At 43.6% G+C, this 144,179-nt stretch overlaps 1 protein-coding gene and 1 pseudogene across 2 annotated transcripts; one reads left to right on the forward strand and one right to left on the reverse strand.

Moving 5' to 3' along the window:
- Positions 1 to 8,092: 8,092 nt before the first annotated feature.
- Positions 8,093 to 112,879, reverse strand: LOC147457587 (Glycosyl transferase, family 35). Of its 2 annotated transcripts, XM_086512453.1 has the most exons (16): positions 112,156 to 112,879; positions 111,690 to 111,925; positions 65,351 to 65,452; positions 65,060 to 65,236; positions 64,675 to 64,950; positions 64,299 to 64,570; positions 52,998 to 53,115; positions 52,518 to 52,910; positions 51,494 to 51,646; positions 33,332 to 33,460; positions 33,022 to 33,258; positions 32,698 to 32,774; positions 32,418 to 32,604; positions 31,464 to 31,664; positions 9,804 to 9,834; positions 8,093 to 8,370 (listed from the first exon to the last, which is right to left on the reverse strand). In XM_086512453.1, exons 1-16 carry the CDS (start codon positions 112,400 to 112,402, stop codon positions 8,315 to 8,317), a joined length of 2,892 nt encoding a protein of 963 aa, XP_086368579.1. In that variant the 5' UTR covers positions 112,403 to 112,879; the 3' UTR covers positions 8,093 to 8,314. The 2 variants fall into 2 exon arrangements, with proteins under 2 accessions (XP_086368579.1, XP_086368578.1); XM_086512452.1 differs by lacking the exon at positions 9,804 to 9,834 and having other exon boundaries at positions 112,156 to 112,878.
- LOC147457588 (uncharacterized) lies at positions 15,979 to 18,664 on the forward strand (annotated as a pseudogene).
- Positions 112,880 to 144,179: the final 31,300 nt, after the last annotated feature.

Below are 144,179 nucleotides of genomic sequence, written 5' to 3' on the forward strand. Positions count from 1 at the left end.
CATATCTTAGGTCAGGTATGAGGTGAAGAACATAGCCAAATTTTACTTTTGCCAAAATTAATACCAAATTAATGATAAGTTTTAAGATGAAAAAATCATAGAAATTTAGTGCAGTTTTAACAAAATTTTCATAAATTGAATATAACATCTCAACAAAATAAGATTTTGTATAGATTTCAAGGTGTATGGATGGGAAAAAACTTATTTTAGCAAGAAATTGAGCTTCATAACCTAATTATGGGACTAAATTTTTGTTATAATCAAAAGATCAAAATCTTGAAAATGCTGACAAAGAGGAAAATTTTGGTCTTTCAAAGCCTCTTTCATTAACATGATGAGGTTATGGGATAAAACCTAAGGTGTATAATGTATCTGTAGGTCCATACCCATCAACTAAGCATTTTTCAAGGGTTCAAACTCATAGGCATCTTGTAATTTAAGCTCGTTTTAAAAAATTTGTGTTGCGTAATTTCTTGCAAAAAAACCCATTGCTATAAAAAATTGATAAAAGTGTGTATATAAATCTCCCAATTGTGTCCATATGAGGTACTTGTATTCAAATAAGTGAGATGAACGAAAAAATCCAAAAGTGAACTTTATTTTAAGGTTTATCTTTGATAAATAAAAAATCGTAATTACAACATGCGTAACTTTTTGGATATGCCATAAATCACCAAATGTGGCTTGCATAACCATTAAAAATTATCACCTTATGTAATGGAGTCATAAATCTAGTATATATGCATCATAAGACATCGTAAATTTAGATGAACTAAATGTTTTTGTGATTGTTAATTGAATTTGTAAATGTTGCATATTTGACCCACAGGACTTTCTGTATCTAATTTTAATCACAAAGATTTTTTTTCTCAAATGACAACTGCAAAAATATCAAACACATATATAAGTAGTTACCACGGATTATTGCATGCACCCTACTCATTTTTCTCTTAGGCTAGAGTACAAGTTTTAATGAAACATTCAATGCTGTTTTGCGTAGGTTCTTTTCATGAGTGTAGTTACTATTGAGGTTATCATCAAAAAGTGAGGGATTATAATTTTTATGAGTACTTTGAATAACATTTTATAAGTTTGCAAAAGCATTTCTTGAGACGTGTTCTAGATTTCATGTACCATTTTATTTAAATTCACAAAAAAGGACACTAAAGTGTCATTTTTGGTACCAAACTAGTGCTAATTAGGGAGATTAGGAACATGTCTCACATTCTTTAGAGTGAAAGAAGAACCATATGTAAATGTCAAGTGCACATCACCAATGCCAACTATGTGACATGCATAGTCATTGCCTAAATGCACAATACCTTGCTACGAAATAGTGTATACTACAATCTATTCTCGATGTGGAGTCATGTGAAAATATTCCTTTCAATCAAGTATTCAATTATGAAAGGTGAAATGAGCATTGGAAACCACAAAGGCATAATCAAAACTAGAGACAAGGATATCATCATCTGAAGACTCAATACTCACTGGATTTAGTTCCCCTACCTTTACATTACTCTTCCATTCTTAGTATTTGTTTTTATAAGGATTCTTATCCCTCCCTTTTTATTCACATTTTCATGTGTAATAATCTCTCTTAACATGTACTTTCTTGCCGCAATAGGACTTGCGTCTCAATTTACCTCTCTCTAAATTTCCCCCTTGCATGGAGGAATTCCAAAGACCAAGCAAGAGTTGTCGAGAAAACCAAAAATCAAGCAAGACCAACCAATCAAAGAGGATAGCATACATAGCATTGTAAACTCTTGGAACATTTTGATAGTACTTAATTTCATGTGAAATTTCCTTACAAACCCTATAAAATTTTCTCATTATATTTCTCTACATTTAGAGGCATCATATTTCTTCACATATGCAAAAAAACCAAGTTTTCTCAGGTGTGTGCACATTCTCTCTCTCTCTCTCTCTCTCTCTCTCTCTCTCTCTCTCTCTCTCTCTCTCTCTCTCTCTCACACACACACACACACACACACACACACACACACACACACACATGGGCCCCTTCTTCTTTGTCTCCCACGACGTCTATCCCTCTCTCCCCTCCACGCGCATTCGAAGGGATTTTTCTTCTCAAGTTATTCCCTCTCCCCTACTTGCTACCCCAAATCATTCTGCGTCACCCGCGGATTGATTTGAAGGGGTTTTGGCTATCTGATATAACTAACTTACTTCTACAAAAGCCCAGCTATGGTACCTTGGTAAAGCAATATAGAAAGGGACGTCAGCCTATATTGGGGCCAACACACGCCTTTGCCTCTCAGATTCCCTTCATCAACCTCCTCCAAATCCCCTTGCCCACTTGGTGTCTCTCTCTCTTGACCTTTGATGTTCGACATCCTTCTACGTGACAACAGCCCACGATCAGTAATCTCTCCATTGTACCAAGCCTTGACTAGTAAACCCTGAGCAGGAGCCCTCCGACGAGCAAACTCTATGCATTGGCAGAAACCTCCGTTCCATGGCCTTAACTCTTTCAACTGTTGTCAGCAACATCCCCTCATGACTCTCTCGCGTTAAGCTAGAAGCTGTGAAGATGACACGTGCTATAAACTAGAACGCTATTACTTTTAATGCTATGGACTCGGAGGCTGCACAGTTCGGCATCATCCAGAATCACCAAAGGGCCATCGCTTTAAAGATAATGAGATGAGAATATCCATTTTTATGAACTTGTTTTCTTCTTTTTTTTCTACAAAAATATCTTGCATATTACTATATAACTTTCAAAGGATAAACTTCGCTGAGAAAAGCAACAATTTTGTGCGGTATTACCTGAAGAAATGGTTGAGTATGTCAACTCACAACAGCCTAGCACTATCACCGAAGTCATCCACCACACTATGGTTGCTTCACAGATCAATTTCCAACAAGGGGCGAAAAGAAATTTCAAGCGCATAGAAAACAAGGATCGAAATGAAGCTAAAGGGAAGAGCAATGCTCGAAACTCTTCCCAAGGCAACACCAACAACAACAAGGCCAAGAAAAAAGGAGCTTACAAAAGTAAAAATAAGCTCTCTCCCAAAGAATTAGAGGCCTTTTGTAAAGACCATAAATGCTTTAAGTGTGGGGAGCAAGGGCGCGGTTATCGTTCTTGCCCCAAAAGAAATGTACGCAATGACACTCCTAGAGCTTCCAGGGTTGAAGCTCCAAAAGAAGATACTCATTGCAAAGCCTCATCACTCTCCTATGCTTGGGAAAAAGTAAGGGAGTGTGATGCCTTCATCTTGTTTGACCTTGGCTCTACTCACAACTTCATATCAACGGACTTGGCCACCAAGTTGGGCATTCAAGCTTTTGAGATGGGAGATACTGTAATTACTGACACAGCTTTCGAGGGACAACAAGCCTCCGTTACTCCCTTGATTGGGAAGTTGAGGCTTCATGTCCAAAGCTATGTCGACAAAAGACTTCTTTATCTCTCCTCTCCAACATGAGGATGCTATCCTACGAGCACCATGGTTCAACCGCATGGCTGCCAACATGAAGCTCCCTGAAAGGAGAATCTATTTCACCTACAGGAAAAAAGAACATGTACATAGATACCAATGAGCCGGGGAACACCATATCCCTGATAAATACGCTTGCTTTTGATAAGTCAATGAAAAGCTCTATTTTTGCGTATATGATTTTTGTTAGAGAATCTATAAATGATTCTAATGTTTTCATAAGTAGCAATAAAGGAAATCAAGAGGAATTAAAGTTGTTCAATTTTCTAAATGGATTTCAAGACGTTTTCATTGATAACATCCCTAGCGAGCTACCTCCAAAACGAGGGGATGATGACCATACAATAGAGCTTCTACTAGGAAGCTCACTGCCTAATAAACCTCCTTATTGAGTTTCACAAACTCAACAAGAGGAGATCATGAGGCAAGTGCATGAATTGGTGGAAAAAGAGATGGTGAGGCCTAGCTCCTCTCTATTCTGCTCCAGTACTTTTAGTGCAAAAGAAAGATGGCACATATCACATTTGTGTCGACTATAGAGCACTAAATAGAATCACTACATAAAAAAAAGATTTTTCGTGCCGCGGGTAGAAGATCTATTTGATAAGTTACAAGTTTTGGCTTGACAAATGCTCCAACCGCGTTCAAACTCACGATAGACAAAAATCTTAAGGCCACTCAAATTCTCTTGAGGAATACAAGTAACACCTCCAAGTAATCTTTCAAGTTGAGAGAGAGAGAGAGAGAGAGAGAGAGAGAGAGAGAGAGAGAGCTTTTCATCAATTTAAAAAAAAAGTGATTTTTTTTCTACAAGAGATTCAATATTCAAGTCACATTATCTCTCATGAAGGTATCCTTATGGATCCATCAAAGAGGTAATAAGAGCATGGCCTTATCCAAAGAATCTACATAAGCTAAGAAGTTTTATTGGTATGTGTGCATACTATAGATACTTCATAGCAAAATTCTTTTAAATAGCAAGACCATTGCATGACTTAACAAAGAAGAACGTTAAGTACTCATGAACTGCTAAAGGACAAAATGCTTTTGACAAGCTCAAAGAGAAGCTTACCTCTCAACCAATCCTCATGCTTCCGAATCTCTCAAAGCCATTTGAGATCCAATGTGGTACTTGTGGTCATTGCCTTGAGCAATTTTGCTTCAAGCAGGACATGCCATAGCATATGAAAGCCGAAGGCTCAATGTCAATGAACGAGTCTTGAGCATATATGAAAAAGAGCTTTTAGCTATTCTACATGCCCTAGACACATGGAAACACTATCTCTTGGGGACTTCATTCATTATACGAATGGATCACAAAGTCTCAAGTACTTCATGACGCAAACCAAGCTTTCTGATAAACAAATGCGGTGGGCAAACTTTCTTTCGGAATTAAATTTCATATTGCGCACATTGTTGGTAAGCACAATCAAGTGGTCGATGCACTTTCACAACGGCCAAGGGTAAATGTGGTGTCTATAGCAACTTACAACGATCTATCTTTTATGATAGATGAGTATGCTACTGACAAAGACTTTAAGTAAGTAATCACAAACCTTTGCATTAGGGAAGAAAACAGGAACCGTTCACCTTGAAGGATGGTTATCTTCCAAACGAGAATAGGCTATGTGTTACTCACCAATACAATAAAAAACTCATGTATAAATCCCATGCTTCTCATTATGTGGGGCAAAGAAGGACTCCATAATCTACTCTTCGAGGAGTAAAAATGCATTTCTGCTGGTCGACTATGAAAAGTAAACATGCAAGAGTATGTTTCAAAATGTGTGGTAAACCAAAAATTGAAATTTGATCGAGAGAAGCAACTTGAATTGTTTCACTTGACAAGCTTAGCAAGAAAACAAACTCTATGCCTATCAAAAAGACTAATAAGACACATCAAATGGCAACCCTCTTTAGATCTCCTTTTTCAAGTATCATGGCTTGCCAACATCCATAGTGTCGGACAAAGATCCTAAAATGACCAATAATTTCTAGAAGGGTCTCTTTGAGAATCTAAGAAGTAGATTGAATTTCTCTTTCGGCTTATCATCCACAAACAAATGACCAAAGTGAAATAATTAATTTAACAATTCTTGAATCTACTAAAAGCCTATGTCATGGAAGTAGATCAACATTCTCAATGAGGTTGATCCTCAATGAGAGAAGTACCTACCTCGTATAGAGTATGCATACAATGACATTGTAAATACTTCTATGAAAAAAGCACCTTTTGAGGTTAAAGAGGGAAGATCCAAAAGTCCCTTACTACTTAAAGTACATGGGAAGATACCCCATGTCTAAGATAGCCACAAATTTTTGACATTTACATTCCACAAGCAAGGTGGTGTCTCTGTCGATTGCTTCATCGTCCTTGTAGGGGATTCTATGTATATGCACTAATTTTAGTTTCTTACTTTGAATAGTTTTAAGAAACTTAGAATCAAGGTCATGCTTAGTGAAATAATGAGTAACCATGTTAGCCTACGAATGTCCTTCTATAGAGGAGGAATTCCGAAGACCGAGCAAGAGTTGCCGAGCAAACCAAAAATCGGGCAAGACCGGCCAATCAAACAGGATAGCATACGTAGCGTTGTAAACTCTTGGAACACTTTAACAATAATAAATTTCATGTGAAATTTCATAAAGTAAGCAAACCCTGTAAAATTGTCATTATATTTCTCTACATCTGAAGGCATCAGATTTTACATATGCAAGAAAAACCAAATTCTCTCTAGGTGTGCACACTCCATCTCTCTCTCTCTCTCTCTCTCTCTCTCTCTCTCTCTCAAATTATAGCAACTTCGATTGAAGACAATTCCAAATCCATGTTAGGTCTTCATCCATGGAAAATATTTTTGGTTGATTATCGAACTCAACAAGCTATCCAAAAAAAATAAAGCCTTGCAATAGTGTCTACAAAGTCAATCTCTTATCAAGGGTTTCTTGAGGTTTTTTCATCATTCTCAAGCAAAGCTTCAAAGATAAGTGGCAAGACAAATATTCAAAGCCTCTTTTCTCAAAGGAAAAAGCTTTCTTTCCCTTCCCCCCTAACCACCAGAATTGGATTATTCTCTGTGTGGAGACCATTGCAAAACACAGAGAATAAGAGAAGGGGAGGCAATGCCAAACCATGCTTTAATTGTAGGAAAATAAGGCACGTAGAATTGTTTTTCAGCCAAGGTCAAAGACAACAGTAATAACAGCAATTGCAGCCAAGTATAGGCACATGGAGCAATATTGAAAGGACAATTGTTTCTTTAGCCACTGGCACTTTCTGAAGACGTGCACACACTTTGAGATAGCTTGGGGTAGCTTGTTCTCAGTATTACCTACATTGACATATACACACTTCTATTTTGAGCTAGTTCATCAAAACAAGTTCAAGTTCTACTTAGTTCTGTATCTCGTGTCTGTTGGAGTACTAGTCATGAACACTAGTCTCATCTAACACAACTGATGTAAGCTGCAATACCAGAGGTGGTCATTAGAGCAACGATTGTCGTTGAGGCACTCACTAGATCAATGTCATACATAAATGGCTTATGGGAGCACCTATGTCATCCTGATGGTAGATTGGCCCACCTTGACACCTATCCAATAGTTGGAGCGCATATTTTGCTATGCACATTGACATCTAGGCTTACTCAAGATAGAATACCACCCTTCCAGTATTCCTTGGATGCAACCCATCTCCCGCTTTCACACATTCATAGATTAGCAATATCAGGCAAGTTTTCACCGCGAACTGATGCAGAGTCAACATTGGCAACTCCTTGAGAGCTAGGGAAGAAAATGGCCTTTAATTAAAAAAACATATCCCTCAAGGATTTTATTTTATGGCAGAGATACAAAATTTCACCCCTTACAAAATTTTTTATGTGTCATAGGACAACTTTGTACCTCCTCCAATCAATGCGATAAAGGCAAAGATACGCTTTGGTACCTCCAAAGCCTCTTCAACAAACCTGAGCCTAGGTGAGTATTAAGATGATCAGAGATGCCTCTGGCTATTCTTGTTGAACTTACGCGCACATGCACGCTTCATTGTGGAGCTCGCCACGCTCTAGGATAGGATCTGTTCAGAAGCAACAGACATATTTCGACCATAGCAATAGCTCTTAGGAACACCCCAAGATACATCACCTTTCAACTCATGGGACTCTCTTAGCCACAGAGATTAATCATTTCATCTCTCTCTTTCTCTCCTCGTCGGATAGATTTTAAGGTCTCTTGGTATAGTTTCCTACAAAGTTAAAATTCTCTCCTCCTCTCTCTCTCTCTCTCTCTCTCTCTCTCTCTCTCTACATAGCATTGACGGAGACTACAAGCAGAGGATTCGAGCCATACTCTCTCGACATCCAGAGTGCAGATGAGGATGGGTTCTAGTAGTAGTATCTTTGTTCTAGTTCTTTTGTACCCAAACGTGGTATTAGATTCACCATTTTGTAACAGATTGGTCTCATAGGTCATTTTGACCTTTTGAAGACGTTAATATAGCATTTATTTTCATTTCATTTCTCTCTCTCTCTCTCACACACACACACACACACACACACACACACACAGATTTTAACTTTCACTAGCATAGGAAGCAATGCAGGAATTGGTGTGTGAAGCAGTGAAGAAATTGGCGGATGTTCATATGCTTAATCTGTCACAGATAAGAGACAGAAATAGAAGTATTAACAAGACAAACTAAAATGACAAATGGTTTCTCTTTATTGCAAAAACTACATCAATGAGCTTGGCCGCCGACATGATTGTGCCAGTACTCTCATACTCATGGCACTGGGAGAGGTTTGATATCCCAGATCTCATTCGCATATTGATGAATGGTTCTATCACTGCTGAACATTGCAGATCCAGCAGTATTCAATATTGACATTTTCGTCCATCTCTGTATAAAAAAAAGCAAAAGATCTCTCTCTCTCTCTCTCTCTCTCTCTCTTTTTGGCTGTATAATGTGTACAAAGAGACGGTTGGGGATGCTCATGTTGAAGTTTATGCATCTCAAGTTTTATTTTACTTGACATGATTCTAGGTAGGGCAATTTCTATTGGATAGTATATAAGCACACCCAAGCCCCCATTGTATAATCATCAATTCATTACCGTGGTTGGTTGGTTTAGCAACTCTCTCTCTCTCTCTCTCGTTCGTGCATTCTCTCCCTAACGCTACATAAAATGGGCTAGTGTTTTGGAACCTAAAGGTCATCCATGATCAATTGTTGGCTATGGAAAGTGGTTGGGTTAGCACTCGGTTGCCTAAGCTCACACGAAGTCCTCCAAGGAGGTGTACATCCATTGTCTTGGATTCAAAAGCCAAAGGCAAATGGAAGAGCGCGGAAAGGGACAAAGGCAAAGGAAAACTTGACGAGGACGGTAGAGAGAGTGATTCCACCAAGGAGATCGGAATGGCACACGTGGCGGCAGTCACAATGGCCTCGGTGCCAGATTTCTAGCCCAATGGATGTTGCCGCAACATGCTTCATTTAGAGAGAGGCATGTGAGTGGCAAACAGGGGCAATTGGTGCTCCCATGTTTGAACCTATCCATTACAGTTCAAAGCACATTGCATCAGGCAAGGAACCAACATGACATATACAAAACACTATGGATGTCGTGCACACAATCCATATGTTGTTGGTTGGATTGGACAATGTGTGTTCCAAAGTTCATTATCTTGTAGAATCTTGGATGTGATGTGTTCACAGTTCACAAATGGGGATTAAAGGACGTAGTGTGGTCTACAGTTTAACTTTCTATGAGGCAACCCATGCTCAATATGGCATTCTTTTCACATGACAAGTTGGTGGTAACAAATTCGAGGTGTATCCAGTAGAGGACATTGTTGGGATGTCCATGGTAGCTTCTTCATCAACTTGGAAGTTGGGTCTTCCTACATATGTCCACTATGAGCTGCAAAGAGGGTGTAGTTAATGCATCTCAAATGAATGCTCAATGTGATCCTAGTTATAACTTTGTCTTTTAGGTAGGGCATTTTCTATTGGGTAGTATATAAGCACACCCAAGCCCCCATTGTATAATCATCACTTCATTGCTATGGTTGGTTGGTGGGTTCAAACTTCAACATCTCTCTCTCTCTCTCTCTCTCTCTCTCTCTCTCTCTCTCTCTCTCTCTCTCTCTCTCTCTCGTCCGCAGGCAAGTGGAGGGCTACGCACGCGGGTACTACAGGTTTATTTGCGCTAAAAAAGCCACGTTAGCCTAAGGTTAACTTTGACGGGCAGTGGGCAGCAAACGGCCAAGGTCTCGTGCAGCTTCTACAACAGTGTACAAACAGGAACCACAGAGCACAACTCTCTCTCTCACCATTCTTGCTGCTGCCCATTGCTCCCGTCACCTGCACATTTCACCCCCATCACACCCAACCATAGTCTTTTACACACAGCAGCAGCACAAAACACTTTCACTGCACAATATTCATACAGTATGTCATCACACACACACACCTGCATTGCATCATTACTACATAGTGTTGCACATTGCACTTTATTAACAGAAACAGCACCACCAAAAGAAAAAAAAAAGCAGGAACGTACAGACTGTCAGCCAAAACCAAACAGCAGGATCAGGTTACAAATCTTCAGACCTATCAGATTTTCAGCAGGCATAGAATTTCCAGAATTGCTTCTCTCTCAGCATACAGATTTTCAGCTATATTATGTATGCATAATTGAGGACAACAAATATATTCACATGGTACAAGTATCTTGAATAAACCAAAATGGAGCTGAGCCTCAGGATATTTGGCAGAGCAGATTGAGTGTCCCGCAGTGGGCTGTGGTAGTGCATATACCCGCATTCGGGTTGTGGTTATTACTTCTCCGCCTGGACTCAGTCGAGCCAGGGCGTCGAGCTATACCCGCATCGCTAATGGAGGCCATCAGCGCTTCGCCAGTGGAGGCCACGATCGTTTCGCCAGTATGTAAGCCCCATATAAAGGCAACCTTTGTGCTTACAAACAAGCGGATAACACAAATAGAAAGGGAGATGAAAGAATGGAAAGCAGACACGGAGGGATGGTGGAAAGAGAAGGCCAACCTTCTTCAAATGTTCCTCAACGAAGGCGCACAATGGAAGAAGGAGAAAGAGGACTTGCACGCAGAGCTACAAGCACTTAAGGCGGATTCACAAGCACTTAGAGAAGAGGTCACAGCCCTCAAGCGAGAGCTTGCGGATAGAGTGGACTGGAAGAAGGGGAATTCCAGCCCTCGGTGATAGAGGAGATCAAGGTCATTAAGGAGCAGGTACGGATGATCACAGAGGAGAAGCAGAAGGTGGTAAAGACGTCTTCGTGGATGGATGTGATCACGAAGACGCAGAAGAAGGCGGATGAGGCCGAGAAATGGATAGAAGTCGCTAAGAAAGGGAAAGGGAAAGAAACCACATCCGTTCCCACTCCTACAATCATCAACATGACTCTAGAAGAAGAGCAATGAAGGAAAACTAGAGCCTTGCATGTAAGAGTAACCGGTCTAAAAGACCAAGATGATGTGGCAGGGGAAGTCGAAGAACTTCTCCGCATGATGGGTAGTGAGGCTACTCATACAAAGGCATGGAGGGTAGGGAAGAAGACACAAGGCAATGGGGAGACTTCAAAAGGGAGAGCTTTAATCATATGTTTCCCATCCATGGAGGCAAAGAAGGACTTCTTGAAGAAGCGCCCTACACCAAAAAAAACGCGCATATTCCTTGGAGATGACCTCACTCTCACATAGCTTGCGCATATGAGAGAGGTAATGCCAGAGATTCAAGCGGCAAGGGAGAAGGGAAAGACGGCCTTCTACAGAGATGGCCGGGTGGTGATTGTAGAACGGCACTCCACATGACGGTGCGAGACCTATGGGACCACACTCAAAGTTGCCACTTGGAATTGTAATGGATCTATGCGTCTTGATGTGGGTGCTTTTGAGGATAGTTTTACGGGAAGAGACATCGTCTTCTACTCTGAGACACATCAGGCCCCAGGGCAATCTATGCCTCACATAAGTGGATATAGATGGGAGACAGCTTGTAGACAGGAGACACGATCAGAGCACAGAGGGCGGGGCTCAGGAGGAGTGGCAATGTTATTCAGGGAGGAGTTGCAGCCATTGATACATATAGCCCGCACGGATGAGCAAGCTAGGTACATGTGGGTGAGATTGAGAGCAGAGACAGGCAGATATCTCTACATTGCTATTTGCTACTTTCCCCCGAGTACGTCAGTTTATACACCACCTAGAGGACAGTCCCCCTTCTCTATTTTGGATGATGACATATGGGAGTTCTCTAGAGATGGTGACATCATCATTCTAGGGGATTTCAATGCTAGGACTGCCCATCATCAGAGAGTATTTTATGATACTTCAAAGGAGATGATGAGAGAGTTGGATGTTGCAGAGACGGGCATATCCAGATTATCACAGGATGGAGAACACACTGAGTATGGAGGATACTTGATAGACATGGGGACTGCACATGGATTGGCCATCTTGAATGGCCTACAGAGATTTCCCGCTGCGGGGGGTTTTACATGCTTTCCACACAAACATGGAGCCAGCACCGTGGATTATGTCATGGCACAGCCGAGCCTCATCTCTAGTATCCAAGATCTCACGGTTGGACCGAGACTTGTTGGTGTGGCAGTGGACCATGCTCTTGTGTGGTTGACCATCTCTTTTCAGTTTAGTGTAGCACACACGCTACGGGCAGCAGTCCCTACTCGCTACACCTTCACACGGGAGACGGACTCTGTATATATAGATGGGATCTATAGACGCCTGTGCATAGAGGAGCCAGGGCGACCTCTGGAGGAGCTTACTACTATACTGACATAGACACTACATGATGCAGCAGCAGAGGCATACCCACATACCCAGCCTGAGCAGAGACGCCGTTCAGTGAGCATGCCCCAAAACAGTTGGTATGATGAGGAATGCCGGGACACTAGAGCTAGACTTCATAGGGAGGTGCTTTTAGGGGACATCACTCACAGACTGACTTTCGACGCCTAGTGCGACGGAAGAAGAGGACATTTTTGGCTCGCCTAGAGCAGGATCTATACCAGCTATTCTTGAGTCAGGACTCATGTGAGGCATGGCGGCTCTTTCATGAGCACTCCCCCCCCCCCTGCCATCACTTCTACAGAGGCCTGGGGCCAGTATGTGTAACAAACTGCTGACGTGTCAAAGCCTAAAGAATGGAGTCAACTTACAGATGTGGCCGAGGGGCCTAAACCCTAATTTCTGCCAGAAACCCTAACTGCTGAAACCCTAATTCTGGAAACCCTAACCCTAAAACCTGCAAACCCTAATTTCTGCCAAAAACCCTAACTGCTGAAACCCTAATTCTGGAAACCCTAACCCTAAAACCTGCAAACCCTAATTCTGCTGCCAGAAACCCTAAAACTGCAGAAACCCTAACCCTAACCCTAAGGACAGATTTCTGCATTTTGCGCTGCCTGATGACGTGGCAAGCTGTACGGATTTCCGTGATTTACGCTGGCAGCTTTTGGCATTGCTTTTTGGACCAGAAGCTTTTGAGTTTGAAAGTTTTTCATGTAAACTGCTTTTTAGGCCAAGGGCCTTTAAATATGAGGCTAGGGCTCATTCTCTGGCATGCTTCCTGGAGAAGGTGCAGAGTCTGGAGTACCGGCTTGTACTTTGATGATGCAATATAAAGAAATACCGAAAGGGGCGCCAAGGTTTGGGGCCAATACTCTCTGGGGTGGAATTCCGCCACTCCGTGTCGCGTGTCGTCTCTCTCTCTCTCTCTCTCTCTCTCTCTCTCTCTCTCTCTCTCTCTCTCTCTCTCTCTCTCTCTCTCTCTCTCAGTTCAGTTCTTATTGAAGTGCTAAGAGTTTGTTCAGTCTGTTCTTTTCTATTGGCACGTGGTGCCCGTCTTGTGACAGTATGCATCATCTCTGTACACAGTTCCTGAGCAGCCCCCCCTTCCCGACCCCCCCGATCCATGCCCACACACATATGCTTTTTTCACCGCTGAGATGGTGAGGAAGGCCATTGACAGGATGAGGACTGGGAGAGCATATGATCATGATGGCTTAGTGGCTGAGCATTTCACGCATGCCAAAGATTTACTAGCAGAGCTTCTAGCAGTTATGTTTAACCGTGCCATGTGTGAGGGCTTGCCTGATACTTGGAGCCTATCTACTATTGTACCTATCTTCAAGTAGGGAGACCCTATGGAGCCTGGGAATTATCGCACTATCATGACACACATTGGCACGGTTGTACGCATCTATTCTTGAGCAACAGCTGAGTAGATGGGCAGAGAGGGAGGGGATACGCGCAGCAGGGCAGGCAGGTTTCAGGAGGGGTTTTTCTATGCTTCACCATATCTTGACACTCAGAGCCATCATTGAGGAGGGCAGATCGCGTGGGAGACGGATCTATTGTAGCTTTGTGGATTTCCGCAAAGCATTTGACAGAGTGCCCAGAGCTAGATTGATGCGCAGATTACAGCAGATGGGAGTACCCACAAAGCTCATTTGGGGGGTCATGGCATTATACAGGTCAGTAGTAGGGCATGTACGCACCCCAGAGGGTCTATCAACACCAGTTTACTCCACTATTGGGGTGAAGCAGGGCTGCCCGCTCTCTCCTACTCTATTTGGTATGTATGTGGATGACATTTCTGACTACATTGAGAGAGATGGTGATAGAGGTGCACAGCTGGCAGGGACATGGATTCCACTATTGTTATATGCTGATGATATTGTGTTGATCTCCGACTCTCCGGAGGGGATGCAACGTCACTTGGATGCTCTGCATCGCTTTGCCCAGGAAAGTGGTTTGTCCGTCAACCTTGGTAAAACCAAGGTCATGGTATTTAATACCACCCCACAGTGGATCAGGAGGTCAGCGCCAACATTCAGATACGGCCAGGAGAAGGTGGAGTATACAGATGCTTACACTTACCTTGGAGTGGTTTTTAGTGGGCCAGCATTTTCATTGAGGAGGGCAACAGAGACTAGATTGACCAGAGCCCATGCAGCATTGGGTAGATTGGAAAGGATGTGTTCACAGGTTCAGTTTCAGGAGCCTCGGACGAAGCTCTGGCTCTTTGACACTTTGGTGGCTTCTGCATTGCTTTATGGAGCTGAGATTTGGGGACCTTCACTGGATCATCACGGGAGGACAAGCCGCACTGATGGATGGGGCAACATGGAGAAGCCTCTGGTCTCTACGATCTCGCGGCTCATTAGATCCAAAGCCTCAGTACCACGTACTATTGTACGAGCAGAGCTAGCTGCCCTGCCACTAGTGGTTGAGGCGCTCACCAGATCTGTCTCCTTCATACACCGCATGTGGGAACTTCCTAGAGACAGATATGCACGCCTTGACCTTGAGTCCTCTCGACAGTTAGCCATGCAGGGAGATACAACATGCTGGTATGGGGAGATGGCATCATGGTTTCAGGTGCATGGGTTCAGCATAGACAGATTGCCTCCCTTCCAGTACTCACTAGATGCGCTGTCTCTGACTCTTACACAGTCCGAGATCACCAGGCTCATTCGCCAAGACTTGACTCAGCTAGACATGAAGAGGACATGGATACAGCCGACACAGGGGCCGGGCACGAAGATGGCTTTCTACAGAGAGCATCTCCTCCAGCTTACGGAGGATGGTTTTGTGACGAGGCCCAGATACATGGACACCCACTTGTCTCATGGGATACGATCTGCTATTGGCCAGATACGCACATCGTCACACCAACTGCGGATTGAGACAGGGAGATAAAGTGGAGTACCAGCAGAGGCCAGGACATGCCCCCTGTGTGACATCGAGCCTGAGACAGAGTTGCACTACACATGCCACTGCCCCGTCTACTACGAGATACAAGGCCGCTTCCATTGCTTGTTCAGAGAGGGCTTTGGACCATTCTCTAGAGTCATGCGATACGAGGATCAAAGATGCCTGGGTTTGTTTTTGCTCGAGCTGCGCAGACACAGAGAGAGCCTCATGAGAGAAGAGGCCAGCCAGACTCAGAGACAGATCACAGACTTCTTTAGAGCTGCCACTGGACACCCGGAGGAGTTACCACCGCAGCAGAGCTCGTTGCCTCACACAAGAGGCACACTGATCGACCGAGCGACTGAGCTGGGGAGATCCAGACGCCCACGACTGAGGAGGACTACACAGCATCGACGGAGGCTGCATCAGAGGATTCGGATCACTTTGGCTCGACATGCACGACGCTCGGTCAGACTACTGACCATGGAGGAGATTGATGGGATCCGCCAGCGACCGATGTTGGATCTCCTGTGATCTAGCTATCCCGGCTACCTGTTTAGCTGCTTAGTTCACACCTAGCAGTTCAGGATTCCATAGTATTTCATTTTGTCATTTTGTCATCTTGTTACTCTGACTTTGTATCAGATCCACCACATTGTAACTTTCTGGTCTCATAGGTCACTTTGGCCTTTTGAAGACGTTAATATAACATTTCATTTCATTTCATTTCTCTCTCAATGATCTGTAGGATGATCAAGGCTAAGGCCTCGGTTCCTCATGCAATTGTCAGAGCACAGCTAGCTGCCCCTTCTTTGGTGGTGGAGGCTCTGACGAGATCAGTGACATTCATACACAACTTATGGGAGCTCCCACGAGATCATTACGCTCAACGGTGTGGTGACGCAGGATACTGTGGCTATCAAAGGTATGACAACGAGTGGCCCTTCACCAACCCTCCACTGCACCATAAGATGGGGAGTGCTACAGCTCGGGGCCACAAGGAGGGTAGTCTCTCACCATGTGCCCAAACTCGTGGCACTTGCGGTACTGATCTGGGCGACCAGTAACCACCAGCCTCTGTAGAAAGGAACTCTCTCTAGTGGGATCTCAAAGTCGTACTAAATCCAGGAAATGGGCGTCTCCAAGTGCGTATACCTGTATTCGTGGAGTGCCAATCTTCGTAGCTAGTGAACGTGGTAAAATCGAGCCCCACCTAGCGTCTACGCCAATAAGATAATCTAAGAGATGAACTAGGAGAGACGAAAAGGAGAGTGACTGAAATAAAGGGATCCGCTGTTGACGATCAAACTCCTGAAAGAACTTTAGCGTCCAACGTTCTAAAGTCCACAACCGGGTCCCAACCACAGCAGGGGAGCGACTGTAAGAGACTCAGAACAGCGCTCGTTTGAAAGTTGTACCTGAAAGACGCCACAACCAGCATGATTTGCTCTAGGATGCTGCCCTTGGAGCCACCGAGTGCAAACTGAAGCAACTCTCGCACTATGAAGGGGAGAGGCTCACCATCCGCCCACCAACCAGAGTCCGACCCAGATAATATTAAGTGGCCGTCTCAATACTGGCTAGGTCCTCCATAGTCAGGTCACACGTGAAGGGTGTGTGGACATTCGTTGTGAAGCTCACAGCAGGTGCAGTAGCGGCCATGAAGTAAGAAATGACCAAAGGGTTTATCTCGAAACATCGAAGCATTCTCTCTCTCTCTCTCTCTCTCTCTCTCTCTCTCTCTCTCTCTCTCTCTCTCTCTCTCTCTCTCTTCAGGAGGTTTGTCTGAGGCTATTGCTAGCACCATTGGTGTTAAGCAGGGCTGCCCACTCTCCCCCACTCTCTTCGGACTCTACATCGACGAGATTTAGGACTACATTCTACGAGCTAGAGGAGAGGGGTCAGACCTCGCAGGTACACCTGTACACATTTTATTATATGCTGATGACATTACATTGATTTCAGAGTCACCCGAGGGATTACAGCACCACTTGGCTGCCTTGGATGAGTTCAGTTCTGTACACACAAGGGTTTGACAGTAAACCTTGGCAAGACCAAGGTCATGATCTTCCACACCTCTCCCATGGTGAGGGCTACAACAGTATTCACAGCCACCGGCGGACAGATAGAGGTCGTCACTTCATATATCTACCTTGGAGTCACATTCACGAGTTTTGCCTGGTCTCTTCTCCATGAGACAGGCAGCCACAGACAGACTAACACGGGGGTACGCAGCGCTGGCCATGTTAGAGCGGCAATGTCACCAGGCACACTTCCAGGAGCCCCATACGAAGGGGTGGCTATTTGACACACTAGTCACACCAGCTATGATGTATGCAGCGACAGTTTGAGCCCCAGGCCTCACAGACACCCAGCGGAGTGCGGTCGAGAGGCCCCAGGTACGTATGATCTCGCGATCATTTCGCGGGAAGCCGACACTTCCACATGACATCATCAGAGCAGAGCTAGCGGCACCTCCCATGGTAGAAGAAGCATTGTTCCAGGCTATCTCCTTCATTCAGAGGATGAGAGAGCTCCCAGCAGACAGACTCACACGTAGAGCATTTGAGGCAGCTATACAAACCTCAGAGACAGCGTACGACAGAGCTTGGTACACTCAGGTTAGAGCATGGTTTGGCTGACATGGCCTGGACAGGGACAGACTACCACCCTTTCAGTATGACCCAAATTCACCCCACATCCGCCTCTAACGTAGTGAGAGGAATACTATGCTCAGACCGGATCTTTGGCAGCTCTACACCAGTCGGACATGAGTCACACCCACCGACCTGGCATCTAGACGGTCACATTACCGAGATCAGTTCCTGGACATACTAGCAGACGAATTAATCAAGCGACCACAATACATGGATACTTACATGCCTCATAGCTCGAGAGTAGCTATTGGCCAGCTGCGGGTTTCCTCACATCGACTAGAGATTGAGACTGGCAGAGCATCAGACACACCAAGAGAGAAGTGGATATGCCGGGTATGCAGAGTAGAGCTAGAGGATGAGGAGCACTTTGTAAGCAGATGCAAAGCATATGATGACATCAGAGGCAGATCTGAGGGTTTATTCCAGGGCAGCCTACCCTTCGAGAGATCATGGACTCCAGAGATCAGCGCCAGCTGGGGCGATTCTTACTAGAGATATAGAGCCACAGAGAAGCCTTACTTGAGCCCACGACAACTCAGACAGGAGGGAGACAGGACGGAGACAAACCCAGCTCACTGACTTCTTCGTCTCACGACATCTACCAGCCCCCCCACCACCCGACACACAGAGAGGGGTGACTCTTCAGCAGGCTAAGACCTCCAGAGCTAGGAGACAGCCCCATGCTAAAGGCTGCCGGGCCCCAGACTTCATTGATGCCAGATTGCGGAGATTCAGACCCGTGATCGCCGAGCCACTGAGAAGAGACGAGCCCAGATGATGGCCGACCCAGCTGCAGCCATCCGAGCAGCCCTAGCTCCAGCTCCACCCATGTACCACATCTTACACCCACCCCTTAGCACAGGATGGAGCTAGTTAGCTAGTCACCCAGATGCATATCATGCTTGTACTACCCTCTTGCATATAGGCTACCATAGAGATAGCGCTCCACACACTCACACTCTCATCATGGAGATTTGTATCAGCTTTATCAGTCAGTTTTTTTCAGCACTTTTGTCTTTCCAATTGACGGAAGACACACCCATGTACATTGAGATTTGTCTCATAGGCCGATTTCGGAGACGTAAAAAATCTCTCTCTCTCTCTCTCTCTCTCTCTCTCTCTCTCTCTCTCAATCAATGAGGGAAAAGGACCAAAGATGTCTTGGAATGTATCTACCGAGTTACACACACACAGATAGTTTTTTTACTCCCAAGAAAAAGATCCTTCCATTAGTTGATAAAAACTACCCTATGTTGAGAGGGCTACATCAAAGGCATGGGGAGACTTTCCCAATGAGTAAACAAAATATGTACAATGAGGCTAAATCACAAAATGGGAGGAGGGAAGAGACACACAGGTGGCTGGTAGTGGCCATCTTGGGTGCACCCTCAACCATGGAGAAGAAAGGCCCTAGGCGCTAGAGTTGCGGGAAAGCCTCTCTGCGCTCTCACATGCGGTCAGAGCTGCCCTGATGTCTCTCAAACTGATCCCTAAGAGTATCAATCTGCTCCAACCAAAAGTCACTAACAGCCTCCGCCTGTGGGATAGGGAGAGCCTTGAAGATGCGAAAGGAACGGGCCCGCCAAATGAACCAGAGTGCCAGGCCAAAAATGAGCTCCCCGCTGCTGTAGCTCTGTGTGCAACTAGCCACTGGAACAAAGTGACTCGCCTCGGCTATTTGGAGTCCCACAACCGCTCCCAAAAACCTGACAAGAACTCAACTGTGCGACCCTCCTCCTACCAATGAAGTGCTGCAGCAGGACGAGCCTCTCTCTGTGCTGCCACTATGTGTCTCCCCAGTCGAACAATGTACTGAAAGAAGGGGATCCTAGGGTGATCTCTTGAAAAGAAGGAGTCTCTCCAAAACCAATCTCCAGGGTCCCACTGCACTCGTGCCGGGGGCAACTCTCCCAAGCCCAAAGCCGCCAGTGGCCTGTCTCAAGATCTATTGGGTCAAGATCTATGACACAAGTCCTCCCACAGATGCCCACTACACGTATCCTCTAAAACCATCACTCTGGTACCTGAGGAGCCTCTACTGAGACTCTGTGCAGACGACCCTCTCCCTGAATCTCAAAGAACATGGGGGGAACGGCATCTGAGCAAGCATGAACTGTGATGAGGACCTTTAGTCGCGTGAAGGCCCCCCATCCGTCTGGGAGCTGCTGTCTCTAGAAGGGTGAGCCAATCAACTGGTAAAGCCTTTGTAATGTCCTGGCACATGCTCTGCACCCCTCTCATGCCTCGTAGCTGGATGCTCTGAGACACACATATAGTTTATTGAGAAGATCTGGAGAGAGACAATCTGAGAGAGAGATTACTGGTTTCTTCAGATCGAATGCTTAGAAGCAGCCACCACTGCAAAGCTCAGCTCATACTCACACCGTACTCTCACACTTTCATTGGAGCTAGGGAGATCGAGACGCCCACGACTGAGCAGAGGAGCTAGACAGCATCAACAGAGACTACAACAGAGGATTCGAGCCATACTATCTCGACATCGAGAGTACACATGAGGATGGATTCATCATCCATTATATCACCCTCTTGTATTGGGCACCCATTGTATCAGTGGTCACACATACCCCACACACTTCCACCTAGTAGCACTTCTAGGTTTATTTTAGTATCTCTTTTTTAGTACCCAGACATGGTATCAGATTCACCAATTTGTAACGATAGGTCATTTTGGGCTTTTGAAGACATAAATATATCATTTTGTTTATCCGTCTGTCTGTCTGTGTGTGTGTGTGTGTGTGTGTCTCACTTGTTTTCCTCATAAACATAGGGCTAGCACAATGGATTATGTTTTGGCTCAGCCCAGTTTCATACCCTCTATTCAGGACTTTACATCGATCCCACGCCTATTGGGGTAGTAGTAGATCATGCCCTCCTCACATTTACCGTCTCATTCCAGTTCAACACAGCTCGACCGGTACAGACATCTAAGCATACCCGATATACTTTTAATTCGAAGACTGTCTACATAGATGGTATCTACATACGATTATGTACAGAGGATCCGAGGAGACCTCTAGGGGAGCTCACTTATATATTGATAAACACTACATGATGCAGCAACAGAGGCATACCCACACACTGAGCTTGTGAAGCGATGACGTTCTAGGAGCATACCCCAGAATAGCTGGTATGACGAGGAGTGCAGAGAGACTAGAGTCCAACTTCAAGGGAGGTACTTCTAGGAGTCATTACTCACAAGCAGTCACGGATTGTTTCTCGGCGTTTGGTACGACGGAAGAAGAGGCGTTTAGTACGCTAGAAACTATGCAAGCAAATCTCTGGCATGTATAAAATGCTCTACTACCAGGCCATTGTGATCATATACTCTCTATCTTCATCCTATCAATGGCTTTCTTCACCATCTCGGCGGTAAAGAAAGCACATGTGTGTGGGCATGGCTCTGGTGCATCTGGAAGAGGTGGCTGCCCCGAGACAATGTAGAGAGATGATGCATACTGACCCCATACCTCCGTAGAAGTCATGACTGCTGGGGGAGAGTGCTCATGGAAGAGTCGACATGTCTCGCGTGAATCTTGGCTCAAAAACAACTGATATAAATCTTGCTCTAGTTGAGCTAGAAACGCCCTCTTCTTCATTCGTACCAAACGCCCTCTTCTTCCGTCGTACCAAACGCCCTTCTTCTGTCGTCCCATCAGAATCCATTAGCATCAGTTAGGGGAATTTTCCAATGCATTTAACCTATTTTCCTATTTTTTTGTTATTTTCACTTATTATTTTTAAGTGACTTTCCAACAAAAATAGGTAGGGCAATTTTGCTAAGTTAATATACAAGCAAACCCAAGTTAGCACTTTCTGGCAGAAGAGGCAGCAGGAGCTTCCCGCTCAACAGGCAACTTCTCAGCAGTACCTCCATCACTTGGCGTTTTGGAGTTCCCACCTCGCCTACACCATTAGAGCCCTAGCGTTTTTGGATACAGATACCAGCCCGGCATTTCCGCTTGCAGTTACCGCCGGCAACATCAGATTCCCAACATTTCCCCCTTGCATGATCGCCCCACAGTACCATTCAGCCCAGCGTTTTTCATTACAAAAACGCCAGCAAACCATCAGCAACATCAGCGTTTTTGGATTGTAGAGCCAGATCAGCCTAGCGTTTTTGGCTAGCAGCAGGACCCATCAGCATTTTTGATTCTCAGCACTTACCGCAGCAGATACTCGCAGTTTCCAGCCTATGACACAGTAGCAGATCAGCCCCAAGTTGGTTGCAGATGTTCACCCATTTTCAGCCGTAAAAACGCAACCAAAACAGTCATTTTCAGCCACCGAAACAGTCCCGAAATTCAGCGATTAGAGATCTCAGATTTCAGCCATCAAGTCGTCGTCGTCGTCGTCGTCGGCATAGTCCCATTGCATCAGTCCATTGCATTTGCATTGTACACCTTTGTGCAATCAAAGTAGACCACTCTCGCCGACGAGAGTGGGGCCTTCGGAGGAGGGTTTTACAACCTCTCGGGTGTCGTATCTCTTCTCTCTCCTTCTCTCAGACTCATTCACTTGCACGCACAATATCCACTCACTTGTTCGTGATCATAGCATTCTCCGTAAGACGGAAAGCTCTCTCTTTCCCTAAGAACTAAAAGGAACCTTGAGCAATAAAGATCACTAATCTTGAGAAAATACAACATTCATTCCGCTGCACCTTACATTGGTATCAGAGCTTTGGAAGTGTTCTGCATTACTCAAGGAAAGAACCACAAGATTTTTTTTTGCTTGTTGAGGTCGCACGAACCCAAGTTTACTTGGGCGTGGCGATTCCTAATCGTGTTTTGTTGAAGAGTGACAGGAATCCCAAGAAAGAAGGGCTTGTCCAGCCTCCCCTTGTGTCTCTTTTCACTCATTGAGAGCGGACCGTGCACTTAGCGGCCAACCAATCGACGTGAGGTGGGAAAAAGCAACCTTGGTGTGAGCGCAAGGCTGCCAAGGGGTGCGCCCGCAGAAAAGGGTAGAACTCGGGTGAAGAGAAGATCCTTCTCCAACGCGATTTGCAAGCGAAAGAAACCCTCAAGAACCTCAAGAACCCAAGACCCTCAAGACTCAAGAACCTCAAGAACCCTAGATTCTCACGAATCAAGGACCTCAAGAACCTCGAGAACCCAAGTTCCTCGCGAACTTCAGAACCCAAGATTATAGTGCATGGTCGTCACCCGAAGCGGAATGGATACTTCGCATACAGGTGATGAGCATGAGAGAGGCGACGAGGACTCGTCCCCACCCGGAGATGATTTCTTCAACCCTCCCCCTTCGCCATCTACGCCACCAAGTGCGCCAAATCCTATGGAGGAAATGGTCAAGCAGATGATGGCCATGATGGATAGACAAGAAGCAAGTTGCCTTGCTCAGGACTGTGAGCGCCTTGCTCAGGAACGTGAGCACCTTGCTCATGAGCGTGAGCGCGATGAAAGAAACGCAAGACTTGCCGCACAACAAGAAGAAAATCGACTTGCTCTCGAACGCAAGCGCGATCAACGAAATGAACGAAAAACAGAAAAGGACGCCGAGCGTGAAGCTCAAAGGGAGCTTCGCAATCAAGAATTTATTGCCAAAGTCCTAGCCTGGAAGACCAAACCACCCAAAGATCGTGGAAGTTCGTCAAGTGGCGCAAGCCACGACGCGGATTCCAACCATCCAGTTACAGAAAAGTTGACTTTCAGTAAGTATGACGGTAAGATGGATGCTATAGTTATTCATTCTTGGTTGCATCAATTTAATGCTTATTTTGCGACAACTAAGAAGACAGGAAATAGCAAATTTTTGACGGCAGCTATGTACCTTGCCGGTGATGCCATTAATTGGTACCACGCATGGCAAGAGGCACAGCTAGTCGCGCACCTAGAGGCAGCTGACGATTTCACGCCCCTCTCTTTTAGTTGGGCTGATTTCCAAGACAAGCTCAAGGTGCGGTTTATGCCACCTCAATACCTTGCACGATTGAAGGACGATGGGCGCGCTCTCAAGCAAAATGGTATGCCAGTTATGTCTTTTTCTAATCGTGTTTTGCAGCTAGGTACCCAATTACACATGTCGGATGATGAGCGCAAAGAGGCTTTCTCTTTGGATTGGACGAGTATATCAAGTACGATGTCGAGGTATTCGATCCAATCGATCTCAACAAGGCGGTAGCGATTGCTCTCGCACAGGAGATGAAGCACAACAAGGGAAAGCCTAAGGAGAACAAGACTTCCACAAGTACCTCGCAGACTTCTCAGAACCCTCAGAACGGTAAGAACGGTAAGAATGGTAAGAATGATAACTCTTCTAACCAATCTTCCAACAGTCTCTCATCAAAGAATTCTTCCAATGAATCTAAGGGTAAGGCTAACACAACTGCTAAACCTAAGCTTACTCCATATAAAAAGGTAGCACAAGGAAATTGTAGGAGGTTACATCACTTCGGAAGAACAAAGCACTTATTCTAAGGAAGGTCGTTGTTTTCATTGTCACATTAAGGGTCACATAAAAAGAACATGTCCTAAGCTTGAATCGAATGAATCTAAAGAACCCATAGCACCCACTACATATGTCAATGCAATGAATGATAACACGATTGTGCCCAAAGTTTCTCAGGACCCTCCCATAGATGATTCTCTCATTAAATGTTATGGTCGTACGTCGGGGCACCGTTTTGTCATATTGTTTGACCCAGGTAGTATGCATGATGTGATCAGTCCCTCTCTTGTTGAGAGAGCCCGCCTCGAAGTTAGTCCAAGATCTCCTATCGAGGTCTGTGGCTTTCGTCCTGGTACGGACGCTCTCATCACGGAGGAGTGCTTTGATGTGTTGTTTGCAATTCAACAGACTACCTTCACTAGAAGATTTGTTGTTTCTCCTCTCTCAGGATGTGAGATGATTTTGGGCATTCGATGATTTCGTGATAATGACGCTCTCATGAAATTTGCGGCTAACACTATAACTCTTAATGCCGACAGTGATTCTCCTATTGTCATTCATGGCGAGGACATTGCTCCTTCTCCATCTCTCATTGCTAATATGCAGGACAAGGTTGAAAGGATTCGGGATAAGGAGATTCTCTCAATCTCTTTTTCTCCACAACATGACACACAGGATTTGCATGATTATGAGAAGCATGATGATTTGAATGATAATGATTTACATGATGATTTGGATGACAATCACAAGCATGATGAAATGCATGAAGATGATGTGATTGTTCACAAGGATGAAGTATTAGTGAATGCTTTTCCTAGCGAAGCTAACCTTGTTGTAGATTCGATCAATCACGAAGATCCGATCTTGGCTTTCAAGTCGAGGTCCAAAGAACCCCCACAGGACGATTCGATCATTCAGGAAGAACCGATCTTGACTCTCGAGCCTTGGTCCAAAGAACCCTCACAGGAAGTATTGTGTGTTCGCGTGATTGATACGCACGCATTGTTCGAGTCTTTCATTCGTGACAGTTTCTTGTATTTTAGTCAGCATCGTTATGTGATTCCTTTTACTAGGCATGACATATTGTATGTTGAGCACGTTTCTCTCATAGATGAGCATGAATGTATGCGGATTATTCATGAAAAGTTGAAAAGTATGCATGTCAAGAAGTCGCATTCCATGTCTCTTCCTTGGCATGACACAGTTTCCGAAAGAGCACATGATTGTATGAGCACCAAGCATGGGCATTTCCATTGTGATTTGCCACAGCTGATTAATTTCGATCAAACAGAAAAGATTCGATCTCATTGTTTGCATGTGTTTGATGAACGGGTTGTCACTCCGTCTCTATGTTCATCGACATTGCATACACAGTCTTTAGACAAGACAAGATTTTTTTTTCTTCACTTTACATGGAATGCGTATGTTCATGGTTTTGTGTTGGAGATGGTTTCAAGAATTTTCAGCTATGGAGATTCTTGAAGACAAAGGAAGCAGATCTCTAGACGAAGTTGACGCAAGAAAGGAGATTCAAACGACTTTGTGTTGCTTTCGGCGCAGCCCAAAGAAGCAAGCATTGCAGACCTTTATGAAGTTCAAGTACCGCACGACCTACACATCAGAGTGGGCCGGCGAAGAGTCCCTTCCAGGATTCCGGATGTTGTTGGCAATCTCCCTCGACGCCATACAGTTCGGTACCAGTACCTCACTTTGAAAAGGAGGGGATGTCACGTGACACATCCCAACCCTATGTGTCCGTGGACAAGCTACACCACAGCAGGGTTCAACCAATTCAATCAAGTCTAGATTACCAGTGATCTGGCACTTTTGTGAGTCTATTCGTAGACCGTGCATGCCCAGTCACCGCGTGTAGATGCATATCCTCCGGTTGCACACAGCATGATCATCGGAATTCCCATCAGAATCCATTAGCATCAGTTAGGGGAATTTTCCAGTGCATTTAGCCTATTTTCCTATTTTTTGGTTATTTTCACTTATTATTTTCAAGTGACTTTCCAACAAAAGTAGGTAGGGCAATTTTGCTAAGTTAATATATAAGCAAACCCAAGTTAGCACTTTCTGGCAGAAGAGGCAGCAGGAGCTTCCCGCTCAACAGGCAACTTCTCAGCAATACCTCCATCACTTGGCGTTTTGGAGTTCCCACCTCGCCTACACCATCAAAGCCCTAGCGTTTTTGGATATAGATACCAGCTCGGCATTTCCGCTTGCAGCTACCGCCGGCAACATCAGATTCCCAGCATTTCCCCCTTGCATGATCGCCCCACAGTACCATTCAGCCCAGCGTTTTTCAAAATGCCAGCAAACCATCAGCAACATCAGCGTTTTTGGCTAGCAGCAGGACCCATCAGCATTTTTGATTCTCAGCACCTACCGCAGCAGATACTTGCAGTTTTCAGCCTATGACACAATAGCAGATTAGCCCCAAGTTGGTCGCAGATGTTCACCCATTTTCAGCCGTAAAAACGCAGCCAAAACAGTCATTTTCAGCCACCGAAACAGTCCCGAAATTCAGCGATTACAACATCTCAGATTTTCAGCCATCAAGTCGTCGTCGTCATCAGCATAGTCTCATTGCATTTGCATTGTACACCTTTGTGCAATCAAAGTAGACCACTCTCGCCGACGAGAGTGGGGCCTTCGGAGGAGGGTTTTACAACCTCTCGGGTGTCGTATCTCTTCTCTCTCCTTCTCTCAGACTCATTCACTTGCACGCACAATATCCACTCACTTGTTCGTGATCATAGCATTCTCCGTAAGACGGAAAGCTCTCTCTTTCCCTAAGAACTAAAAGGAACCTTGAGCAATAAAGATCACTAATCTTGAGAAAATACAACATTCATTCCGCTGCACCTTACAGTAGTAAATGTTTCCAAGATGAGCTGCTAGGCAACGAGCGTTAGGGTTTCTGCCAAGTGGGAAGCAACCGTAGCGCACATTTTCTAGATTTTGTGTGGGGGCTGGGTGATGCAGCAAACGCAGTGCTTCGCAACAGCAGAGCAAGCAAGGCAAACAAGCACACGCCATAGCAAGAGAGTGAGCAAAGAACAATGCAAAGCGTACGTGAGGCACAAACACCAGTAATTGTCAGCTCACAGTAACCAATTTGCAGGCAACAACAATGTGTAGGTTTCTGAACGTCGTGCGACAGCAATTTCTTTCCACACAACTCTCTCTCTCTCTCTCTCTCTCTCTCTCTCTCTCTCTCTCTCTATATATATATATATATATATATATATATATATATATATATATATATATATATATATATATATACACACCTCTCGTTTGTTTTTGCTCGAGCTACGCAAACAAAGAGAGAGCCTGATGAGAGGAGAGGCTAGCCAGTCCCAGAGACAGATCACAGATTTCTTTAGAGCTGCCACTGGACACCAGGAGGAGTTACTACCACAGCAGAGCTCGTCGTCTCACACCAGAGTCACATTGATCGACCGAACAACTGAGCTAGGAAGATCCAAACGCCCACGACTACGAAGGACTACACAGCATCGGCGGAGGCTGCATCAGAGGATTCGGATCACTTTGGCTCGACATGCACGACGCCCAGTCAAACTACTGACCATGGAGGAGATTGATGAGATCCGCCAGCGATCGATGCTGAATCTCTTGTTGATCTAGCTATCCTAGCTAGCTGTTGTTCACACCTAGTAGTTTAGGATTCCATAGTATTTTATTGTGACATTTGTGATTTCATTTTTGTCATTGTTGTCATCTTGTTACTCTGACTTTGACTTTGTATCAGATCCACCACATTGTAACTTTTTCGTCTCATAGGTCACTTTGGCCTTTTGAAGACGTTAATTCTATCTAGGGTCATGAGTTATGAGGATCAGAGATGTCTTGGACGATATCTACTTGAGTTACACAGGTATAGAGACACTTTACTGGGGAGAGCTAGAGAGAGGCAGTCCCAGAGACACATTACAGATTTCTTTTCACTAGATATGGGACAGCCAGAGGAGCAGCCACCACTGCAGAGCTCGTCCCACACTCATTCGACCACTACTGGCACTCTCATCGACCGAGCATTGGAGCTACAGAGATACAAACGACCGCGACTGAGGAGAGGAGCTACACAGCATCGACGGAGACTACAACAGAAGATTCGAGCCATACTCTCTCGACATCCAGAGTGCAGATGAGGATGGATCCTCACCATTTCTTCCATCTTTGTTTCACACACTGTTACATCCAGTTTACCGGGTACCTATTGTATCAGCTGCTACACCCACGTAGTTTTAGATTGTAGTAGTAGTAGTAGTATTTTGTTCCACTTCTAGTTCTTTTCTAGTTCTTTTGTACCCAGACATGGTATTAGATTCACTATTTTGTAATTGATTGGTCTCATAGGTCATTTTGGCCTTTTGAAGACGTTAATATAACATTTCATTTCATTTCATTTCTCTCTCTCTCTCTCTCTCTCTCTCTCTCTCTCTCTCTCTCTCTCTCTCTCTCTCTCTCTCTCTCTCGGAGATCCGAGCCCGGGAGCGCCGTGCCACTCAGGAGCGAGTGGCTCAGATGAGGGCCGACCCGACAGCCTTCATCCGGGTAGCCTTGGCACCAGACCCGCCCATGTACCACATCTTACATCCCCCCATTAGTACAGGATGGAGCTAGATAGCTTGATGCACTCTCATGATTGTACTACCTTGAGCATATAGACATGCATACACCCCTAGAGATAGAACTCCATCCCTCCTCAGATACCCCACTACCTACATTCAGTTCAGTTTTGTATCAGTTTTGTTTCATTTGTCTTTCCGATAGACGGATGACATACACACCATGTACATTTGATTTGTCTCATAGGCCGATTTCGGCCTGACATAGACGTTAAAAATCTTTCTTTCTTTTCTTTCTCTCTCTCTCTCTCTCTCTCTCTCTCTCTCTCTCTCTCTCTCTCTCTCTCTCTCTCTCTCTCTCTCTCTCTCTCTCGTATTCAGACATGATACGAGATTCACAAGTTTGCAACGGATTGGTCTCATAGGTCAGTTTGGCGTTAATATATCATTTCATTTCTCCGCCCCCCCCCCCCCCCCCCCCCCCCCCCCCCCCCCCGGGGGGGCCCCCAAACAAACGCCCATGCTCCCTACACTTTCGACATGGCCTGTGTGTGTCAACACCTAGTGGTTTGGGAGTGCGGGAAGGGTGGATTGGCCTGCAGCCTGTTGGACTGCAGCCTGCTGATTTTCAGCCAGCAGGAGGGCGGCTTGTGGCTATGTTTTCATTGCAGAGACCTGGTCCAAGTTTACGTTTTTTCATTAGGAGGGGGGCTATGGGGGTGTGCTTCGCTTTTGTCGCAAAGATCCCTTGAGAACCTGTGCTTTTTCAGCCGGTCGACAACAGAGGAGTGCTGCTGTTCTTCAGGAAGCAGTTGGACGAAATTGTGCCTGCGTTTTGAAGGCAAGAGGGGACTCGTGTTCACAGCTCACACCTGCTACAGCCGACCAGCTGGAGAGTTTTGAGTGGCACAAGGGGCTCATTATGGATCAATTTCAGCCGATGCATCTGCATGGTCTCTCACGTCAAGTTGATGGAGATTGTTGGATCAAGCCAATATCCTTGTACCTATTCTCCAAGAAAGATGTGGCCTCATGGTGTCAGGAGGTGTTTCCTTTTGATTAGAGGTGCACCAAGAACATGCAAGCATCTAGCCTTCCACATTATCCGCAAGGTGACTGCAACCACAGTAGCAAAAATCATCTTGTAGGGCTATGACTCAAAAGCATGTATAGTGTCTGACAACATATCCAATGTGCCTTCCTAGTAGCCAAGATCCGACAACAAGAAAACGGGATCCTCTCCTTCCCCTCAAAAGTAAGATGAATCTGGGAGCAATAGCCAACAAATCACACTCCGAGAGACGAAGCTAGTGCGACACCCGCCTTGCACAGCACGGCACAAACTGCTCACCAGACCATTTAAGCATGGGGGCAAACCCAAAGAGAGTGGCTAATAGTCTCGTCTACATGTAAGTTGCAACGCAAACAAGTTCGATCATGGCCAACATTGCCAGCTCATGTCCCCATTGGCAAAGCAATGTGAGCCATCAACCACATGAAATAAAATATACGGTGGCTGCTCTGCAAATCCCAAAGGAGGGGTCAAAATCGGTACGCAAATGCATAAGATAGGCGAGCATCCAACCAACACCCCAATCGTCCAAAATCCAAACTCTACTCCCGCCCTCATTTACCACAGTCTAGACCTTGGAGTATGCCTGCTCACATTTGCCCTTTAGAGATTCTAAAAACTTACTTTGTATTTCCATGGACAAGAGAGAGTTAAATCTCCGGCATTCTATTGAGAGCATCTGCTACGTCATATCAACCTTTCCGATACTCTAGCCATGCATCATACTCCCATAGAATCTCAACCCACCTGGCCTTTTGGCCCTTCAAATCAGTTTGATTTGTAAACCATCTTATACTTTCATGGTCAAACACAATGCCAAACTAAGCTCCGTCCGAGTGTCTCCACTTCTTCAAAGCATACACAATAGCATAAAGTTCTTTTTCGTAAGCAGAGTAATTAGGCTGGGTGCCATCAAGTTTCTTACTCTCGAAAGCCTCTGATCTACCATCTTGTGTAGAACTGCACCAACAGCTCTAGAACTAGATCAGTTTCTAGAACATATTGTTTCAGTTAAAGAATCATGTGACGTGAAGCGTGCTGCTCCAAATGATAGATAAAGTATGGCAAGTGTGCTACACAAAATCCCTTAATGCAAGACACATTTTGCTGATCAACCATTCCAAAGGAAGTTCATAGGAGTGAATTTCCGCTCTATCAAACATCTAGGGGCAATAGTGTGCAGGTGAATTGATATCCCTGTTTGTGTTTCTCAATAACAGCCAAGGATGCTACTGGCCTTTCTCTAACTGCAAAAAAGGGGTTTCATTTCTCATAAGAATTCAACAAACCCCATACCGGCAAATACATGATGCTGCCACAAAGGCGTCTTTATTCTAATATCAGATACAGACAAAAACAGTACCTTCTAAGAGTTGCATACAAAACCAATAAAGCCAGTCACATGTTAGTGGAACTTACATTTGAACTAAAAAGGCTCAAGGTGTAACACAACCTTTTCTAAAAATGAAGCATACCTCAATATCTTTGTAAGCCTCATCAACTTGATCCTGGCACTCAATATAAGCAGGAAAATCTTTTCCCACAAGGAAGTAATCACCCCTTCCAAAACCTTCATTGCCTTCCAGTGACCCTAGGAGGTCTTTGTAATCATATGTTCCAAATACTCCACTCTTCACATAAGCCTTCGCTTCCTCAAACCTTTTGTCTGGTTTAAACTGCATTTCACAAAAGAATTCTCAGATGCTGCACATTCAAGCTCTCAGGACTTAAATGCTGTGTGTGAAGGCAACTCACTCTAACATAGCTTGATATAAGTAGGGAAGTTTAGGCAAATACGTATCCTTATTGTCAGGTCAGAGAAAACTCAACCTCACAAACTAGGGAGAGGAAAGGAAACAGAAAGATAAGACAACAATTACAAAACTGAAATTTGAAAAAAGCATACAAACAATGTACAAGGGAAATTTAGAACCTTCAGCAAGTAGCTCTGTGCAACAGGTTTTGAATCTCCACTCCCTTCCCACGCCACACATAAACACACCACGCTTGTATACTAAATGGAAAACGTATCCAATTTACTAACTCATCATCTAGCAAACGGCAAACCTTATCACATTGACAAACTGCCAAATGCAGTTTTGTACTAGAAAAACCCACCGAGTCTAGCAATAAAATTTTGTGCATGTCTCAAAGTTCAAGAAGAGAAGTCTTAATGTAAATAGAAACAAAACAGAGAACTAGAATTGTAACTACTTGAAACGGTGATTCTAAAATCAACAGACTGCAAGCCTATCTCTCATAAACTTCATCTCTTCTTACGTTTAAGTAGCTCTTGTGCAGATTTTGAAGAGTCTAGGTGGCATAAAAGAGGCAAAGGTTTTTGAGCAAATAAATTTAAATATTGACCATGTAAGATGTGCAATCCAACAATTAATGCACTTGGAGGATTTTATATTGAATAAGACTACCTTTCCTTCCTGCCGTTCCTTCCGAAGGCCAGCTATCTCATGAGCATAAGCACCAAACAAAAAGAAGTTCTCCTCTCCAACACATTCACGAATCTCAACGTTCGCACCGTCAAGAGTCCCGATAAGAACACATCCATTCATTGCAAACTTCATATTGCTCGTTCCACTTGCTTCCATCCCAGCAGTGCTACACATCCATTGGAAAAATGAGATCTTGAAAAGCTGTTTTTATGCACTTAATAGGACAAAATGAGCGACACAAAACAATGCAATTGAGTACCTGATGTGTTCAGACAACTCACTAGCTGGAATGAGAACTTCTGCGACACTGACATTATAATCTGGTACAAATATTACCTGCAACGATTTCAATTGCTATTAGCAACAGAAGGGGCTACCTTTTCTCATTGCATGGAGCAAAAAGAACCATTTCAAACGACTTTCAAATACACAAAACTAGTCTAACAACCCAATAAATATGTGTGTGTACTCTATACACGCATACATAGAATTACATACGTATATGTACATATACACAGATATACATACATACAAAAACAAACAGCAAAAAACCACAGTTCTGAGACATTTTCATAGGCCCTACCTTCAACAAGTCCCCTATTTCGGGATCATTGTTGACTGTAGCACCAACATCCGTAATCAGCTTCACTATCCTTTTAGCTTGCACGTATGTTGCAAAGGCTTTTCCTCCAAAGATGCATACTCGTGGTGTATATTTAGCTTTACGCTCCTCTGGAGTCATCTCCTTCATCTTCTTGTAGCGATAAACCAATCCTAGAATGTTCAGAAACTGTCTCTTGTATTCGTGAATTCGCTTGACCTGTCACAAATTACAGTATGTTGTCATTATAACAGCATTGACGGATCCGAAAAGAGTAGAATTCAGCACTCACCTGAATGTCAAAGAGAGCATCAGGGTTAATGGTGTATCCAGTCTTCTCCTTGATATAAGCAGCAAGCTTAAGTTTGCTTGTTCTCTTTGCCTGCCTCCATTCTTTATGCAACTCCTCATTATCAGCAACCTGTGAATTTTGACAATGTGGTACACCGTCTTGTTTCAAAAGTTGTCTGATCTTGATTTAAACTAATCTCTCTCTATGACCAATGAGATCAACATGCTTCACAAAAACCTTATGCGCGTGCATCATAAGTGAACACATGCTCTACAAAAAATTTACGAACGTGTGTCATCAACAAAAAAATTGTTGATATTCTTCCCGGCTGATATTCAAGGAGACCTTGGCTGACTACTTTCTCCTAAAGGGCATTCCAAATGTCATCCTCATCGCGGTGGGGGGATTATGTAGCCATGGCACGTATAAACGTCCAAACATCCAACAGCAGGCTACATACAAAATGATGAAGAGGAAAGGACGTAATCCACAATGGTCTGCCTTTCAACCAAGGCAAAGCTCACACGATCAAGAGATCCGCAATCAAGTTTTTTTTTAAATGTCACCCACCTAGTGCAAGATTCCCTAGTATACATGGTACTTTGGCCTTGGTTCTACTGGCCGCATATGAAAGCCTTTGTTGAGAGCTATGAGCAAGACTCCATTCAGTGCCAGTTCTATCAGGATCAGCACCATAAATGCATAGAATCTTATATCCATTGCAATTTCTCGATCGAAAGTAGAATAGTGTCACAAATGGGAGTGCATAACAATATAAAATATACTCAGATGAATAGAATTTATCACTTAATACTGAAGCCAGAGGATATAGAGATAAATAGAGAGAGAGAGAGAGAGAGAGAGAGAGAGAGAGAGAGAGAGAGAGAGAGAGAGAGAGAGAGAAAGAAAGAAAGAAAGATTTTTAACGTCTATGTCAGGCCGAAATCGGCCTATGAGACAAATCAAATGTACATGGTGTGTATGTCATCCGTCTATCGGAAAGACAAATGAAACAAAACTGATACAAAACTGAACTGAATGTAGGTAGTGGAGTATCTGAGGAGGGATGGAGCTCTATCTCTAGGGGTATATGCATGTCTATATGCTCAAGGTAGTACAATCATGAGAATGCATCAAGCTATCTAGCTCCATCCTGTACTAATGGGGGGATGTAAGATGTGGTACATGGGCAGGTCTGGTGCCAAGGCTACCCGGATGAAAGCTGTCGGGTCGGCCCTCATCTGAGCCACTCGCTCCTCAGTGGCACGGCGCTCCCGGGCTCGGATCTCCTCGATCTGTCGGTGGTGGGAGCTCGCGCCCCTGTAGCCTATGACTCGTGGTCGTCGTCTAGCTCGGCTCACCTCCGCCTGTGGGAGTCACTCCCCTCTGAGTGTCTGGTGAGGGAGGGGCGGCAATCCTCTGAAAGAAGTCTGTGAGCTGCGATTGTCTCCCCTCTGTCTGTGTAGCTGTGTGTGGCTGTAGTAGTGTGTCCCGATGGCTCTGTATCTCTAGTAAGAAACGTCCGAGCTGTCTCTGATCTCGAGAGTCCATGATCTCTCGGAGAGTGGGCTGTCCTCTGAATAAGGCCTCATACCTGCCTCTGATCTCAGTGTATGCTCTGCACCTACATACAAAGTGCTCCTCACTCTCCACCTCCTCTGAGCAGGCTCTGCAGACTCGCTCCTCCCTGGGAACACCAGTATGTCTCCCGATCTCAATCTCTAACCTGTGTGAAGCCACTCTCAGCTGACCAATCGCCACCCGTGAGCTATGTGGCATATATGTGTCCATGTAGCGTGGTCTCTGTATGAACCCCCCAAACAATATGGTGAGAAACTGGTCTATGTAATCTGACATCCTCGTCCCCAAGCCAGGTGACTCCCAGACTCTCCTAGTGTATAGCTGCCACAGATCCTGTCTCAATACCAAGTTCCTCTCACTGCGAGAGAGGTGAACATATGGTGAGTGGGGGTCGTACTGGAATGGTGGTAGGCTCTCCATGTCAAGACCGTGTCCCTCAAACCATGCTCTGACCTGTGAGTACCATGCTCTCTCATGCCCACTCTCTGATAGCTGTATAGCTGCCTCAAATGCTCTACGAGTAAGTCTGTCAGGAGGTAGCTCTCTCATCCTCTGGATGAAGCAAACTGTCTGGAATAGTGCCTCTACAACCATAGGTGGTGTGGCGAGCTCGGCTCTAATAATGTCACGTGGCACTGTCTTCTTGCTGCGGAGCAAGCGTGAGATCATACATACCTATGGCCTCTCAAGCTGTGTCCACTGGTCAGTTGTCAATCCTGGTGCCCATACTGCCGCCGAGTACATCAAGGCCAGGGTGACTAAGGTGTCGAAAAGCCACCCCTTCGTGCGGGGCTCCTGAAAGTGTGCCTGGTGGCATCTCCGCTCTAGCATGGCCAGAGCTGCATATCCTCGGGTGAGCCTGTCAGCAGCAGCCTGCCTCATAGTGAAGGGTCCTGGTAGGCTGGTGAATGTGATGCCAAGGTAGACATAGGAGGTGACTACATCAACCTGTCCTCCTGCTGCTGTGAAGGTGGCAGCGCTCCTCACTGCATTGGATGTGTGAAAGATCATAACCTTGGTTTTGCCAAGGTTCACAGTCAACCCCCTGTGTGTGCTGAATTCGTCCAAGGCCTCAAGATGGCGTTGCAAGCCCTCGGGTGACTCTGAAATCAACACAATATCATCAGCATATAACATGATGTGGACCGGAGTACCTGCCAAGTCGCTCCCCTCTCCTCCTGCTCGTAGTATGTAGTCGGAGATCTCGTCGATGTAGAGCCCAAAGAGTGTCGGGGAGAGTGGGCATCCTTGCTTAACACCAATGGTGCTAGCAATGGTCTCTGAAAAACCGCCTGGGCAACGAACTCGACCCGTCACCCTCTCGTAGAGAGCATATATGGCCCAAATCATCTCTGTTGGTACCCCAATGCTGTGAAGGCGCTGGAAGAGTCTCTCGCGTGGGACTGTGTCAAAGGCCTTGAGGAAATCCACAAAGCAGCAGTAAAGCCTCTTCTTCCGCGCCTTTGCCCCATCAATGAGGGGCGCAGAACGAAGATGTGATCAGTGGTGGAGAAAGCTCGTCTGAAACCTGCCTGGCCTGGAGCTCGTAAACCCTCGATCTCTGCGTAGCAGCTGAGCTGTGCCTCAAGTACTGCTCCATATAGCTTGGCCATCGTGTGGCCAATCATGATAGTCTTGTAGTTCCCTGGGTCCAGGGTGTCGCCAGATTTGTGGATAGGCACTATGGTGTGCTGTGTCCACTCCTCTGGGAAGCCCTCCCCTATAGCCCGGTTGAAGACATGTGCAATCAACGGGGCTATAGTGGAGGCCGCATAAATGATGTGCTCACTTTGTAATCCAGTATGGTCATCTGATCGTCTGTGCTGCATGCGGCGTATGGCCCTCTCTACCATCTCTGCTGTAAAGAAGGAGGAGCACGTGGGGCATGGCTCGTGTGGCTGTGGGATAGGAGGCTGCCCTGGCACCTCATAAAGTCGCTCTGCATAATCATGCCATATCTGTGGATCCTCAATAGCTGTAGTCGGACGTGGCTCGCACAGGGTGCGCCATGCCGTCGCGCTATCCATGCTCATGAATAGGCGGTATAGCTCAAGCTCCTGTGCCTCTTCGAATGCTCGCCGCTTTTGGCGTGTCAGCGTCTTCATATGCCGTCTGGCCTCTCTCTCTGTGATCTCTCCTAAGGCTCGCCGTGCACGGAGGCGTCGGTATAGCTCTCTGCACTCATCATCATACCAGCGGTTCTGAGGCATAGTCCCCGGGGAGGGAGTGCGTCCTGTGTGAGTGGTGTGTGGAAAAGAGCTAATAGCTGAAGTGTGGAGAACGGAAGAGATATGTGATGTGAGAACTGAGAGTGGTGTGGATGGGTGGAGGAGGCATAGGCCATGCTCGACCTATGCTATTGAGAGAGAGAGAGAGAGAGAGAGAGAGAGATGAAATGTTATATTAACGTCTTCAAAAGGCCAAAATGACCTATGAGACCAGAGCGTTACAATGTGGTGAATCTGATACAAAGTCAGAGTAACAAAATGAAATGACAAAATGATAAAATGATAAAATAAAAGTACTATGGGATCCTAAACTGGTAGGCGTAAACTAAGCAGCTAGCTGGGGTAGCTAAATCACGTCACAAAAGATCTAGCATCGGTCGTTGGCGGATCTCATCAATCTCCTCCATGGAGAGAAGTCTGACCCGGCGTCGTGCATGTCGGGCCAAAGTGATCCAAATCCTCTGATGTAGCCTCCATCGATGCTCTGTAGTCCTCCGCAGTCGTGGGCGTCTCGATCTCCCCAGCTCCGTCGCTCAATCGATCAGTGTGTCTCTCGTGTGAGGCGGCAAGATCTGTTGTGGTAGTAGCTCCTCTAGGTGTCCAGTGTCTGCTGTAAAGAAGTTTGTGATGCGTCTCTGAGACTGGGTAGCCTCTCCTCTCATCAGGATCTCTCTGTGTCTGTGCAGATCAAGCAGAAACAAACCCAGGCATCTCTGATCCTCGTACCTCATGACTCTGGAGAGTGGTCCAAAGCCCTCTCTAAACAAGCAGTGGAAGCAACCTCGTATCTCGTAGTAGACGGGGCAGTGGAATGTGTAGTGTAACTCTGTCTCAAGCTCCATGTCACACAGGGTGCATGTCCTAGCCTCTACTTGCGCTCCGTTATATCTCCCAGTCTCAATCCGCAGTTGGTGTGAAGATGTGAATATCTGGCCAATAGCACACCGTATCCCATGAGACAAGTGGGTGTCCATGTATCTGGGCCTCGTCACAAAATCGTCCGCCGTAAGCTGGAGAAGATGCTCTCTATAGAAAGCCATCTTCGAGCCCAGCTCCTGTGCTGGCTATACCCATGTCCTCCTGGTGTCTAGCTAAGTCAGGTCCTGGCAGATGAGCCTTGTGGTCTCAGACTGTGTAAGAGTCAGAGAGGGTGCATCCAGTGAATACTGGAAGGGGGGCAATCTGTCTATACTAAACCCATGTGCCGGGAACCATGACGTCATCTCCCCATACCAAAATGTTGTGTCTCCCTACCTGGCTAACTGTAGAGAGGACTCAAGTGCAAGGTGGACGTATCCGTCTCTAAGAAGTTCCCACAAGTGGTATATGAAGGAAACGGATCGCGTGAGCGCCTCAACTACTAGTGGGGGGACAGCTAGCTCTGCTCGGATAATGGCACGTGGTATTGAAGCCTTGGCTCTAATGAGCCGCAAGATCATGGAGACCATAGGCTTCTAATGAGCTGCAAGATCATGGAGACCAGAGGCTTCTCCATGTCCCCCCATCCATCAGTACGACTTGTTCTCCTGTGGTGATCCAATGAAGGCCCCCATATCTCAGCTCCATAGAGCATTACAGAAGCCATCAGAGTGTCAAAGAGCCAGAGCTTCATCCGAGGCTCCTGAAACTGAACCTTTAAACACATCCTCTCTAGTCTCCCCGATGCCGAATGCACTCTAGTCAGTCTAGTCTGTCCCGCTCTCCTCAAAGAAAATGCTGGTCCACTAAAAACCACTCCAAGGTAAGTGTAAGCATTTGTATATTCCACTGTCTCCTCGCCATATGTGAATGCGGGCGCTGACCTCCTGATCCATTGTGGGGTGGTATTAAATACCATGACCTTGGTTTTACCAAGGTTGACAGACAAGCCACTCTCATGGGCGAACCTATGCAAAGCATCCAAGTGACATTGCATCCCCTCCGGAGAGTCGGAGATCAGTACAATATCATCAGCATATAACAATAGCGGAATCCATGTCCCTGCTAGCGGTGCACCTCTATCACCATCTCTCTCAATGTAGTCAAAAACCTCATCCACATACATACCAAATAGGAGAGAGCGGGCATCCCTGCTTCACCCCAATAGTGGAGTGAACCAGTGTAGATAGACCCGCTGAGGTGCGTACATGCCCTACTACTGATCTATAGAGTGCCATGATCCCTCAGATGAGCTCTGTGGGTACTCCCATCTCCTGTAATCTGCGCATCAATCTAGCTCTGGGTACTGTGTCAAATGCTTTGGGGAAGTCCACAAAGCTACATTAGATCCGTCTCCCATGGGATCTGCCCTCCTCGATGATGGCCCTGAGTGTCAAGATATGTAGAAAAACCTCTCTTGAACCTTGCCTGCCCAGCAACACACATTCCCTCCCTCTCTGCCCATCTACTCAGCTGCTTCTCAAGAATGGATGCGTACAACCGTGCCAATGTGTCCAATCATGATAGTGCCATAATTTCCAGGCTCCATAGGGTCTCCTGACTTGAAGATAGGTACAATCGTAGATAGGCTCCAAGTATTAGGCAAACCCTCACACATGGCACGCTTAAACATAACTGTTAGAAGCTCTGCTAGTAGATCTCTGGCATGCATGAAATGCTCAGCCACTAAGCCATCATGATCATGTGCTCAAGGTGCAGCGGAAGTGAATGTTGAACTTTGCTCAAGATGAGTGCTCCATCCTGTGCTCAAGGATTCCTTTTACTTACGGAAGGGAGAGCCTTTCGTTCCTTTGGTAAGAGAGTGCAAATAATCACAAACAAAGTGGGTAAACACTGTGAATGAAAGTACTGAGACCGAGATATAGAGAGAGAAGAATACGACACCAGACAAGTTGTCAAACCCTCTTCCAAGGGCCCCTCTCTCGTTGGTGAGAGAAGTTTACGCTATTGATTGCACAAATCTGATACAAGATGCTGATGAAAGTTCTTGACGCTACGATGCAATGAGGTTCTAAGTCGGAGACGACGGCGACGACGAGGACGACGGCTGGCTGAAAAAGCTGGTTTCACGGGCTGAAAACGTTGGTGTGCATGGCTGAAAATGGCGGTTCCATCTGCTGAACAAACGCTGGTTTTGTCTGCTGAAAACGTTGGACAGCAGGGCTGACGCAATTACAGCAGGCTGAAAACGCTAGACAACAGCTGCAAAAACGCTGGCTGAAAATTGCTGCTTGCTGGCGCTTATAGAAGGATCCAAAAACGCTAGGCTCTTGGGCTGAATTTGCAGATAAAAACGCTGGTTTCTTGGAGGGGGAGGGGAGGTTTCTTGCTGGAGAAGTCGCGCTAAAGGACCTGCTGCAAGAGATTGCCTGTGCTCTCCTTTGCTTCTTCTGCTCTACTGAGTGACTTCCAAATTTCTTTTATATTAACTAAGCAAATTTGCCCTACCCAGTTTCCCAACAAAGTCACTTATCAATAATAAGTGAAAAATGGCTAAAATAAGGGAAATAGGTTCTGTGCATTGTAAAATGCTCTTGATGGATTCTGATGGAAATACTGATGATCATGTTGTGTGCAACCAGAGGATATGCAACTACTCTTAAGTGTCTAGACATGCACGGTCTGCGAACAGACTCACAAAGGTGCCATAACACTTCCTAAGATGACATGAACCCTGGACTTGAAGTAGCTTGTCCACATGCACATAGGGTTAGATGTGCACGTGACAACCCCTCCTTTTTAAAGTGAGGTACTAGTACCGAGCTGCATGGCTTCCTTGTAGTCTGCCAACAACTCTGGGTAATCTTTGAAAAACTTTTCGCCGACCCACACTGTTTCGCGAGTTCCTCAATCCTTGAACTTCAGAAAGTACTGTCTCACTTGTTTCTTCGAACCATGGCGAAACCGATGCAACAACACTTGCTCCGACTCCATGACTTCTACTTCATCGATGATTTTCGGCGCTTCTTCTTCGGAAATGTCCTTTGGAGGTGTTCCCTGAAACACTTTCAACCAAGAAACATGGAAACGTTGTGCATTGACCATGAGTTAGCCAATTGCAATTTCATCGAAACCTCATTTATCTTTTTAATGACAGGAAACGGACCATACATTCTGAACGACAACTTTGGACACTTCTTTCCAACTTGCTTAAGGCGTTGCTTCATGATTCTTAAATACACCCACTCCCCTTCCTTGATCGAAACATCCTGATGATGCTTGTTAGCCTGGCGTGAGTAAGACTCCTAAGTTTTGCTAAGCCGAAGCTTCACACTCTCACAAATCTCATCTAACAACTGACTTTCAGCATTGGTATGAAGCATTTGACTGACCAAGCCAATCAAAAGTGACTGAAATGGACGGCCAAAAGCTGCCTCATACGGAATTTGACCAATGGCAGAGGAATAGAAGTCATTCAAAATAGCCTGAACTAATAGGAGATAGAGCTCCCAATGAGACTGCTGATCATGCACATGTGACTTTAAAACATCAAAAGCAAACTGATTATAAATCTCTATTTGACCATTTGATTGTGGATGAAAAGCTCATGAAAAATTCAACTTAGTGCCAAAATTTTCAAAGAGTGCGCGCCAAAAATTGAACGTGAACTTAACATCCCTATCTGAAACAATCGATTTTGGCAAACCACAGAGGGGATACCAATGCTTTATGAACAACCGTGCCACATCTTGTGCAGTAACTGTGGCCTTACAAGGAATCAACATGCAAAACTTGCTGAAACGATCAACAATTGTCAAACATTGAGTGTTCCTTGTATGCAAACTAGGTGGAAGATCAGTCACAAAATCCATGGAAATATCTTAAAAAGGTCCATCGGGAATAGGCAACGGAAGCAAGAGGCCTTGCTGCTTACCCCGAGGAGCTTTTACCTTTTAACAAATAGTGCATTGTGTGACATAACGAAACACATTTTTTCGCATTTTAAATCAATAAAAGAATCTTTTTATTTTTTCCAAAGTGGTGTTCATTCCCCTGTGCCCACCCGTGAGAGAGTCATGTGCATCGTACAACACGGTTGTCCTGAGAGAGGGCAACACACATAGACAGTGAAAATATAACAAACCATCACGAATGAGATAGTTGCTCGGCCCTTGGGAAGCAAGGGCCTACAACCATTGCTTACCAAACTCGGAATTTGCGTACTGGTTCTTCATATTGTCGAAAGACACACCCTGAAGAGAAACTGTGGATCTATACTCAAGAGCCAAAATCTGTCCTTTGTGACTTAACGCATCTGCAACAGGGTTAGCTTTTCCAGGCACATACTCAATCAACCCTCCAAATTGCTCAAAAAATTGTGACCACCGTGCTTGGCGATCACTCCAATGTGCACTATGCATAGACTGGAGCCACTTGAGGGCTTGGTGATCTGTGCGAACTGGGAACTCTCTACCATACAAAAAATGCTTCCCATGCTTAAGAGAGTGAATGACAGACAAAAGTTCTTTATCATAAACTGAATAATTCTTTTCTACACTATTGAGCTTCCGACTAAGGAAAGCTACTGGACGACCATGTTGTTGAAGCACAGCGCCGATGGTGACATTGCTCGCATCCGTCCATACCTCAAAGGGATCATCCCAAGAGGCAAGGATAAGACACGGTGCTTCTGTCACCGAAAGCCTCAATGGCTGCCTTGGGCAAATCCACGCGCTGCCGGCGGATCTTTACCCCTTTCAAAACATCAGTCATGGGAGTGGCAATGCGTGCAAAATTCTCTATATGCGAACTATATGCTTGACATAAACCAAGAAAAGAACGCACATCATATGTAGTTTTGGGCAAATCTCAATTACGGAAAATGCTTCCAATACTTAAGAGAGTCAATGACAGACAAAAGTTCTTTATCATAAATTGAATAATTCTTTTCTGCACTATTGAGCTTCCGACTAAGGAAAGCTACTGGACGACCATGCTGTTGAAGCACAGCGCCGATGGCGACATTGCTCGCATCCGTCCATAGCTCAAAGGGATCATCCCAAGAGGCAAGGATAAGACACGGTGCTTCTGTCACCGAAAGCCTCAATGGCTGCCTTGGGCAAATCCACGCGCTGTCGGCGGATCTTTACCCCTTTCAAAACATCAGTCATGGGTGCGGCAATGCGTGCAAAATTCTCTATATGCGAACTATATGCTTGACATAAACCAAGAAAAGAACGCACATCATATGCAGTTTTGGACAAATCCCAATTACGGAAAATGCTTTCAATGCTTAAGCGAGTGAATGACAGACAAAAGTTCTTTATCATAAACTGAATAATTCTTTTCTGCACTATTGAGCTTCCGACTAAGGAAAGCTACTGGACGACCATGCTGTTGAAGCACAGCGCCGATAGCGACATTGCTCACATCCGTCCACACCTAAAAGGAATCATCCCAAGAGGCAAGGATAAGACACTGTGCTTCTGTCACGGAAAGCCTCAATGGCTGCCTTGGGCAAATCCACGCGCTGTCGGCGGATCTTTACCCCTTTCAAAACATCAGTTATGGGTGCAGCAATGCGTACAAAATTCTCTATATGCAAACTATATACTTGACATAAACCAAGAAAAGAATACACATCATATGCAGTTTTGGGCAAATCCCAATTACGTAGCTGTTCCACCTTCGCGGGGTCTAGCTGTACATCTTCTGCATAAATGATATAATCCAAATAAGTAACTTCAAAGAAAAAACTCACATTTCTTAGCTGCAATGTACACTTGGCACTCATCCAAACGGGTTAATACCCTTTCTACATCCTTTTCATATTGTTCCCACGATGCAGAAAAAATGAGAATATCATCAAGAAAGATGAACACACATACACCAACCATATCACCAAAACGGCCTACCATGAGACGGTTAAATATACCCACGACACTTGTCAATCCAAAAGGCATGACTACATACTCCCATTGCCCTCACTCAGTGCGAAAAGCGGTCTTGGAGATGTCGCCTTTGAATACCCTTACGTGATGGTATCCACTCTTGAGATCGACCTTACTGAAAACCTTTGCCCCATTGAGCCTATCGAGGATATACTCAATGCAAGGCATCAGAAACTTGTTCTTGACGGTCATCTTGTTCAGTGCCCTGTAATCAACACACAAACGAGACGAACCATTCTTCTTACGGACAAACAAAAAAGGAGCAGCAAAAGGACTTACACTTGGACCTATGAATCCTCTGGCCACCAACTCCGTGAGTTGCCACTCTAACTCTTCTTCTTGAGTCTTGTTCAAACGGTAGCGAGCCTTACTGACAGGCTGTGCCCCCTCCGTGAGCTCTCAATGCGATGGTTCTCCGGCCGCTCGGATGGGAGACAGGGTGGGAGACGGAGTGGAAGATCATCCTGTAAAAAGAGATGCTTAAGCTTGGTAAATAAAGCTGAATACCTGTCGGAAGTCTGAATGCTCTGAATAACTGGAGCAGCATAGATGAATGCCGCTTGTGCTCCTCGTCGTAATTCATGCTTTGCTTGCACATGAGAAATGAGAGGCAAAGAATGCAGACTCTCCTCAGTACGAATGATCATGGGAGAGTCACTTTTGGCATTTAATATGAGAGTATTGTCCTCCCAATCAATGAGAGGGTTATGCTCATGAAACCATCGAATGCCCAAAAGCATATCCTATCCTAAAAGAGGAGACACGACAAATTTCCTACGGAAGGCAGCTTGTTAAACTGAAAACAACACATCACAGCACTCTTGTGTAATGAGAGAGTCCATATCCGGAGCGAAGCCAGACACCTCGAGAGGAGATGTCGGACTAACCTCTAGACGGGCTCTCTCTACAAGAGAGGCGCTGATCACATCATGCATACTGCCTGGATCAAACAATATGACAAGACCCTAACCCTTTACATGACCATAACACTTCATGAGAGACTCATCAATGTGTGTGTCAGAAACATGTGAAGACTCAGATTGATTCCTTAAAGTGCTTGTGATAGCTGTGGGTTCTTTAGGTGGGGTTGTCTTAGGACAAACCTTCTTAATGTAACCCTTGACGTGACATTGATAACATCTACCTTCCTTAGCATAAATCACTTGTTCTTCAACTGTTATGTAGCCTTCTATAATTCCTTGTGCTTTAGCTTTACCCTTAGATTCATTTTGAGAGTTCTTTTCCAAAGGATTAGAGGAAGATTAGCTAAAAGAGTTACCATTCTGAGGGTTCTGAGAAGTCTGAGAGGTACTTTGAGACGACTTGTTCTCCTTAGGCTTTCCCTTCTTGTGCTTCATCTCTTGTGCGAGAGCAATCGCTACCGCCTTGTTGAGATCCACGGGATCGAAGACTTCCACATCACGTTCCTTCATAATGTCTTACCCGCAATAGCAGGTAATCTGTTAGGAAACTATCCGATACTAGATCAATCAGTAACCTTCCGTATGGTTGAGCAAACCAATTTATTGCATAAAGCAATGTTTCAACTCGATTCTACTCTCATAAACACTCGAGAGTGATCAGTCGTGGTTAGACATATTTATACCTCGTGCGTAAAAGCAATAAGAAATTTATGAGTCCCTCAAAGATTTAACTTTGATCAAAGACCTATCCTCGCTTAAAGTTTAAGGGTCTTTTGTTCAAAAACTCAGGAGTTAAATTGAATTCCCTTACTCCAAAATTTCTCCGAATAGCAACATATCCTTCGAGGAGAGGTAACAAAACTTCGTTGTTTCTGTGTTCAATGATTCCCATCCTACTACGGGGATTAGATTTCTATGTACACTTAGGTGTACCCTTGCAGCTTGTATTGTTGACTCCACCATCCGCTACAAAGTATCTTGCGGATGCGTCTACAAAATTCGGGCAAAAGTCCTTTGTTGAATTTCTTCATCTTTTCTTCCTCAGAGAGGGCTCAAGAGTGGAGCCACCTTTGAAAGAGTGAACCAATACCTATTCATGTAATCCAAGACTCGCTCGTGCTCCTATCAAGCAAACTGATCCCAATCTTCTTTGATGCCTTCCTCGAAAGCATAGAGGGAAAAAAATGTGTCGGAAAATTCATCCTTGAATTAAACCAAGTCTTCTTTTGAATTCCTTGCAAAGCTTTGGTATACCACCAAGCACTCACAATCCCCTTGAGATGCTTCACCTCATGCATCACCTTCGACACTTTTGACAAATTGACGTTCAAAACATCAACTTCAAATTGTCGAATGAAAGCAGTAACTTTCAGGGCATCTTCCCTTTCGTCAAAAGTATCAAACTTAACTGAAATGTTATGAGGTCTAGAGACTTTCATATCCTTCCCGAAATGACGGGATTTCTTGGCAATGGTTCTGGATTGATGTTCATGAATATGTTTTGAGTTTTGAAGGATCTTGAGCATTCCGCTCCTCGGATTCTCTAGGTTCTTGAGCATCGTGCTCTTGTCACCTTCTTAGAGAATCCAAAGTTTTGTCGACTTCTTGTAGAAAGAAAAAATTTCCAAACTCTGCGAGCTTTTTCTGCAAGTCTTAGGGTTCCACTTGCTCTCTCTCTTGGCTTGTCATGGCTTCTTCCGTATCTTCCGAGAGTCGTCCTCCTTTACAGAGAAAGAGAGGAGACCATGTGCTGATACCACTGTCACGAATGGGAGCGCATAACAATATAAAATATACTCGCATAAATAGAATTTATCACTTAATACTGAAGCCAGAAGATATATATATATATATATATATATATATTTATATATATATATATATATATATATATATATATATATATATCGAGAGAGAGAGAGAGAGAGAGAGAGAGAGAAAGAAAGAAAGAAAGCTTTATTAACGTCTACTAGAGGCCGAACTCGACCTATGAGACAAAATCGATGTACAACTGTCAATGCCCTCTGGGTGACCAGAAAAAGGACAAAATATAACATGAAATAAAATAAAATAGGACTGAACTAGTAGGATAGGAGTGATGAGTGGAGTGGGGTGGGAGATGGAGCACTAACACTAAAGGTATGTGAAATATATGCGTAGGGGTGTACAAGAATGCAATGCAAACTAGCTAGCTCCATCCAGTCCCATAATGAGGATGTAATATGTGATACATACGCGATGGCGAAGTACAAATCCCTTGTAGCATGATCTCCGGATGTAGATGTAAATGAGCGATCTGCTCCTGGATACGGCGCTGATGAAGAGCCCGAATCTTTGTAATCTCCCTCTCATGTAGTACAGGTGTCTGGTAACCAGATGCTCTCGGTCTCCGTCTGGCTCGGAGGTCCTCAGCTCGCTGAAGGGTAACCCCCTCCTGTGTCGGCATATGCACTCTAGTAGATCTCTGAAAGAAGTCAATGAGCTGGAGCTGCCGTCGCTCCCTCCCTGTAATAGGATCCTGTAGTAGCATCTGCCTATGACGTTGTATCTCCGTCAAGAACTGGCCAAATCGGCGCTGGTCTGTAGACTCCATGATCTGGCGTAGTGTGGGGTGTCCACTGAACAAGGAAGTGTATATGTCTCTGAAGTCACTGTATGCTCTGCACCTGCATACGTAATGCTCCTCGCTCTCAACCTCCTCCTGACATAGTCTGCAGATCCTCTCTGCTCTAATGACACAGCAGAGAGAGAGAAGATCGACACAGCACTGGGACCAGAAGATGGGATGCCCCCCCCCCCCCCCCCCCCCCCCCGCCCAAAATAATAGTATCTTTATTACTGAGGAGAAGTCTATACAAGCACTTGAACCGAACGTATTACCACGTTCGTTCTAGAATCAGACTTGATGGTTCCGGGAAGCCTCAACTTCATATTCCTAGGACAAAACCCTAAGGAACTTCCGTTCCTTATTCTGAATCCTCGAGAACCAAGGTTCTCGCCTCTGGATCTCACCTTCCAAACTCACGGCATGGCCTCCTTGCAACTCTTTTCCGATTCTGTTCCTGGAGCTCTCTTCCAGCAGAACAACTATGCTTTCGTGGACGCGAAGACCTTCCTTGGAGGTCAACTTCCAGATTCCGACTCGAGAGTCTAGCGTTCTCAGATTCGTGAATCTACTTCCCAAACTCGGATACGAAACCCTTGGGTTGATCCGGCTCTAGTGCTTTTCCTCCTGCAAAAACTTATGCCTTCCTCTGTTGCAGAGAAGAGGTGTGCTTTGGGGTTCTTTCTTGTAACAGCCCCGTCTACGACGTTCACAGGCTGAAAACAGAGAGAAAAAAACAGCAGCTTGTCGCAATAGAAACTCTCTCTGTAGACACTTCTTCGCGATGGAACTTGCGCACTGGGTCTTGGCACAATTCTAACACAGTTCGGAATTTCTTCTCGACCGTGGAATATTCCCTTTCCGATGCCGCCCTTGTCACCCACCATGTGACGCATCAAGAATACCCATCTACTAGTCCTTTCCTACCGAACATACAGTACAATCTCCTTCACGATGTTCTGTCACCCATCCTATGACACATCAAAGATGTCCATTCCCGGATGGTCAAACACTTCTTCCTAATGCTCCCTATCACCCATCCGATGTGACGCATTAGAAGTACCCGTTCTTGGTGGCCTTACAAATATTCTCTTTCACGTGCTCCCGTCATTACTATGAATGACACACTAGATATATCTGTACTCGGATGTCTCCAGTGGAAAAACCCTCTCACTTATATTTCCAATAATTTACTTAGAATTATTTTTCTAAAGTGTTCAAAGTGAGAAAACCCTCTCACTTAAAAATCCAATAATTCATTTAAAATTAGCTTTCAGTCAGATAAAGCCGATATAGCAACAAATAGCCTTTTGATCATAGTTTTTTCCGGATCCATCCAATTGGGGAACCGTACTACCGAACCCCTTCGAGTCTGATAGCAGTCTGATTGGGTTTTTTGTACCTTCCCAATGATTATAAAAACCACCATCTACTTTTAGACTTAGTCATGCTTGTCATTGGTATGTACTATGATAAATGATCTTGGATTGGGCTAGATTTGAAGTTTTTATGGCGTTTCACTGCATTCTATAGTTTTGTGCTCCTCTTGTAGCAAGCTTGGACGAACACCCAAGCGAGAAATCAATAGCAACACATGAACGAAAACTGCAACCACTGAAGTTGAATAGAGAGAGAGAGAGAGAGAGAGAGAGAGAGAGAGAGAGAGAGAGAGAGAATAGGAGAGTCGACACGAAAAGGCGGATTTCTGCATCCAAAAAAACTAGCCCAAAGACTCGTGCCCCTCTCGATATTTCTTTCTTGATTGATCATAAAGGTACAATGGCCGAAAGTCTCCTTCCCGCAAATGCTCCCAAGCTAATCTACCAAAGAAGGGGGCCCTGGGCACTTATTTAAAGGTACAAAGGGGGACCCTAAACAGGGCGCCCCAGTTGCTTGTCAGTTAGTCCAAAAGCTAAGTCCCCAAAAGCTTGTGCAAAAATCTATTAGAGCAACCGTACTGCAGTGCCATGTGGCACGATTTTTGAAAGCCACGTCATCAGCTTTGCTTCGCAATTTTTGAAGTCCTTGCTTGTTTGGAATTATGGCCGACCACTTTAGTGGGCCCTTTTAGGTCCACACTTGTGACACCTCTATCTTGTATTAAGAGTCATATGTAGACCGTTTTTAGTGTGTTATATGGAATACGACGTATGGCATTCTCGCAAGGTCTTACTCCATACTTTTGTACCCGTCCAAGTCCAACGTATGGACAAACTATGCTTTTGATGGACTTTGTAAAAGGACTTTCTAATGAATCGTACTAGAAGAGGTCAAGATGCCATAAGGGTTTATCCTAGCCACTTGAACCCCATAGCAAGATTCATACCACTAGGACCACAATGAACAGTCGTTCATAGCTCAAGTCTTGTCTCTTGTACTAGCTCTATGGTTTGCCTAGGGCGTTTGACAAATATCATGGAATGCAGCTCCCTTTCCATTTTCAGCAAAGAGGCTTTCCATCATTGGATCTTGTCGTGCATGTTGTCCTCAAAGCATCTCAAGACCGTTGGACAAACGGAATGCACACACACTATGTTACGCTCGTGTCTCTCGCTCCAAGAGTGATTGTAAAAGTCATTCACACAGATCGAATTGGCTTTTAATAATTTCTAAACATTCATTTGTTGGTTATGGTCTTTCAAGCTTATGCATGCTTAAGAGCCGAAACCACCTATTGCTCCCAAATTCAAGGGGGTCAATTTGTAATCCATAGCGGGGTTTTGCAAAATATGCAGGAGAAGGAAAGCATCAAGACTGCAAAAGATTGTGCCACCATTTATGATGACCAACATAGGCAACCCGTTGACCTCCAAGAAGATATCTTTAGAGAACTAAGAACTCCTAAACGCTCCTGACTGATTAGTCACTTAAACCAAAGCTGGTCCTTGACCAATAAAACAATTTCATCGAACCTTTCACTACAAGGATAAAATCTTAGGAAATATTAATCTAAGTCAACTAATATTTGGGAGAGGGTGAGGTTTATGTTATGGTTGTTATGAAGTCCAATAAATAGGACCCTGTGCTCATTTGTGAGCTATCTTGTGCGATCACCACGCTTTGACAAGGCATACTTGGACACCCAAACTAGCGTGTGGGTTGGCATTATGGCACGCCAGTCCTTGAGGCATGGCACCATGCCAGAATAACTGCAGACTTCCAGGCTCGCAAGGGAGCTAGCTAGGCACTATGGCTGGAAGGTGAATCAGATGTTTAGCTTAACTTTTGAGTCATGTCATGTGTACAGGATGGACCCCTGGGTATCACTAACACCTCTGATCTTGAATACTCACTGAGACAAGGTTACCCCCTAGGCCTATGTTTTTGTATTTTTTAGAGTCCATATTTTTTCTTAAAGGGTAAGAGCCTCATGCCAGATAGGTGACACAAAACAACACATGCCAGATAGGCCAGTCATGTCATGTGTACAGGATGGACCCCTAGGTATCACTAACACCTCTGATCTTGAATATTAGGTTACCCCCTTGGCCCTATGTTTTTGTATTTTAAAGAGTCCATATAAGAGCCTCATGCCAGAAGGTGACACAAAAAAACACATGCATACATGTATGTAAATAAAAAAGACACTACACGATTGGGGCAATCAAGGATCTCAACAGTACTGACGATTAAGAATTATCAAGTCCTGATCAAGAGACTCTGAGATTAAGTCCATTTAAAGATCAGTTCTTTAAGGAGCTGAAGCATCAGTATATCTGTCACTCATTGATGTTTCGTATGTTCTCTTTCTTAGGATTGTTGCACTTCTTTGTGTATGTTTGATTATAATGAAATTTGTTCCTTGGAAAGAGAGGATGGAAAGACAAAATGTTCTTTCCCCACCATTTGGCTAAATTAGGACCAAGGCAAATCCAACTTCTCTCAAGACTCCAGCCAATCCCTCTGAACAGATATAGTCTAAATAATTCAAAATCTTTTAAGACTTAAAATCGACGAGATCCCTAACTCCAGTGAGAGTAAATCTAAGGTAGTACCTGGCGCAATTTAGCCAATTCGTCTGTCTTCAGAACCCAATCTTCAGATCCAACCCACTTGGTTATGACCTTACTCAGTTCAGGATTGCAGAAGTATAACCACCGCCTTGGAGTAACTCCATTTGTCTTGTTCTGAAACTTGCTTGGCCAAATCTGAAAAACACACAGAACAGTCAAAAAGGAGCAAAAAGCACTATCACTACGTGGATTTTTCTGGTCTCTCATTTGCCAATCAAAGAAGCAGCTTGACTGAAGATAATGCTGAAACCTCGCCCTTAAACACATGAAATAGTATTAAAGAAACATCATCAACCTTCATACTCTGATTTACAGTTTCTGTAGGACTGGGGACAGAATGCATGGGGAGATAAGAATGTTTAGAAGGACCAAAAACATGATCCAGACAAAACTGCAGCCAGACATGAACCTTGAGCAAAAACTGCTATACCTTGTCTCTTTTATAAAAATAGGTTAGTTGATAATGTACAGTACTATCATTTAGATTAGACCACAAGAGAATGCTCAGTAACCACCATGAATAGAAAAATTTTAAACACACTGTGCATGAAAATTCCATAGCACATGAGATAGGTTGAAGTCACAACCTTTTTGGCGCAGAATGGAAGACAATAGTGACTAAAGTTCCTCAAATCAAAACTCCAATGAACTTTCTTGAATTGGCTACCACCCATAAACACTGTGATAGCAGAGGATGAGCCAAAGTTTTTAAACCACCTGCTAGACATGACTGCAGGTTTCAAAGATTCCATTGTTTGCAATAATTGGATTAAAACATATTGCACTTAAGTGGCCCTGGCAGATCTAAGATCTTTATAGCAACATACTTACAAAAATGGGTCCAAGTTTTTTACCAAAACTAAAATTAAAGGGGACACTATAGTCTGTTGCTTTTATAGCTTAGTTACAACTTTGCCTAAACCCCCACTTCATCTAATAGTCTTCCTTTCGTAAAAGCACATCAAAATTTTGGTGTAGAACAAAATTGAAGGACGAAGAAGATTACCTTGTAAAAATCATTGAAGACTTCGTTTTTCACAATTTCACTGTGAATGGCTGCAACCCCATTTACGGTGTGTCCAGAAATAACACATAAATTCGCCATTCGCACCATTCCAGGTGGCTTTGCAACAGGAGGTTTTGCAATTGTCTTAACCTCTTTTTCTAAGCTCTCTACATCAGTATCGTTTTCACCTTCATCATCCGTTGGTTCGTTTTCACCTTCAGCATCCTCTGGTTCACTGACAGAAACCTCATCAGATTCTTCCCTTGAGCTGTCAAACAAGGAAATAACGGAGGGAGACAGCTCATGATTTTCAAGTATTCTCATCTTGTTCACTGTTTCTTCAAATGTCTTCTTGTCTGCAAAGTGCTGAGATTCAAAAATTGATAAAATAAACTGCACACAGAAATTACGGAACCCTTAGATGCAAGCCATTTCAAAAATAGTGGCAATAAAAAGTTTGGACTGAGTTCAAGAAATTGCCTGCTCATCAATTTTCTCGATTATCTCAACATGTCTAGGAAGAAGCATTTTCATGATTTCCAGTGGCCACCTCTCCAATGCCTCAGGAAGTACAGTATGATTGGTGTAGGCCACTGTTCTGGACATAGTTACATACATACATACATACATCTCTCTCTCTCTCTCTCTCTCTCTCTCTCTCCTCTCTCTCTCTCTCTCTCTCTCTCTCTCTCTCTCTCTCTCTCTCTCTCTCTCTCTCTCTCTCTCTCTCTCTATAATATATATATATATATATATATAATATATATATATTGGGACAGCCAGAGGAGCAGCCATCACTGCAAAGCTCGGCCCACACTCATTCGACCACTACCAGCACTCTCATCGACCGAGCACTGGAGCTACGGAGTTCCAGACGGCCACGATTGAGGAGAGGGGCTACACAGCATCGACGGAGACTACAGCAGAGGATTCGAGCCATACTCTCTCGACATCCAGAGTGCAGATGAGGATGGATTCTAGTAGTAGAATCTTTGTTCTAGTTTTTGTTTTGTTTTCGGAGTCGGGCAGGGCAAGCCCAGCCGCTCCCCTCATACACCAAAAAAGTATACAAGAAGGATGACCAGGACTATGCACCCAGAAACCGAAGGAAGACGCTTTTGTCACTAGTTTCCTCTGGACTACGAGAGTCCAGAATTATCTACACTCTTAGGGCCATGACTAATCCCTTGAGAGACCCATTTCGCCAACTTGATTTGGGTGTGACAGCGACCAAGTATCTTTGTTCAAAGGCCTGGGTACTGCGGGACTTGCTTCGGTCTTCCCTTTGGAGTTGCCTCCTCCACGTAACTTATCGCTCACCTCACTAAACTGCCTTTGAAACCTAATGGTTTTCCCCTAGGAAATGCCATACCCGCTTGGAAGGGCGTTGGCTCACAGGTGGCGTCTGCTGAGGTTGGTGGTGTCTCCCTTTTGCACCTCCCAACCCCTTTTAGGTGAAGTTGACCCCCCTGGGGGGGAATGGCACTTGGGCGCTCTTGTAGCTCATTTGGCTTCGCTTGGGGAGAATTACGTCATTTCCCCCGAAAGGGATCGGATTCAAAATAACAGCATAGGAAGGGGAGCATTATCTCCCCATCCGCCTATGCAGAGCACCCAAATACCGGGGTACAACTTCACCGGGGAACTTCGCCACAGGCACGTGCCATGCGGTTCCGTCCCTCGAGTGTGGATCATGACGTACCCAGAAGGGCATCCGCTTCCCGCGAGCCTCCCCACCAAGGAGGATAACGGTCCTTTCTTCGGGGTCCGACGAAGCGTCGATAACGTTGAAGGTGGAGTTGAATCAGTCCAGCCACCTCCCCCTGGATTCATCAACCACCGAATAGTTCATCAGCAAATGCGAAAGCGAACGACCCTCTAATTGGGAGCAGCGTACAAATACTGTGTCCGCGCATGTAGCTATCCGCCAGTTTGAGCCCACCTACTCTCGCGAGAGCCAGCATTCTCTCCTCCTTCCTATTCACTATAGTGCTCCTATTGAGCTGCAACAGGTATCCACGTGTTGTTCAAAGCCGGCCTCCTTATAGGGCTCCAACGCCAGGCACGAATGCCTCTGGTCCCACTTGTCCCATGCGTGGTAGCGAACTCAGCTAGAGTTAGTTGTTGGGATATACTTATTCATCCAGTTTTGGGTTCTTGTCGACCAAGTCTACTTCTTGAACGGTTGGTTCTTAGGCTTCTTGTTTACCAAGGAGCCTGTCCAGGTAGATGAAACCGAGCGGTACTTGTCAAAAGCCCTTCCTCATTGTCCCCCACAAAAGGCAGGTACGGGTGGTATGTTAAACTCGTGATGGAGAGTGGCCGTCCCTATAGAGGTTGATCTTGCTCCCTTTCCGAGTAACATTCGCATCCCGGTGGCGACGAGGCGCTACAGAGAGTGAAGGACACGCTGATCGTGGGCCCCCATAATTTCTGCGCCATAACAAATCACTGGATTTAAAACAGTCAATCAAGACCATATAGAGATGGCTCGGTTCGCTAGTAGGTGCTGACATGTGAATAGACTTTTCCTCCCCTTGTCCGCTCGCTCCTTGACAATGCGTTCAATGGAAAAGGTCGAGTCTACATCGATGCCAAGGTACTTGTACGTTTCACCCACTGCAACCATCTGACCACCCAGAATAAAGATTCTCATAGAGAGATCCTGCAAGTCTCCGTGGAACACCGTGACCATGCATTTGTCAATTCCAAAGGTCATGCCCCAGGTCTTTGCCCATTCACTTACCTTGTCAAGGCTCGTTTGTAGGCTTTCAGGAGAGTCAGCAAGTAGAACCAGGTCGTCAGCAAAAAGGAGTCCTTTAATTCTCTTGAGGAGGTTAGGTACTTCTAGGCCCCATGTTTCCCCATCTACGTCTAAAATATCGTTGATGTATATATTGAATAGACAAGGCGATCCCGGGCATCCTTGGCGGACTCCAAGCTGCACCGGAATCGAAACAGTTGTTCCATGTGTCGGACTTTAACAGAGGTGGACCTGTAGAACGCTTGGAAAAATCTAAGTGCTCAACCTTGCAGGCCAGCCGCAGCGAGCTTTAGGAACAACGCCTTATGCGGTATTGTGTCGTACGCCTTCTTGAAATCAATGTAGGCCACATAAGTTGGTTTCCCATCCTTATGACGGAGTTTCACGATCTCCTTCAGACATGCGACCTGTCCTATGCATTCCTCATTAGTACGGAATCCTGCTTGGCCGGGATTGAAGAAGTTCCTCTTTTCAAGTATCTTAGTGATCCGCCTCATCACGACCGTAGTGAGGACTTTTATGGCAACGGAGATTAACGCGATCCCGTGATAGTTATCAATGTTGGTCAAATCGCCCTTCTTGGGGATTGACACAATCACTGCGTCGCTAGCGCCGGCCGGGATGTCTCCGGTATCGTAAATGCCCTCAATCATGTGCAAGTATGCCTTGCCCATCTCCGATCGTGGCCTACGCGGATCCGACCTAAGCCCCTTATCTTTCACAAGCAACTTAAAGAATTCGGGTGGTAAACCATCGCCACCCACTGCCTTGTGCCTCTTCAACCGCTCACCACTATGACTATTTACAGAGGCGGACATTGACGAAGCTCTTCAGCGAACGATGCAATACTTTCTCGGACAACGCCCAATGTCGGACATCCTTGGGCATCACGATGATGATGATGCTTTTAGTCTAAGGATGATTTTAGTTTTTTAGTTTTAGTCTTTAGTTTTTCACTTTACTTCATTTTATTTTTGTACCCAGACATTGGATTAGATCCACAAGGATTGTATCAGTTTGGTCTCATAGGTATAACATTTCATTTCTCTCTCTCTCTCATGCACGCGCTTCTCAGCCCCTCTCCCCTGCAGAAATTCAGAGAATTCAGAAATTTCAGCAGGAATTCAGAACCCTGCAGAAATTCAGAAACTCAGAAATTCAAAGGCGCAAAAATTTTCAGATTTTTCAGAAGTTTCAGAATTCTCAGAATTGCAGAAATTGTAGATAGGTGTGGAATAAACATGTATGCTCGACGTGGGAACACCTATATGCGTTGTATGGTTCAGAATTGCAGAGATTGTAGACAAATGTGGAATAAACATGTATGCATAATGTGGAAACATCTATTTACATAGTGTGGTTTTCTCTCTCTCTCAATAACTCTCTTTCTCCCTCTACCTCTACCTCTCCTATTGCAATTCTCAAACTGTAGCGTGGATAGTGTGTCGTGCTCTCTACAGTGGGTGCTCCTCAGTGCAATGTGCGTGACATCTCACTCAAAACAGAATGAAAACAAAGGAAACAATAGATAACAGCTGATCAACATAGAGACACAACAGTAGACCAGAACATATGGACTCGACTATCTCAAAGAACCGATACAGACTCTAGCGTGGGCAGCACACTCAGCTCCAACCCAAAACTCACGGGTACAATGGGGGTGGTGAGGCTCAGATGCGCAGGGATGGTGCAGACGTGTTGTGTATAGACTCCTACTCTAGACGACGACGCTATACCATATATGAAGAAGAAGATAATGATGACCCAACAGCTACTACTCATATGTCCCATCATAAAGAGTCACCAACGGCTCATAAATGTCCACCATCTAAGTCTATCTTCAAACTAAGTAGTGGTGATGACCTGGCCACGATGTCCACTAGACCACCGTCCGTATCCCTGCCACATGTCACTATCCAGCCCACAGAGTCCGTCCAGTGTAAACCAGAGCAGACCAACTGTACTAACTGTGTGTCCTGCACTGTAGCCTGCTACAGGTTGCCCGCCACAAGACCGCTCACCGTCTCGGTGAGAGGATCAATGAAACCATAGAGAACAGTGAAACACCGGAAAAAAAAAAGCAATACACTTTGACTGAAGATGGTGATGTTTGGAGAAGATTTTGAGTTCCCAGGAAGAGGTACCAATGAAGCAATGTCGATATTTGCAAGATATGCTGAAGAAGTACCAATGAAGGAATGTCGATATTTGCAACTTATGTTGAAGCAGTAATGACCCCGGTTGAATGAGGTAAGCTCACCAGAAGGTAGAACAGAAGACTGCCTAGATTAAGTAATCCCACAAGGCACCCGAATTGCAGTTACTTGCAGTTGGGTAGTTGGCTGGAGGGGAAGGAGTAGGTAGGGGAAGGGTGGGTAGGGTGGTGGTTAGGCTAGATAGAGGCGAGAGGGGAGGAGATGATGTGGTGAGGGGAAGGAGTAGGTAGGGGAAGGGTGGGTAGGGTGGTGGTAGGGTGGTGGCTAGATAGAGGGTGAGAGGGGAGGGGATGATGTGGTGAGGAGCGAGGGCTAGTGAGGGGTGTAGGTGGGCGGGGGGGGAAAGAGTGTAGGGGCAAGGGTGAGTGGGTAGAGGGACGAGGGGTGGGTAGGGGGCGAGTGAGTGTGAGGGGGAGGGTAGGGTCGAGGGGATAGGGCGTAGATGGGGGCGAGAGGGTGTGAGGGGGTGGGTAGGGGTGAGGGGATAGCACATTTCATCATTTTTTGGATAAAAATTAGTAATTTAGACCATAAATTAGTAAAAAACTGCTAAAAGTTTGCAAAATTGAGCCAAAAAAATAACCAAAAACATTCTAAAAATTAAACAGCCAATTCAACTCAATTTTTAGCACTTGAAAATGTAATTACATTATCCAATCAGTTAATCATCAATATGCCACTCAAATTTGAACCGTTTTGGACCGTTTTTTCTCCGTTTTTGATCGAAATTTAATCCAAGATTCGTCTAATTAGTGGTCTATTTTTTTTCTTTTTGCACATTGGCCCAACCTTCACAATCAAATCAGCATTGTCAACATCTCATTTGCACATTACTTCAATCATTCAAATCAATTTCAAAGTGCGTAACTATACACAATCAACACACTTACAAGCTTACACACACAAGCAAACATTCATCTTCAATGCAAGGTATAGCCGGAAGAGTTCGTGTTCCACTGTAGATTTATTCCATGGTCCACTGGCTGAAAGAGGAGATGCTACAGAGCGCAGCAGTTGATGGAGAGCATGAGGAGGTATCATGAGCAGGGAATTCATCAAGTAGGACAGGCTCTGTGAAGGGAGTTCGCTAGACACAAAGGAGAGCTTTGTTCTGGTCAGAGAAGCAGACACCAATGGGGCTGATGTTTGAGGGGGGGTGAACTCCTGTAGAGGAGATTTCTGCTCGCTTCTATGATTCTTCATAGGCGCACCAAATTCAAAGCCTTCCACCAAGGGCACATCAAGAGTAGCTTCTATGACCTTCAACCTTTGAGCTGGCTCAAGTGGCTCCTTAGGTTTAGTTATTGTGGAAACATTGGAAGAGGGTCTACCCCATAATAGGGCATAGATTTGGTAGTAGCATCCAACCACTCCAACATATCCTCGTCTGACTCTCAGGAGGAATTGTTGAGTGGTTGGTTGCTACTAACAAAATGTATGCGCTATTACGGGTAACACTCTTCCAAGTTTCCACAATAACCAAACTAAGAGCCACTTGACCATCCAAAGGTTGAAGGTCATAGAAGCTACTCTTGATGTGCCCTTGGTGGAAGGCTTTGAATTTGGTGTGCGCCTATGAAGAATCATAGAAGCGAGCAGAAATCTCCTCTACAGGAGTTCACCCCCCCTCAAACATCAGCCCCATTGGTGTCTGCTTCTCTGACCAAACAAAGCTCTCCTTTGTGTCTAGCGAACTCCCTTCACAGAGCCTGTCCTACTTGATGAATTCCCTGCTCATGATACCTCCTCATGCTCTCCATCAACTGCTGCGCTCTGTAGCATCTCCTCTTTCAGCCAGTGGACCATGGAATAAATCTACAGTGGAACACGAACTCTTCCGGCTATACCTTGCATTGAAGATGAATGTTTGCTTGTGTGTGTAAGCTTGTAAGTGTGTTGATTGTGTATAGTTACGCACTTTGAAATTGATTTGAATGATTGAAGTAATGTGCAAATGAGATTGTTGACAATGCTGATTTGATTGTGAAGGTTGGGCCAATGTGCAAAAAGAAAAAAAATAGACCACTAATTAGACGAATCTTGATTAAATTTCGATCAAAAACGGAGAAAAAACGGTCCAAAACGGTTCAAATTGAGTGGCATATTGATGATAACTGATTGGATAATGTAATAACATTTTCAAGTGCTAAAAAATTGAGTTGAATTGGCTGTTTAATTTTTAGAATTTTTTTGGTTATTTTTTTGGCTCAATTTTGCAAACTTTTAGCAGTTTTTACTAATATGGTCTAATTACTAATTTTTATCCAAAAAATGATGAAATGTGCTATCCCCTCACCCCACCCACCCCCACCCCCTCACACCCTCTCGCCCATCTACGCCCTACCCCTCGACCCTAACCCCCCCTCACACTCACTCGCCCCCCTACCCACCCCTCGTCCCTCTACCCCACTCACCCTTGCCCCTATAGGGAAATCTTTACTGTAGTGATCCTCGTTTCAGGGCAATGACAACAGGGAGGGGACCCTTCTGGCAGGGGGCATTTGCTTTGGTAATGACCATATTCCCCACATCTGTAGCACAAAATGGGCCGATTCAATGGGCGAGTCGAAGGGCGAGGTTGTCCTTGCTCTTGGTGCATGGAGTTGGAGGTGGAAGCATAGAAGCTTTGAGGTGATGAGGGAGCATGGGTATGATAAAAGTTCTGAGAGGGAAAAGTGCTCTGCATACCTTTCATAGGAGGGGCTGTCAATAAAGGTGGCATGTGGTGTGGATGGCCACAGGGAGAAACCATGTTGGATGCAGGTGTTGGCCCTTGTTGAAGAGTAGGACCAAGACTTTGCTGTATTTGTCGCAATCCCTTGAGGTAGTAGCAGTCCTTGTCCTCATGTCCAGACATTTCAAGGAAGTGGCAGTAAACCCAAAGGGGGCATTCATGTGGAGGGTGCCCTGGAGAGCGGCATGAGCTACACCAAACCATAGCCTTAGTCTCTTGTTGAGACTTGAGCTCTTCTAGCTCGGGCTTGATCTGTTACAATGCCTCGTGATGTGGAGGCTTCTCCTATCTAAGAGAGAAGGACCTCTCCTCTTGAAAGAGCTCGCTGTAACTTTAGGGCTTCCAGTTCCCTGCATAAAGAAGTTAACGGATCAGAAGGACTTTTCGAAAACACTAAGGGGGTCTCTATCTGAGGGGAGTTGGTGAGCAGCTTCCTAGCTCCCTCTATCCTAGTAGCAGCCGCGACAAACTCCTCCAGAGTGGCGTCAGGTCAAAGACTCTCTCGGAGTTTTGCTGGGAAGTTTTGGGAAGAGCCTTCTCCACCCACTTCTTAACCATAAATTCCCCTCGTTGCTGAGGAAGCTTGGCACCAGAGACTTGGTTTTAGTCATGAATTCTGCAAAAGTCTTCTCTGGCTGGAGCACCATGTTGGCCAACTCAATCAAAACCTTTTCCTGGAAGTCACCTGGCTTGAATGCTGCACAAAACTGTTGTCGTAAAGTGGCCTAAGTTGCAAAGTGGTTCTCTGCAAACTGACTGTACCACTTGTTTGCTAAACCATCCAAGGTTGATGGAAATAGCACCAAATAAGCATCTTCTCTATTAAGACCACAACCTCTACAGAGAGATACAAACCTCCTTGCATGGTCGTCTGCATCCTCTGAGGAGAGTCCCTTGAAAGTAGGAAACTTGATGTTTACCTTGGCCAAAACACTCGTCAACACCTCCATGGCCTCTTGCTCAGAGCCTGTTGCTGAATAGCTTGCTGTAACAAAATTGGAGAGAGCTTTATTGGGGAAGGTGACCTGGAAGATGTAGAACCGGATGGAGGTATGGGTGATGAGGTTGGTGGACTTCTACTAGGTACCAAGGGTTGACGTCTTCTGCTGTAGTACTTCAAAGGACTCAGTAGTGCGCTTTGACGCTCTAATGACCGCCTTGTGACCACAAACCCAACCAAGCTTTGGGCACCTTTAACTGGCTGAACACAGGTCTAGACTCTACTAGACCAGGGCAAGTGACTAGACCACCTGGCTGAACCAAGGACGAGGAAGGACTAGATCAAGACGAGAGCTTGGTTGGACCAGGGCGAGAGAGGACCAGACCAGCAGACTAGGTCAGCTAGAGTAAGCTGTCTAGGGTGAAACTGGACCAGACCAGCAGGCTGCACGGGGCAACGCGAAGTAGGCTAGGCTAGGTAAAACCCAGCTAGCTCCTCGATTTGTACCTCAACAAAGTGAGACTTCAGTTGAGGTCCCACTGGGCGTGCCAAAGATGAGAGCATTTGTAGCACGGACAGTGTGTCGTGCTCTCTACAGTGGGTGCTCCTCAATGCAATGTGCGTGACATCTCACCCAAAACAGAATGAAAACAAAGGAAACAATAGATAACAGCTGATCAACACAGACACAACAGCAGACCAAAACATATGGACTCGACTATCTCAAAGAACCGATACAGACTCTGGCGTGGCAGCACACTCAGCTCTAGCCCAAAACTCACGGGTACAATGGGGGTGTCGAGGCTCAGATGTGCAAGGATGGTGCAGACATGCTGCGTGTATAGACTCGCTACTCTAGACGACGACGCTCGGCCATATATGAAGAACATAATGATGACCCAACAGCTACTACTCGTATGTCCCATCATAAAGAGCCACCAACGGCTCATATCAATCATCTAAGTCTCTCTTCAAACTGAGTAGTGGTGGTGACCTAGCCACGATGTCCACTAGACCACCGTTCGTATCCCTGCCACGTGTCACTGCCCAACCCAATGAGTCCGTCCAGTGTCAACCAAACCAGACCAACTGTACTAACTGTGTGTCCTGTGAAAGTGACACTGTAGCCTGCTACACAAACATGAAGAAGCAAATTGACAAGGACGACCCTCTGGAGCAGGCCATTCAAAAATGCAAAGAAGAAATGTGCAAGACCATCAACAAGATTAATCGCAACCTGCTAGGCACAATAAAGACACTTGAAGAGCCCCTATCGGCTCTTGAAAACAAGATAAAACACACTTGAAGATCGTGTGACGGCCCAAAGATGAGGAGATTGCGTTACTCAAAAAGGAGCTTGCAGAGGTGCCATCACGAAACACTCTTGAAGAGGGAGAACTTCAACCCGATTAAAGAGCAAGTGTGGGCCATCAAAGAGGGGGAGGAGCAACACAAAGAAATGACAACTTACTGGGTGGATGTTATCACAAAAACTCAACAAAAAGCGAACGAGACCGAGAAATGGGTTGAGGTTTCCAAGAAAGGAAAAGGCAAGGAAACATCCCCCACACCCACTACCAATAACTTGACACTAGAGGAGGAGCAAAGGAGACGGGTGCAGGCCTTACATGTAAAAATTTGTGGCCTCAAAGACAAAGATAATGTGGATGAAGAGGTAAAAGAACTCGTGACTATGATGGAGATTAATGAGCCGACGCATACAAGAGCTTTGAGAGTGGGGAATAAGAAAAGTGGAAGCAATGGGGAAACCTCAAAAGAAAGGGCACTTATTCTTCGTTTCCCCTCCATGGAAGCCAAGAAGGACTTTTTGAAGAAGAGACCAACTCTTGAGAAGACGGGCATCTTTCTTGGAGATGACCTCACACTCTTGCAGATTGCTCATATGCAAGAGGTAATGCTGGATATTAGAGCGGCAAGGGAAAAAGCTAAGATTGCTTTTTACCGAGATGGAAGGGTGGTGATATTGGAGCGGCGCTCCGCATGACGGTGCGAGACCTATGGGACCACACTAAAGATGGCAGCATGGAATTGTAATGTTTCACTTCGTATTGGTGTAGGGGCATTTGAGGACAGCTTTATGGGGAGAGACATCGTCTTTTACTAAGAGATACACCAAACACCAGGAAAGCTTATGCCACAGATGACTAAATATAGGTGGGAGACACCTTGTCAAGCAAAGACGAGCTCAGAGCACAAGAGCAGAGGGTCAGGGGGAGTAGGAGTCCTGTATAGAGAGGAATTATAGCCGCTTCAGTGTTTTCTGCTGCTGCTGCCAGCCACGTCATCATGCTTCTGTAATTTGTGGCAGTTTGAAGTTGCGCTCTATTTACGGTTCTAGGCCCCTCTGCCATAAGCTTTTAAGTAGGCAGGGGTTAGGTTTTAAGAACCCTAGCCCCCCTTACCCTTGTGTGTGCCACGTCATTAACTTGTGACGAACGGCCCGCCATGTCATCATTGCGCAGATTTAGCAGGTTTGGGCCTCTGCTGCTTTTAATCCACCTGCCATAAGCTTTTAAATTGACAGGGGTTAGGTTTTAAAAACCCTAACCCCCCTTACCCTTGTGTGTGCCTTGTGACAACCGGCCCGCCACATCATCATTGTGCAGATTTAGCAGGTTTGAGCCTCTGCCGGTTTTAATCCACTATAGGGGTGCCAATGGTTTAGCCGTCTGGAGCCAGGCACAAGAAGCAGATACACAGATGGAAACGAGCAGCCGAGACGGCACCAGCGCAAAGAAACATAGCTGCTGAGCAAGTAGCACATGTGCAGTCAGAGTGAAGCAGGGCACGGCAGTAGACACGCACGTATAATAATATACAAGAAAGACTAGAAATGCATGGCATACTTTGCCAGATTCATTAACATCACACATTAAGTGCCTGAAGGTACAAAAAAGACTAGAATGGAGCAGAAATTATTTGCCATATTCATTAGCATCACACACTTAGCGTTTGAAGTTTATCTCTTTAAGTGTTTTACTTGGCCTTGACAAAGATTAAAAAACACACATTATTACCAAATGTGTAGCGTATAGGATTGCTAAACAATGATAATCCAGAAAAAAATGGAAATTGCACAACCTACTGAAGCCAGAACTCTGCTTACTTCTGAGTAATCTCCCATGCTTTCTCCCATGAAAGACCTTCTAGATCCAGAAGAATTCGCATAAGCTCTGGCACTGACAGTGTGGGGTGGGTATCGTTCATTTGGAGTGCAACTTTGTTTGGAAAATCTGACCAATTGACGATGTTGTTTGATCTTTTCTTGAAGTGGGCAATGATGTCCTGAAGAGAAGCTGAGCACAATGTATATTGCTGCTTCAGTCGTAAAATCTTGCCCTCTACAGTATCGTCACCAGGATAGAGAATATTGCAAATCTACAAATCGATAACACACAAGTTAGGAGTTTGTCCACAACTTCCAGTGGATGTATACTTTCGAGCCTTTGTTAAAAGCGATCAATAAAGAATAATGGTCTCACCTTTGAAGCATTCGCATGAGCTTTGTTGGCTTCATCATGGTTTCCAGAATTAAAAGCACTGAGATTAAAGATCTCTGCTGGTACAGATGTAGACCATAGCCGCAGATTTATTGTATTCTTTGTCTTATAACCAGGGATTGGCAAATCATATGCAACAGCTTGAACATTTTCACCATTTACCCACTGCTTCTTACCATCAGAGTCTTCAATTACTTCACCAAAGAATTTAATAGGGTAAGAAATATCTAATCTAGGAATTTCCCAGGGATTCCCTATCTGCATAACAAATACATTACAAAAACTTGGCCAACAAAATATGACACATATTAATGAATAAACATCCAATAAGACATAATGAATAAACATCCAATAAGACCAAGTTTACCTCAAGCCAGCTTTCAGCCACTTCCTCCTGACCTTCACTGGTTATATTTTGATGGAAAAGCCCGTATCTGTACCTCAAACCATAGCCCCACGCTGGGTAATTTAGAGTGGCCAAAGAGTCTAGGAAACAGGATGCAAGACGGCCTAGTCCTCCATTCCCCAATGCAGCATCAGGCTCCTGTCATAGATCAGACTCCACATGAATTCAGGCTTTTTCTAAAAACATAAAGCTTGTACGTTTATTAAATTCAGAAAATTGATTAGAGGTCAAACAAAAAGTTACGATACAAACCTTTTCTATAACATTTTCTAAAGTATATCCAAGCTTGGTCAAGGCTTCTGCGTACGCATCCTTTAACTCGAGGTTTCCAACAGCATTTAAAAGTGCTCTTCCCTGGAAGTTAACAAAATTGCTGATGAGAGAAAAGATGAGTTTGCATGTACATATAAATACCAAAACAACTCCAAGAAAAGGCCAAATTTTCCTTTTTAAAAAAGAGCAAGACAGAAGTGACTCGAGGCAATCATCCACGTGACAGCTACATCATGCATAGTATTGACCAATACTACAACAGATCCCTCAAGATGAAGCAAAAACGGCTTACAACTTTATTACTTGTATACAAATCCTCACACAAAAAGACATTTCAGTTCTTAGGCTTAACCCCTTGGCTCTACAAACACAGTTTGGCTCTTGCAGTGAGGTTTAGCATGTCCGCATGGCAGACAAAGCTAGTGTACACCTAAGAACAGAGCATGGAGTTTCTAAAAACCATGCTCCACCATACCTCCTCCATTATTGTTCCCTTTATTTTTAGCAACAAGGACATTGTTTTGCCTACTCTCTCTTCTAGAAGGCGATTTGTCTTTACAAGAGAAATAAATTCATAAAAGGAAAAGGAAAACTGGAGAGTGGTGGTGTCTCAAAAGTGCTCAAAAGTGGAGGAAGCTCAACTCGTAGCTTGTGCACCAAACCGTCACTTGGGAACAACGTTCCTGCAATTGCTCCTTAATCTATGAATCCTCTCCAATCTTATCAATGGTGTTGTCACAATTTGAAAGAGCAAGCTCATCCAATTCCTTCTCAAGCTTTGTAAGGTTGGAAAGAATAAAGATCGTCCAAATTTGGCAAGCCATATTATGAGACACAGAAATTCATAAGCTACGAATGGAGACATACCATGAACCATAAATGTAAGGGCTCGGAACTCCATGAGATCTTTGAATTCCAAGGAGATGAATTGTGGGTTGTAAATGATAGGCCATAGTCTTGCACCACCCAAGAGACACCGCGTAAGGACAGACCAATTTTTGATAATTATGAGGCCTCAATTTTTTAACTTCATAGAGAGTTGAAAGATTGAGACCTTAAGAGAATGATATATATACCTTCATAAGGTCAGAATAGTCTAAACTTATGAATTAAGAAAGGGGATACAACACTCACAAAATACAAAAGCAAAATAAGTTAAAGCAACTTACTTGACTAAAACTTGAAACAAGTAGTCAACTTTAAACTAACAAGGATAAGACATCTCAAAGACTTACTCCTGGAAGTCAGACTTTACCCAACAACTTCTAAAGGGACAAATTCTTAAATCCTAATGTAAGCTAGATACTAGAAATAAATACCACTAGGAACCTACCTCGAATAGGCTAAATATAACCGAAGTTGAGACCTCAACTTCGTTGCTTGTCCAAACAGAAAGAATAAGATTATCACCTTTATCATGCATAGCTTGGACAACAGCAATGACATCTACTCACGTTGTTAGTACCCAAGAGTAGGTGCAGGTTTGTGTAGAGGTATTCATGCTTTGAACGTACTCTATAAAACCAACAAACAAAGTTTCTATCACCCTCGAGAGGTGATGAGAATACTCAGCCATGATAAAGGCTAGCATTCGTCAAGTAAGAGCAAAAATACTTGAGCACTAAAAATCTAAACAACAAAACGGTGTGTTACTAAGCCAAACAATAAATGGGCTTTTAAGCTACCCATTTTTATTAAATTTACTATTATTGATTATCTTGAACAATCCAAAGAAGAAACAATGAAAATAAACTTATTACGATGCAAAAATGAACGAACGTTTTTCGTGATTCTTTTGAATGAGTATCCTTTCTCAAGGAGTAAAGAAATAAGATAGCATGACTAAACAACAAAAGCACATTTATAGGAACAAAATCAAGAAAATTTAGAACAAATGACACCATATTAAGCTAAAAGAGAGATGTCTGAAGAAATGTGAACAATTAAGTTCACAAAACTCCTATAAAAAAAAAAACTTCACGAATGTGACTTGTTACACTCTTCTTAATTCATTACAGATGCAAATGCGAAGTGTGACTAACCCAGGAGGACTCCTGTTCTCGAATGCTCACAACCCTTCGCTCAAAAGTCATACCTCTTTACCAACAGCCACACTCCTTCGACGACTAGTCATGTCCCTTCGACCAATGGTCGCGGCCCTTCAACGAATGGATGTGTCCATTCGCCTAAAGACATGTCTATTCGCCTAAAGGATGTGTCTCTTCGTGAAGGGTCATACCTCTTCATATGTACCTGTTCGTCTCCTATATAAGGAGCCCTTTATCACACTTTCAATCAATCAAACACAGTCTTCTGAGTCTTGTTTCTGAGTTCAATTCAAGTTTCTTAAGTCTTAATCATGAGTTTAAGTACTTAATAAAGGATTAGTACCTAAAATCCTTACAGTGGTATCAGAGAAAAAAAGTTTCCGGGACCCGAAGGTTGTGAGCCTCTCACCCTTGCCGCTACCCTCTACCCTCTCTCAGAGTTGCATGGAAGCAACAGTAAGATGAAATACACACAGCCAAGTATGAGGTAGTCCGCAACCCTCTATTTTAAATACATAAATAAAGAGAAAGAAATGCGTGTATGCGGCATACCTACTGAAAGTCTCGGCGTATGCCTCTTCATCGAATGGTGTCTCTTCGCGCCAAAGGGTAGCACCTCTTCACCGGCTGGCACCCTTTCGAATCGCTGGACACTTCGCAGGAAAACGGCACCCTTGCACGACTAGGTGCCACTCCTGGCATGCACCTTTCCGAAGGGCTGCCCCTCTAGCGCTCACTCTTGCGCGTAGCATCCTACGAACACTTATTGCTGGTGAAGGGTCGCAACCTTCTGTTTACGCTGCCAACAATTGAATTTGCAGCCAGTGATTGGAAATTTTACGCTACAAGTCACCTTATTCAGCAATTATTAAATTGGCAAGCGACTTTAAACCTGGCCGGACCAATTTAACCTAAGGTGCGGAAGTGGTAAGCGGGTACCCCTTCATAACATAAAATAAAATGAGCAACCAGCCAATGTTACGTAAATTGCAGAGGTAGCGTTGGCCATTGCTCTACTCTCCCCTCTCACGCAGCATTAGCGCTGGCCAATTGGGTCATCTCCCGCCAACTTCCCGCGCACGGTATAACCTTTTGTTATGTCCGATGAGCACCAGTGGACAAATTTCCCTTACATCTCGTACATAGACGAGATTCCCGAAGCGATCTTGACGGCGTACCCTCTCTCGGCACCCGAAATCATCATCATTCCCAATACCCCGGAGCCAGAACCGGAACCCGCATAGGAATCGGAAGTGAGCATAATTCCGGATTCTCCAACTCCAAAACCCACACCTGTTCTAGAGGAGCTACCAGTTTCAGAACCTGTTCCGACGCCCGCAGCTGCTCCTGTTCCTGCACTACAGACAACAATTTTGCCTCAAAACTATCTGGTGTATGTCACACATCGCCACGCCTCTCGATTCCAGGTCTGGGTGGTGTGGAACATATTTGCTACGTGCGAACCTCTTCATTTGCCACATTTTGAGCACATTCTAGGGCGGTATCCTCACTTGGCCTATTCTCTGACGGAGTGCCGAGTCGATATAGTGAACGATATCATCTCACAGCAACCTCTAGTTCAGGTTCACAGAGAGTTGCAGCTTCCGGATTATACACCTTTGACTCCAGATGATACACCTCTTATCGATGAGGTGAAAGATATAGAGGATTCCGACCTTGGAGCAGATTTCTTGGAGGAGTTCCACGCAGCATCGGCAGGAGATTCGCCTATTTACGGCCACCACACTTCTCCAGCCTCTCCAAGATATTCCCTCTGAGTTGTCAGAATGTCAAAGGCAGGCAGTGCTCCTGTTCCACCCGGCGATCAGATAGGCATCCTCATAGAGGAGATGTCCATCCTCCAGGAGGCCCTTTCCACCACCAGTCTTGCATCGATGACATCCCGTTTTGATGTCTTACAAGCATTTTCTTCTTCGAGGACCCAGCCAGCTACACATTCGGTTTCCTCCGCAGCAGAGTCAATTCCTGAGCAAGTCGAGCCTCCAAAACCAGAGGTAGACAATCCAGAATTAAAATATCTTTTAAAAATAATAAACACGGCACAGAAAAAAGAAAATTGATGCAAAGTTGCCCGAGCTATACAACGGTCGCCACGATAAGCGCGTGCTTGATCATTGGCTTTTCAAGATGGATGTTTATTTCGCAAACACAGATCTCATTGAAAGTAAAAAGGTTACATTGGCGAGTTCCCTGCTAAAGAATACTGCATTCCTTTGGTGGCATTGATGAGTTAAAGATGGAAAGATCACCGCTACATGGGAAAAATTCCGACGCATCCTTTGCAAGGCTTTTGAGCCTGCAAACACAGATTTTCACACTCGGTCTTCTCTCTGCCACCTGAGCCAAACTGGTTCCTTGGCCGCGTATATCTCGAAGTTTCAAAAACTGACTCTTGAGATAGAGATTCTCATCCCCTCCGACAAACTACATAGCTTCATTGATAGGCTTGAACCTTCCCTGCGAGATTATGTCCACAAATTTAACCCTACCACACTGGATGCTGCCATCGCTTATGTCAAGCGTCTTGGTGATGATCGGCGCCCATACAGAAATTTCCTCTCCGGCGACCGACCTTCCAATTATGCCGGCTCTTCACAACGTAATCGTCGAGGACAAGGTGGCCAAAACCAGTGTTCTTTCTCAGGATCTCAATTTTCGAGACAATGCTCTGGTGGACAAAAGTCCAGTCTTCTGGACAAGCAGCCACTTCCCGAGCCTCATCTTCTGAAAGTACTCAGAATAGACAACGAAATCATCCTAACAACAAACCGAATGGTCGCTGTGGCTTTCGGCAAGATACTTCTTCTGGGCAACAAGCCTCTTCATTGGCTCCTTCAACCTCCAACTCCAACCGGCCTGGATTATGCACAATTTGCAATGGACAGCACAGGAAGTATGAGTGCCCCAAGAAGCCAAACCCTTCAAATCCTCGCCAGAGTTCTCACTTCAAATCCTCGCCAGAGTTCTCATATGGAGACCATAATTTCAGAACCTGCCTACAGCCAACCTCCTAACCCAAACAAAGGCAAGCAAGCAACACGTTGTGTTCGAGTTTCTAAGGTGGTGAGTGCCTTAATACTAAATGCTCGAAATCATGTCACTGCCCCAATGGACCTTTCGAATCAGATCCTTAGCCTCCTTGGCTTTGTTGGCAAGCATCAAATCAATGTTCTTGTGGATAGTGGATGCTCTACTAATTTCATCAGCACCTCCTTGGTGACTAAGCTTCGCCTTCAAACACAACATAGTGAGGCGGCTTATCATGTAGAACTTGCTGATGCTTTCTTTCTCGAGTGCAACAAAAGGATTAAAAAGCTTGATTTTCATATTCAGGATTACCAAGATCAACTTGGTTTTTCGGTTATGCCCTTATCGCATAACGACTTGATCCTTGGCCAATCTTTGTTATTTCAATACGATCCAATAATCAATTTCAGAGATCACTCTATTCGGCTCTTTCACAAGCAACAGGAGGTGGAGCTTCGTAGTCTCTTCAGTACCAAACCCATTATATTGGTCTCTGCTTTACAAATCAAACGCCTAGTTCGAAAACGTGATTGTGCTACTGCCTTAATCATGTTGCGAGATGTCAAACTCAGTGCAGAAGAGTCATGTGAAGAAAAATCTCAATCCTCGTCAAAACTTGCTTATTTGCAACAACCCTTCTTTCAACCCCATCTGGACTTATTTCCAGACGAGCTACCAACAACTTTGCCTCCCCGGCGTCCTGAGGATCATCCCATAGATTTGATCCCCGGTCAACCTCCACCAATTCGAGCCCCTTATCGAGACTCAGAATCTCAAGAGATATAGCGACAGCTAGAAGATTTGCTGGATAAAGGTCATATTCGCCCAAGCAAAAGTCCCTTTAGAGCTCCTGTCCTGTTGGTCAAGAAAAAAGATGGGTCTATGCGTCTTTGCATCGATTATCGTGCTTTGAAGAAGTTGATAATCAAAAACAAGTTTCCCTTGCCTCGCATCGGCGAGTTATTTGATCAGTTATTGGGTGCAAAGATTTACTCCAATTTTGATCTAAAGTCGGGGTATCACCAAATTTGCACGCATTGGTGATGAGTACAAGACAGCTTTTTGCACAAAGTATGGTCACTATGAATTTTTGGTCTTAACATTCGGGTTAACCAATGCCCTGGCCTCTTTCATGACGTTGATGAACGAAATCTTTGGTCCTCACTTGGACAAGTTTGTGATCGTATATTTGGATGATATTCTGGTTTTCAGTCGAACGATGACTGATCACAAAGAACATTTGCAGCTTGTCTTCCAAATTCTGCGAACCAATGTGCTATACATCAACAAAAAGAAAAGTGATTTTTTCAAGAATCAGGGGGAATACCTTGGTCATATTATTTCTGCTAATTGCGTTGCAATAGATCTCAAGAAGATACAGGTCATTGTGGATTGGCCTTTACCGCTCACTATCTCAGAGATGTGCGTTCTTTTTTGGGACTTGCAAATTTCTATCATACCAAGGTGCACAAGTTCTTGGATATTACAGCTCCTTTGATTGAGCTTACCAAGCAAGATAAACTTCAATGGTCTGAAGAAGCAGAACAGTCGTTCAAAGCTCTTAAACGTGCCTTGCCGACAACTCCAGTCTTGGCTATTGCAGATCCCACTCAACCTTTTCAGATAATGACAGATGCGTCACATCGTGCTTCTGGAGGTGTTCTTATGCAGAATGAGCGTGTCATTTCTTTTGACAGCCGCAAATTTTCAACCATTCAAATGAGATACCCAGTTTATGACGAGAAATTCTTGGCCATTGTTCATGCTTACCACGCTTGGAAACACTATCTTCTTGGCGCAGATTCCGTTGTTCAAACAAATCATGAGTCATTAACATACATTTTTACTCAACCAGTGATGAATCCTCGTCAAGGACGATGGGTTGAGTTCTTGGCAAATTTTCGTATGATTATTCAATAAGTGTCGGGCCTTGCAAATGCAATTTCTGGTGTGCAGATGGAAATACCTGCTTGTTTCAAGCATGAGTATTTGACAAATAAAGATCTTGGAGACACATTTCAAGCTCTTAAATTGTCTACTCCTACTCCTGCAGAGATGAATATGTTTGCAGCTTACACTATTGTTGATGACTTGCTCTATTACATTGATCGCATTTGTGTTCCTCACAATGCGCCATTGAGGAAGATTTTGATCCAAGAGCATCATGAAGTCCCTTTTGCTTCTCACCCAGGGATCAACAAGACATACAGATTATTGTCCACAACATATTTTTGGCCACAGATGCAACAAGATGTTATCAAGTTTGTCAAAGCTTGTCATTCCTGTCAAACAATGAAGGCTTCTCGACAACTTCCTCAAGGTTTACTTCAACCTTTACCAGTACCTCAAGAAAGATGGAAAAGTATCAGCATGGATTTTATCACTACTTTGCCTCTTTCCAAAAAGACAATGCACAGATTTTTGTAATGGTTAATCGGTTTTCAAAGATGGCACATTTTATTCCTTGCAAAATGGTTGCTTCAGCTCCAGATGTTGCGCAATTGTTTGTGCAACACATTTTCAAATTACATGGGTTGCCAAAGTCTATTGTTTCAGATAGAGATCCAAAATTCACAGGACATTTTTGGACATCTCTCTTCAAATCCCTTGGAACAAATTTTCTATTCAGCTCAGCATACCATCCTCAAACTGAATGTCAAACAGAAAGAGTGAATCAAATTTTGGAAGAAAGGCTTCAACATTACATACAAATTCATTGGGGTCATGGGAAGAATATTTGCCGAGTTCGCATACAATAACTCTATCCATTCACTAACTGGCATGACTCCATTCCAAGCAACATATGGGCATACCCCTCTTGTATCGACAAACTTTGTTCTTCAACACAAAGTAGCTCTAGCAGATCAGTTGATTCAAGAAATGCAAGATGTACTTATTCAAGTACGTGACAAGTTGGTTCATGTCCAACAAAAGTATCAAAAACAAGCCAATAAGCATCGATGACATGCAGATTTTCAAGGAGATTTGGTCTTATTATATGTAGCACCTCATCGCTACAAAACTGTGAAATCGGTCTTTCCAAAGTTGCACCCTCGCTTCTACGGACCTTTCAAAATAATAAAGAAGTATTCAATTGTCAATTACAAGTTGGGGCTTCCACTCTCATGGAGAAAACTTCATCCAACATTCCACATTTCTTGGCTCAAACAGTACGTACAAGGAGATTCGCCAATTCCAGACTTATCTTCTTATGTGCCAAATTGAAGATGAACAAATTATTCTTATTCTAAAAAAGATTCTTGATGTTCGTCAAAGAGAGACAAGACAAAAGATCACAACAAAATTTCTTATTAAGTAGATGGATCTTGATGAGTCAGATTCCACTTGGCAGACGGATGAAGACATGCAGCAATACCCAAACCTTCTTCAAGAGTTCTTTGACAAGCAGAAAACTTTCATTTGAATACGGGATTTTAATTTAAATGGGAGGGAATGTCACGATTGTGACTTCTTACACTCTTCTTGATTCATTACAGATGCAGGTGCGAAGTGTGACTAACCCGGGAGGACTCCTGTTCTCGAATGGTCACAACCCTTCACTCAAAAGTCATACTTCTTCACCAACAACCACACTCCTTCGACAACTAGTCATGTCCCTTCGACCAATGTTGCAGCTCTTCATCGAATGGATGTGTCCATTCACCTAAAGACATGTCTATTCGCCTAAAGGATGTGTCTCTTCGTGAAGGGTCATACTTTTTCATATGTACATGTTCGTCTCCTATATAAGGAGCCCTTGTATCACACTTTCAATCAATCAAACACAGAGTCTTCTGAGTCTTGTTTCTGAGTTCAGTTCAAGTTTCTTAAGTCTTGATCATGAGTTTAAGTACTTAATTAAGGATTAGTACCTAGAATCCTTACAAATTCCTCCACCTATAGAAATCAAATCCCAGTACATAAAATCTTGAAAAGAAGGAATGTCAGGAACAAAAAGATCATTTACAAAGTGTCTTACATTGCATAACTTCTGCAAAAATATTAAGCAAATGTTAGCAAGGACAAGACACTCCATAAAATCAAACTCATATGTAAAAGGATAGAAATTAGCAAGAAAAACAGCCCAATCAGTGCCCATAGGGATACCAATTGTTTGCTTGAAAAGAGTCACTGACGGTTATATTCAAATTATCCAAAAGAAAATCCAACCATTATATGATGTCAATGTCATCTACAATCGAGGTGAATCTCATTCTCCCTTTTTCAACATCTACATTCTTACTTTTTAACCATAAAATGTCAAAGTTCAAGGCTGACTTTTCTACTAGCAATGCCTTATACCTCTCCTTCTCAAACTTGTGTGCGAAAACTTTCTACGAATGAATCAAATGAAGTTCTCATGGGAGCAAACGTAGTAGAAGCAAGGTTAACAACACCCAGAGAAGGATTTATAAAAAAAGAAAGAAGAACCAGAAATGCCAAAGGCATGAGCTACAATAATCAACCAAACTCTCAAAGGAGCCTTGTAGCGAGGCACCATAGACATTGCCATCCTATCTGCCAATAAAGTCGTATAAGAGACTATACCAAACAATCCAAGATCAAAGCCCTCAAGAGTAAAGGAGTCTCCTCTCATAAAAGAAAGAATACCATGAGTGGTGCCCTGCATAGAGGCTTTGGTGAAAGTGTAACAGACTTGGACACTCCAAGTCAAGAATCAACCGCGACAGCACCAAATAACCACTTCAAAACAATTCACAGATCACAATAGATTTGCACTGGCCCGGCGGAGTTCCGTGCTTAGAGATATTGGCCCCAAAGACTGGCACCCCTTTCGGTATTTCTTTTTGTATTAATCAATCATCAAAGTACAAGAGAGCGGTTAGGGTTTCACTCTCAGACTCTGCGTCCAGATGCCCTGAGAAGTGAGGCCCTCACCACTAATTTAAAGGTTACAAGGGATGCCCAAACGCAGAGCCCCAAAAGCTTTTAAAATCAAAAGCATCAGTTCTCTCTCTCTCTCTTAGAGTCTTTTCTTTTTTTTATATATAAAAAAAGCAAAAGCAAAATTTGCGTCGCTCATCATTTTCCAAAAAAATAATAATAATAATAATAATAATAATAATCCGCCTCCACGATTTCCGGAATTTAGGGTTTTTGGCAAAAATTAGGGTTTGCAGGAATTTTAGGGTTTCTGTTGTCCGCCACGTCATCACTTTGTGACATACCCCCCTCTTGAAAGCATTGTAATCGACCGCGATTACGCCTGCAAAACCGACAAAAGCCATAAACCGTCTTAGCAGACACTGACTGTTAGTACCTACGTACTAGGAACACACATCTAGCACATGTACAAAATCGACAGTCACATCACACGACATCACCAGACATCACAGGACATCACATGACATTCAACATTCATTCGGATCTTAGACCATGATTTATCGGCAATGTAGCTAGCAATCACATCTAGGTCCAATCGGGACCTCATCGATGTCCGATTGACTAACCCCTATTGCAACCATGTCTATTCGAGATCAATCAGACCAAAATGCTGCAGTCATTTCGGCATCAGTTCCTGCACTCACAAGAAGTCAAGAACAAATCAGTATCATTATCAGGAATTCCATTTCATAAAGTCATCCAACAGAATACTGTCAGCTCTCAGTATCCCTGAAGCTCAAAGAGACATCAGTGACTTTAGTATCAAAATCGAGGCATCTGTTGACAAAGGAGCGGAGTAACTCCCCTCTTGTGCATCCCACTGCACCAGATCTTCGGCCAAGCTGAGTTCTGGGTTCCGTTTGGAGTAGACTATGCTAAACCAAAACATCGAGGTAAAGTTTCACAATCCGAGGAGTATCTGCTAGGTCCTCCTCCTCCATCCACTTCGCATCAAATCCAGGAAAGTTCTTGAACTTAACCAAGAACCCCCCTTCGGACTTTACCTTTCTTCGTATCATTATGTGCCAAAATCTGTTCATGAACAAGGATCTCCTCGTTTTCTTCCACTTTGGGCTGCTCATCAGGCTCCCCATCATCAGGCACATCACCCTTAACAGGTTTCAAGAGACTCACATGCAATGCATTGTGAATCCTCCAAGTATCTGGCAGTTTCAATCGGAAGGAGACATCATTTATCTTGTCAGTAATCTGGAAAGGTCCGTAGTATCACATACTAAGCTTTGAAAAAACCTCTCCTTTCCCTTTTTCTTTCTTAGGCGTGCCTTCTCAAAAGTAAGAGCACCCAATCATCCTCCTTCAGTTTCCAGTCGCCACGATGGCGATCCGCTGCCTTTTTCTCTCGTTCTTGAGACTCCTGCAAAGTCTCGCGAACCTTGGCAAAAGCCGTATCCAAATCTCGCGAATATTCATCCGCTTCAAATTTCTAATCTTTCGTGCTCAGGAAGGATAGAACCTTCGCAGCAGTTTCAACAATCTCTCATGACGTCTTCCCCGTCGAAGAGTGTATCGTGTTATTGTAGGCAAATTCCACCAAAGGTAAGTTCTTTTCCCATTGAGTCTTCTGATGCGAGATACAAGACTTCAATAAATCTAAAATCACTGAATTGGCAATCTCAGATTGCCTGTCAGTCTGCAAGTGGAACGATGACGAGAATTGCAACCGCGTGCCAATGTTCTCCCAAATTGCCTTCCAAAACAAACTCATAAATCTGGGGTCTCTGTCGGAGACAATCGTCTTAGGCGTGCCATGTAATCGGAAAATCATCGTGATCATTCTGTATTCTCGGGAGATCAAAAAAATGAAATCCATTTCAATATTTTCCAAGGGGCGGGTGGGTATGGGTAAAGGCTGTAACAATCCCTGTGCCTTATGCCTGTCAAACTTGACCTTCTGGCATACCAAGCAACTGCGCACAAACTCTTCCATATCCTTCTTCAGTCTCCGCCAAAAGAAATCTCTCTCTACCCCTTTCATGGTGGTAGCAATGCCGCGGTGACCCGTAAAAGGTGGACAGTGGCAATCAGTCATAACCTTTTCCCTCAACGGCTGTGTAACTCACAACATAGTCTTTTTCATCAAGTAGCCTTCCCGAAGGGTGTATCCAACTACTGTCTCCCCATCCCGTATCCGTGTGAAAATACCTGCAAAACCTGTATCTGTGGCATACTGATCGACCATATCCTCGAAGCTCCTACGATGTATCGCGAAAATAGCCAGAACCAACGGTTTCCGAGACAAAGCATCTGCCACCACATTCTTCTGTCCCTACACATGGACAATCTGGAAGTGGAACTGTGACAAGATGTTCACCCACCGCATCTACTTTTCCGAAAGCTGCTTCTGTGACAAGAAGTAGCGCAAACTCTGATGGTTTGTAAAGACAGTAAAATCCGCTCCGAGTAGGTAATGCCGCCACTGAGTAAGAGCATGGATAACCGCCAAAAGCTCTTTCCCATAGATCTGTGCTGTCATCTCCGGCCTAGAGAACAAACGGCTCTCATAAGCTATGACATGGCCTTCTTGCAGCAAGACCGCACCCAGACTACGACCACAAGCATCACAATATACTTCAAATGACTTCTGCAATTCCGGCAAAGTCAAAATAGGTCTCGTAGTCAATTTCTCTTTCAATGTCCGAAAGGCAATCACCTCTGTGGGTCCCCACGAAAAAGGTACTCCTTTCTGTGTCAAGGTATGCAAAGGGGAAGCAACCTCTGCAAACTTTCGTATGAACCGCCTGTAGTACGAACACAGTCCCAAGAAGCTTCTAACTTCATGGACATTCCTCAAATCGGGCCAATCACGGATAGTCTCTATCTTGGCCGGGTTCATTCGCACTCCTGCTGCTGACACAATGTGTCCCAAAAAGTGTATCTCTAATAGGAAAAATTCACTTTTCTTTGCATTAATCACTAACATGTGATCTCGTAATGCCTGAAAGACTTGAAGCATATGATCTCTGTGTTCTGCCTCATTCTTGGAGAAAACAATGATGTCGTCAAAGAAAGTGCCAACAAATAGTCTGTACTCTCGAAAAATCCTGTCCATCATCCGGTTAAATGTCGCAGGAGCATTGGTTAAGCCAAAAGGCATCACCAAAAACTCAAATAACCCAAAAGTCGTCCGAAAAGCTGTCTTGTAGACATCTCTTGGTGCTATCCTGATCTGATGATATCCACTCTTCAAGTCAATCCTGCTAAAGCACGAGGATCCCTGTAACCTGTCGAGTATATCATCGATCCTAGGAATCGGAAATCTGTTCTTGATGGTGATTTCGTTGAGAGTGCTATAATCGATGCACATTCTCCAAGATCCGTCTTTCTTCAAAACCAACAACACTGGAGAGCAATACGGTGAAGTACTAGGCTGGACAAGACCCTTTTCCAAGAGGTCTTTCACTGGGTTCATAATCTTTTCATTCTGTACTCGGCTCACACGATAAGGTGGCCGATTCGGTGGCGTGCTTCCAGATATCAGATCAATGGTATGATCTTCAGGCCCTCTCAAAAGCAATCGGCATGAGCGTGGAGAAAAAAAAATCTTGGCATTCTTTTCTTCAGGTCAAAACATATTCAACCTTTATCCATCATTCAGTTCTCCCAAAAGAATGAGTAAGAAAACTGAAGTTCATCAAGTACAATCTCTAAGCCCTTCATTTATCAAAGTCGCTTTCTCGGCCCGGTAGTCAACCACGGCGTAGTTCTTGTGGTACCAAGGGATCCCGAGTAGAACGTCACTCACGTGCCCCGAACACCCCTGTCATTGCAAACGAAGTTTGCCAATGCTCGGTGTAATGGCAACATCCCATCCGGGTGCCAGTCGAACTACCTCCGCCTGTGGCGTCAGTCTGTCGGGCGTAGTTCCAAATCGAGCCGCCAATTCCAAGTGAAAAGAAGTTGGCCTTGGCTCCTTCAAAAGAGCTTCCTGATCCTTCGCTTTGCCCCGAAAGCGGCAAAGTTTGTACTTTCATTCATTAGATTCGGTGCAGGTCCCACGCCATGTGGTACCAGTTCTGCTTTTCTATCTGCCTTTTCTGCCACATTCCTCAGCTGCTCTCGAACTTTCAGACCTGTCGTCGTCTTTATCATTCTGTTCTTTCTGTGCCTTATCAGGGCACTTTGCGGAAATATTTCGATGTTCCCTGCATCCAAAGCACTTCCCCTCTCTGATGAAGCGAGCTCTCTCCTCAGGAGTAAGCTTGGGTCGTGCATCCTTTTTTTTCTCTGGGTTGCTCTTTTTCATTCTAGCAGTCCAAGCTATTGTTGGGATTTAGGTCAATTGGTTAGACATCCCACTTACTACTAACCCATCTACTAACTTAACCAAATACACTTATTCTTTAATACAAAACAGAATAAGGAGCTGCAAACAGGATAACGTTGTTGTGCGCTCCACCCAACAGTAGGTCTCTCTCTCTCTGCTCTCGCACTTGCACTCACACACGCTTCCCATAACACCTTCAACTAATATCAGAGCAAGGTTTGTGCTTGCTGTTTTTGTGTCCTCGCGTGCGCACACTTTCAAAAGTGCAAACATGTTTTCGATTTCAGCATTGGCAAATTCAGCCTTTCGAGAGCGTTTCCACCAGGCATCCTAGTTTTACCCCCCTTTCGAAGTTGTTCGTACAGTCAAAAGCTTCATCCGAGCTATGCTACTTTCATTCCCAGAAGTCTGTTCGGCTCGTTGTGTCATGGCCTCATATGTGGGGTAGGTCAAACTGCCAGAGTGAATGGCAAAGCCCCGCTTCGCATGACTCATCAACTCCTAAATAGAAGCTGACTTCTATTCCAAGCAGCGATCTCGGATCTCTGTAGGTAGACCCAAGGTAAACTGCTCAATCTGTTCTCTGAACGAGATCTTCTTGAATGAAGAGGTGGGTAGAAAAGAGCTCCAGAATCTTTCACAATAAGAATTCATTGTATCGCTCTTGGTCATCCGGAGATGGTTCCAAGCAGCTCGTATATCTCGCTCAAACTCTTGAGTCAACCAAGAAGAAATAAAAAGCCTCTTGAATTTCAGCCATGTAACTGGCACAGTCTTGCTTAATAGAAGCGTGGACCACCAAGTACGAGCATTCCCCTTAGAGTAAGAGGCAGCTCTCCGAATCTTGGAGTGCTCTGAATAGCGTCCTCCCGCGAAAGCGATGTCAAACTACTATATAAAAGACAAAGCCTTCGAAGCATCTGAGTATCCTGAAAAAGTATCAAACTTGATCGAGTGGCCACCTTCCTTAAACTCTCGGACTTTCTTGCTTTTATCTTCGAGAAAGTCATACTGGTTGGCTTTGTAAAAATTCTTCTTGTTCGCATAAAACTTTCCGTCATCGGAATCTGAGCTGTCTGTAGACGAGTCCTCAGTAGAATTGTCAGTCTCTGGGCGAGATGTAGCCTTCTTTGCCTTTTTCTTGCCCTTTCCGAAGCTTTGTTCCTTGCTTCGCTTTTTGGTTTTTCTGTCTTCTTCGCTCGAATCCGAGGAGCTAGAAGAACTGTTAGAAGAAGAAGAAGAAGAATTGGGTAGGTCTTCAAACTTGACGCGCTTCTTCAATTTCTTTGCCTTGTCAAATGTCGACCGACGACCTAAATATCTCGGGAATTCAGTGCCTTTCTTCTGCTTTTTGCCGTGCTTTTTGGCTTTCTTTTGCGTGTCAAAAAGCTGAGCAATCCGTGCATCAACTACATAGTACATTCTCTAGTTCCTTCTCCGTATATTTCTTGGAGGCAGAAGGTTTTTTGAGAGCGGGTTTCGGGAGTGGTGTTGTGGTTCTCTGCCACTCCATCTGTACCTCTTTCAAAGAGGTCTGGTTCATATATTTTGCCATCTTCGGGTCCTTGGCAAAATTGAGCATCATCTTTGTTGCATCGCCAATCAATTGACGACGCTCCATCTCTCTTTGCTCCGCCTGAGTAGGCCGAGGAGGGCCATACTCTCTGTCTGAATCTTCGTTGTGATCACAGCCCGCATCTCCAGATGCAGAGGGAGTCGACTGATCATTGCCTGAAGCCATAGATGCCGCGGAAAAAAAATTCGGAGATCGGATTTCCCGTAGAAGAAAAATCGGCCGTGCTCTAATACCACTGTAACAGACTTGGACACTCCAAGTCAAGAATCAACCGCGACAGCACCAAATAACCACTTCAAAACAATTCACAGATCACAACAGATTTGCACTGGCCCGGCGGAGTTCCGTGCCTAGAGATATTGGCCCCAAAGACTGGCGCCCCTTTCGGTATTTCTTTTTGTATTAATCAATCATCAAAGTACAAGAGAGCGGTTAAGGTTTCACTCTCAGACTCTGCGTCCAGATGCCCTGAGAAGTGAGGCCCTCACCACTAATTTAAAGGTTACAAGGGATGCCCAAAAGCAGAGCCCCAAAAGCTTTTAAAATCAAAAGCATCAGTTCTCTCTCTCTCTTAGAGAGTCTTTTCTTTTTTTTTTATAAAAAAAAAAAGCAAAAGCAAAATTCGCGTCGCTCATCATTTTCCAAAAAAAATAATAATAATAATCCGCCTCCGCGATTTCTGGAATTTAGGGTTTTTGGCAAAAATTAGGGTTTGCAGGAATTTTAGGGTTTCTGGCAGAAATTAGGGTTTTTGCTGTCCGCCACGTCATCACTTTGTGGCAGAAAGAGTTATACAAACCTAATAATGGTGATTCTCCCTCAAGATGAGGATCAGATTCAGTGCGACAGGTACAATAGCGTAGGGCCTAATTGCCAATTTCCTACAAGAAATACCAACGGATAGATTTTCCTTTGAATATCTATTCTTTTTCAAGCATAATGAGAACAATAGAAAGAGAGAGAGAGAGAGAGAGAGAGAGAGAGAGAGAGAGAGAGAGAGAGATTCTCGTCCACGGAGGTCAGATATGACCTATAGGACCAAAACAAAACATCACATCAGTTCTTTGAGGTGAAGGTGTCAGAGACACATCAATTAGGGACCGAGGGTCCATCAAGGGATACAAGGAAGAAGGGAAAAACAAGAAACAAAATCTAAGGGGGGTCAAGTGGAGGGGGGGTTGGCTTGGGAGTTCAAAACTCTTGGATGATGGCTTTACCACCACGATAGATAGCCCATTTACCTTGTTTACGGGCTTCATGCATCTTCTTCAGCTCGCTTTCTTTTAGCTTGAGTTGATTTGTAATAAGTTCCTCGGTGATCCAAAGCTTTGTCCCCTTGAGGCGGTAGGATTGTCGTAGTAGGTTCGTCCGTTCTTCTTTGTTCTTGAAAGTGAGGATGCATTGACCAGGTGGCACACGCCTATGCGTGTCATTGATCCAAGAGACAGTATCGGTCTCGATGTTAATTGGTCGAAGAATGTCATTGAGCTTGGTGATGGCTTCTTCGAGTGTGTCCTCGTCAGTGCACCATGGTGGGGAGAGCCCTCCAATCCTGATCTTGAGAGCAAGGGATTCTTGCAACCTGCATTCTTGTAAGGCTGTTTGTATTTCATTGTCAATCTTCTTATGTGTTGCCTCATGGGCTTCTTTTTGAGCCGCCTTGACAATCTCATTGAGAGAAGCTTCGACTTCGTGTGTCTTTGCTAGCAGAGTTTTGTTCTCCTTCGCTTTCATCTCCTCAAGCTTATGTTGTTTGAGTTCAGCATTCTCCAAGATAAGCTCTTGGATCTGAGCCTCTAGGGCCGTGATCCTTGCGTCTTGCCGAGTGGCAAGATCCTTCTTAGGCGCAGCTGCCACCGCATTCGACTTCATGTGTCTTTACTAGCAGAGTTTTGTTCTCCTTTGCTTTCATCTCCTCAAGCTTACTCAAACGTTGTTTGAGTTCAGCATTCTCCAAGATAAGCTCTTGGATCTAAGCCTCTAGGGCCATGATCCTTACGTGTTGTCGAGTGGCAAGATCCTTCTTAGGCGCACCTGCCACCGCAACAAAACTCTTGCGTGTGCTGGCCTTTGGTGTGTTGAAGGAGGAGGACATTGGATTTTCAGAGCTTCTTGACTCTGTTATGCGGACAGGCCCGCACAAGGCTAGGGAACTTGTAAAGGTTGTGACTATGGGAACCAAGGCCAAAGTTGTTTGATGGAGCTTAAATAAATAAGCAGGGAATGGGTCTGTTGATGAAGCTTAAAGAATTAAGCAGGGTTTGCAAGTCAACGAAAGAGACGGGGAAAGCCTCGCGACGAAAAAGCTTGCAACAGGGAAAGGCCAGGCGTCGTTTTGCACTGTTGGCGATGGCAGGGCCTTGAGTGCGAAGCACACCGAGACAGAGCCACTGTTTTCTCCTACTGGCGATGGCGAGGCATTGTTGAGAGGCACTAACGCCCCCCCCACAGGGCTGCCCCTGGCCCCAAGGGAGACTGTGTAGAGGTTCGGCTAGGCACGCACCGAAGCGAAGGCTAGGGTCATAGGGACAGGCACCAGTGCCAGCGGAAAAGAACAAACTGAACAACTTTAAGCACCTCAAATAACACTGAACTGAAATAGTGTCTGAGTTCAACGTCGGTACTACATCCTCTGCACCTTCTCCCAGAAGCATGCCAGAGAACGAGCCCTTGGCTCATATTTACAGGCCCTTGGCCTATGAAAAGCAGTTTACATGAAAAGCATCAAACTCTAAAAGCATACGGCCCAAAAGCTCGCGTCCAAAAGCAACCAGCACGTTTTACAAAAATCCATACAGTTACCACGCCATCAACGTAAAACGCGAAAATCCTTATTATCTGCAACATGGCACTGTCAACGCAAAATTCGGGCATCCGTACAATTGCCACGTCATCATGCTCCATGCAAAGTCTTCTGAGAGTGGTCCTGCTTAATATCTTCGTGTCACTTGGGCCCCATTGGACGAGGTCCCATAAGTGGTAAACTTATGACTGGAAACTCTTTAATTACTTGGCCCACTCGACGAGGATCTGCAAGTTGGTGAAAACTCCTGCTTCTTCTACTCGCTTCTGCTTCTGTTGTTTCTAGGGTTTAGGCTCTTCAGCCGGGATCTGCATGTTGGCTCCGTTCTTCAGTGCCTTGACACGTCAGCAGTTTGTGACATCCCCCCTTCTTGAATGAAAGTAATCGTCCGCAATTACAGCATATACTGCAAAACAACTCAAGTAAGCTCAAAAATTTTCGAGGGACAATCAGTTTTCTCATTCCAAATTGGAGCACTACCTTTGAGAAAAACGGCGACTCGAAAAAAAAAAATGATCCTTCTCGTGGAACTGATCTTGAATTCCTTCTGGCTTATGCCCTGAAAGACAGAGAGATGAAGACGAGAGAGCGCCCGATGCGTGATGGAGTAAGGGTGGGAGTGGCTTGTAAGTCCGGGATCAGGACACGAAGGTTCTTTAATAAATTTAGAAGTGTTATCTTACTCTGTCTGCTCTTTGGTAGGACCGGTATGCCTTCAGAAAAGCACAATCCTGAACCACTATCACGCGGACGGGCACCACGTGCTAGCGGAAAAGAACACATTGAACAACTTTAAGCACTTCAAATAACACCGAACTGAAAGAGATGCACGACACACGAGACTGGAGGTGTCGGAGTTCCACCCCAAGAGAGCACTGCCCCCAAACCTTGGTGCCCCTTTCGGTTTGTCTTTACGTTGCTTGAATTCAGTACAACGCCGGTACTCCATCCTCTGCACCTTCTCCTAGAAGCATGCTGGAGAATGATCCCTTGGCTCATATTTAAAGGCCCTTGGCCTATGAAAAGCAACTTACATAAAAAGCATACAACTAAATCAAGAAGTCCGTTGAGGAAAATTTTCAGCCTCGCGCTCGCTACTGCTCCCGCTTGCTTGCGCTCCCCTTTACCCCACCCCCCCCCCCCCCCAAATTGCCTTGCATCCACCCCCTCGCACCATCGCTTTCCTCTCCCCCCTCCCTCCCACCTCGTGATGCGCGTCAGCCCAACAGCGCACTGTCCCCCAGCCAGCGTTGCGTGCCCCCGCCCACCTTATACATACCCCCCCCCCCCCCTTTTTTTTTTCGTTTCGGCAGCAATGTTGTGATTTCAACTCATCAGCAAATGCTCCATCACCCCCATCCCTCACCTACTTTCACAGCAGCAGACACGAATGGAGACTCATGCTACACCACAGAGGGACTCTGACGAAGCCCCCTCGACCGACCCCACAGAGCCCACCATTCGACTTGCTCTGTCGCCAGCAAAGCAAGCGAGCCTTGCAGCAGAGGTGGAGCGCCTCCAGGCCACCTCTGTCATCTGCAAGATTATTGGCAGTCGTTCGAGTCCAGTAGAGGTACGCGGCCTTCTACAGGCCCGCCTTTTAGCAGAGGTGAGAAAGATCATTTACATCAAGCTTCTCGTACGAGGATACGAGACTCCCAAGATGGCTACCATGGTCATCTCGATGAGCCCGTTGGCCATTCAAGCGGTCAGAGCTCCTTTCCAATAGTGGCGCCATGGGTTCGATCCAACACCGGATGTTCTTATCGGGGAGGCAGACTTGCCTATTTTTGTTTGCTTCCCTGGCTTGCGGAGGGAGTACTTACCACTTCTTTCCAAGATTGGTTCCGAGATCGAGACAGTCTTGGAGACCCAAGCTTCAGTTGCAACCAAGGCTGCCGGTGTGCCTTCGGTTCGCGTCCTGGTTTGTGACACTCTCTTCCCCGAAGGTGGTCCTTCTACCTAGGGTGAGTGGGGGATGGTTATGCATGAGGGTGGAGTATTCGGGACTCCGAAACCAATGCTTCATTTGCAGACAAATGGGCCACTTAGCGAAGGCCTGTCCTCGCAGGAGATGTCCACCGACGAGGCTGAGCATACCCAACAGATAGGTACCCAGGACACACAGGCTGGTACCTCGATAGAGGCCAACGATCAGCCAGTTGAAGGTTAGCAACAGGTGCCTAGCCACCGTTGACAAGGATGGGCTCGCCACACTGCTCCCCCAGTGGCCGTCCTTCTGCAGCTCAGCAGCATTGGGTTCTGGTAGGGAACCGTTTTTGAACCCCTCCAACAGGAGCCCCCTAAGGAGGTCCCCTCCACCGCAGCAGCTCCACCTTCACCGTCTTCCCCCCCCCCCCCCCCCCCCCCCCCCCCCCCACCCACCTTCAGACTCCCCTGCTCCGCCGTCGCCTCCTCCCCCACCCCCTCTTCCCGCTCTTCCTCTCTCCCCAATGGGGCCCTTAGTCTCATCTCCCGACCCATCCCACATTCCTCCTCAGATGCATGGGATTGGACACACATCCGCAGGGAGACGTTCTCTTGGTAGTGCTTTTGTTGCAAGTCGCATGGCTCGAGAGGGACAGCCCTACCTTAGTCCTGGTCCATACCTCTACTTTTGCAGCAATCCCTCTTGGTTTGACCAACTTCGACATTCACAGACGATGAGACTTCTTCGACTAGAGCTTCACACGCTTCCTTGGTGACCGTTCTTCCGACTTGGAGGAAGCTTGCTTTCGAGTTCACGTCCTCTTTTTAGCAGCCAGAGGCACTGAGGCTCTAGATACAGCGGTATCTTTCTCCTTTCCGTTGTGCGCGGCATGGACCATACAAAGTGGACCTTGCACACAGTTCTTAACTCGCTCCAATCCAGGATATTGAGTTCTCACACCACACAGAGACCTAGGAGTGACAGACTTGGTACAGACACTTTGGCCTTTAGCCAAGTTTAGTGTGACGCCGCTGGATGCAGCAGGTTGCAGGCACATTGTGGTACACTTGTTTGCTGACACTGAGAGCCCGCCTTCCTATGTATTTGTACACGAGGATTCTTGGACAGAGGATGTAGCCTTACGGACTGCATGCTTGGCTTGGGCCTTGGTGAGACAGTCACTTCAGCAGCGTTTTTCTAGAGGTCGCTCGGATACGGATTACTTCCCATCCAAGCCGGCTTCTAAGATAGCGAGGTTGGTTGCTACTGCGGCATCTGTGTTTTCTCACTGACTCCAGGAGGATCGTATCATGGAACGTGCAGGGATTAGGATGGCCCCAGTTTCACCGTCAGAGGGGTCGGTTGCGTCAAGAGCTTCAATGATGCCTTGTGGGTGGTGAGATCAATATTCTTATGCTACATGAGCTTCATCTCTCGGAGAGCCGTATTAGACGACGTGGTCAGATTTTGCATGGTCACTATGAGACATTTTGGTCAGCTGCATTTGGACCTGGAGGTATGCAGGGAGGGGTATGTATGACTATCGCGGACTCATGGCAACAAGCCATTGTGGGCAGAGGTATTATTGTGCAAGGCAGGGCTCAGTGGATTACTATGCAAGGTCAAGGTTGCCTCATGGGCTTCCTGAACATATATGCACCCAATGTGGCAAGTGCACGAGTAGAGTTTTGGCCTCATATTATAGAGTCTTGCAGCATGCAGAGCAGTGGTGTGTTGGGGGAGACTTCAACATGTTGGAGGATCCCTCTTAACGAGATTGGAGGCGGTCATGCTGCTGTGCACGGGGCTGAGTTGGCAGCTTGGGAGCGCCTATGTATGACTTTGAGGGTTTCTGATGTTTGGCAACACTCGGGCTTTGTGAGGCACCCTGACAACATGTCTTTCTCTCGCTCTGACCGCAGAGTAGGAGGAGTGAATCTATCTCGGGTAGATTGCTTCTACACCAGTGACCACATTTGTGACATGGGGGGATCTGTTTGCATCCTGGGAGGGACTACTTTTTCCGACCATGCGCCAATGATTCTCACCATGACAGACAGACAGAGGAGAGGGGGTGCTATGCTACGCATTCCTGAGAGAATCTTGCTAGATCCACAGCTTAGCGAGCGAGTGGAGGCACTTTGGTTAACGAGCTTGGACATGCAGGACACCCCTGTTGGTAGAGTGGCCGGAGGCCTGACTGCAGTCGCTTCTTCCTCCAGGAGTCTACAACTCGCTTTGCTTCAACCAGAGGAGGAGTAGCGTCTCCGACGGGGCATAGTTTCCTTGCAGAGGATGCACGAGCAACATCCAGACAGTCCTCGATTGGAGGAGCAAATATAGCAGGCTAGCCAAGAGGTGGATTGAGGAGCAGCGGCATGAATTTGCCTTCCATCGGCAAGCACCTAAGGGGACCCGCGTGGGTGACATGGGGTAGTTTTTTGAGACGGTGTGGCCACGCCATACGCACACCAATGTCAACTAGTTGAGGCGACCCAACGGATCAGTTGCTTCAGAGACTGAGGATATGCGTGCACTTGCGACTGACTTTTACCGTGTTCTGATGTCATTTGAGCCTCAGTCAAAGCTTCAGCATGCTTGCAGAGAGCAGGTCTAGCACAGATGCCTTGCCTTGTTACTGAGGAGATGCGACAGATACTTGAGATCCCTCTCCAACTAGAGGAGCTCCATGAGGCCCTACGGGAGGATGGTTTGACTCCCAGCTTCTTCTTACAGTACTGCGACTTGCTTGGTTCAGATCTTGCAGCGCATTCCAATACATTTTGCACACTGGCGAGATGCTTTACAGCATGAGTGAGGGCATGATCTACCTTATTCCCAAGGAGGGAGGCTCCTTGGATGAGATTCGACAGAGGCGACCCATCACTATCCTCAACTCATCCTACAAAATTCTGGCAAAGGCTCTGAGCTTGAGGATTCAGCCACTACTCGAGAGCATTATACATGGGACCCAGACAGGTTTTGTCAAGGAGCGTAGTATCCTTGACAACATCTCCATTTTTTGAGAAGCGCCTGCCCTCGCGCATCTCCGAGGAGAGAATCTGGTGATACTCCTCCTTGATTTTGAGAAGGCCTACAACAGAGTTGATTGGGACTTCTTGGAGGCACTCTTAAGCAAGATGGGTTTCAAGTGCTTGAATCATAGGTATGTCTGCTCTCTACAGGTGTGCGCACACTCGGGTGCTCTTGGCAGGGGGTAGAGGGAAACGCTTCATGCTCACGCGTTCAATCAGACGGGGGTTGCCCTCTAGCCCCCTTTCTTCTTTTGTTCTATGCTGAGGCGATGAGCAAATTCTTGACTTCTAAGCAGGTTGGCTCACGTGGTCTCAAGCTCCCTATTAGGGAAGATGAGCTACTTGACACTAAGTTTGCCGACGACTTGAAGGGTGTCACGTGACACATCTAACCCTATGTGTCCGTGGACAAGCTACAGCATGACCAGGGTTCAGTTCAGTCAAGTCAGTCTAGAATAGGAAGTGATCTGGCACCTTTGTGAGTCTGTTCGCAGACCGTGCATGACCAGTCACGTAGATTAGATGCATATCCTCCGGTTGCACACAGCATGACCATCAAATTCTAATCAGATCCCATCAGTAGCATTTTTACAGTGCATAGACCTATTTTCCCTATTTTTGACATTTTTCACTTATTATTTTTAAGTGACCTTTGTTGGAAATTGAGTAGGGCAATTTTGCTAAGATAATATATAAGCAAACCAAAGTTAGCACAACAGATCAGCCCTAGCATTAGTGGATTTCCTCTAGCAACAGATTTTCAGCCCTAGCGTTTTTGCATCTGCAAGACACTTCAGCGTTTTGCAAATTCACCGCAACGGAACATCAGATAGCATCAGCGTTTTCAGTTTTCAGCAATCAGTACCCGCATTGGAAGTCCCGAACCTCGCAGACCTCACCTTCTCGTAGCAGATACTCGCTGCACGGTCAGATCCCGCGAAGTTTGCAGTTTCAGCACAGAAAACGCAGATTTCAGCATCTGCGTTTTCAGCGCGTCGTCGTCGCATCGTCGCCATTGACATCGTCACCGACATAGAGTCAGAATTCAGCAAATAAAGATTTGCAGATTTCAGCCCTTAGCATTTTCAGATTTCAGCCCGTCTCATCGTCGTCGAAATCGTCAGCAAGTCCAAGCATTGTAGAGATTTGTGCAATCATAAGTAGACCGCTTTCGACATAGAGAGTGGGGCCTTCGAAGGAGGGTTTGACAACATTCTGGTGTCGTATTCTTCTTTCTCTCTCTCTCAGTTTCAGCACCTTCATTCACAGTGTCCATTCACTTTGTTTGTGTCCATTGCACTCTCTCACTAAAGGGACGGAAGGCTCTCCCTTCCATAAGTAAAAGGAACCCTTGAGCACAATTCGGAGGACTCATCTTGAGCAAAGTTCAACATTCATTTCCGTTGCACCTTACAGAGGGCCAAGAGGCCAATCTGCACAGGTGTGAGCAGGCTCTTGAGGTGTTTTGTTGTGCATCAAGAGCACTGATTAACTGGAGGAAGACAGTATCACTTTGTTTGTGTCCATTGCACTCTCTCACTAAAGGAACGGAAGGCCCTCCCTTCCATAAGTAAAAGGAACCCTTGAGCACAGTTGGGAGCACTCATCTTGAGCAAAGTTCAAACATTCATTCCGCTGCACCTAACATTGGTATTAGAGTGTCACAAACGGGAGCACATAACAATATAAAACATACTCAGATAAATAGAATTTATCTCTTATTATTGAAGCCAAAGGATATAGAGAGAAATAGATAGAGAGAGAGAGAGAGAGTGAGAAGATCGACACAGTACTGGGGACCAGAAGATGGGCTGGTCCCCCCCCTTAAAGAGAATTCTTTATTAGGGAGAATCTTTTTACAAGCACAAGAACCGGAGAAAACCCCTCCATTCTAAATCTCTGACTCGATGATCGTTACTTTCCATAAGGGAAATCCGAGAGACAAGCTCTCAATCCTTTTTCCGTCTGTACTCGGAGTTGAGACTCCGCAGACAATTTCCGAATTCCGTTGAAACGGAATTCCCAAACGTACGTCGAAGCCTTCTCGCTTCTCCTTCGCGATGGAAGTACCTGCAAACACACGCAAACACACGACAACAATTCGTATGGCGAATCCACAATAGGTACCTGTCGCTCTTGCGTGAGAAAAGCGACTTCCGTGCTTCGTAGTCTCGCGATCTCTCGCGTCTTCTGGCGGCAGAGTCTTCTCTTGTTGGCACTGACAACCTCCCTTCAGTGAGGGCATGTGGTGCTTTTATAGCTCCTTCACCACGGCACGAATAGCTGCTCGCGGAGAGATCGCGGCCGTTTTTTTTTTTTTCTTCTGTTCTACCCGAAATAGGGAGAGAGAATTCGCTGGCTGGTTTTGTTGCTTTATTTTCTAAGTGGCTGCCCACTTATTAAGTGGACGGCCGGCATATTTTTAAAATTGGTCTGAACCTGCCCAAAAACTCAATAAAACCTTATAAGTTAAAATCAATGCTTTCATAGCACTTCCCAAGCGTCCCTGGATGCGATCACAGCGGGAAAGCGTTTGCTCTTCCCGGAAAACTCGTTCAAATTTTCCGCTTTTTAAGAAAAGCTTCTCAGAACCCATCTTTATTCTTGTGCTTGCGTCTTTACGCGTATTCCTCTTTCCAGTTCGGATTTCCTCTCAACTATGGACATCCCCTTTCCGATGCACCCGTCACCCACCTTGTGACGCATCAGGAATACCCATCACCTAGTCCTTTCCTACCGAACTTACGGTACAATCCCCCTCACGATGCTCTATGTCACCCATCCTATGACGCATCAGAGATGTCCGTTCCCGGATGGTCGGATACTTCTTCCCGATGCTCCCTGTCACCCATCCGATGTGACGCATCAGAAGTACCCGTTCCTGGTGGCCTTACAGATATTCTCGTTCACAGTGCTATCGTCATTACTTTGAATGACGCACTAGGAATACTCTGTACTCGAATGTCTCCAGTGAGAAAAACCCTCACTTAAAATTCCAATAATTCATTTAGAATTATTTTTCCTTGATGTTCCAAGCGAGAAAACCCTCACTTATAAATCCAATAATTCATTTAGAATTATTTTTATGTCAGATAAAGCCAATTTAGCAACATCCCTCTCACTTATAAACAGTTGTCCTCAACTGTAGAGGTCCAACTGAACTGCCGGGGAGAAACCGGAAAGATTCCAAATCTTGCTCAATGGTGAGTTGAGCTAATCCTTTCTCAAAAGAGAACTTAAAAATTAAATTAAACAAAAATTCAAGAATTCAATACTTACCTTACCGCTTCATGTCCTTCCTCTAGTACCTCGAGGATATCCTTCACCATTCATCAAACTTACGAGCCATGTAAGAACTCGTCATTCGCGTCTTTCCAACAGATTGGAAGTTTCCTCATCCGAGAATCTGTTAACTCAATTCCACCTTCTCAATCCCGAGAAGAATAATCCTCCTAGAAATCAATCTAGGTATCTGTCTTTGCGCATAATCCTGCGCTGTTAGTCTAGAGGGTATTAAACCTCTTGTGTCCTCCCACATAGGGAATGCTCAAGTCATAGAGCATTAAGCTCGATGTCTTTCTTCCACAATTTGCGATCACCTTAAAGAAGGTTCTTGTTCCAGGCCGTCGCTCAACGTAGGCGGATGGTTCCAAGCCGAAGATTCCTTGTGCACGACAGCACTTTCTTCCAATCGTTTCCTCCTGCGAGTTATTACCACCAGCAGTGATTTTCCGACGCCCATTAGCATTACTTCCTTACAAAATCATAAAAAATGATTCACCTTGCGAGCATCAATGACGACTTGCAAAATCTCAGGCAGATAGGATTCTAGCCATAGCATTTTCTGAACGTACGTTCAAACCCGATTCACAACAGAGCGAACCCTCTTTGATTCTCAGGGATGTTCTCCCATATGTAATTCTTACCATTTTGAAACGGTTGGCCAACTATATTCTTACGAACATAATAGTTCGAATTTATTCCAGCAGCGTGTAAATGTTACTTGACCTGCTCATGGAGAAACATATACCGCAACCAAAAGTTGCTACTGTAATGGTAAAAGCACATAGCGTACTCAATGATCAACGACCATCGGAAAACCTCTTCTCCGTAGATTCCTTCTACCAAACACATCTCAAATAGAGATTCTCGTGTCGGAATATTCTTGCGCGCAAAAAGGCGCTCAAGAGAGTATAACAAACTCTCGTTCTATTCCTTGGCATAGGTCTGCATCTTCGTGTGTTATCCATGTACTCAAAAGTGTACATAATTCTTAAGCTGTGTGAGTTTCAATGAACCTGGGAAATTACCTTCCCTTCGTAAGATCCTTAGAGCAAAGACGCTCAACTTGACGATCCCTTGGCTCGATCTTAGAGCAAAACCCGCTCATCAAATAATCTAGGATTTCAATCCTTGGATTCCTCGAGCACAGGCCGTAGTCGTCGCTTGTTCCTTCCCTCGTAAAGAGTGTTCATTCACTTGTGCGAAAAGCACTACCATATCTTCCCTTACCAGGTAGGGGGTGTGGGCTTAAAGAGTATTCAAGCTTAGTGAAAGCTTTTCTTGGTTGAAAGATCTGAATGGTTCCTTCCTTTCTGCCGTCCTACCCGCAATAGCAGGTAATTTGTTTGTGAACTACCGGATACGAGATCAATAGTTGACCTTCCGAATGGTTGAGCAAACCAATTCATCTCAGAAAACAATGTTTCAAATTGATCCTACTCTCATAAATACGCGAGAGTGATTGTCCTGGTCAGACACATGCATATCTCATGCATAAAAGCAATACGCATTTTATGAGTTCCTCAAAGATTTAACTTTGATCCAAGACCTGCCCTCTCACTTAAAGTTTGAGGGTCAAAAACTCGGGAGTTAGATTGAATTCCCTTACTCCAAACTTTCTCCGGATAGCAATGTATCCTTCGAGGAGAGGTAACAAAAATTCGTTGTTTCTGTGTTCAATGGTTCTCGTCCCACTGCGGGGATTGTATTCTATGTACATCAAGGTGTACACTTTCAACTTTTATTGTTGACTCCACCATCTGCTGCAAAGTATCTTGCAGATGGGTTTACAAAATTCGGCAAAAGTCCTTCGTTGAATTTCTTCATCTTTCCTTCCTCAGAGAGGGTCAAGAGTGGAGCTACCTTGGCAAGAGTGAACCACTACTTGCTTGGACTTGCTCGTATTTCTATTGGGCAAACCAATCCCAATCTTCTTGGATGCCTTCCTCAAAGCATAGAGGAAAAAAATTCAGCCTTGAATTGAATCCAAGTCTTGTTGTAAGTTCCTGGCAAAGCTTTGGTATACCACCAAGTACTTGCAATCCCCTTGAGGTGTTTGGTCACATGCCTTACCTTTGACGCTTCTCAGAAATTGCAGTTTGCAAAGGCAACTTCATACTGTCAAATGAAAGCGGTAGCTTTCGGGGCATATTCTCTTCCGTCAAAAGTATCAAACTTAATCGGAGGGTTCTGAGGTCTAAAGACCTTCTTCATATCCTTCCCGAGATGACGGGATTTCTTGGCTATGGTTCTGGATTGATGTTCATGGATATCTTCTGAATTCTGAAGGATCTCGAGCATTTCGCTCCTTGGATTCTCTAGGTTCTTCAACTGTTGGGATCGGAGAGCACACACACAGAGAGCCAACACGAAGAAGGAGATAGACACAGTGTATGGTGGGGCGATACTCACACTACAATGTGTAGTTATGAGTATAGTTATTATGAATGAGTAAATGAATGGCTGTACATGGGCGGCTGAACAACGGGCAGCCGGGCACACGGGCCTTTAACCCAACAATCTCCCACTTAAAGGCAGTGTGCCTTTAAAGTGGCCAAAGTACAGCAAAAGAAGTCAAGCCATACCCATCAACGATCTACAGTGTGCAAACCGCTGTGAGGGTAACGAGTTCGTGAGTAGATCAGCAGGGTTATCGTCAGTGTGTACCTTGACAAGCTCTATGCGCTTGTCCTCTAGCACCTCTCGTATGAAGTGATACCTCACCTCAATGTGCTTTGTCTTCGCATAAAAGACAGGATTCCGTGCCAACGCTATGGCACTCTGGCTATCACAATGTAGAATCGGAGCATCACCAGCTATACCAAGATCTCCCACTAGTCGTGAGAGCCATACGGCCTCCTTGGCAGCCTCAGTGGCAGCCATATATTCAGCCTCTGTAGTGCTCAAAGCAACGCATGGCTGTAAACGTGATGCCCACGAAACCGGTCCACCTGCAACTGTGAACACATAGCCGCTAGTAGACTTCCTCGAGTCCACTGACCCTGCATAGTTTGAATCTGTATATCCGCAAACATACATATCCTTCTCACCATAACATAGGGACAACTCTGAAGTCACTCTCAAGTATCTAAGAATACCTCTCACTGCATCCCAATGACGCTTGCCCGGGTTAGACATGTACCTGCTAACCACACCAACTGCATGAGCAAGATCTGGACGCGTAGCCACCATGGCATACATCAAGGAACCAACAGCTGACGCATAGGGAATCTGAGACATCTCTGTAGTCTCCAAATCTGTCTGAGGGCAGTCATCATGGCTGAGTTTTACATATGGAGGCAACGGGGTACTAATGGCCTTCCCCCCTTCCATATGAAAACGCTCAAGCACCTTGTCAATGTACTCTTTCTGACTAAGAAAGAGCATCTTGCGAGAACGATCACGAGTGATCCGCATACCCAAAATATGACTGGCATCCCCAAGATCCTTCATGGCAAAGGTCTCATGTAGCCTATGTTTCAAGGCATCCACATCAGAAATACACTTCCCTGCGATCAGCATGTCATCCACATACAAAACCAAAACAATAAGACTACCATCTGCAGCCTTGCGAGTATAGAGGCATGGGTCCTCATAACTGCGTACATAACCCAATGAACTCATGAATGCATCAAACTTACAATACCATTCACGAGATGATTGCTTCAGCCCATACAAGGTCTTAAGAAGCCGGCATACCATCTTCTTTGAGCCATGAATAACAAACCCACTTGGTTGCTCCATGTACAAATCCTCGTGCAAGTCCGGATGTAAGAAAGCTGTCTTTACATCCATTTGCTTCAACTCCATGTCTTCTATAGCTACCAAAGCAAACAACATACGCAAAGTAGACATCTTCACCACTGGGGAGAAGATCTCGTCAAAATCAATGCCCTTCTGTTGCTTGAATCCTTTAGCCACAAGCCTTGCTTTGTACCTAGGCTTTGCATCCATTGAACACAATTTTATCTTGTAAACCCACTTACATGGTAGTACCTTCTTACCCTTTGGCAAAGGAGTAAGCTCCCACGTTTCATTTTGGATCAACGAATCCATCTCTGACTGCATAGCCTGCTCCCACCTGAGCTTGTCAACACTAGACATGGCCTCATCATAACATGATGGCTCCCCGCAATCAGTCAACAATACATAATCCATAGAAGGCACAAAACGCTGAGGCTGTCTTGCACGCCGCTCTGAACGCCTCAAAGACTGTGCAGGAGGTGCATCTGGCTGTCCCACATCTACATGATCTCCCAACAAGGGCTGATCTCCCACTTGAGGGTCAATGGGCTGCCCACGAGCAGCCATGGGACCATCATACCGATGACCATCCTCCTCAAATATCACACGCCGAACCTCAACCGTTCGCGATGATGCTCTATACATAGAGTCCTCATGAAAAACAACATCATGGCTGCGCACAATCTTCCTGTCAATAGGATCCCACAATCGATAACCCATCTCACCAGAGCTACCATAACCCAAGAAGATACATCTCTTGCTCTTTGGATCCAATTTGCTGCGTTTTGCCTTAGGTACATGTACATAAGCTTCACAGCCAAAAACACGAAGGTGACCATACGAAGGTGGCAAACCTGTCCATACCTCTTCAGGCACTTTGAAGCCCAAAGGAACACTAGGTGAACGATTTATCAAATGCACAGAAAGCATAGAAAGCATACTACGGACTTTTTCCTGTATAGTCCTGTTCGTGCGCTCTGCCACACCATTTTGAGGAGGTGTATAGGGAGCACTAAGCTCGCGCCGTATACCCTTCTCAACACATAATGTTGTGAAAGCATGAGACATAAATTCACCCCCATTGTCCGTACGTAAGCACTTCAACTTACAACCTGATTGGTTCTCAACAAGAGCCAACCATTGCTTAAATATATCAAACACCATATCCTTCTTACGAATGGGGTATGCCCATACCTTCCTGCTAGCATCATCAATGGACGTAACAAAGTACATAGCACCTCCAAGAGAAGCATTGGGCATCGGCCCACATACATCACTATGCACCAAAGCTAGCTTTTCCAAAGATCTGTGTGGAACACTTTTCTTACGAGAAGACCGAGCATGTCGACCATAAAGGCAATGCTCACAAAACTCAAAACCGCCAAAATCTGAAACGGGAATGTAATCCGCACGTGCAAACAACTTCAAACCTTTTAGTGACATATGCCCCAAACGCTGATGCCATAAAGAAGCAGGAGGTTGCTCAGTGATCCCCACAATGTGATCAGCCACACTAGCTACACAAAGGGAATACAACGAATTCCTCTTAGCAATCCTTTTTGAAATGGCCTTTTCTACCACAATGAAAACATTCCACATCCTTTTTACTTGTGCCTGCACGGGACTTGCTTCTAGATTTACCCCTGTTGGACTTTTACTTGTCCATAGTCCTGCCTCTGACAACCATTGCACTAAAAGACTTACTACCTGCATTATTCTTTCGATTAATCTCTTCCGTGAGAAGACTAGACTCCACATTAGTACTTGTCAACTCATCCGCAGGAACCGAGTTACTTATGGCTGTCCTAAATGTGTCCCATGACTCAGGCAACGTGACAAGTAAAAACATAGCTTTTACATTGTCCTCAAATGTAATTTTCTGCGTAGCAAGTTGGCTGAAAATTGTATTGAACTCATTCAAATGCGCATTCATGGAAGCACCTTCCTCCATTCGCAAATCAATAAGCTTTTTAATCCAATACACCATAGAAGCAGCCGAATGCTTATCATACATATCGCAAATCAGCTGCCATAGCTCATAAGCTCCACCCTGTGCATCTTTCACATTGTAATAAACAGACTTTGAAAGGGAAAGCCTAATGGTAGACCTGCACATCTCATCCAACTCCTCCCAATCATCCCTCTCCATGTTCTTTGGCTTAACTCCCTACAACTTTAGAGGTCGAATCTGTTTCTTCTGCACCAAGACATCCCAAATCTGATCTTTCCAATATGAGAAGTTAGCACCATCCAACTTCTCAATATTGAAAACTGTGTCCTCTTTAGTGCCCATTACAACAAGAATGCAACAATGAGAAACCTGTAACCAACCAACAAACTGCCACAACAAAGTAGTGTTGCAAATCTGACAACACCTGCTGCTCAATCAAAGAGCAAACCCATAGAGTATAAATCAGCTCATAATATGGTCAAAAAACGTACGTAGAAATCCACAAACAAATGCATAAACCCGTGACACCTGTAACTCAACCGGCCTAGGCAAACTGTGCCACAAAATGCATCAACAATGAGCTGTCATAGAGGCATAAACATACTCCATGTCTGAATAACCACAATAGAGACATAAGCTGACCAAGCTTACACAAATCCGTGAGCATAAATGGATCCAAGTGAGTATATAACCAATGCACAAGCTCAACGAAGTCCAATCTCTACTGTCAACCAAGTACCTGTCCGTACTCAAACCGCAACACTGCAAGCAAGAGCAAACCCGCTCTATGTATAAGTGAACCAAATCTCCACAATATCATGCATAAAGAGTGTCTGTCAAACTACCATATCCACATCCATCAACATACATAGATGATGTAAACCTGTAGCTCAAGAACACGCATAAACAGACTGCCCAGAAGAGTAGAAGCTCCCACTCAAACCACAACCATATACATGGCTGTCCCACAGTCAAAATACATGTTTTGTAACCACAGAAGAAACCTGTATCCAAAGCTCCTTGTAACCTGTAACCTGTACCCTGTACCCGTACCTGTACCTGCACCTGCACCTGTACCTGTAGTCGAAGAAGACAATGTCGCCAAACTCCCACTCTATCTGTGTGTATGAGGCCACTCCAAGAAGAGGCTACACACTCTCAAATGAGCTGTGGGCTCACGTAAGTGGAAGACACTACAACAATGGCACCTGTAATGGCTACGGAAGCTCTGGCAGCAGAAAACTACCAAAGAGAGCTGAAAAATGCAGCTCCTAGTCTGTAGCTCGGATGGGATTTCTAATGGCACGAATGGCTCCGAAAGGGGGGTTAAACCCTAGGACACCTCGTGAAAATATTCGCGGAGTGCTGAACCTTCCAATGCCAAGCTCAGAAAAACCTTCTGCTCTTTAGAAATGCGCGCGTGCGCGAAACCGAAAAACGGCAATGAAACAGCAGCAAGTTTCAACACACTCAACAATGATGATGAAGCTCTCAATGCTCTCACTACCAAGCTCTGATACCACTTGTTGGGATCAGAGAGCACACACACAGAGAGCCAACACGAAGAAGGAGATAGACACAGTGTATGGCGGGGCGGTACTCACACTACAATGTGTAGTTATGAGTATAGTTATTATGAATGAGTAAATGAATGGCTGTACATGGGCGGCTGAACAACGGGCAACCGGGCACACGGGCCTTTAACCCAACATCAACATCATGCTCTTGTTGCCTTCTCAGAGAATCCCAAGTCTTGTGTCGACTTCTTGCAGAGAGAAAAAAAAATTCCAACTCTGCGAGCTTTCTCCTGCAAGACTTAGGTTTCCACCTGTTTACTTCTCTCTTGGCTTGTCATGGCTTCTTCCCGTATCTTCCCAGAGTCGTCCTCCTTTACAGAGAAAGAGAGGAGACCATGCTCTGATACCACTGTCACAAACGGGAGCGCATAACAATATAAAATATACTCAGATAAATAGAATTTATCTAAAATATACTCAGATAAATAGAATTTATCTCTTATTATTGAAGCCAAAGGATATAGAGAGAAATAGATAGAGAGAGAGAGAGAGAGAGTGAGAAGATCGACACAATACTGGGGACCAGAAGATGGGCTGGTCCCCCCCCTTAAAGAGAATTCTTTATTAGGGAGAATCTTTTTACAAGCACAAGAACCGAAGAAAACCCCTCCGTTCTAAATCTCTTACTCGATGGTCGTTCCTTCTCGTAAGGGAAATCCGAGAGACAAGCTCTCAATCCTTTTTCCGTCTGTACTCGGAGTTGAGACTCCGCAGACAATTTCCGAATTCCGTTTCCAGAATTCCCAAGCGTAGGCCGAAGCCTTCTCGCTTCTCCTTCGCGATGGAAGTACCTGCAAACACACGCAAACACACGACAACAATTCGTATGGCGAATCCACAATAGGTACCTGTCGCTCTTGCGCGAGAAAAGCGACTTCCGTGCTTCGTAGTCTCGCGATCTCTCGCCTCTTCTGGCGGCAGAGTCTTCTCTTGCTGGCGCTGGCAACCGCCCTTCGGTGAGGGCATGTGGTGCTTTTATAGCTCCTTCACCACGGCACGAATAGCTACTCGCGGAGAGATCGCGGCCGTTTTTTTTTTTTCTTATGTTCTACCCGAAATAGGGAGAGAGAATTCGCTGGCTGGTTTTGTTGCTTTATTTTCTAAGTGGCTGCCCACTTATTAAGTGGACGGCCGGCATATTTTTAAAATTGATCTGAACCTGCCCAAAAACTCAATAAAACCTTATAAGTTAAAATCAATGCTTTCACAACACTTCCCAGGCGTCCCTGGATGCAACCACATGCACGAATGCAATGCAAACATAGATTCCTCGCGGGAAAGCGTTTGCTCTTCCCGGAAAACTCATTCAAATTTTCCGCTTTTTAAGAAAAGCTTCTCAGAACCCATCTTTATTCTTGTGCTTGCGTCTTTACGCGTATTCCTCTTTCCAGTTCGGATTTCCTCTCAACTATGGACATCCCCTTTCCGATGCACCCGTCACCCACCTTGTGACGCATCAGGAATACCCATCACCTAGTCCTTTCCTACCGAACTTACGATACAATCCCCCTCACGATGCTCTATGTCACCCATCCTATGACACATCAGCGATGTCCGTTCCCGGATGGTCGGATACTTCTTCCCGATGCTCCATGTCACCCATCCGATGTGACACATCAGAAGTACCCGTTCCTGGTGGCCTTACAGATATTCTCATTCACAGTGCTATCGTCATTACTTTGAATGACGCACTAGGAATACTCTGTACTCGAATGTCTCCAGTGAGAAAAACCCTCACTTAAAATTCCAATAATTCATTTAGAATTATTTTTCCTTGATGTTCAAAGCGAGAAAACCCTCTCACTTATAAATCCAATAATTCATTTAGAATTATTTTTCTGTCAGATAAAGCCAATTTAGCAACACAGAGCTTTCGCAGTGTTCTGTATCACTCAAGGAAAGAACCACACAAAATTTTTTTGCTTGTTGCGGTCCACGTAAACCAAGTCCACTAGGGCGTGTCGATTCTTAATCGTGTTTTTGAAGAGTGACAGGAAACCCAAGAAAGAAGCGCTTGTCCAGCCTCCGCTTATGCCTCTTTTCACTCATTGAGAGTGGACCGTGCACTTAGCGGTCGGCCAATCGACGTGAGGTGGGAAAAAGTAACCTTGGTGTGAGCGCAAGGCCGCCAAGGGGTGTGCCCGCAAAAAAGAGAAGAACTCGGGTGAAGAGAAGATCCTTCTCTAACACAGATTGTGAGCGAAAGAACCGCAAGAACCTCAAGAACCTCAAGACCCTCGAGAATCGAAGAACCAAGACCCCCAAGAATCCAAGTTCCACTTGAACTTAAGAACCCAAGACCACAAGAACCCAAGACTTCAGTGGATGCTCATCACTCGAAGCGGAATGGATACTTCGCTTGGAGGTGATGAGCATGAGAGAGGCGAAGAAGAATTTTCCGCACCAGGAGGTTTTTCCGGCCCTCCAATTTCCCCATCTACGCCAAGGATTGCACTAACTCCTATGGAGGAGTTGGAGCAGATGTTTATGGACAACAAGTTAGAACGCGAAGCAAGGAAGTTAGAACGTGAAGCAAGAAGAGCAGAAAGAATGGCAGAAGTTGATCATGAATGCACAGAAAGAAAAGCAGAAATGGATCGCGAGAACAAAGCAAGAAAAGCCATGAACGACCGACACATGAAAGAGATGTTGCGACTCTTTTCTCAAGTGCAAGCACAGATGCAAGAGATTCAGGAGAAGGAGACTCTCTCAGTCTCTTCTTCTCCAAAGCATGACACACAAGATTTGCATGATGATAAGCATGATGAATTGAATGATAATGATACGCATGATGATTTGGATGATAAGGACAAGCATGATGATTTGCATGATCAAGATGTGATTTCTCAAAAGCATGATGATTTGCATGAAGATGATGTGATTGTTCACAAGGATTATGTGTTAGTTGATGCTTTTTCTAGCGAAGCTAACCTCGTTGCAAATTCGATCAATCACGAAGCATCGATCTTGGCTTTCGAGTCGAGGTCCACAGCGCCCCCCCCCAACAGATTCGATCAAACGCGAAGAACCGATCTTGGCTCTCGAGCCTAGGTCCAGAGAACCCTCACAGGAAGTACTATGTGTTCGAATGATTAGTCAGCATGCATCGTTCGAGTGTTTCATTCGTGATCGTTTTCTGTATTTTAGTCAGCGTCTTTATGTGATCCCTTTTCATAGGCATGCCATATTGTACGTTGAGCACAATTCAGTCATGAATGAGCACGAATGTATGCGGATTTCTCATGAAAAGCTGAAAAGTATGCATTCAAGGAAGGCACATTCCATGTCTCTTCCTTGGTACGACACAGTCGTAGAAAGAGCACAAGAAAGATTGAGCATCAAGCATAGGCATTTCCATTGTGATTTGCCACAGTTGATTGATTTAGATCAGAAAGACAAGATTCGATCTCATTGTTTGCGTGTGTGTGGTGAACGGTTTGGCACTCCGTCTATTTGTTCATCTACATTGCATGCACAGTCTTTGAGGAAGACGAGATTTTTTCCACTCACTTTACATGGAATGGGTATGTTCATGTTTTTGTGTTGGAAGTGGTTTCAGGAATTTTCAGCCATGGAGATTCTTGAAGAAGGAAGAAGCATAACTCTAGACAAAGTTGAAGCATTGAGGGAGCCACAGATGACTTTGTGTCACTTTCGGTGCGGCCCAAAGAAGCAAGCATTGCAAACCTTTATGAAGTTCAAGTATCGCACGACCCGCACCTTAGAGTGGACCGGCGAAGAGTCCTTTCGAGGATTCCGGATGTTGTTGGCAATCTCCCTCGACGCCATACAATTCGGTACCAGTACCTCACTTTGAAAAGGAGGGGAGGTCACGTGACACATCCAACCCTATGTGTCCATGGACAAGCTACAGCATGACCAGGGTTCAGTTCAGTCAAGTCAATCTAGAATAGGAAGTGATCTGGCACTTTTGTGAGTCTGTTCGCAGACCGTGCATGACCAGTCACTAGATTAGATGCATATCCTCCGATTGCACACAGCATGACCATCAAATTCCAGTCAGATCCCATCAGTAGCATTTTTACAGTGCATAGACCTATTTTCCCTATTTTTGACATTTTTCAATTATTATTTTTAAGTGACTTTTGTTGGAAACTAGGTAGGGCAATTTTGCTAAGATGATAAATAAGCAAACCAAAGTTAGCACTTTCTGGCAGAAGAGGCAGCAGGAGCACCGCTCAACAGGCACCTTCTCAGCAAGACCCCCAACTGCATGACCTAGCGTTTTTGCAACTCAACATCAGCTAGCATTTTTGCAGACAGATCACCCTTGGCGATTTTGCATAGCAAAGGAGCTTCGGCATTAGCAGACACAACAGATCCACTTGAGGACAGCAGATCAGCCCTAGCGTTAGTGGATTTCCTCCAGCAGCAGATTTTCAGCCCTAGCGTTTTTGCATTCGCAAGACACTTCAGCGTTTCGCAGATTACCGCGAAGGAACATCAGATAGCATCAACGTTTTCAGTTTTCAGCAGTCAGTACCCGCATTATAAGTCCCGAACCTCGCAGAACTCACCTTCTCGCAGCAGATCCTCGCCGCACGGTCAAATCCCGCGAAGTTTGCAGTTTCAGCCCGGAAAACGCAGATTTCAGCATCTGCGTTTTCAATCAGCGCGTCGTCGTCGCATCGTCGCCATCGACATCGTCACCGACATAGAGTCAAAATTCAGCGATTAAAGATTTGCAGATTTCAGCCCTTAGCATTTTCAGATTTCAGCCCGTCTCGTTGTCGTCCTCATCGTCGTCGACATCGTCGACAAGTCCAAGCATTGCAGAGATTTGTGCAATCATAAGTAGACCGCTCTCGCCATAGAGAGTGGGGCCTTCGAAGGAGGGTTTGACAACATTCTCGTGTCGTATTCTTTTCTCTCTATCTCTCAGTTTCAGCACCTTCATTCACAGTGTCCATTCACTTTGTTTGTGTCCATTGCACTCTCTCACTGAAGGAACGGAAGGCTCTCCCTTCCTTGAGCACAATTCGGAGGACTCATCTTGAGTAAAGTTCAACATTCATTTCCATTGCACCTTACAGAGGGCCAAGAGGCCAATCTGCACAGGTGTGAGCATGCTCTTGAGGTGTTTTGTTGTGCATCAAGATCACTGATTAACTGGAGGAAGACAGTAGTTTTTTGGGTTGAGTATTTGGGTTGACAATACTCCAACTCCTAATTGGTCGCCAGGTGAGGGTTTTAGATGGATTTCCCCAAAGACTGCAATTCGCTATTTGGGTTGTCAGGTTGGCCTGGACTTGTCCCCTGAGCAGCAGACCACTCCCCTTCTCCAGTCCATTAGGAGGAAGTTGTTGCATTGGAGCTCGACACGGCTCTCTTTGGCAGGCAGAGTTACGGTGGCCAACCAAGTGTTGTTGGCTACTATGTGGTACATCACGACTTGCTGGATCTTCTCGAGCTCCTGTATCCGCCAGCTAGCCGTAATGGCTGCCGCGTCATCAATTTTTATGCTATTCTTTTTTCTTTTTTTGTGGTTCCAGCTTTATTTTAATGCCTTCATATCCTCTAGGCCCCATCGGATAGGGTCCCAAAAGTTGGTGAAACTTTTACTTCTTCTGTTACTTCTTTTTTAGGATTTAGGCCTCTCGGCCTTGGTTGTTGACTTCCCAAAAGTATCTCATCCAATAAGGAATATTCAGTGGTTGGCACATCACAATGCAACACGAATGCTCACACATATGCATGTTACAAGACACATAAACAGAAAGCCGACGATGAACACTGCCCCCGCAAATAACCATCCAAGTCCGGGCCATGAGCAGTTTAGCGGCTCCCTCATCACCCCCCCCCCCGCAAATAACCTAAAAAGGTCCGGGCCATGAGATATAGAGACCTTTTACAACCAAACGCCCGCTAAACCGCAACCTACGTCGATTGGAGGTGCTCATAGTAACCCTTGCTCAGACTTCTTAATACTCCCCTCGTAAATACCCACAAGGGTCCGAGCCATGAGTAACAACAACAATACTCCCCCCATATAACCACAAGGGTCCGAGCCATGAGTAAAAATAGCACTTTTCAAACATTCAATACTCCCCCTGCAAATAACCACAAGGGTCCGGGCCATGAGTATGAATAAGCATTCTCAAACATCATTTCTCAGTACTCCGCACGGGAGTAAAATGACCAATCATTGAAACCAGTATTAAAACCAGAGTCAAACAGTTCAGATCGGCATCAAGACAGGTTCAAAACAGATACCTTCTATTTCAAACAAATTTCAATCAGGATCACCAAACAAGTTCTCAAACAGAACTCAAAGTTAAAAAGCAATCTCTACATCAGTCGAGCTCGAAAAGTCGACTTGACTTTCTTGAAACCTCCACCACAAATTAGGGTTAGGTTCCTTCCATAAGGTTGTATCCGACTGCACCATGGTCCATAAGCTCTTGGACAGACAGTGTTCTTGTGGTGGTGATGGTAGTCCCAAGACATAGCAATCACACCGAACCTCCAAGATTATCAACTTTAGAAGAGACACCTATCGAGAGATGTCAAGAAATTTGAAGTTATAATCTACCCCGCTCTGCCAGAAGTTGCACTCCGAAGGAAGATGTCAAAAACCATACAACTTCGGGCAAAAATTTTCTTAAAAGCTTGCCAAGTCGTTGGAGTGTGCCACTTGGTAGCTATGGACTTCCACCACTGCATGACACTGCATGTGAGAAAAACAATAGCTCGAAATAAATCTTGGATCCTTCTCTTGCAAGTGATCTTTTTGGCTTATGCCCAGGAAGACAGAGCAATACGACCGGGGCGCCCCCGATGCGGGATGAAGTAAGGGTGAGAGTGGCTAATAAGTCCGGGGTCGGAGCACGAAGATTCTTCAAATAAAATTCCAGTAGCCTTTGGAAGTGCCGGTTTGCTCTATCTGCTCTTTTGTAGAACCGGTATGCTTTCAGGAAAGCGCGCTCTTGATGCTCTGATACCACGGTAACAAGACGAGCACCACGTGCCAACGAAAAAGAACACACTGAACAGACTTTTAGCACTTCAATAACAACTGAACATCAAAAAAAGAGAGACGACACGGGGAGTGGCAAAGTTCCATCCCAGAGTGTATTGGCCCCAAACCTTGGCGGCCCTTTCGATATTTCATTATATTACTTGAACTCAATAGCCGGTACTCCACCCTCTACACCTTCACACTGAAGCATGCCAGAGAAATGAGTCCTATGCACATATTTAAAGGCCCTTGGCCTCAAAAGCAGTTACATGAAAAGGAGTAAACTCAAAAGCTTCTGATCCAAAAGCAAGTGCTCAAAAGCTGCCAGCACAGATCACGAAAATCCGTACAAGCTGCCACGTCAGCAAGCCAACACAAAAAGCAAAAATCTGTACAGGTTGCCACATCAGCAAGCCAACGCAAAAAAGGGAAATCCGTACAGCTTGCCACATCATCAGTCAATGCGAAATCCGGAGATTCGTACTAGCTACCACATCATCAATTTTTATTTTGTGTGTGTGTGTGTGTGTGTGTGTGTGTGTGTGTGTGTGTGTTTCCAGCTTTATTTTAATGCCTTTATGTCCTTTGAGCCCCATCGGGGTCCCAAAAGTTGGTGGAAACTTTTACCTCTTCTATTACTTCTTTTTAGGGTTTAGGCCTCTCGGTCAAGCTCTAAAGGTTGGCTCCGTTCTTCAGTGGCTTGACACATCATCAATTTGTGACAATCACCTTACCATGTTCTTGGAGGGGGGCTTGGGATCATAGACCTAGCACAGCAGAGCCCTTCTAGGGAAGTTTGTTGTTAGAGGACTGCTTCCAAGGGAGGTGCCCAAGAAGGATTTGCTACTTCACCCACTTTGCGATCGACTCCCTCATGCAAGAGGCCCTTCCATCAGGTGGATCTTTACAGAAATGCGCAGAGTTGGTCTGAGTAGGAGGTTGGAGGATCGATTTGCTACGAACCTGCTTCAATCTTGGGAGCAGCTGAGGAGAGGCCTGGAGCAGCACCAACCCACTTGCACTGAGGAGTGCTTGAGACAGCCCCTGGATTGGAACCCCTTGGTTCAACCTAGTTGGTAGTAGGCCTCATGTTTCTTGGGATCCCATGGCAAAGTGCCCAACCCATGCACTCGACGACTGGCTTTAGTTCTCAGGTTTGCCCGAGGAGACACAAAGCATCCAGTTACGAGGCATGAGAGGGGTGGAGGGCATGTGCCAGGACATTACAGAGCCTTTACAAGCTGATTGGCTCACCCCCTCTAGAGACAAAAGCTCTCAGATGGATGGGGACCTTCACACGACTGGAGGTCCTCATCGCAATTCGTGCTTGCTCGAAGTCCGTAACCCCCATGTTTTTTGAGATCCAGGGAGAGGGTCGCCTATACAGAGTCTCAATAGAGGCTCCACAGGTTTCAGTGCGTTGTTTTCAAAGGATTCGAGTAGTTCGCATCTGTGGGAGGACTTGTGTCATAGATCTTGACCCAACAGATCTAGAGACAAACCACTGGCGTTTTGGGCTTGGGAGAGCTGCCCTCTGGCGTGAGTGCAGTGGCACCCTGGAGAGTGGTTTTGGAGAGACCCCTTCTCTTTAGCCGATCACCCTCGGATCCCCTTCTTTCAATGCTCCGTTCAACTGAGGCGCCACATAGTGGGGCCCTAAGGGGATTAAAATGGACAAACGTTGTCCTAATCCAATTTGGAGTGTCCTGACCTAAGCGACTTTACATAGCCTATCGTAACACCCTAAACACAACCATCTATTAGCGGCCTAACCTAAGCAGTTGTACATAGCTTAGCATAACACCCTAAACACGGCCATCTACTATAGCAGCCAAACCCTAAGCCACTAACCATGAGCGACTAGCCCTTAGTATACTAAAATGGTCAAACGCTCACTCTGGTTCATTTAACGGGCCCATTGCTTCCGCATCTTAGAGGCTCGCCCTATTCCATTGGTAGAGACTGTTCGTGATTTTTGGTTGGAGTTGATTCACACTCTCAGAGGTCAAGAGACTTCAGGGCAGCTCCGACCTCATGTGGGAGCATAGAGAGGCTTTCTTGCGACTCTGGCGCCCAGGGCCTTTCTTCACAATGGTCCAAGGTGCGCCCAGACGGCATTACCGATCACCTGTGTGGCTTTTTCCTCCTCCCAATTTGTAATTTAGCCTCATTGTACATATTTTGTCCACTCACTAGGAGAGTCTCCCCATGCTTTTGATGTAGCCCTCTTTGGTAGAGGTGGTCCAATAGCCTTATGGGCAAATTTTATTAACTAATAGGACCTTCTTCTCGAAGCATCAAACTCTAAAAGCATATGGTCCAAAAGCTGGCACCCAAAAGCAAACAGTGCGTTTTGCAAACATCCGTACAACTGCCATGTCGTCAACATAAAACACGAAATCCATACCATCTGCAACGTGGCAGTGTCAACGTAAAATGTGGGCGTCCGTATGGCTGCCACGTCATCATGTTCCACGTAAAGTCTTCTAAGAGTGGTTCTGCTTAATATTTTTGTGTCACTTGGGCCCCAACGGATGGGGTCCCATAAGTTGGTAAACTTATGACTGGAAACTCTTTGATTGCTTAGCCCACTCGGCGAGGATCTGCAAGTTGGTGAGAACTCCTACTTCTTCTACTTGCTTCTGCTTCTTCTAGGGTTTAGGCTCTTCGACCGGGATCTACACGTTGGCTCCGTTCATCAGTGGCTTGACACGTCAGCAATTTGTGACACAGAGAGAGAGAGAGAGAGAGAGAGAGAGAGAGAGAGAGAGACGAGCCACATACACAGAGAGCGAGAGGAGAGAGCAATTGTTGATGGGCTGAAAATCTGAGTATGTCTCAATGAGAGCCAGCAATGAGAAGATCTAGTGTGATCTGGGTAGCCAGTCAGTGGTCACTGAACATTTGTTGGAAAGGGTCACCACCCTTGATGGAGGCTCTTCAACAAGCAATTACTTAAGCGCCTATCATATCTTCAGCAAAAATCAGTACAACCACCAGCAAACCAAGCACGGAGTGGTTGCTTGGTAAGAGGTAAGCAATCACCCTTGTTCGACATTTATTTTGCCCACAAGTTTGAAGCCCGGACTTCCACACAATCATTTTTTAGAAGAGTAAACATCATCCATGATCAACTCTTGACTATGGAAAGTACATTGACTAGTACTCAGTAGCTACCTCGGTACATTCCAAGTTGCTTGAGAAGTTCGAGATGGTTGCAAAGGCATTACACTAGCACATCACGGAAAAATCTGAATTTCGGCAATGTCTGATCTTTTCTCATTGGGGAGGAAGCTGTCCTACTCTCCCATGACAAGGTTCGTGTTTCAAAAGGTGATGAATCGGCACACTCGACATCACAACCTTGTTACAATTGTGGAAAGTGTGGCCATTTGTCTAGGGCTTGCACATCCAAGGGAAAAGGCAAGACCTCTCAAAAGGACCAAGGGAAAGGCAAGCTTGGTAGGGGGAGCAATGACAATGATTCTACCAAGGACTCAACCTAGTCCACTGGTGTGGTGGAGACCATGATGAAAAAGGCTCCAGTCTCAAGTTCCGTGGTAGGTGCTACAACATGCTTCAGCTAGAGAGAGTACGTGACTAGCAAGAGGGATAGTGGTGATCCCAATACTTAATTTGGACCCATGTTCGGAGTTCAAGTCATCTATGTTTGGACTTGCGTGTCAAAGTTCAAAGCACGTTGCATCTAGCAAGGAACCAACATGACATATATAAAACACTAAGGATGTGCTGCAAACAACTCATGGTTCTTGGCAGGATTATGGACAAGATGTGTTCCACAGTACATTGTCTTGAAAAATCTTGGATGTGATGTGCTTGCAGTTCAAGAGAGAGGATTCTTGGACGTGGGTTGTCTACAATCCAATTATATATGAAGCAACTGTTGTTCAACATTGCATTATCGTCTTGGTGAAAAGTTGACGGTTGCAATTTCTGAGGTGTATCCAGTAATTGTCAGCCCCTGCAGGGGTGTCCATGGTCATAGCTTCTACATCGCCTTGATCTTCATTCGTGCATATGTCCAATATGCGTTGTAGCTAGGCGTTAAAGTTATGCATCTTGAGTGAATTCCTTAAGTGACCCTAATTACTTAATTGTCATTATAGGTATTTTTTACTTCTCTGACATGATGAGTTGGGTCAGGAAATTCAGATGAGGGGTATATAAGAAACCCCATCCCCCATTGTAATAATCAACTAATTCATTGCCGAGTTGGTTGGGTCATTGAATCTCTCTCTCTCTCTCTCTCTCTCTCTCTCTCTCTCTCTCTCTCTCTCTCTCTCTCTCTCTCTCTCTCTCTCTCTCTCTCTCTCTCTCTCTCTCTCTCTCTCTCTCTCTCATAACAGGTCTTGAGTTCAACTCTCCTCGTCGGCTAGATCTTTAAGGTCTCTTGGGTAGTTTCCTACGACGTTAAAAATTCTTCTTCTTCTTCTTCTTCTTCTCCTTCTTCTTCTGCTTCTCTCTCTCTCTCTCTCTCTCTCTCTCTCTCTCTCTCTCTCTCTCTCTCTCTTCACTTCCGCATTGCAACTTTGACAGAGATAACCCCAAATTCTCTTCTCTTCTTTCGATTGCAAGAAGAGATGGATTTATGGTAATGCTCTAAATCCATCACAACATTCTAACTTTTGTACCATTTTCTATTAACCATGATGCGACTATAATCGTAGGTAAATGTTGCGTAAAGTTATTATATCCGCAACATGCGTCAACAAAAACAAAACAGTTTTTGTTTTAGTTTTAGTTTTTGTTTTTGTATTTCTATGTGTCTCAAGAGCAAATTTGCCCTTCCCTAGCTAGGTGTGGTAAAACTCAAAGTGAAACTATAATCATAGGTAAATGTTGCGTAAAGTTAATAGATCCGCAACATGTGTCAACAAAAACAAAACAGTTTTGCAAATTCTAGTGGGCAGAGACTCGTTTGCAAAGTTCCTAGACTCAAGCTTACTAAAGTCAAAAGCAAGCGAGCATGAAAAAGCAGCAACTTTTCTTCTATGTGGTCTCTTATTGTCGCCACACAGACAGGTTTCTGAAGTAGAATTTCTTGTGGACATAACAAAAACAATGACCAGCTATTGTGCCATGGTGGAAAAACATAAATTTAGCTGCAGAAATTCCATAGATAAATAACACTAACCTGCAGAAATTCCATAGATAAATAATATGCTTGCTTAGGATTTGTGGTCTGGAAAAGTTCGTAGGTCTTGTTCCACCTCTCAATAAGTGCATCTCGCACGCTTTGAGCTGTGGCAACATATGCAGCCTGCAGTTCAAACTGGAGAGGAGAAAAGCAGGGTGTGTATTCAGCATGGTATGTAATATTTGAAGCAATACTGTCAGCATCACTGGATACATGACTTCGTCGAGGTATGCCTGCATCCATGAAAAAAAATTGCAACTTTGCAGCTATGCAAAAAAGGCATGCACACAGAGACGTACTTGAACACCTATCAACAAGGTGCCCAATGATTTTGATCCAAAAAAGTGACAAGAAATTACCATGATGTCCATGTGAGTTTTCTTGAATAAAATCCATGCATACACAGATACGCAATGTAGCTGCAGCGATCTACATAGAGTGCAAGTATACAAAAGCTACATACCATTTTCTCGAAAGGCTTTTTGCTTAGCCTCACTTGCAATCGCACGTATAGACAATTGGCAAGGTGGTGCAGGAGATCTAATGTGAAGCGCACAGAGATGTGGTAAGCCTGCACTGCCAGAGAAAAAGAGTGTGCATGGACTCCGCAAACCATCACCTTGTAATGGACATTTTGAGCCTCTCTGCTGCTGATGGTGCTTGCACACGAGAGGGATGGATGCAATGGTTGAGGCTGCTGCTGCGGCCATAGCTTCTCAAACGAAGAGAGCTTAGCAGCTCTCCAATTTACAAACGTCCGTACGCAATGGCCCTCTTACTCGTTCCACTCAAGCACACACTTCACATATAGAACAACGGGACCATGCAGAAAGACACACACATAACTGGCAATGCTGAAGCGCCCCCACAAACACACAAGCCGCGCGTGCACACACAAGGGGGCCAAACGCGAGCGCGCGCACACACAGACACTCTATCTCAAACTATGGAAGGTGGCGCAACCGCGCACCCACACTCAAATGTTACTGTCTAGGCAACGGCCATGCGCATGTCCACAAATGGCACGGGGGCGCACATGCAACAGAAGAATTGCACGTTATGAACTGATCACGGGCTCGCACACGCAGAAAGGATTCTGGCTATGGCGCAATGGGCGTGAGAGGGCGTGCGAGCACTTTTGGGTTATAGAAAATACGAAGGTTGCCAATCTCGAAAATATCTCTCTGCGCTCATGCATCAACCATACACCATACTACCATAGCCTTGCTCACCCGTGGGGGGCCCTTATGCCCCACGCCCTCTTGCTCCTTTTTCAAGATTTTTAGCTGGTCTTATGTCAATTTCTCCACATGCATCTATATAACTAGTCTATATATTATATAACTAGTTTAGGAGGGGGTGAAAATCTACCAAGTGTCTCTCTCTCTCTCTCTCTCTCTCTCTCTCTCTCTCTCTCTCTCTCTCTCTCTCTCTCTCAAGCAGGCTATATCTCACTTCGACTAGGACGAGATTTTGAGTGCCAAGTTCCAACGCCAGCTCTTTGACATGTGGGAGCACACTAAGTTGACAATAATTCCCACCCCTCTACTCCACACTTGATGCTCTTCTCTTTGTCTGCGCCCTCAACGTCCTTGCGTTAATTTCTCTCTCTCGTTTCTCTCTCCTCCTCCGACAAGTAATCCATGGCTCTTCTCCTCCATCGCCCTTGCTGCTCATGGTTTCTTGGGTGAGCGTGCACACAATCGGGCAACTTACTATTGTAGCCCGCAACTTCTGACTTCTCCACTAGAATTGTCCTCTCATTGGTGTGGTAAACAGGTACATGACCAATCAACATGCGCATCGTTAGTTTACAATGCATCTCTTTAGAGAAAGCTCTCCCATCCTTCAATAAATCATACCAAGAGTTAAAAGGGGGAGTGTTCCATCTCTCTTCGTTCTTTTATCCCTCTCCATCCTGCATGAACATAGGCACTTAGACGCTTGCTACAAGTACAACTAGCATGGACATGCCTCTGGTGTCTTAGGGCTATAACCTTCTTTTTGTCCAAGTGGAGCAGAACCCCTTCATCTTCCATCGTGCTCCCTTGCATCTTCAAACAACATACTCGTTTAACTGTCTTGGCTTTTTTATTTTTGCTAATTCTCTTCTTTCCAATGTTTAATTATCATGTTTAAAGTTTCCATGACGTGGCTTTTCTACTTTGAGCCTCCTATTCTTTATAGAGGTAAACCTCTATAAGGAACAGGAGGTTTCCCTGACGTGTCTTTTGTGCTTTGAGCCTCAAATTTCCTATAGAGGTTTCCATGACGTGGATTTTGTGCTTTGAGTCTCCTATTCCTTAAAGAGGTTTATCTCTTGGCCTTTTTACTCACAAGTTCTCGAGGATTGAGACATAAAGCATCACAGTAGAAGCTAGAAAGTTCCTTTGTATACGTAAAGCATGCAATTTTGTCTTGAAACACATCTTGTAGATTTTTGTGCAATACAAAGACACATTAAATTATGCATTTCCTAAGTTTGTTTGTATATGATGATACTTTGGTAGCATGTATAACTGTTTAAATGTCAAAGATGTCTTGTTAAAAAACTATTAGGCTTTTAAAGAGATATGTACCACAACACTCTTTCATACTATGTACTTGTATATGAGGAAAGAGAGGAAAACAGATTCTAATGGTCTCTTTGTGTATAAACATTGGTATGTAAAGACACATGTGTGTGTGCGCGCACGAGAGAGAGAGAGAGAGAGAGAGAGAGAGAGAGAGAGAGAGAGAGAGAGAGAGATGGATGATACCCTTATTTGAGAAATACCCCTCCCCAAGAGTCTGTGCGAAATTTATACAATTTCAATATACATCACAGGCTTGAAAGTGATAACACAGGGGAGGAGTTCTCAGCACCTAACCTAGCATCGAGTTTAAGCCATGAGCTGAAGTGCATTAAGAGGTACCCAACAACTAGTGCTACCCAAAATGTGTATGAATGAAAGCGTACTCAAGAAAATGACCAAGTGAAGGGTAAATATATGTGTACACTGCATTGCACAGAGAGAGAGAGAGAGAGAGAGAGTGAGTGAAATAGAGTGCATCGATGACACAGGAGAATGACAAAAGAGAATTTAACTTCAAAATGATAGATGACTAAGTAGAAGCATCAGACCCTATGTGGGATCGACTAGTCCACCCATCCACATTCGCTCCTACTACGAATAGAGAGAATTTCATTTCATACATGCCTAGAGTAATCATCAATGAAAGTTACCAAGTAAAGGTAATTGCCCAAGGACAGAGTTTGCAAGGGCCCAAAACATCACTATGCACAAGATGCAACCTGCATGTGGCCCTAGCTGAACCATCCTTTGAAGACTTTGAATGTTACATCTTACCCAAAATACAACCTTCACAAGCCAGAACACCTCCAACTTACTTGAGCTAGACATAAGCCAAGATCACTTTGCCTCCCTCCATGAACCCGAGCTATAAAAGGATTCCAAAAATCAGTAGGTGGTAGGAAATCAACACCAACCATACCAATTTAGGTGCCACACCTCATCGATGCCACAATGGGTGTTTAGGTCAAGCCAAGACAAGATCCCCGACGCGTTAGCCATATAGGTCATTCAACCTCCGACACATTAACCATATAGATGAGCCTAACAAAAAGAAGAAAATGTAGGCAACAACACCGGTCCAGTAAAGCCCCAAGTCATCAATCCTTTCATTTAACGCTGAGCGATGCAGGTGATCTTTTTTTTGGGGGGGGAAATTTCACAATTGTGAGTGGTTGTTGTATTATAAAGTCACAAAGAGTAAATTACAAAGCAGCCTCAAGCTCATGCCAAGCCTTGAGGGACAGAAGGTTACATCAGAACTTAGCCAGCCATACCATAGCCCTTATACTACACGGCTCGAACGGATTGTGAGAGTCACCCTAATCCAATCATCTAAGTTATAACTTTTGCTTACCACACATATTATCTCCTTACTTTCTTGTACAATCTTAGAGAAGCTAGCCACAGAGATGTCGTATGGAATACGCGACAATTCTTGGCCTTCCAAATACTGCTGAAGAAACATTATCTGATAATTTGAGTACAGATAAGCAGTGCAGAGCTTCGAAACTATTTCCCACCAAAGCACAAATCATTCTTGAAAAACCCTATCTTCCATGAAACCGAGGCGATGTAGGTGATCTTAATCTTGTATTGACATTGTCATGAGAAAAACGTAACACATGAGCCCAATCAAAATAGCATCTTGCATATGCACAAACAAACTTTTCTCTTACACCTCCAACATAAACCACCAAACCAATTAATAGTCCCAAACCATAATCATAAACCGTAATCAAATCCACATTACATGAGTGAGCACATCACGGTACTTTGGTTGATGCACATCCATCCTGCAAAACCCCTTTAGCATATAACATGGCTGCAAAAAATTTGGCAGCAAAGTCATAACAAAAAAAAAACCCCAAGAGCCACAACCAAAACCACAAGGGATCTTCAGCCCTTGACCATAAACTATATTTCACACTGAATCAACTCCCACACTTGGTGTTTTGATTATACATGTCGTAGTCAAACTGAGCCAACACGCATGGCCCTTAAAGAATGAATTTTTATGCGTAAGAAGATGTTTGACCATAGCAATTAAACATAATCTCAAAATACCATTTTGAAAATGTTTAACCATGCATAAATGATGTATTATGACTGAAACTCACGTCCCTTGCACGTAGAGCTAGTTGGGTGGAAAATAGTACTCGCATGCAATTAAGACATCCACATTATCCTCGAGGTTCCAAACATCATACAAAGTCATCACATCAACCCAATCATGATGAAAACAACTCATCACTCTGGTTAAACCATATGTCATAACTTCACATGTAAGTGCAAAACAACTTTTTCTTATTTTTGAATGGACACACAACATTCAAAAGAGAGTATTCAACTTCATACAAATACATCAAAATTAACCCTATAACATATACTAACACCTTATCACATCAGTTTACCCATACAAGACTCATGCTAGCAACTCTGACACAAAAAGAAAGCCATTTGATGAAAAACTACCCATACGATCCAGGTTGGCTAACAATACATCCACGCACAAGTTTATGGACATCAAACACATGAAATCAACTCAACAAAACATCCCATAAAACAGATATGAACCTTTCATCAAACCCACAACTCTATATGGTTACTCTCCCTAGGTAGCACTTTTACACATATAGGTAATCCCATCCAAAGAACGATTAACTAATAGCATTCATGAAGTGATAACGGTGATCTAGATACATTTATCAACAAGTCTAATCGAGGTATTGATTTGGCTGAGTGGATTTTATCATCCAAAAAATCTATAAAGTGGCTCTCCAAGGAGCTTGGGGTATAAAATATTGACTATGCAATGGGTAGCAAGCTATATTTTGACCACAATTCTTCACTTGAGTGGAATTTTCACGTGATACATAACAAAAACAACTCTTTGAATGATGTTTTTAATCTTTTGTTCAAAGGGTTTAATCTGATTCACAATGGTTTTGAAAATACAACAAAAACAGTGTCCCTATCGCCTACGTGACGTAAAGCAGAGTGCTTGTTATGCACCTATGTTATCATAAACACACCGTATGCGTATATCAGTGTGTCAAACACGATGAAACAAGCATTGAACATTCTTGCACGCATCTGGAAATCTCATACATGCCTAACCACCAATGGATAGTTTTTCGAAAACAAAAGTAGAGAGAGAGCGAGAGAGAGAGAGAGAGAGAGAGAGAGAGAGAGAGAGATGATGGATACAAAGTTTAGAGCTTCTTAGAGTAAATAAAAAGTGATTATCAATGGTCAAAATGCTTCTTGTTTTGCTGCAAGAGAGCGGTGATGAGAGCTACATAGAGGATTCCGCCATGAAGTTGATGTAGAACACGTACATCATGAAAGGAGAAGAGAATATAGTAAGAAAGGAGAGAGAGATGGTTTTTCTTCTTCTTCTTCTAAATAATGAGAGAGAGATCCTTATGGAAGATGGTGATGTATTGCTTGCATCACCTTGGTATAATACGTACGTAGAGTTTCACTGTATTCTATGCAAGTGGCGACATTGAAAATCGAGTACTAATGTCCCTTGTATGCTAAATCTACAAGTTGGAGTGCTTCCCAAGGCAAAACTATGCATGCCCCTTTTGTCTTGGAATAGCTCCTAGATTTTTGGAGCTTTTGCTAAAAACAATGCTCTTTTTTTGGAAATCAATTGTGGCTTTTCTAGAGTAACTCAGTTTGTAAACTAGCATCTACGCAACTAATGAGATTGTGAGTGAACTAAACCACACTCTAATACTCCAATATAATTATGACACTTATTGTACCACTCATATGTATTTACAATGCTACTTTTTTCCTATAAAATTCCCTTTAATCTTGTTTCTCCATCTTATGTCCGTTTTTCACTCATACGGTGACCAAAAATAATATCTTTGGGGTTAGACATTATTAAAAAGCACATTGCTTTTCGGGAGCACCAAAAAGCTTAAAAAAGCACGAAAAGAAAAAAAAATAAATTAAAAGTTGAACTACGGCTTTACTTAGCCTACCTGAACGAAAAAATAGGCTCGCTTGTCACCAAAAAGCATAAAAAAGGCACAAAAATTAAGAAAAAGCTTTTAAAAAAATTCAAAAACTGAATCAAATGTCCATTTGACCTACTAGAATATGAAAAATATATTTCTTTGTACTTTAAAACCTCCCAACAATGACCAACAAACATTTTAGACCAAAAAATAAAGTAATGTATACTGGAAATCTATAATATTTTTTTAAAAAGAGACCCAAAAATAGGGAATCTTACATCTTCCCATACTTGAAAAATCCTCACCTTGACATAAAGTCTGGATAATGTTGTCGCAAAACATCATCATGTTCCTAAGTAGCATCATTCTCAGGGTATGCTAACCATTTGACAAGGTGTTCAATGATGGTCTAGTTTGTTTCTTTGAGGAATGGTTTCAAGATGTATTTCAAAAGTATCATCGTTCGAAGTAGAAAAAAGAGAATCATCAAGAATGTGATTTGTGTTGGGCACATACTTCTTAAGCAAGTTGACATGGAAAACATCATGTACATTGATATGAGGTGGTAGCAACAATTGGTAAGCTTGGTCATTAATTCTTTTAGTGACGACAAGAGGTCCACAATATCTTGCACTAAGTTTCTTCCACTCAAAGAGCTACATTTAGGCTTCACTTTTAAAATACCATATCTCCATCTTCAAAGAGTCGAGTAGATCACTAAGGGTAAGCATAAATCTTATATTTCTCATGAGCAGTCTTTATATCTTGGCATAAAAGGTCATTTTGCGATTGCATCTCATCCAACGTGTCATTGGATGCTTGAAATCTTATGAGTGGGTTTGTCCACTCTTAAGAGCAAGACACTCTTGTCCATACAATGCTTGAAAAGGAGACATTCTAATTGTACATTGGAATAAAGAGTTATATGCAAATTCTACAAAATATAAATACATGATCCATTTATCCAGCTCATGCATACAAAAATCTCATAACATTTCTTAATAATCTGATTGGTTATTTGCGTTTGGCCATTGGTTTGAGGATGATAAGCAATACTAAAGGCCAATTGAGTTCCTATGGCTAAAAATAAGGCTTTCCAAAAATTTGAAGCGAACATTGTATCGTTGATCCAAAATTATGCGACGAGGTAAAGCATGACACATGAAGAAACCTTCCATGAATATTTAAGTTATGTTGCATTGATAGGGAATAAATGAGTCAATTTTTAAAGGATATCAATGACCATAAAAATAGAATCATATCCTAGAGATGTAGGAACGCTTGTGATGAAGTTCATGGATATGCATTCCCATTTTATTTACGGCACATCAATTGGATGAAGCTTACCAAGGTATTAAACTCGTTCAATTTTAATGAGATGATATGTTAAGCATCGTGTAACATAGCTTAACACATGGCTCTTTAATTCCGGCCAAAGGAAACTTTTTCTCATAGTAGCATAAGTTTTAATGTAACTTAGATGACGTGCAATAGGTATGTTGTCAACTTCTTGCAGCATTTGAAGTTCGATTCTTTCGTCATTTGGGATACAAAGATGATTGTTGAAGTAGAGATCATTGTCTTTAATGTGAAAGCCCTTGAGTGTTGTTCTTGCTCCTTAGTTTGATTACGTAAGCCAATAAATACTAAATTTTCATGAAAAAATAATCTTGGGGTATACCCTCACGAATAAGGTCAATCAAAGGGGTAGCAGAGGTTGTAATTGTCGCTTTTGTACTCTTCCTGCTTAAAGCATTGGCCATTAAATTTTCCTTTCCAGTTTATATTCAATCCCAAAATCATATTTGCATAATAATTCCATTCATCTTCGTTGTTGCATATTAAGATTAGGTTGAGGGTAAATCCACTTGAGGCTCTTATGATTTGTGTGCAACTCAAATTTCCTTCCAAGAAGATAACGTTGCCATTCCTTGAGAGCATGTGCAACAACTAACAATTACAAATCATGTGTAGGGTAATTTAACTTGTGAATGTGTAACTTATGAGATTCATAAGTTGTTGTCTCCCTTCTCAAGACAAAACACCACCAATCGCATGTCCACTCGGACTAGTGAGTACAGTGAACGTCTTTGTGAAATCTAAAAGTTGTAAAATAGGATCATTCACCGAAGCTTCTTTAAGTCTCTCAAAGCTAACTTGAACACGATCATTCCAAGTAAACACTCTAGTCTTCTTACTAGTACTGGTCAACAATGCAGCTACCTTAGCATAACGTTTAATAAAAGTACGGTACCATCTCGCCAATCCAAGAAATGTGTGTACTTCTTTGATAGACTTAGGGTAGGCCAAACTATAACAGCTTCTATTTTACTCGAGTTAGTAGAAATTCTATCTTTGGAAACAATGAATCCCAAGTATTCCACTCTGTCAGTGAAAAGGTACATTAGTTACACTTAGCATAAAGTTGGTTTTATCCTAGAGATTCAAATACTTGCCGTATATGATGTTCATTTCTACATACTTTGAATAGACCAAAATATCATCAAAAAAGATAAGAGCAAAATCTTCAAGATTTTTGCTAAACACGTCGATCATAAGGCGGTTGAAAGTTGTTGGAGCATTCGTTAAGTCCAAAGGGCATACTTGTAAATTCATAATGTCCAAATTGAGTGTCAAATCTTGTCTTTGCTATATCATTCTCCTTGATTCGGGTTTGTAAATAACTTTATTTTAGATTGATTTTTTCAATAATAGAAGCTCCATGTAGTCAGTCAAGTAACTCATCCATCTTGAGTATTGCATACTTATCCTTGATTGTTGCGTGATTTAATCCATGTTAGTCGATACAAAGATGCTAATTAAAAGAAACAAGAGTACTCCATGGAGAAACAATAGGTTGAATGGAAACCTTAGTTAAGAAGTTGAGTAAGTTGCTCTTTGGGTTCCTTTGACTCAAGTACCATCAGTAACTTAGTGAAGTTCAAAATTTGGTAAGCCACTCAAGTTCAGGTATTTCCAACTTCTTCTCTTTTGGGTTAAGCTCTATAGCATGAACCATCTCATTCTTTCTATAGCTTTTCATTAACTTAGTGAAGTTCAAAATCTGAAGTTTGGATTGTCCTCGCTTTTCGGTGATGGTAACCCTAGAGCTGTGCTCATTAATAAAAATCAATGAAGCGTTTCTACAATGTAAGTGAGCATCACTCGCCTTAATCCAATCCATCCCCAAAATTCCATTATAAACTCCTATAGGTAAGACCCTAGAATGAGCTAGGGTCTTATGACCATCCAAAGAAAAGGAGTCACCCATTGAAGTAAAAGATTTAACCTTCCTACTTGTAGCTAAATCTACTATAAGGTCAATATCACAATGTTCAGACAGAATAAGGTTTCCAACGCTCTTGGGAGAAATGAAGAATGGGTACTCCCATAATCAATCAATAAGGTAAAATGTTTATCTTGATACTCTGTTGGGGTCTGAATTAACTATTCATTAATTCTCTGAAGTTTGATTGCAGCATGAACATATGCATTTGCTTCATTTTTGTTTCCTGTCCCACCTTGACCTTTGTTGACTTGAGCTCTTCCTTGAAGTTGTTGGTTTTTTCCTCCTCCTCCTCCTCCTCTTGAATGAGGTGGTTGATTAAAGTTATTACCATTGTTGTTGCTCTTGGGTGATCCATTCCTCACAAACAATGGATTCCTTGGTCTAAAATTTCCTTGACTTTGGGGTGGTTTCTTGTTTTGGTTAAAGTTTTGTTGTGGTCTTGATCTAAATTTCCTTAAATTTTGATTTGGGTTATGGTTCCCAAGCTTGTAACTATGTGCTTGAGCCGTTAAACAGACAATCTCTAGATTGATGATTAGGATCAAGGCAAGTGTAACAAAGGTGATCCTATGTAGCCTTGATACGCAATAAGTTCTCCCTTCTTTGTTGTGAATTTATGGATCTCGATTCATCTTCAAGATAAAATATCTTAATCTCATGGATAGGAGTAGACTCTGGTTTTCATTTTCCGCTAGTAGATAGTTCAAGTTCTACCTGCATCAAGGACATCTGAAAAATTGGTAAGTCAAAGACTCTGATGTTTAGTTTGTATATGTTTATTTAAAAATTGACATAAATTGTGCTACATTGACTTCTTCAGTTATCCCAACAAGAGCGTATTTGACAATGGTCAATAAATTTTGATAGTAAGATACTAAGTCTCTAGCTCCTTGAGTGCAATCAAGAAACTCATTCGTGTAATCAAAGTGATATACCTTATTTTCATTAAAAAAAATTAATTGTGCTTTAAGATAATCCCAAGTCATTGTGTTATTATTGACGTTATTCTCATCACAATGGTCCTTTCACCAAAGCTTGGCCATCTTTTAGTTTGAAGTTGACAATAATGGCTTTGTTCTCGATGGAAGAATGAACTAAGTCAAAGTAATCATCCATACACTCAATCCAATCCTCAAGAACTTTGCCTATATCTTTGCCTTCTCCGCTGAAGTTTTTAGGTTAAGACTTGCAAAGCATAGCATCAATATCACAATCCATGATTGTCAGCTAGGGTATAATCAAAACATTAACATAGCAGCCACTCCATTTTCTTTAGGAGGCATAATTAATTAATGTACCATATCAAGTTAAGATCATTCTTAGCTTCAAAGGCATTCTTGTATGTTTCAAAAAAAATTCCCGCATGATCTGTCAATTGAGAATGAGAGAAGAAGGAAGAAATAGATTCATAACGATGAATAAACTTAATCAAGTTCTACATCACAAAAATTTTAGTGTTTAAAAATCCCTTACTACACCACATTACAATGGCCTTCAATATTCCTTAATAGTTCTAAGGGATGCACCCGATGAATTCTATTGTGACGTCCTTCAACCATCGAATTGAAGTTATCCCAATCCTCAAGTACATCATCTGGAAGTTTCATCCATCTCTTTGAATTGATGTTGTAAACATGTACTCCTCTGCATGCGTTAATATTAGATTACCATTCTTGCATAAGTGATCTATTAGTTTTACGGGTATTTATAGGTTACTGTGAAGGATGGCATTCCAAAAGTTGAAATAGCTGACAAGGTAAGGAGAATTCTTAAGAAATTCATCTGGTGTTGACCATTTGTCCAAGCGGTGTATGTTGGCAAAGTTGGCCATACATTGTGGTCTACTATAACGATTGAAATAAATCTTTACCTTATGAGGATTGGGCAGATTTTTCTCCTAAAATATTCAAATAATAACTCTTCGAGTACAAGACTAAACAAATTTGAGATATTATTAGTACACTTTTGGCCTAAATGACTCTTGCCAACCTGTTTTCCTTTGTCGATCTGAGGAAAAGTTCGTATGCATCAATGTACAGATTTTTCTAGTGACTATTATATCCTTACCTATATTTGACTGATCCACTTGATACTCCCAATAAGTGTGGCTTTGTGCTCGGGTGATCTTACCTCGGGGTTCTTTGTAGCATAATGGTAGCATGCCCTGAAAGTGTTAAGGACTACGCAGTCTATGGAAAACAACCTCTTCTTTTTCACTCGGTTCCGTCTAATTGTAAGATCTCAATTCTTATCTAAAGGTACTCTTTGACTATCAATCGTGAAAGAATGTTCATCCACATCCCATGAGTTAGAATGTCAGTCATACAAACACAGACCCCATCACTCAAGTTAGTCAGAAAATGGTAAAACTCTAAGCTACAACTCAAAACCAATAATTGGATCCCATGATCAAAATCCTACCTTTGCACCCACTCACATCTTGGGTTTCAAAGTTCAAAACTTCTACTTGTGCACCTAGAGTCACATCCTCATCTTTATATCATTTCTCTCTGCAAGAAGTATTCATTGGTAGTAATGCATGTATGTAATTTACGTGAGCATGACATTCATTTACATCTTCGCTATAGAAATACTCACTTGGGTTCATCATTATTGGGAATGCTTGGGCAAAGTCCCAAATACATCTAGGTTTTTCATACTCATCAAAAATGATAATAACATTGTTGGTATTTTATCTAATGATAGGGCCATAGACCTTGCTAAAACAATCTTGAGGTACATAATATAATTGATTCCCACTGCTCGACTTCTTCTAGACCTTGAATATGACCTTTTCACAAAAGTCGCACCTTTGGTTGAGCATAAGGGCCTTCTTAGCAAGAGTGATGTCTCAATTAAGTATTTCCAAAGGTGAGGCATAGATTAACATAAAGAATATCTTTGCACTTGGATCTCGCCTCCTTGGAACTTTTTCTTGACCCAAAGTTGTGGATCAGCCATGTAACTAGCAGCTATTTGCATTCGATGTTTGGGCATCAAAATATAATTCCCATGCTATGTAGGAGTTTGAAACAAGACAATCTCAAACCACCTCAACTCCCCAACAAACATTAAACCCAAATAGCATAGTTGAAAAAGACATTCCTTGTAAAATCACTTGAAAGCTCATCTAAATGATTAAGGAGATCCATTTAAACACAAGAAAAAGTGATTAGAGAACTTAATACACATGGATACCAAAATTGAGTCTACGCTCTTTATTCATCAAAATTTAATTTTTATGGGGTTTACAATATTGTCTTTGAATATTCTCTTTATTCCCATCATTGGGAATTCTCTTAGACCTCTCATATGACACTTGGGTCTATAGTTATCTTCTAACCTTTCCTTCTTTATAAGGGTTGCAAGTGCTTCAAATTTCTTGAAAATTTTAGTAATCCTAAGCATCTCTATATGCATTGCTAGGTAATCATACGTATCTCCTAGGCATAGCCACATCCTAAGTTGGAGTAGTCTTAGGTTAACAAACCAATCCTTTGGGCATCAATGTAGATAAAGAGCTGATGAAAAGTCTCTTGATGGCAAGAGAGGTAACCACGATCAATGCTCCCCAACAAGTCCTGGTCCCTGGTACTCAAAAGACTTTGGTTTTGATCTCAAGGTAAAAGAGTTCTCTTGCATCCCTTGGTAATTGTCTCACCATATTGTAGAGTACTATAGCCAAGACTTTGCTTCCCTTGCTAAGCATTCAAAAATCACTTTAGCAGTCATTGCTAAATTTAAAACAAGCATTCGAAATCTCAAATATAGTTATTTAAAACTCTAAGTAGTTTGTTGTGATCCAATCCCAGTAAAATCCTAAGAAGACAACTCAAGCAAATACTATCGCCAACAATCAATGTCACTCGTATACACTCATGAATATAATATTCTTTTTCAAACAACATGCATGAATGCGTGCATGATGCAAAACTAACCCGACTAGTATCAAACTTAAGTTATCCCCATAATCTTTGGTGATCTAATATTAGGTGAGGATACCCCTACCCAAGGGTCCGTACAAAATTTATACACTTTACACTTTTATACAATTTCAAGATACATTAGACTTACGAAATAATGAAATCGTATGAATGAAAGTGTACTCAAGAAAACGACTAAGTGGAGGGTGAATATGTATAGAACACATTGTGGAATATATATATATATATATATATATATATATATATATATATATATATATATAGAGAGAGAGAGAGAGAGAGAGAGAGAGGGTGAAATAGAGTGGAAAGATGACATATGAGAATGACAAAGAGAATCTTTAAATATCCCATCTAAATGAAATAGGAAAACCATGTATTAATGCATAACAAAATCATAAAGTAATGACATAGGAGAATGAAAAAGAGAAACTTTAAATGCCCCATCTAGGAAGCTATGTGGTATTAATGTATAAAAAAATCTGGGTATACCATAGATGACTAAGTAGAAGCACGAGACCTTATGTGGGATCCACTAGTCTCCCCATCCACATCTGCTCCTACTATGGAAAAAGAGAATTTTGCTTCGCTAAGAGCGAGCCAGAACAACTCCTTACTTGAGCCAGAATTAAGCGGAGGCTGCTTCGCCTCTCTCCATTAATTTAAGCTCTGAAAGGATTCCAAATACCAACAGGTGGTAGAAATCAACACCAACCATATTAGTTAGGTGCCATGTCTCTTTGGTGCCACACCGTGTGTTTAGTCAAAGCCAAGGCAAGATCTTTGATGAGTTAGATGTGTAGGTTATTCAACACCCGACACATTGACAATGTAGATGAGCTTAACAAAAACAAGAAGATCTAGGCAACATCCTCGATCCATCAAAGCCCTAGGTCATCAACCTTTCATCTAAGGCCAATCGATGTAGGTGATCCTAGTCTTGTATCAATAATTCCATGAGAACATATCACATAAGCCCAATCAAAATAGCATCTTACACATGCACAAACAATCTTTTCCAAGGCAATCATGTTTTATAGGGGTCTCTACCCTTACACCTCCGACATAAACCACCAAACCGATTCATAATCCCAAACCACACACATAAACCATAATCAAATCCACATCACATGAGTGAGCACCCCACCCTACTTTGGTTGATATACATCCATCTTGCAAAACCCCTTTAGCACATAACATGGTTGCAAAAAATTTGGTAGCAAATTCATAACCAAAAAAATAAATCCCAAGAGCCACACCGACTTCCACCACCAAAACCATAAGAGATCTTCAGCCCTTGACCATAAACCATTCTCCACGCTGAGTTTTGACTATACACGCTGTAGTCAAATTAAGCCAACATGCATGGTCCTTAAAGAATGAATTTTTATGTGTAAAAATAATCTTGACCAATGATTAAACATAATCTCAAAATACCTTTTTTGAAAGTGTATAACCATGCATAAATGATGCACCATGACCGCACGTCACCTTCTTACATATAGAGCTAGTTTTGACTTAAAAGGGTGGAAAGTGGTACTTGCATGCACATGAGACATCCACATATATCCTTGAGGTTCCATACATCGTACAAAATCATGAAATCAACCCAATCATGATTAAAAACAGTCCCACCACTCCGTTCAACCATATGCCATAACTTCACACATAGGTGTCTAACAAATTTTTCCTATTTTTGGATGTACACATGACATGAAAAAGAGTTTATTTGACTTCATAAAAGTGCATCAAGATTATCCCTATAACGTAAACTAGCACCTTATCATATCACTTCACCCATATGATACTCACACTAACAACCATGACACAAAAGAAAGCTGTTTTATGCAAAACTCTCCATGCGGTTCGAGTTGGCTAACCATACATCCATGCACAAGTTTGTCATAAAATCTAATATCTAACCAACCCAAACGAATTTCTTATATTAAAATGACCATTTAATGTGGGAGAATAAAGGGGAACAAGGGTTAGAATATAGACGTGTTTATGGATATGTCTCAACACGGGGCCAAGGTTAAAAGGGGTCCAAATGAGAGATGGTATGTTAAAGAGAAATGCTACCTAATGGAGCTTAAAGACCGTAGGATTAGCTTCATTAAAGACCTACAAAAGTTAGTGTTCAAAAGTCCTTTGACCTTAGGCAAGCTAAGGCTGACCTTGAGGTGGGAATCATACCCAAGCATGAGGTGCTTGTTGGCTTGCTAAGTGTTAGTGGGAACATTATCCAAAAGCTTGAGGTGTTTCTCACATGCTTAAATGACTAAAGTTCTTGAAGTATTCAATTCAAAGATAACTCTCAAGAGGCATGAACGTTTCCATGCTTGATTAACTAAGTCCTTGAAGTATTCCATTCAACCAAATGACTTAATAAGCATAAAAGACACATGTTCAAATGATCCTCCACCATATGTGGCCCTCATGATGTGTTTGAATGCTATTGGATAGGTTTTGAAGGGTTCCAATGAGAATTTAGATACATAAAAATAAATAATTAAGTTCTTTCTCTCAAAGCGGAAAAAGAGGACACATGTCCAAATGATATAATAAAATAATAAGAGAGAGAGAGAGAGAGAGAGAGAGAGGTGTGGACCAAGCATGAGAGGGGGGGTATACTCTCCCACACACACACACACACACACACACACACACACACATTCTCTCATTGTGTGGAGTGCAAAATGCAAGAGCTCCATCTCCTTCTCCAAGCTTGTTGAGAAGAAGAGAGCCTACACCAACACTCTTGGCTATGGAATGCAAATCCAACCAAGAGCCATGCTTCAATGCTTAAGCTTGCCATCTTCTTCATCTTTATTACTATGCTATTATGCTATGCTAAGCAAGAAGAGTGATGATAAGTGAGGAACTATTTCTTTCTCCTATGGAGGATTCTTCTTCCTCTTCCCTACCCTCATTCCCCGCTAGATCTCTCCACCTTCAAAGGTGTTTGAGGCCTTGGGACTGAGGCTTGGGATAGTTAATGCTTTTTGTAAAGTTTATGTTAAGCTCCTGATGCATGAAGCTTTCCATCTTCATAGCATCACCAGGGTCACAAGGAACACAAAGATTGTATTGTGACAAGTCTCTCTTGATGGGAGAATCTATAATACAAACACCTTTTGGAGGGGGGACCGGCTCCAAGTAAATTTGGTCCTCAACTATTGTCATGTTCTCTAATACTCTCTCTCTCTTGCAAAAGTATAGTTCATGACAAGTTAATTAAGTACTATGTTTATGTTGCTACCATCAATTAAGTTCACCCTCCATGTTCTCAAAGTAACCTCACAAAAAATGCTCACTCTAATTCTCTTAATTCTGCTATTCTCAAAGTAACCTCACAAAAAATGCTCACTCTAATTCTCTTAATTCTGCTATTCTCAAAGTTCATAGGCCATTTCCATTACATTGATATCATAGCATTTGGTTTCTCTTTTCTTGCTTAAGAAGAGAGGTCCTTAAGTAGCCTATTAATGGTTGATTTTGTTAGTTATATTAGGGTAAGTGGAACTGGGATCTATTATCGGTTTTATTGAGTCCACTATGTGAGATATGGTGCACACCTCAAGAGCTTTGGTTTTAATAATGGGGTCTTTGTAAACTTGCCTACGGCTTTACCATTATTGAGCCATAAGAAGTCCAAAAAGAGCTATCTCTCGGCAATTTTGCTATGTTAGACCCACCCCATTACTCTCTATAATTAACCAATTCGAGCGGTGAGTGTAGATACTTAAGTGCTTATTTTCAAAGGCTGAGAGGAGTAGCAACTAAGGTTTTGAGTTGCCAAAGAATACAATAAGTAAACACATAAGTATTATTAGCATGGCTGACTAACCAAGAGAGTATAATGAACATTGAAAACTCTGATTTTGCACATGAAGGTGCTAATGATGATGCCTCCATGTTTATCAATTATCTTGTTACTAGGTTACATCAAGCTATGCGCAACTCTACTTTGCAAGCCGAAGTTACTCAACAACTTCGTGCTATGGGATTTTCCTTTCTCTCTAAGAGGAGAGAGAGCTTAGGGGGCCTCTTGATGAGACCCCCAAAAGAAGACTCCCTCCCATACGAGAGGAGGAATCCAAAGAACAAGAAAGTAATGAATCCCTAAGTTCCTCTGAAGATGTGGCTCCACGAAGACGACGGTCTAGATGATCGCCAACTCCTCCCAAGAGGAAACGGTCAATACATAGTCCTTCTCCTCGTCACTCTGAAAGGGAAGAGAGGAAACAAAGGAAGAAAAGGTCAAGAAAGAGGTCACCCTCTTCTCCTTCCTCCTCTCTTGACGAAAGCTATGGCTATTCTCCTAGAGAATACAAGAGGGGAGGACATTGCAAATCATACCTTGCATGGGGAAAATCACAAAAGCTCAAGAAGTTCAAAGAGGGAGGAAAGAGTATCTCTTTTCTCACCTATGATGGCACCTTTGGTGCCACCGACAAAGTATTGGCCTTCATCCAACAATTTGATGCGGCCTTTGGAGACGAGGGCTTCATGGAGTCCTCCAAGCTACGCCATGTAGCTATACACTTCCAAAATTTGGCTCGTCAATGGTGGGCTAGCCTTCGTGGCAACGGTGAAGCCTCAAAGACATGGAAAACTCTAAGAGTTTCCATCATGAAGCAATTCCTTGCAAGCGATGCAAAGGACAAAGTACTTATCGAATGGTGCAGTTTGAAGCTTCTCTCACATGAGTCTAATCACAAATATGTGGACAAGTTTTGGGATTTACATCTCAAGGCTATTTTCTTCCAAAAGATAGACTTTGTGGAGCAAAAGCAACAATTTTGTGCGGGATTACCTGAAGAAATGGTAGAGTATGTCAACTCCCAACGGCTTGGTTCTATCATCGAAGTAATCCACCACACCATGGTTGCTTCCCGCATCAATTTCCAACAAGGGGCTAGATGGAATGTCAAACCCATGGAAAACAAAGACATAAATGATGCAAAGGGGAAAACCAATGCCCAAAATTCTTCCCAAGGCACTTCCTACAACAACAACAACAATAGGTCCAAGGAGAAGGGAGTTTACAAAGGTAAAAAGAAAGAGTTTGAAGATTTTCGCAAGGACCATAAGTGTTTTAAGTGTGGGGAGCAAGGACATGGCTATCGTTCTTGCCCCAAGAAAAATGCTCGCAATGAGATTCCTAGGGCTTCCACCATCGAAGCTCCAAAAAAGGATGCTCATTGCAAAGGATCGTCTCTCTCCTATGCTTGGGGAAAGGTAAGGGAGCATGATGCCTTTATCTTGTTTGACCCTGGCTCTACTCACAACTTCATATCAACGGAGTTGGCCACCAAGTTGGGCATTCAAACTTTTGAGATGGGAGATATGGTAATGGCTGACACAGCTTTCAAGGGACAACAAGCCTCCGTTAGTCCCTTGATTGGGAAGTTGAGGCTTCATGTCCAAAGCTATGTCAACAAAGAAGACTTTTTCATCTCTCCTCTCCAACATGAGGATGCTATCCTAGGGGCACCATGGTTTGATCGCATGGCTGTCAACGTGAAGTTCTTTGAATGGAGAATCTACTTCACCTATAGGGAAAAGAACATGTATATAGATGCTAATGAGTATGGTCTTACTATACCTCTTGTAAATTCACCAGCTTTTGATAAGTCAATGAAAAGCTCGATTTTTGCGTACATGATTTTTGTCAAAGAATCCACTAATGACGCTAATGGTTTGTCAAATGAAAATGGTAGGAATCAAGAAGAGTTAGACTTGTCTAATTTTCTAAAAAGATTCCAAGATGTGTTCATCGATGATATCCCTATGGACTTACCTCCAAAACGAGGGGATGGTGACCATCGAATTGAGCTCCTATCATGAAGCTCACCGCCTAACAAGCCTCCTTATCGAGTTTCCCAAGCTTGACAAGAGGAGATTATGAGGCAAGTACGTCAAGAATTGATAGACAAAGGGATGGTGAGGCCTAGCTCCTCTCCTTTTTGTTCTCCAGTCCTTTTAGTGCAAAAGAAAGATGGTACATACCGCATGTGTGTAGACTATCATGCGCTAAACCATATCACTATCAAAAACAGTTTTCCCGTACCTCGGGTAGAAGATCTGTTTGATAAGCTACAAGGCTCTACCTACTTCAAAGGATTTAGCTTAAAAGTGGCTATCATCAAATAAGGAAAGTGGAGGAAGATATCCTAAAGACCACGTTTCGTACAACGTTTGGTCTTTATGAATATCTAGTCATACCTTTTGGCTTGACCAATGCACTTGCCACATTTAATCGTTTGATGGAGAAAATATTTAGACCCTGCCTCAAGTTCACTGGAGTGTTCTTTGATGATATCATCATCTACTCCAAGTCCTTGGAGGAACACAAACACCATCTCCAAGTGATTTTTCAAGCATTGAGGGAGAACAAGCTTTCTCTCAACCAAAAGAAAAGCGAATTTTTTCTTCAAGAGATTCAATACTTAGGTCACATTATCTCTCAAGATAGTATCCATATGGATCCATTGAAGTTAGAGGTAATAAAAGCATGGTCTAATCCAAGGAATCTACATGAGCTAAGAAGCTTTATTGGTATGTGTGCATACTATAAACACTTCATAGCAAAATTTTCTCAATTAGCAGGACCATTACATGACTTAACAAAGAAGAACGTTAAGTGGTGATTGCCTTGGAGTAATCTTGCTCTTCAAGAAGGCCATGCCACAGCATATGAGAGCCGAAGGCTCAATACGGAGGAACAGGTCTTGGGCATTTATGAGAAAGAGCTTTTAGCTATTCTACATGCCCTAGACACATGGAAGCACTATTTATTGGTGACTCCATTCATTTTACGAACATATCATCAAAGTCTCAAGTACTTCATGATGCAAACAAAGATTTCCGACAAACAAATGAGGTGAGCAAATTTTCTTATGCAATTTAATTTTCATATTGATGACATTGCTGGTAAGCACAATCAAGTGGCCCATGCACTATCACGATGACCAAAAGTTAATGATGTGTCTGTAGCAACTCACAATGATCTATCTTCTATGATAGATGAGTATGCTATTGACCCTGACTTTAAAGACATAATGTCAGTCCTTGCTTTGGGGAAGAAAGAGGAACCATTCACCTTGCAGGATGGTTATCTTCTCCATGGAAATAGGCTATATGTTACCAACTCCCTTTGTGAGAAAGTCATGTATGAATCCCATGCTCCTCCCTATGTGGGGCATAGAGGCATTCAACCTGCTCTTCAAGGAGTAGAGACGTATTTCTATTGGCCTACCATGAAAGTGGACATACAAGAGTATGTTTCAAAATGTGTGGTATGCCAAAAGACTAAGTATGATAGAGGGAAGAAACCTGGATTACTCCAAGTGCCCATCCCTATTCACCATGGGAGAGTATATCCATGGATTTTATCTTTGGATTACCCAAGTCTATCCATGGGAATACGGGAATATGGACAATAATCGACAGGTTTAGCAAGCAAGAACACTTTATTCCTGTCAAAAAGACTATCAAGGCACACCAAATGGTAACCATCTTCATATCTCAGATTTTCAAACACCATGGATTACCAACATCCATCATGTCAGATAGAGATCCTAGATTGACAAGTAATTTTTAGAAAGGTCTCTTTGAAAATCTAGGTACAAGATTGAATTTTTCTTCGGTCTACCACCCACAAATGGATGGCCAAAGTGAGATCTAGCCAATGTTATGATACTTGATCTACTAAAGACTTATGTTACAGAAGTAGATCAACAATCACAATGTGAGAAGTACTTACCCCTTGTAGAGTATGCGTACAATAATACTGTCCATACTACTACAGGAAAAGCACCTTTTGAGATCATAGAGGGAAGACTTAAAAGTCCCTTGCTACTTAAAGTACATGGGAAGATCTTCGCCGTGACCTACAAGAATCTTTTCAAAAGGTTAAGGAAGCTATATCCATCTCTCAACAAAGGCAAAAATCTGCTGATGAGTATAGCCGTGACCTGCAAGAATCTTTTCAAAAGGTTAAGGAGGCTATATCCATCTCTCAACAAAGGCAAAAAGCTGCTGCTACTAACAAGCACAGAAGGGCCTTAACATTCAAAGAAAATGGTTGGGTCTTACTTAAGTTTCCCAAGGCTCGATTGAGACAAACGACGGGCAAAAATCCTACGGGCCATCAAAAGTATTATGCTAAATTAGCAAAAAGATACTATGGTCATTTTCAAATATTGAAGTCAATCAATGACATGGCTTATCAACTCAAGTTGCCCAACCATTGGCTCATACACAATGCTTTTCATGTGAGCCTACTTAAGCCCTACAAAGGAGAGCCACCAATAGAACCAATTATTGAAAACCCTCCAGAAATCAAAGACCAAGAAGAGGTGCTACAAGCCGAAGCTATCCTTCGGTATGAAGACAAGGTACTACGGCATGGTAAGATTATCCAACGGTATCTTATTAAGTTCAAAAATTATCCATTTGAAGATGCTAGATGGATGCAAAGAATACAACTTAAGGATAGTATGAACCTTGTCAATGCTTACAATGTTGCACTAGAGTACGCAAATGTAAATGCTTTCTTAATGAACAATATTTTTGTCTTATAAGACTAATCCTCTTTTGTGCACAAATTTAAATAGTGTGCATGCTTAGAATCATGTTTGTGATGACGATGTCACTCAAACACCAAGTAGAATTTGTCACTCTACTTTGGGGATATGATATTGACTAAAGAGCAGACATGCTTGCGGCAACTACGTCTCCCAAGAACCAAATGGAATAGTCATCCGTTCTGGAATGATGTTGTAGGGTAAAAAGGGATCCTCTACCCGCTAAGAAACGTAGACTAATGACTAAGACTTTATCTCTTCTAGCTCATAGTCAAGGACGACTATGATTTCAAGGGAGAGGTAATGTCATAAAAGCTAATATCTAACCAGCCCAAATGATTTTCTTATATTAAACTGATTATTTAATGTGGAAGAATAAACAAGAACAAGGGTTAGAATATAGACATGTGTTTATGGATCTGTCTCAACACGGGGCCAAGGTTAAAATGGGTCCAAATGAGAGATGGTATGTTAAAGAGCAATGCTACCTAATGGAGCTTAAAGACCGTAGGGTTAGCTTCATTAAAGACCTCCAAAAGTTATTGTTCAAAAGTCCTTTGACCTTAGGAAATCTAAGGCTGACCTTGAGGTGGGAATCCTACCCAAGCATGAGGTGCTTGTTGGCTTGCTCAGTGTTAGTGGGAACCTTACTCAAAATCTTGAGGTGTTTCTCACATGCTTAAATGACTAAAGTTCTTGAAGTATTCAATTCAAAGATAACTCTCAAGAGGCATGAACGTTTCCATGCTTGATTGACTAAGTCCTTGAAGTATTCCATTCAACCAAATGACTTAATAAGCATAAAAGACACATGTTCAAATGATCCTCCACATGTGGCCCTCATGATGTGTCTAAATGCTATTGGATAGGTTTTGAAGGGGTCCAATGAGAATTTAGATACATAAAATAACTAATTAAGTTCTTTCTCTCAAAGAGGATAAAATAATGAGAGAGAGAGAGAGAGAGAGAGAGAGAGAGAGAGAGAGAGAGAGAGAGAGAGAGAGGGTGGACCAAGCATGAGAGGGGGGTATACTCTCTCTCTCTCTCTCTCTCTCACACACACACACACACACATTCTCTCATTCAGCGGAGTGCAAAATGCAAGAGCTCCATCTCCTTCTCCAAGTTTGTTGAGAATTGGAGAGCCTGCACCAACACTCTTGGCTATGGAATGCAAATCCAACCAAGAGCCATGCTTCAATGCTTAAGCTTGCCATCTTCTTCATCTTCATTACTATGCTATCATGCTATGCTAAGCAAGAAGAGTGATGATAAGTGAGGAACTATTTCTTTCTCCTATGGACGATTCTTCTTCCTCTTCCCTACCCTCATTCCCCGCTAGCTCTCTCCACCTTCGAAGGTGTTTGAGGCCTTGGGACTGAGGCTTGGGATAGTTAATGCTTTATGTTAAGCTCGTGATGCATGAAGCTTTCCATCTTCATATCATCACCAAGGTCACAAGGAGCACAAAGATTGTATTGTAACAAGTCTCTCTTGATGGGAGAATCTATAATACAAACGCCTTTGTGAGGATTAATGCCCCTTATATGCTAAATCTAAAAGCTGGAGTGCTCCCCAAGGGAAAACTGGGCACCCCCTTCTCGCCTAGAATAGCTGCCAACTTTTTGGAGATTTTGCTAAAAACAAGGCTTTGTTTTTGGAAAAATTTGGCCAAAACCATTCAGTTTTCCTACAATAACTTAGTTCGTAAATTGGGATCTAAGCAACTAATGAGATCGTGAGTGAACTAGACTACACCATGATCCTCTAGTATAATTGTGACACTTATCATACGCCACGATGTATTTACGCTGATGTTTTAAAAATTAATCTCCATAAAAATTATATTCTGTTGTCTTCACCATATGTCCATTTTTCACTCATAGGATGACCAAAAATAATATCTTTGGGGTTAAGCATTATTAAAAAGCACATTGGTTTTTGACAACGCCAAAAAGCACAATTCTTTTTAAAAAAGTATTTTTTCTAAAAATTGAATCATGGTTTCACATTAGTTACCTGAACTAGAATACGGACCTGCTTTTCACTAAAAAATGTCAAAAAGCATAGAAAGCAAGAAAGACTGAAAAAGCAAATTTCTCAAAAGCTTCTTTTTTCTTCAAATAAAAAATTCGTGACTTATAGTCAATAGCGTGTTTTTTGGCGAAAACATTTGATGATCACACCCAAGAAAGACTAAACAAAACGTCTGTTTGACCTACCAAAACATAAAAACAACCTTGCTTTCTACTTTAACACCTCGCAACATTGCACAACAAGGATTCTTAATAAAAAATGAAAGTAACGTACATTGAAGATCTATTTTTCTTATTTTAAAAATAGATTCAAAAATCAAGAATCTCACATCATTTATCTTGTTCTCCATCCTTACCTATCTCTTCAAATCACATAGAAGGCGTTGAAGTGGGACACACCGATTTGTAGCCTAGTCTAGACCACTTATCCTTATGTTGTTACCTTGATCACACTTTCTTTAGGCCGGATTCATACAAGCTACAAGAAGGATCATACACTCCATGCTGGCTCGAACCCACCATTTCATGTGCAATAGCCTCGCCTCCCCTTCGATAAACAAAACTGCCACCCTCTTTTCAATGAGATCTATGAATAGTGCATCTTGGTCTCTCATGATGGGGCTGAGAGTCATGGGAATGTTGTTTGGCAATCATTTTTCGTGAGTGTTTTTTTTTGGAATCTAGTGAGCAGATTCCAAGAAGATTCTTGTCCTCTCTCAATCCTTCATAGTTGAGGATCCGCTCCTCTTTCTCTATCTCAATTCTCTCTAGCCCTCGTCCTCTCTCTCTCTCTCTCTCTCTCTCTCTCTCTCTCTCTCTCTCTCTCTCTCTCTCTCTCTCTCTCACACACACACACACACACACACACACTATGGAGTCATATATATTTTTTCCCCCTCATAGGGTTTCTTCATAAAAAAGAAAAAACAAGAAAAACAGCCCCCCCCCCCCCCCCCCCCCCCCCCCCCCCTCCCTATTGACAAAATAGGGCCTTCATTGCTACATTGTGCCACCGACTTGGGTATTAGACAAAACAAAGGGCTCTTAAAAAATCCTCAAACTATCATTACAATGGGAAGGAGGCTCCTTCCACCCTCGGACCGTGTAATGGCGCTCTCTCCCCAGGCAGTAACGGCTTCTGACGCGTGAGGGGCTCACACAGCAAGGGGTGGCTCTGCTCTTTTCACTTCAGATACTCAGGAAGCGTGCAAACCAACCTATAAATTCTAAGGTGAGGGCACTCCTTAGCCCTCACTTAGCTTGAGATTCAGTGTTTTTTGGTTAAACCCGCTCTGTGTTATTTCTACTTGAAATTCCGAAAGCAATGGAGCTTGCAGCTCAGACTCCGCAGGTACTATGGTTTACCTTAACTTTCTTTTGCCTTCGTTATCAGAGACCGACTGTTTTTTTGGGATTAAAAGGCTCCTCTTGAGCCAAGCAATAAAAGAAATACCATCTGCACTGTGGGGTTTTTGTTTCTTTTGCATAAACTGTCATAAATCCTTAAATAAGGTAGCAAAGTATTCAGTCACTAAATGGACACCTGATGAAGACTTAGGCAAAGGTTGGAGGGATCTGCTGTCGACTGTGTACAGATGCTATATTTTTTTCTGTCGGTAAGCGTTTACAAAACCTGATATGGTTATACTTAAGGGTATTATACCCCCGCCTTGGATAGCACTAGGTGCTCCCTGTATAGCACTATGTGCTTCTTGCTTTGACATCTTGCTGAACGTAGTAGGAAAGGATGTTTTTGATGGTTCTGCTTGACGAGTTGTTTCTGACAATCAACCACTCTGGTTCTTAAGATGTTTTAGCATGGCATATGGTTGCTAATTACTACATAAGCTCTCTAATGCTTTGACAATCGCTGAACTGACTGCAGACTATGTTAGGCATTACACTGGTTTTGTTTTTTGGGAGTATTCTGCTTAACGGATTTTTTTTAATCGCATACTATGGTTCCTAGAGATAGATTGTAGTAGCATAACATATGGGTGATGCTACCTACCTTAGCTCTCAAATGGGGTTGGACAGCGTTGAACTGTCTACAGACTGTCGACATTTTACTGGTTTTTTTGGGGGTTGTCTTATTTGTAGTCTTGACTAATGCATTCATTTACTATGGGGACTTACATAAAAAAATGGACTTTTTGTACAGTCCGATCCCTAAAGCTCTGTATGATGGGGTTTTTCTGCCTCTCTTTGCTCGCTGTTCTGATGGTAAGTATATGGAAATTTCTGGTTTTTTTTGGGGGCCCCTCTTAAGCCGTTGCAAGTTATCTCGATTTCATATGGGGAAAAGGTGTTAAGGCTATCTAGCACCCAGGACAATGGAGGTATCTTGGACTAAAACAGGGCTGAAATCTGCCGAACTGTTTTGAATACTTAAAACTTGAAGCTTTTTAAGGTAAGTATATAGTCTCAGCAAAAAAGCTAGCCTTTTGTCTCATGACATAAAATTCCACTTGATTGGTAAGTACTTGGTGGCTAAGGGCTTAATACTAAGAGCTTAATGAGAAACTACAAGTTTTGAAAGGTAAGTATATATGGGGACTACTCTCAGCATTGGCGTGAAAAATTGGCCTTTAACTCATGACATAAAGATCCATTTGAATAGGTTTTTCATTGATACTCTTTTTTTTGGTAAGTAAATGGTTGCTACTATTAATCTAAGCATAGCTATCGAGCTATGGAGAAATCTTGTGAAGTTAAAGGTAAGTAAATGGTTGGTACTCTCAAACTTGGCATAAATACCGAGATATGGCTTGGGAAACGCGGTCTCACTTGGTAAAAATGGAGGTTTACCATACTCTACTGATTAGTAAGTATATGGCTGCTGCTATGGGCTCAAGCATAGCTACCAAGCTATGGCTTAAACAAGTAAACCTCACTATTCTTTAACAAAACCTAGTAACCTAGCTTGTCTAAAGTAATTAAATTATGTAAGATGGACATGGATAACAACTGATATAGTCCATTGATATCTGTAAAACACATCCAAGGCTAACTGAATTGTTGTCTTGCTTGGATGGATGCAGGTAAGGACTCTATCTTATCTTGGAGGGTTTCTTTTCTTTGGCAAGCAACATTACTGTTATGAAATATCCATTGAAAAACGGGGAAGTTTTTTTACTACCAACCACATTGAAAGAGGATCTCTTTCTTACAATCATTGTACTTAGATAATTCTGATACTGAGTTATTTTTGTACAAATCAGTTCATTGATCCTTGGCCAGTTGTCTTTTGAATGTAAAAGTTCAATTATGTCTTATTAAGTAAGATTTAATATAGCTACACATACACACACACACACACACACACACACACACACACACACACACACACACACACACACACACACACACACACACACACACACACACACTGTATTACTTACCCTTAAAGAATCCCTAGCATATTTGACACCTTGGATTCTACTAAAACATGCTTCCTAAGCTGCACTATTTAGGGTATCCACCATGGGACATGGCCGTTTTAAAACATAAGTGATACGTGTAAAAAGATGGTTTATTGCCTTGGGTAAACCCAGCCGTGAAGGCGCTATGGTGGTTTCTTCATACCACATTGTAGGCGTCCTGACTGTCTCAACAGGGGATCTCTCCACTCATGACGATCTGCACACTACGTAGTAATGGCAGCCTTCCTCCTTCCTCTTTAAGAGGTAAGGACGCATCTCTGGCCCTCACTTAGCTTTGTATGTTTTGTTGCTTGCATAAAATAGGACTATGTGTCTATTTCTCTACTGCACCAAAGTATGGAGCTCGCAACACAAGTAACACAGGTTGGTTACTCTATTCATAAGTTTTTTCGCTGCACACCTACTCTTTTAGGGCAATATTACTATGTTGCTTTATCAGTTTCATGGTATGGCACCTCGTATGGATGTCACACAGTGGAACAGAACCTGTTTAAACATTCATTGGTGTTTTGGCAAGGCTTTGACCCACTACTGGGTTTTGTGTTGCTGTTGACTCTGCGTAATTCCTGTTCTAAAGATTTTTTGAGGTTTCCTTATAGGTGGTTTCGGGGTATGTCTTATTGGCTGCTGCCGTTTAAACTCTATAAAAAAACTTGCCTTCTGGCTACTAGACGTTAACTGTTCACTGACTTTTTTAGGGTTGCTGTCACTTAACTTGGCTATCGGAAATAATTGCACATAATATTGGTGCTTACTATTCATAAAAAATGCTTGGAGATTGGCTTGATACTGTCGCTTTTGCACGGGTTATTGATCTTAGTCACAAGAAGCCTTGATAGGCCCCGTGTTTTGGTTAGTTATGGGAACATAAAAGTGGTGGAGGTTTCTAACCCACTGCACATAGATATTGAAAATTTTTAAAGGGGAGTTGGGCCCGGTTGCACTCTGTTGCTGTACTTGGTCATTACTTTATTGTTGCGTTGGTGATTGACTTGGTACTATCACTTAAAGCATGGTATAATTTCCTGATAAAAGACCACCTCTTGGGTTGGTTACATGAATATAAAAGGGTTGAACTACTGTGCACTGCTATTGGATGTTTTTTTTGGATTTGTAGGGGAGGTTGCCCTGACTGCATACCGTGGCGTTACTGGTCCATTACCTAGATTTTTTTGGATGAAATGTTGCAAATCGTCATTTACATAGTAGGCATGCGGTTTTTTATGGTAAATCGGGGCTTGATCTAGCTGCATACGACTAAGGGTGTATTACTGTCATCTTATTAAGGTATTACAAATGTTTTTTACAAATCACAAGTAATAAGTAGAATTGGATACGTAAAACATAATTCCTTTAACTTCATGGTTGGACTCGAGGTCTGGCTTGATTTAGCAAGGGCTCCTTGCCACTTGGTTTGCCAAAGAGATGTGTAAGGTAAGTAATAGAAAAATTAGGGGATGATTCGAATTCCATGTAACATGATGGCTTAAACTGTATCTGACTTAAAACAAACATAAACGAGCTTGATGCTTTTTAGAACTATAAATGGAATTTTCTGAAAGCTTCTTTTATAACTTCATATGGTGGTGTTTCATTAATCTAGAAAGATAACTTAATAAACTGATGGGGGATTTAGACACTTGGATTAGAAGGGGTGATGGCCTTCTAATCAAAATGATATTTTCTTGCTAGAAGCTTTGGGATTTTTAATAAAAAAGAAAGCATTTTTTACATAAATCCTATGGACTTAGCTTGTAAGTTAAATTTTTTTTTTGTAAGATGGACATGGATAACAACTGGTATAGTCCATTGATACCTGCAAAACACATTCAAGTCTAACATATTTGTTGTCTTGTTTGGATGGATGCAGGTAGGACTCTATCTTATCTTAGAAAGTTTGTTTTGGCTGTTACAAGTTATCCAACACATGATTACACATACACTTACTGCAAGGGACTTAAGTTCTTCTATTTGTATACTGGAATGGGGCTTCATTCTTACAAACATTGTACAAAGATAATTCTAAGGCTAAGTTTTTTTTGTACTTATCAGTTCCTTTATTCTAAAGCCAACTGTCTTTTAAATGTAAGAAGTTCAATTATGTCTTATTATTTATGATAAAACAGCTACACACACATCCTAAACATAAGGTTTTTTCATTTTATGGAAAGATCGAGATGTTGGCTTTGGAAACTAATTCTGAAACTTAGTTCTAAGATGGATCCACGGTCGATAATCCCTTGATTGGTTGACTGGTGCTAAGTGGTCCTTCATAGACTATTTTTTTGGTCTCCTGCTCACGGCTATTATAGTCTTTGACTTTGCTGGTTTAAGGTTTGCAGGCCCAATCTACAGTATTTGATCATATTTATGTTTATATATTTCATTTCAGGACCAAAAACCTTTTAGAATGACAGCCCGAATGAGTGTAAAACACAGCCCTGAGAATCATACAACGATTCTTGAGCAGATTAAGTTGTACCTTAAAGACCATAGACCAAATAATGCCTTGGTAGTTAGAACCCAACCTTTCCTTACTAGGAAGGCCAAGGATTGTATTACTTTCTACAAGAAGTAGTCAGAACATCACTAAACTTTTTTGATATATTGCAAACCCTTGCTCTCTCACAAGGACTGGAATTGACGTCTAAGCCCCTTTCTATGGCAACGTATCTTGTCCTCAGATGTATTAACAGCCTGGATGCATCTCAACTAATATATGACTCGGCTCTTACCTCATACAAGAAAATATCTATCTTACACATGTTATCTTTTAATGATTGGGTCAAGGTTTTGGCTACCTTAGACAAGGACTCCAAGGAAGGGGTGAATTTGATTTCACAGTACTTAACCCAACTTCCCATACTCTCTATACAATACCAACAAGAGCTTGCCCTATTCTCCTCTTCTGGGGCTGATCTATCTAACTTTTTGAAGAAGCTATGTGGCCTCAATCCATCTTTTATTAGTACCCCAGCTACCCCTAATATCCCTCAAACTGGTGGTATCTTTTGTAGGGATAGTGCGACTCTAGAAGCCGTCAAAGAATTTTAGAGTAATCTTTGCTCCCTCAATGACTCTAACCTCTTGGAAATGGTGCCAAAAATCTCTAAAGTGTTTTGTTTTTTACCTGTTAGACAGATTGAAATTGAGTCTTTTGGGTTGGACCATCAGCTTTGGGTCCTACCCAACAAAGCTTTCTTAGCACCTAATTTAAGTGAAACCTGGGTTTACCTTGCCAACCTCCCCGCCTCTACTATCAAAGACTGCAGACTCAAGATCTTAAAAGGTGGACAATTCCTTGACAAAGGAGAACTCATCAAAGCCCCCTTCAACCTTGATCTCATTGACCATTCTAAATGCCCTTCCAATACTGGCCTTATATCCGTACACAAGGGAACATGGAGTTTTCCAAAAGCAACCCATATTTCTACACAGAATCCATTTGGAATGTTTTTTGGCCCTATGTTAAATGTGCTTGCAAATTTGTTGACCCTAAAGCCTCTTGCAAATCCAGCATCATGTGGTTTGATCATGCCATTTGGTTTATTCTCAACCATCTTGACCTACTCTTCCCTGAAAAGCCCGTGAAATTTCACCTCTCCCTTATTTGATCCTGGTTGGGCGGCCAAGCTAAACAGATTGTAATTGCTCAGATTGCCTTTAACATCTTTCGTGGACTAATGCTGGATATTTTGAAGGAACTAAACTCTGATGAATCCGGAATCTACCTAACCACTTATGCTAACTACAAGGGTGTAAAGATCATCACTAACTTACTCAAGCCATGTATTAATGAGGATGATTCCCCTGCTCTAAAAAGACCCAATTCTCTTACTACTCCCACCTCTTTCACTTCCTTTTTGACACCTAGCTCTTCCCTAACCGGGGGAAGTCTCGTAGCTACACTAGGGGAAGAGGCAAAAACTCCCCCATCATGAATTTTCTTGATATGTAATCCTTGGTGAACTTGCACGTTGCTACGAGCCCTTGCGGACAAAATTTTTTCAACAAAGTAGCTCCAAGCCAAGGCTCTATCTACGTGCACTATCTCTTCCATAATGTACTTCTCGATTGGATACAACCTAAAGCTCTTTTTTGTGAGTGCTTTGGCTTACTTTTTAGCAATCACAAACTGCTTGATAATATACTCATTGGTTGGATATACCAACAACCCATAAAAAACTTGGTCGTCAGTAATGAGTTTCTTTGGCATGAACTAGTTTCGGAATGTACATGCAATCAGTTTACCACATTTAGCAAAAACTTTGATACATATGGTATGCATGTTTGTACTTGTGATCTTAACATCATTGAAAATGTCAAATTACGAAGAATCTTGGCCAATGGGCTCAATCACATACCTAACTTTCCCAAAAACCCTTATCTCGCTCTATCAGCTTTACTTAGCTGCCTAACTGACCTTGTTAGTTCTCTCCAACTGGAGAAGACAATCCTACTGGACTTAACAAAAATTGTGAAGGAATGATTCTTTCAAAAAATCTCACAAATTCCTAGAAAATGGTTATCCACGGATAACTCCTGGTTAACACCACAACTTGCTCTTGATTTTCACAAAATGGCTAGGAATTGGTTCATAGCCAGGGCTGGATAAAAGCTCTAATTGTCCCACT

Source organism: Adiantum capillus-veneris, chromosome 5 (assembly GCF_014529385.1).
Source record: "Adiantum capillus-veneris isolate H3 chromosome 5, ASM1452938v2, whole genome shotgun sequence".
In the NCBI taxonomy this organism is placed as follows: domain Eukaryota; kingdom Viridiplantae; phylum Streptophyta; class Polypodiopsida; order Polypodiales; family Pteridaceae; genus Adiantum; species Adiantum capillus-veneris.

Excerpts from the sequence above, each read along its gene's own strand:
- LOC147457587 (XM_086512452.1), bottom strand. The coding sequence starts at position 112,402 with ATGGCCGCAGCAGCAGCCTCAACCATTGCATCCATCCCTCTCGTGTGC. Across the intron at positions 64,951-65,059 it reads TGGCTGAAAGCTGGCTTGAG|ATAGGGAATCCCTGGGAAAT; the intron begins GTAAACTTGGTC and ends TTTGTTATGCAG. Across the intron at positions 51,647-52,517 it reads TCTTCAATGATTTTTACAAG|ATTTGGCCAAGCAAGTTTCA; the intron begins GTAATCTTCTTC and ends TGTGTTTTTCAG.